This window comes from Sus scrofa, chromosome 14 (genome assembly GCF_000003025.6).
Source record: "Sus scrofa isolate TJ Tabasco breed Duroc chromosome 14, Sscrofa11.1, whole genome shotgun sequence".
Lineage (NCBI taxonomy): Eukaryota > Metazoa > Chordata > Mammalia > Artiodactyla > Suidae > Sus > Sus scrofa.
Window position 1 is genome coordinate 181,764 of NC_010456.5, and position 143,618 is coordinate 325,381.

A 143,618-nucleotide genomic window follows, 5' to 3' on the forward strand; every position below is an offset into this window, starting at 1 on the left:
CATAGTGACCCACTGGGACTTCTACAATCTACTTCTGGATACAGTATAACTATCCTACTCCATCCCTATTATTAAGAGGAGAGGAAAATAATCAAATAAATGTAGAAATTTTTCCAAGAGCTGAGGAACGACCCAATCTTGAGATTGAAAGAGGCACTGAGAAAATAAACTGGCATACCACTTTGAAGACTGACTTGACAGTAATTCCTGGAGTTGACTCTTCTCACACCCAGTAACTTCCCTTGTGGGTCAGTCTTCCCGGGGCAGAGCTTCCAGACTGCGGCCCCTGGTATGTCCCAAGCTGAGTGCAGAAATGTGGCATTTGTCCTCAGCTATCCCCTAGTGGCTAAGCAGGGCCAGGGGCAGCTGGAACTGCTAAGACCAGCACCTCCTGCGGGAGCAGCACCACCCTGAACTGACTCCAGCCTGCCACACTGGTAGTGCTGTGTCTGATGTCTGATATTATGTAGGAGGGGTGGGAACCATTTGTCTCAGCACAGGACTCATAAGCAGCTTATGGGGTGATGTTCATGGAAGCAAAATAAATGGGAATAGTTTAAATATATACCACTGGGAAAATGGATTAAATAGTAATTCATTTGGAGTTCCCTGGTGGCTCAGTGGGTTAAGGATCCAACACTGTCCCTGCCTTGGCTCTGGTTACTGCTGTGGCTTGGTTTCAGGCCTTGGCCCAGGAACTTCTGCATGCTATGAGTGTGGCAAAAACAAAAGCAAACACAAAAACAAAAACATAATGTATTTGCTATGAAAACTATTATACATAGATGGATAAATAAGGTCCTACTGTATAGCACAGGGAACTATATTCAATATTCTGTAATAAACCATAATGGTAAAGAATATGAAAAATAGTATATACATAACTGAATCTCTTTGCTGTACAGCTGAAATTAACACAATTTTGTAAATCAAAAATACTTCAAGGAGTTCCCGTCATGGCTCAGTGGTTAATGAATCCAACGAGAAACCATGAGCTTGCGAATTCGATCCCTGGCCTTGCTTAGTGGGTTGAGGATCCAGCATTGCCATGAGCTGTGGTGTAGGTTGAAGACGCCGCTTGGATCTGGCATTGCTGTGGCTCTAGCATAGGCCAGTGGCTACAGCTCCAATTAGACCCCTAGCCTGGGAACCTCCATATGCCATTGGTGCGGCCCTAGAAAAGACAAAAAGACAATAACAACAACAAAAAGCTTCAATAACATAAAAAAAATTTTTTTCCTATTTATTTATTTTGCTTTTTTTTTTTTTTTTTTTCCCACTGTACAGCAAGGGGGTCAGGTTATCCTTACATGTATACATTACAATTACATTTTTCCCCCACCCTTTGTTCTGTTGCAACATGAGTATCTAGACATAGTTCTCAATGAAAAATTTTTTAAGTAATGTGTCAATCATACAATGAACACTGTAGAAAATAAAAACGTGCACTGGACAACGCATATTATCATGAATGAAGTCTGAAGACAAAACATTGAATGAAAAAAAGCTGCAAATCATCTATACAATGTCTATAATACAATTTAAGTAAAATTTTTTAAAACAGTGGCTTATATATAAAACTAAGTTTTCCAAAAATAGAATCTGTGAAAAGAATCTGCAATATCAAAAGATTAGAAGATCACGCTGAGATGAAAGGGAAAAAAATAACATTTAAAGATTTATGATTTGGAAGCAAATAGCATTTGGCATGTTCCCTCAAGAAAAAAAAGTGATTGCTATAAAATGTGAGATAAAATAGGCAGTGATAAGATAACAGTAAAGGGGAAGTGGTTGTGAAACAGGTAGAAATAAAAAACAAGTGGAATGAAACATGGAAAAAATGTGATGTGGGGAGTTCCTGCTGTGGTCCAGTGGATTAAAGATCCAGAATTGCTGTAGCTGTGACCTAGGTCGCAGCTCCAGCTCAGATTTGACCCCTAGCTTGACAACTTTGCTATGTTGAGGAGGTAGCCAAAAAATTTAAAAAAAAAAAAAAAAAAAAGAATTTGCTGTGTGCTGTGAAGGAGAAGCTTGGGTCACAAAGCCAAAATGCAGCAAAAAAAACATTGACTTCTATGACTAAATGAATAGTACGCTTTAATTATTATAACTTTTTCTTTTTTTCTTTTTAGGGCCACACCTGCAGCATATGGAGCTTCCCAGGCAAGGGGTCTAATCGGAGATACAGCTGCTGGCCTACACCACAGCCACAGCAATGCAGGATATGTCTTTGACCTACAACACAGTTCATGGCAATGCCAGATCCTTAACCCACTGAGTGAGGCCAGGGATCGAACCCAAAACCTCATGATTCCTAGTCGGATTCATTTCCGCTGTACCATGATGGGAACTCCTTAATTATTATAACTTTAGAACAAGCTTTAATATCTGGTAAAGTTATTCATCTTTCAGTATTTTATTTTTAACACTTAAAAATACAATGTTCATTGCAGCACTATTTACAAACATAGTGTTTAAGGTCCTAGCCCATGTAATAAGGAGAAAAAACTAGTAAATTGAATAGTGGAATAATGATTGTCTTACAAAGTTCAAACCAATCAATGTAAAACCCAGTGGAAGGAGTTCCCACTGTGGCACAGTGGGTTAAGGATGCGGTATTGTCTTTGTGGCAGCATGGGTTCGAGCCCCGGCCTGGTTCTGTGAGTTAAGCATCCCACATTGTTGCAGCTGTAGTTTGCAGCTGTCGCTTGGATTTGATCCCTGGTCCAGGAACTTCCATATTTCATGAGAGCAACCAAAAAATTTTTTAAAATAAAATAAAATAAAACCCAGCGGAAGTAGAAGGAACTTTCCATTAGGTGGGCAGATATGACTCTAATAAATAATAACCACTAAGCCTGAAACCAAGCAGGACCCTGATGGTCCGTCTGGCGTACAAGCCCCTCTGTGTCCTTGCTTCTTGTTTGCGGAAAAAGTTTTAGTCTCCTGGGTCTTGCCCAAGCTCCAAAGAGAAGGTTCAAAGAATTAATGATTAGAGAAGTGAGAAAATGCAGAAACAGAGAAAAGTAGTCAAACAAGAAAAGAACAAATAACTTAAACAATAGAGTCATATGACTCCTGGTTCCCCCTGAAGGGATATAGATAACAATCTGATCCTTATCCTTGAGTTGTTTTATAGAAACTAGGAACCCTTGGATAGAAACTTGCTAACCACAAGCACGTAGACCCCAGACTGGTTGGAACCAGAAGGTTGAGAATTGAGATTCTTGAACTATCACCTTCTTACCACACCACCAACCAAACAGAAGAATGCCTATGAGCTGATCACACACCCAGTGACCCTCACCTCTAATGTTGCCTTTAAAAACCCTTCCCTGAAAGCCATCAAAGAGTTTGGGTATTTGAAGCATTGGCTACCCATTCTCTTTGCTTGGTGCCCTGCAAATAAACGCTATGCTTTTCTTCATGTCAAGCCACTGTTTGATTGGCTTTGCTGTGTCAGGTGAGCAAAAGCAAATTCAGTTTGGCAATACTCCTTCTATATAAAAGGAACAGTTAGAAAATGCAATGCTGAGTTCCTGTTGTGGTTCAGCAGTTTACAAACCTGACTAGTATCCATGAGGATGTGGGTTTGATCCGTGGCCTCACTCAGTGGGTTAAGGATCCCAGTGTTGCTGTGAGCTGTGGTGTAGGTCACAGATGTGGCTCAGATCCTGAGTAGCTGTGGCTGTGGTGTGGGCCAGTAGCTGTAACTCTGATTCAGCCCCTAGCCTAGGAACTTCCATATGCTGAGGGTGTGGCCCTAAAAATCCAAAACAAACAAACAAACAAATAAACCAAAAAACAGAAAAACGTTGTGGAATGAGAGTAGTAGATGTTCATTGTTGTTGTTTTTTTAATGATTTTTATTTTTTCCATTATGGCTGGTTTACAATGTTCTGTCAATTTCTACTGTACAGCAAAGTAAACAAGTCACACATATATATACATTCTTTTTCTCATATTATCCTCCATCATGTTCCATCATAAGTGACTATATATAGTTCCCTGTGTAGATGCCCATTGTTATAGCATATCCAACTCAGAAGGCATCGCCAGGCTGAAGACATAACAAAGGAAAATGGACACCTTCCCCAAGGAAGAGATGAGGACTAACCACTCTGCACCTTGAAGGCACCTTCCACCCCCTCCTCTAAGAGAGCTGTATGGATGACTCCCGAGCAGACAAGGTAGTTAGACAAAGCCCCCATTGTGAATGCTTGTGTTTCAGCCCCTTGGGAAGGCAGCTGTCTGAAGCCAATCAACTTGTGGGCATTAGTGCCAGGGAGCAGGTGACAAATCATGCTCTGCTTGTTACAACAAAAACCAGAATGCCTCAGCTGTGGGGGGAAAGAGGAATTAACCCCCCAGCATCCATCCTGAAGACTAGAGGAGAGGTGTTTGCCTTTATTCTTGGCAATCAACAGGGATCACTTATTCCATGGACACAGGGGAGAAAAGAACTCTTAGTCATCCTTATTAGCAAGACTGTTAAGAATTCTCTGGAGGTGCAACAGGTTAAGGATCCAACGATCTTACCACTATGGCTCAGGTTGCTGTGATGGTGAGGGTTCGATCTCTGCCCCCAGAACTTCTGCATGCACCTCTGTGTGTTGGGGACATGGCTGGGATTGTCAGTGTTGGAAAATGAGACACGTGAACATGGGGAGATCTTGACAAGGCTCTTTACTTCTACAGAAGGCCGTGGGTACTCAAAAAGCACGCACAAAGAAGAAAGACCCTCCCTATTGATCCCTAAGGCCAGTGATGTACCTGTCCCCTTCCCATGGGTCAGGTCAGGGCACACATGCTTCTCAGTTGGCTAATTTGAAACAAGTTGTTACTGGGAGAAGAGGGGAGGGGTGGGGGTGTCTCAGGAAGACATTTCAGCTGAAACCAGAGCAAAATGGAGTAACCAAGATTTCCTTTGAAAGAAACGGCATTGTGTTACTTTCCACATGTACGACATGGGTGTGGCCAGAAGAAAGAAGGAAAGGAAGGAAGGAAGGAGGAACCATCCTGGGATAAAAAGTAGGGAGGAGCCACCCCAGCCGTGATGACTAAGCAGAATCCAGCTAACTACCTGTCCCCTACGCACCCACTTCTGTAGAGTTGCTTCCACAGCCAGACCCTGCCTGTTCTCACTCCCGTCCGTCCCCCAAGCACGGACCTGGAAGAGCTAGCCCATAAAATCCTTGCGAAACCCTTCTTCCGGGCTCAGACTCCAGAGAGCAATCTCCTCTGAGCCCACTGGTGTAATAAACCTGAGTTCTCCATTTCTCTGAGTTCTCGCTTGGTTTCTCGCTGGATAAAAAGAGCTACTGGAGCTGACACACTGCAGTCACAGGGCTGCTGCACAGCGGCTGTAGCAGAAAGAAGGAAGGAAGAAAGGATGGAAGGGAGGGAGGGAGGAAGAAAAGAAAGAAAGAAAGAAAGAGGGAGAGAGAGAGAGAGGAGAAGGAAAGGAAAGAAAAGAAAGAAAAGAAAAGAAAAGAAAGGCTGTTCAACCATAAATCGTACAGGTCATGGAGGCATAGGACACATATTCCAACTGCTAGCTCTCCTCTCATTTTTGAGGTCCAAAACTTGGGCCTGGAAAAGCTAATATTGATCACAAATTTAGCATCTTATTTGGGAACTTAAATTCATGTTTAACAGTGTAGCGGAAGAAAAATAAATCCTTTTTCTCTACTTCTACCCTCTGAATTCTTGGCTGAGACCCCCTTGTAATAAAAGAAAGATTGACCCCCCAAAAAAGAAACTGGCTCATTTATTTCTTTATTTTAGGGCTGCACCTGTGGCACATGGAAGTTCCTAGGCTAGGGGTCAAATCAGAACTGTAGCTGCTGGCCTACACCACAGCCACAGCCACGCCAGATCCTAGCCTCTTCTGTGACCTACACCACAGCTCACAGCAATGCTGGATCCTTCACCCATGAGCAAGGCCAGGGATCGAACCTGCATCCTCATGGATATTAGTTAGGTTCATTACCCCTGTGGAAAGTAACATAATATTTTTTCTATCAAAGGAAATCTTGGTTACTCCATTTTGCTCTGGTTTCAGCTAAAACGCCCTCCTGCGACCCCCTCCTCTTTCCCTCTTCTCCCAGTAACAATTTGTTTCAAATTAGCCAACCTAGAAGAAGTGCACCCTGACCTGACCAATGGGAAGGGGACAGGTACATCACCTGCGTTAGGGACAAATAGGGAGGGTCTTTTCTTCTTTGCGGGTGCTTTTTGACTACCCATGCCCTCTTGCAGAAGTAAAGAATCTTGTCGAGATCTCCCCGCGTTCATGTGTCTCATTTTCCGATACTGACGATCCGAGCCATTCTCCAACACCGCTGAGTCACAACGGAAACTCCAGAAACAGGTTTATTTCATGTATATTCATGGAGACATGGTAGATACCCCAGGAAACTGTGAAAACCCCCCAATTACCCACGCAGCCCCCTAAATACCATAGTTAGTTTCAAAGAAACTTGTTGAGAAAGGGTGTGATAGTGATGTTGGGGGGGTGTCACCAGAAGAAGCAGAGTGAACACGGGTAAGGTTGTAATGCAGATTTAAGTGGCTGCTTCCTTCACTTACGAGATTCTTTTGTAATTTAGAGTCATCTCTTCTTCCTGGTACAGAAGAGGAGACACCCTTACAGATGGAGATTTTTCTTTATAAATGTAAATGGTCCTTACAAAAAGGTAACTTCTACTCTTCTCAGAGCTTCTGGGGCTTCAGCTCTTTGTCAAAATAATCCCTGTGCCAAAGAGGCCTATTTTGGGGTGGCCTATTCTGCTATACTTCAGCAAGCTCTGGTATCTAGGATAAAAATGGATAATTTTAATATTTTTTTCCAAATAACTACACATTCACTATCACCCTGGGAAAAAAAAAAAAAATCTAGGTACTTGACTCTGTGTTGCTTTGTTGAGGTTTTTGTTGTTGCTGGTTTTTGTCTTTTTACGGCTGTACCCAAGGCAAATGGAAGTTCCCAGTCTAGGAGTCGGATCAGAGCGACAGCTGCAGGCCTACACCACAGCCACAGTAACGTAGCCTCTGAGCCACATCTGCAACTTACCTACACCACAGCTCATGGCAACGTTGGATCCTTAACCCACTGAGTAGGGCCAGGGATTGAACCCTTGTCCTCATGGATACTAATCATGTTCATTACCCCTGAGCCACAACAGGAACTGTTTTGTTGAATTTTTAACTGATCTGGTATTTATAGTTCTGTTTCCTTAGTGAAGACTGCAGTTTTAAAAGCCACGGAGCCTCCCCCATCCATCACCATGTCTCCTTTTCTGCTTAATTTTCCTTGACAGTTGGGCCCTTGTCTCTAGTCTCTAGAAATCGCATTCTAGAAAAAAATGATCTAAAATGTGAATTTAAAAATGTATACATTATATATTCTGGGTTTTATATAGAACTTTTAAAAACCACAATGTAAACTGTGTTGGATTATATTAACATTCTGATTCATTTTTTTCGATAAATCTTATTTGAAACCTAGAAGATTTTTTTCCTAGAACTCTAAATTCTTCTGCTGTAGAGATCACATATTCTTTCCATATAAGCCCTCAAAGGCTAAATCTGTGCTGTCTTGCACAAACAAGGTCAAGAGTACGTCTTTTTATTTTATTTTTTTAATTTTTTTGGCCTTGCCCACGTCATGAGAAAGTTCCCAAGCCAGGGATGAAACCTGCACCACAGCAGTGACCCAAACCACAGCAGTGACAATGCTGGATCCTTAACCCACTGAGCCACCAGGGAACTCCTATTTTTTTTAATGACGGCTCTCAGAAAATAGAAGTGATTCAACATATTAAACACAGGAGCTAAAAACCTTGCAGAGAAGGGTGCTTGTGTAAGGGAACCGTTGCCTGGCACTGCCCACCTCGGCCAGGCATGATAATAGCTGCTGGCTTAAGTTGTCTCACAGCAGGAAGCCCTGATAAGGGAGAGGGTGCTGCCCTGAAGACTAACTAGGAGGATTTGGGAGGAGCCAGCAGGAGGGAAGAGACGACCAAACTCCCAGGATCCTTGGCACTGGAATCCATCCTGACTGAGAGATGTGGGTGCTACCAAGAAGGACCCTGGGCCAGATGAAATATGGGCTGAGCAAGATGACTGACCAGGGACAATCCAGAACCTAACCCCATTCCCATAAAACCAGAGGCCTCGAGCCACTTGGCAGAGCAGTGCTCCTGGGTTCCCTTACCCTGCTCCTCTCTGCCTGGCCGCCCCTTCCCAATAAAGTCTTTTGCTTTGTCAGCTCATGTGTCTCTCCAGACAGTTCATTTCTGAGTGTTAGACAAGAGCCCATTCTCGGGCTCCTTCCTGCAACACTTGCATCTTTCACGTTTTCAAGTGCTTGCCCAGTGGATTGATTTTTCTTCTTGGCCCCATTTTGTCTCTGTACTTTGCAGAGGGTGAAAACTAAGTGTCAGTATTTGCATCAGTAGCACTAATATAAACTGTTTGGCTTAATTGACTAATTTCCATTACCAGGCAACATTTCCGAGGGTGGATTATAACAAGTAGTATAGACATAGTCCTGCCTGATCTGTGTTTGGTCATGAATCAACTTAGCTCTTATTTCCTCCTTCCTTCCCTTTTTCTTTGCAAAAGATGTTCTTTTTTTCTTCTTTTTTTTTTTTTTTTTTTTTTTTTTGTCTTTTTGCCATTTCTTGGGCCACTCCCGCAGCATATGGAGGTTCCCAGGCTAGGGGTCCAATCGGAGCTGTAGCCACTGGCCTACGCCAGAACCACAGCAACGCTGGATCCGAGCCGCTTTTTGTCTTCGACCTACACCACAGCTCACGGCCGCGCCGGATCCTTAACCCACTGAGTAAGGCCAGGGGTCAAACCCACAACTTCATGGTTCCTAGTCAGATTCATTAACCACTGAGCCACAACAGGAACTCCTGCAGAAGATTTTCTTTAGGAGTTGCTGTGTGGCTCAGCCCGTTAAGGATCCAGCATTGTTGTTGCTATGGCATGGGTAGGATTCCTGGCCCAAGGAATTTCCTCATGCCTTGGGCACAGCCAAAAAAAAGGAGTTCCCTTTGTGGCTTAGCAGTTAATGAACGCAGCAACTGGTACCCATGAGGACCTGGTCTTGCTCAGAGGGTTAAGGATCTGGCCTGGGAACTACCATGTGCTGTGGGTGTGGCACTAAAAACAAAACAAAACAAAACAAAAACTTTCTTAAAAAAAAAATTAAAAGGGGAGCAGGAGTTCCCATCGTGGCGCAGTGGTTAACGAATCCGACTAGGAACCATGAGGTTGCAGGTTCGGTCCCTGCCCTTGCTCAGTGGGTTAAGGATCCGGCGTTGCCGTGAGCTGTGGTGTAGGTTGCAGACGCGGCTCGGATCCCGCGTTCCTGTGGCTCTGGCGTAGGCCGATGGCTACAGCTCTGATTCAACCCCTAGCCTGGGAACCTTCATATGCCGCAGGAGCGGCCCAAGAAATAGCAACAACAACAACAACAACAAAGACCAAAAGACAAAAAAAAAAAAAATAAAGTCACAGCTTTATTAAAAAAAAAAAGGGGGGGGAGCAGATGGAGCAGACTTTGGCCCATATTAAGTCTTAAATAGGAAAATAGGCCAAGATACATAGAGGGATCTTGCAATGTCCACCTGTGAGCTACAGGGACTTGGGGACGCATGCAAATGCCACCCTAGAGACTACACCCCTGCTTTGCGTCTCCCCACCCACCTGCCTCCAACACCATTTCTCCCTTCATTCTGAAAATGCAGAAATAAGCACTTTCCTACCAACTCCTGGTTTTCACTGGTGCCTTGCCCCTCCTGAACACCTCTTTGCCCACACCTTGTTTTTCTGTGTTTTTCTTTAAAAAAAGGACAGGAATTTGGGAACGTGGTCCACTCCTACCTATTGCAGAAACTGACAATTCTTTCCCCAAAGTCACTCTGGCCATCGTCCGGTCACTTGGAATACAGACCAAGATGCAACAACCGGGCAACTTCTCTCAAACACACTAAAGAAAATTATGCTGATATTTGTGCAAATGGTAAGGAAGACCTTATTCAAGACGATTGCTATAGGGGCAAGAGATCAGGCCCAGGAGTTCTCATTGTGCTACAGCAGAAACAAATCCGACGAGGAACAATGAGGTTGTGGGTTCGATCCCTGGCCTCGCTCAGTGGGTTAAGGATCTGGCGTTGCCATGAGTTATGGTGTAGGTTGCAGATGCAGCTCAGACCCTGCATGGCTGTGGCTGTGGTGTAGGCAGGCAGTTGTAGCTGTGACTAGACCCCTAGCCTGGGAACCTCCGTATGCCGTGAGTGTGGCCCTAAAAAAGCAAAAAAAAAAAAAAAAGGAGAGAGAGAGATCAGGCCCATCTCTGAATGCGGCAAAGACTCCTGGGGATTTACAGCCAATGGGCACAACGAGGGAATGGTGGACGGAAAATCACTAAGAGGAGGCATCCAGGATGGGGGATTCTGGCTAAACCAGCCTCACGGGATTCTTGCCGAGGTCCATGGTGGGAGATGAGGAGTTCGATCCGATTTCAAGAGTGGGTGAACCTGGCTAAACTGACTTAGCAGGATTCCTTCTAAGAATGTTTTCAGTTGGTCAAGGACGAGGAGCCTGTCCAAAGTCTGGTCAGGCGGAGAGTCTTTGTGAACCAGCTGACTTAGACAGGGGCCAGGCAAGGAGACCAAGATGACTGCCAGACTCAGAGTCTTCCTCGAGAATGCCTGAGCCATGGAGTTCCCTGGTGGCTCCACAGGCTAAGGATCCAATTGTGTCACTGCTTCGGCTCAGGTTGATGCTGTGGCTCGGGTTCAGTCCCTGGCCCTGGAACTTCTGCATGCCATGGCTGTGGCCAAAAGGACCTGGGCATCCTTCACCATCAGGGGCCTCATTATAATTCTGCCCATGGTCAGCTGCTACACCATCCTGATCAACCAGGCCACCCCCTGTAACTACCCACTGTTCTTCCTAGATGATGGGAACATACCAATGGGTCCAGCTACCCCCAGGACTCCCAGGACACAAGCTTGGAGTGGCTGAAGAAACTGTAAGCATCTGCCTCCCTCCTATATCCCCCAATAAAAATGTGAACACTGAAAATGGGGGCAGCCAGTGTGTATGTATGTGCATATCATGTGCTTCATTATGGGAAGGGAGGAGAGGGAAATAAGTTTTTTGGTTTTTTCTTTTTTTAGGGCCGCACCTGAAGCATATGGAAGTTCCCAGGCTAGGGGTCGAATCGGAGCTACAGCAGCCTGCCTACACCACAGCCACGGCCAGCCTAGATCCAAGCTATGTCTGCAACCTATACCACAGCTCCTGGTAACACCAGATCCTTAACACTGAGCAAGGCCAAGGATCGAACCTGCATCTTCATGGATACTAGTTGGATTCGTTTCCACCGAGCCACAGCAGGAACTCTGAAATAAATGTATTTATTTTATTTTATTTTTTTGCTTTTTGGGGCCGTACCCTCAGCATATGGAAATTTCCAGGCTAGGGGTTGAATGGGAGCTACAGCTACCGGCCTACACCACAGCCACAGCAACTGGATCTGAGCCACGCTTGCAAACTATACCATAGCTCAAGGCAACACCGTATCCTTAACCCACTGAGCGAGGCCAGGGATCAAACCCACAACTTCACAGATACTAGTCGGGTTCTTAATCCACTACGCCACAATGGGAACTCCTCCCTGGTCCCCGTTCTTGAGGAGTCTCTGGTCTGAGAGGAGAGGGGAAGATGCAGACATTCCCGGGACAATGAGGAAAGCAATGTCCAGGGACACCAGGGGTGTAGCTTGGTCGGAAGGAGGAAAGAAGGAAAGGGGCGGCGGCTAGTCAGCGAACTTTCTCTCCCTCTCTCCCTCTCCTTCCCTCCTTCCTCCCTGACAATAGAAGGATTCTTTGTGCTGTTTTATTTAATCCCAGTACTTTCCCAGGGTCTAGCTGACTGCTGGCACATAGACGTTCGAAAAAAGTTTAGGGGTTCCTGTTGTGGCACAGCGGAAACAAATCCAACTAGGAACCATGAGGTTGCGGGTTTGATCCCTGGCCTCGCTCAGTGGGTAAAGGATCCAGTGTTGCTGTGAGCTGTGGTGTAGGTCGCAGCCTTGGCTCAGATCTGGTATTGCTGTGGCTGTGGTGTAGGCTGGCAGCTATAGCTCCGATTGTGCTAGGAACCTCCATGTGCTGAGGGTGCGGCCCTAAAAAGACAGAAGACAAAACAAATATATACAGTTGATTTACAATGTGTCATCTAAAGAATTTAGATAAAGGTCCTGACCCAGCATGAACAACTGAGATATTGACAAAGAATAGGGCAAAAGTGGCAGGGGGCGGGCACACTTATCAGTTTTCTGTGTCCCATTGTGTCTGCCTGGCATAGCAAACATTTGTTTACAAACATTTGTTTTACCATCTCCAAGTGAAATGCCTTCCTTCCTTCCAAGTCCCAAACCCCTACCCGCTTCTTCTCTCAGATGCCATACAGGCCACAATTGCCTAACTTATCCTTAGGGCTTGCATTCTTCTGGAGGCCCCACATGGACATGTAATTAAATTGTAATTTCTCCTGTTAATCTCTCCTGTCAGTGTGATTCTTAGACTAGCTAGAGGAATCTAGAAAGAGTAGAAGGAAATTTTTTTCCTTCCCCAACATGGCACCATGAGCTGCTGGCTGGCACAGCAATGCCTCCTCGTCTTTGCTACTGCTCTTTAGTATTCTGGGAAACCCAGGGGTCTCCAACACATTGATAAGAGTGTCCAACTCCACTATAAGGCAAGGTATTAGCTCTTGTAGGGGAGGAAAAAGCTCTCTCCCTCTTCCTTCCTAAGTTCTCTGTCTGGGGCCCTGCAAATTGGATGGATGAGAGACAGATTAAGAAGAAAAACTCAGGGCTTATTAATGTCAGCAACACATATAGACCTGGGAAAATTCAGTGATGAATAACTCAAAGGGATGCTTAAAACTTGGGTTTGTATAGCATTTTGTTTTTCTTTTTTTTTTTTTTTTTTTTTGTCTTTTTAGGGCTGCACCCAGTGCATATGGAGGTTCCCAGGCTAGGGTTCTAATCAGAGCTACACCTGCCAGCCTACAACACAGCCACAGCAACCCTGGACCCAAGCCGCGTGCAACCTACACCACAGCTTAGGGCAACACCGAATCTTTAACCCACTGAACAAGGCCAGGGATCAAACTTGCAACCTTATGGTTCCTAGTTGGATCCATTTCCTCTGAGCCATGACAGGAACTCCTTGTATAGCATCTTAACAAAAAAAATAATAAATCTCCAGTGAAAGGACTAGACTCAAGAAAAGATGGGCAGGATTTATTTTTTCATTATTATTATTATTATTATTATTATTATTATTTTGTCTTTTTAGGGCCAAAATCTCAGTATATGGAAGTTCCCAGGATAGGGGTTGAAGTGATGCTATAATTGCTGGCCTACTCACAGCCATAGCAACACTGAATCTGACCCTTGTCTTCGACCTACCCCACAGCTCACGGCAACGCGAGATCCTTAACCCACTGAGCAAGGCCAGGGATCAAACCCTCATACTCATGAATACTAGTCGGCTTCGTTACCACTGAGGCACCCACAGGGACTCCAAGATAGGCAGGATTTAAAGGCAGCAAACTTGGAAGATCCACAGGCAGACCTCGTGGAAGTTAAGTCTGGTTTTCGTATGCTTCTTTTTTTTTTTTTTTTTTTTTTTTTTTTTTTTTTTTTTTTCCTGCGCATATGGAGTTCCAGCTAGGGAATCGGAGCTGTCCACCACCCGCCACCCGCACCCCCTCCCCCCCGCTCCCCGCCGACGTCCCACGGCCAACCCCCCTCTGTCTAGCGGATCGTTACCACGTCCACGGCTCCGTATGCTTCTTACATAGATTCCTCTCCTGCTGTTTCGGGGAGCAGGAAGAGGTTAAAAGCCATCTTCTTCCTGGTACAGTACAGGGAGAAAACTTTACAAATGGGGATTTATGGCGTGCTTTTAGGCAGGTGGGGGAGGTTAGAAAGCTGTTTGGCACCTGCTATTTCTCAAGGGTTTTTAGCTCAAAATAATCTTTATGCCAAAATGGCCTGTTTTTTGAGGCTGGCATGTTCTGATATCCTACAGCCTTTAATAATCCCAAATCTTAGTTGGTGGCCAACTACCCTGCCCATGTTTAAGGACAATTGTGGTGATGCAGGATTTACATACAAGCAGTATGGCAGAGTTTAAGGTGGCCTGGGAGGAAGTGGCCCAGCCTTGTGTCCTTACTCTAAATGTAAAGCCTACATGATGTGATGGGTTGTCTGTCCTTGGTTGTACCAAAGAGGAGTGCAATTTTTCAGTCTTTGCAATTCTTTCAGTGAGTTGCCTGTGAGAAGCACTTTATCTGGTTTAATGCTCTTATTTGAGGAGTTCCCATCATGGCTCAGCAGAAACTGATCCAACTAGGAACCATGAGATTTCAGGTTCCATCCCTGGCCTCGATCCGTGAGATAAGGATCCAGCGTTAACGTGAGCTGTGGTGTAGGTCACAGATGCGGCTCGGATCCCGTGTTGCTGTGGCTGTGGCATAGGCTGGCAGCTGTAGCTCTGATTAGACCCCTAGCCTGGGAACTTCCACATGCCACCAGTGTGGCCCTAAAAAAATAAAAAAGAAGAAAAATGCTTTTATTTGATAATAGCATTTCCTTCTTCTGCTTTCGTTGAGCAGTTTTCCGGGAGGGATGAGGATTTTGCAATTATATTTCCTCCACACTGGCCAGGACAAGCCCCAGCGCCCCTGCCCCAGAGAACCTTCAGGTGGTTACAGACTCAGTCTCCCATCCCAGTCAGCGCTCTTTTTCCTGTCACACCTAGAGCGCCAGGGCACTCAGGAAAAGACCCCATGGGAGCCCAGGCCAATTATCATCAATCCGCATTTCTGGGGTAAGGCTGAGAAATCAACATGTTTTCTTAAATTTCCCAGGAGATTCCAATGTGAAGGCACAGCTGAGATTCGCAGTTCTGGGGGCAAAACAAAACCCAACACTTGCTGGGATTATAGTATGAGCAGAGCTATGTAGGGGTCAAAAATGGCCAGGCTCCCTGTGAGGAGACTCCCACCTCTTCCTGCTCCAGTTCTCTCAGGCTTCCCTGTCTCCCTGTCCTTTCTAAGTCTGGACCCTTAGCCTTCCCTTCAGTTTTGGGAACAACAGGTTTCTGTGAATTTCCACTTTGAATTTCATTTCACTTAAGTGAACTCACAAGGCAAAAACCTAACACAGCTATTGGAAGGAAGTGCAGGGGAGGAAAAAAGCTGTCCTCGACCCTCTCAGGGTCCCTGGCTGGGTCTGAAAATTAAGCTGATAAAGACAGATGAACTGGAGTTCCCGTTGTGGCTCAATGGAAATGAATCCAACTAGTATCCAAGAGAATATGGATTTGATCCCTGACCTCGCTCAGTGGGTTAAGGATCTGGCATCACCACAAGCTGCAGTGCAAGTCAGACGTACAGCTGGGATCTGACATTGCTGTGGCTGTAGTGTAGGCCGGCAGCTGCAGCTCCAATTCAACCCCTAGCCTGAGAACATCCATATGCTACAGGTGGGGCCCTAAAAAAAAAAAAAAAAAAAAAAAAAGGCAGATGAACAGGAGAAAAGTTTACAAATTTATTTACATGATGTGGGAATCTTCATAAAATGAAGACCCAAAGAAGCGGTTGCACCTGAGCGTTTTTTTGCTAGGTTTGATGAAGAATGGTCAGGCTCATGAAGGAACAGGGTAGGACAAGACAGGGCATGAAATCAGTGTAATAAACTAGAGGGAACGGTGATTCTATGCACTCAGAATCTTCTCAGTGTCCCTCCACCTTAGAGATACCACATTTTGCTTTTTAGGGCCGAATGTGCTTCTTAGGGATGCACTTGCTGTGTATGGAAGTTCCCAGGCTAGGGGTCAACTCAGAGCTGCAGCTGACAGCCTACACCATAGCCGCAGTAATTCAGGATCTGAGCCACATCTGTGACCTGTGCCACAGCTCACAGCAACACCGGATCCCCAACCCACTGAGTGAGGCCAGGGATTGAACCCACATCCTCATGAATACTAGTGGGATTCATTTCCGCTGCTCCACAACAGGAACTCCCAAGCACCTCTTTTTTTTTTTTTTTTTTTTTTTTGAGGGTTGGGGGGCCTGCACTGATGGCATGCAGAAGTTCCAGGACCAGAGATTGAACCCGCACTATGGCATTGACAATGCTGAATCCTTAACCCACTGAGCCACCAGGGAACTCCATGGAAGGGGGCACCTCTTACAAGAGGATCTTGTGACCTGCTCTGGGGGAAAGGGGAAGTCAGAGAACCCTTCCAGCACCTGTCATTTCTCAAATTCCTCCCCTTTAAAATAGTCAACATGCCAAGATATTCTGAACCCTATCAGAAGAAATTGTTGCTTTCAACTTTATACTGAAAAATCTAACCATGCTTTGGTTTTTATTTATTTATGTATTTATTTTTTGGCCATGCCTGCAGCATTTGGAAGTTCCCAGGCTAGGGATTGAACATGCACTTCCAGCTGAGCACAACATTGTTCTCCATCTCCAGATTCAGTGACTGTATATATAGAAATTACAGAGCGTAGCTTACTAATCACATTACTAAAGTACTTAAAAGGCTTTCTAAGCAAACCTTTTAGAGTATCACTGTAGTATTTGTGAAATAATGTTACTCACTATAATACGGACATTTGGAATACAGGATTTAGTGTTTCATTAAACCTGGAAGCTCACTAGCTTTGAGGAGCTTTCTCTTATAGGTGAATGGACACCAACTTGCTTGGTCATTGTCCGCTAGTTCTGTATCTCTGACTCACTGAATCCCTTGAGTGCAAGGTATAAATTTATCAGAATAAAGCACAATTAAACACAGTATAGGGAGTTCCCGTCGTGGCTCAGTGGTTAACGAATCTGACTAGGAAGCATGAGGTTTCAGATTTGATCCCTGGCCTCACTCAGTGGGTTAAGGATCTGGCATTGCCGTGAGCTGTGGTGTAGGTCACAGATGAGGCTTGGATCTGGCATTGCCATGGCTGTGGTGTAGGCCAGCAGCTGCAGCTCTGATTCGACCGCTGTCTTAGAAACCTCTGTATGCCAAGGGTGCGGCCCTAAAAAGGAAAAAAAAAAGAAAAAAAAAAAAAAAAAAAAAAACAGTGTAGACACTCAGCAAATACATAAAAATCCCACTGTTATGCTATAACTATGATCTAAAGAACTCAATAACCTAAAATGCGAGTCACATTTCTGATTCACCATTGTCATTGCTGTGGCTTGGGTTCAATCCCTGGACTGGAAACTTCCACATGCCAGGAACACAACAACAAAAAAAACAACTGGACTTCCCTGTTGTGGCAGCAAAAACGAATCCAACTGGGGGGTTCGATCCCTGGCCTCGCTCAGTGGTTAAAGAGCCAGCGTTGCCATGAGCTGTGGTGTAGGTCACAGATGCTGCTTGGATCTGACATTGCTGTGGCTATGGCGTAGGCCGGCAGCTCTAGCTCTGATTCAATACCCTAGCCTGGGAACCTCTCTGTACACTTCAAGTACAGCCCTAAAAAGCACACGCACAAAAAGAATTAATTCTACATTTTGGAAATGAGTGAATAAATGATTAAAATAGATACATAGTGACCTCCCAGCATTTATGCACTCATCTTGTTTTGATATCATTTGAACTTATTAATAATATGCTTTTGAGTGAGAAGAGCTTTTGCTAGTTACATAAAAAAACACCCGCTGTTGGAATATGTTCAAACGAACCTTCTAGCCTATCTTATTCCTTTGTTTGCTTGACAGCCAGGTATGAGAAAGCAGGTAATTTAAAATTTTTTCTACCCAAAATGAATTGCTCTTTGGTTCAGTGAAAATGTAATATGAGTACCTTACACATTTGTCACGTGTTTTCCTTGCCTGAATGTATGGTCTCTCTGGCTGCAGACGCTGTCTGCTGCAGCTGAAATGAGACATCTGAGGCTCAATGTTGGGTTCATTCTAGGATTAAAGAAGCTTTACACAGATAGCGTTATATTAAAACCAAAATGAGACCAAAAAAGAGGGGGATCTTCTGCTAAATTGAATACAAAGAGTATGTGATCAAGGATCCCCACAGTAATGATAATTTTGCAGCAATTACTCTAGACCAAGGGCAAGCTAAACAATACAGCATTTTTCATGCCATGTTAATTTTTATTTTTATTTTATTTTTACCTTTTTTTTAGGGCCGCACTCATGGTATACGGAAGTTCCCAGGCTAGGAGTTGAATGGGAGCTGTCACTGCCAGCCTACACCACAGACACAGTAACGCAAGATCTGAGCCGCATCTACCACCTACCCCACAGTTCATGGCAATGCCAGATCCTCTAGTCCCCTGAGTGGGTCCAGGGATCAAACCCACGTTCTCATAGATACTAGTCGAGTTGTTTCCACTCAGCCACCGTGGGAACTCCCTCCTGCCATTTTTAGACGGGGTTGTTATTTAAGTTGCATTCCACATTTTGAAGTGTATGGTTTAAAATGCAGAATGTGAATTTTTTTGCTCTTGAGCTTGTTTCCTGGGGCAGCACACATCTTGTGTATGAAGCATTAGGTGAGATGATTACAGGGAAGAATGTGTCTCAATAGAGCAGGTGAGTCTCCCAAGGCTGCTGGTGGTCCAGGACCCCACAGTCACTAAGCATGAAGGTCCTGGAGGACCGGCCATTCAGAGATCACGAAGGGGGTGATTCTTTTTTTTAGGGTTGCACCTGGGGCATATGGAGGTTCCCAGGCTAGGTGTCTAATCGGAGCTACAGCTGCTGGCCTACGCCACAGACGCAGACACAGCCACTTGGGATCCGAGCCGCATGTGCGACCTATACCACAGCTCACTGCAATGCCGAATCCTTAACCCACTGAGCGAGGCCAGGGATTTAACCCACAACCTCATGGTTCCTAGTCGGATTCATTTCCGCTGCGCCACAATGGGAACTCCAAAGGGGGTGATTCTCCTTCCAGTAAGAGTGGACTAAAGGGGACAGAGTTTCCCCTTTATCTCTTGCCTTACTCAACTGAAGTACCGGTCAACTAGAGGAAACAACTCTGCATTACTTTCGTGGAGGCTCTGCTGGCCACAGAGCAGGGAGGGGTGCCCAGATATAGCCAGCCATGGCAGGACCCCTGGGTTAAGGAGATACAGCTCAGAGATGGGGTGACCAAAGCAGCTACACTTTACAGAACAGAGGCCCCAGAGGAGACCTCTCCATGGAGAAGTCCAGAAATCTGCCTTCAGACATGTGACTGGGTTCTGAAAAGAGTCAGGATATGAGGAAACAGGACAGAGAAAGATCGCCAGAAAGCATCAGGGGAACAACCCCCAGCCTCACACACTCCAGGAATAATTCATGTTCCACCAGCCAGCCTGGAAAGACACCCAAGAAACAGAGTTTTGAGAAAAGTAATCAATAGTGTATTGTCTTGGCAGTAGGGACAAACTAGTATCCATGAGTACGCAGGTTCCATCCCTGGCCTCACTCAGTGGGTTAAAGAATCCAGCATTGCAGTTCCTGTTGAGGCACAGCGGAAACGAATCTGACCAGGAACCATAGGTTGCAGGTTCGATTCCTGGCCTCGCTCAGTGGGTTAAAGACCCGGAGGTACCGTGAGCTATGGTGTAGGTCACAGATGCGGCTCGGATCTCACGTTACTGTGGCTGTGGTGCAGGCCAGCAGCAGTAGCTCCGATTCAAACCCTAGCCTGGGAACCTCCATATGCCATGAGTGTGGCCCTAAAAAGCAAAAAAAAAAAAAAAAAAAAGAATCCGGCATTGCCATGAGCTGCGGCTTAGGTTGCAGGTGCAGCTGCTGGCCAAAAATGAAAAAGAAATTGATAACCCCAAGCAGAGGGATCATGAAGAAAGTTACTACAAGGCTTATCATAATAAAATTGTTTAAAACGAGTGATGGAGGAAAATCTCCCTGGCATCTGGAAAACAAAGGGCACATTCAGAGCAGAGATGTGAGGGTGGCAGGAGAGGAGCAGCCAGTGGGCCTAGGACCCTCCGCCTTGAATGTTTGTATGTCCTTCATTTGTCCTCCTTGGCCCAGCTCACAGACCAGCTACTGTGAAGGACAGGAGGGGACACTGCTGACTCTTGATTATCAAGGTCTGTTTTACTGGATGTGGCAGGTGAGGGAAGATATCTTTGTATCTTTTTTTTTTTTTTTTTTTTTTTTTTTGTCTTTTGGCCATTTCTTGGGCTGCTCCCACGGCATATGGAGGTTCCCAGGCTAGGGGTCGAATCGCAGCTATAGCCGCTGGCTTACACCAGAGCCACAGCAGCTCGGGATCCGACCTACACCACAGCTCATGGCAAACTGGATCGTTAACCCACTGAGCAAGGGCAGGGATCGAACCTGCAACCTTATGGTTGCCAGTTGGATTCGTTAACCACTGCACCACCACAGGAACTCCCATCTTTGTATCTTTTACAGCAAGTATGTATCAGTTTTCTAATAGAAAGTGTTGTGGCTTTTTTTTTTTTTTTTTTTTTTTGGTTGGTTTGTTTGCTTTTTAGGGCTACCCCTGCAGCATACGAAGCTCCCAGTCTAGGGGTCAAATTGGAGCTACAGTTGCAGCCACAGCAACATGGGATCTGAGCTGCACCTGCCACCTACACCACAGTTTACCGCAATGCCAGGTTATACACCGAGTGGGTCGAGGGATCGAACCCGTAACCTCATGGATACTAATCGGATTCATTTCCACTGAGCCACAACGGGAACTCCCAAGAAAAAAATTCTTCATCTTTTCTTTCTTCCCAAGCATGACTTATAACTCATGTTGACTTTAAAAAACACACACACTGGAACTAGAGACTCTCATACTGAGTGAAGTAAGTCAGCAAGAGAAAGACAAATACCATATGATATCACTCATATCTGGAATCTAATATGCGGCACAAATGAACCCTTCCACAGAAAAGAAAATCATGGGGAGACTTGTGGTTGCCAATGGAGTGGGATGGATTGGAAGCTTGGGGTTAATAGGTGCAGAGTATTGCCTTGGAATGGGTTAGCAATGAGATTCTGCTGTGTAGCACTGGGAACTATGTCTAGTCACTTGTGATGGAGCAGGATAATGTGAGAAAATGTATGTGTAACTGGGTCACCATGCTGTACAGTAGAAAACTGACAGAACACTGTAAACCAGCTATAATGGAAAAAAATAAAAATCATTATAAAAAAAAGAAACCATCAATACAGAAAACAGAAGATTGCTTATGAATAGTTTATGTGAATGCGAGTATTTACAGATTCAAAATAAATCAGATCTTATTATAGTGGGAAAACACACACACACACACACACACACACACACACACACACACACACACGCAGTGTAAGAGTTAGGAGGTGAGTATATTCGGGGTCTTACTGGGAACCAAAAACTAGGAGATAGGTTCTCAGTTCTAAGAATCTCTTCCAAAGCAGTAAAGGAGAAGAAGCCAAGATATATGTGAGTTTTTCGCTAGGAAAAAACCACAACCATGTAGTTGGATATCAGATTACTGTTTATTCTTGAGAACACACATCTCAAGTTAATGATTTTAGTGCTTTTCTATTTATAGAAAGATGCAAGAAACTGGGGTCATTGAAATTTTTCCTTAGATATGTATCTTAGCCATCTAGGGCTAGTATCCAAACACAAAATTCTTCCTGTTTTTATCCGTTCTGAATTCCCCTCAGGTGCACTGTCAGTAGGCAACTGCAGTAGCTAATGGCTGGGTTCTTGTAGGACAGGAATGGCAGGCAACATTCATTTTCTTTATACTCAGAAGTCCAGCTTCTCTTTTCTTTTCTTTCTTTTTTTTTTTTTTTTTTTTTTTTTTTTTCTTCTTTTTAGGGCAATACTTGCAGCATATGGAGGTTCCCAGGCTAGGGTGAAATTGGAGCTGCGCAGCTCATGACAATGCCAGATCCTTAACCCACTGAGCAAGACCAGGGATCGAACCCACGTCCTCTTGGATGCTAGTCAGATGGTTTCCTCTGAGCCACAATGGGAACTCCAGAAGTCCAGCTTTTCATCTGCAATCATGGGGGAGGGGTCTGGAGCCCACTCAGGAGCCCATTGATTGTCTGGAACATAAGAGGTGAACAATGATAATTACAGATTGATTCACCTTTTACCATTCCAAGAAGAGGCCAGTTGACATTTGTCCCTGAGAACCAGAAACCATCTCTCCTGGAATTAAAACAATTCTTCCCCTTAGCCTCTACCACCTACTAACACAACATTATCATTAGCACAGAGTCATTGCAAGCACTCTGGGTGAACTTATAATGAATTTAATTGACATCCAAGGCAAAGAGAACAAGCTATGCTTTGCCCATTTTCTTTTTTTTTCTTCTTCTTCTTCTTAAGGCTGAGCCCTTCCATAGCCTGGCATATGGATGTTCCCAGGGTCATATTGGAGCTGCAGCTGCCAGCCTACCCCACAACCATAACCACACTAGATCCGAGCAGCATCTGCGACCCATACCACTGTTCATGGCAATGCCAGATCCTTAACACACTGAGCAGGGCCAGAGATCAAACCCACATCCTCATGTATACTAGTCAGGTTCTTAACCTGCTGAGCATGATGGGAACTCCTACCCATTTTCATTTATAGATTAGCAATAGTATATATGGACACACATTAGAAGCACATTCACACATAAGCATGCTTGCTCAAAAGGTTTTTAACTGCAAGATCAAACAAGTTTGGAATTCAAATATTTAGAACAGTCTGACTATCCTGCCTCACAGGAGAGTTGATCAGGAAGACTGAAGAGCTCAGTGGGTTAAAAACCTGACACTGTCTGTATGAGGATACAGGTTCAATCCGTGGCTTCTGGTGTTGCCGTAAGCCACAGCATAGGTTGCAGATGTGTGGCATGGATGCTGTGTTGCTGTGGCTGTGGTGTAGGCTGCAGCTGCAGCTCTGATTTGACCCTTGGCCCAGGAACTTCCACAAGCCTCAGGTGTGGCTATAAAAAAACAAAACAAAACACTGAAGATAACAAAATTCTTGGCTTTTGATGTACCAAGTAGACTTCTGAGGTCTCAAGGAAAAGATTTTAATTTGAGACAAAAAACTTAAGTATGCGAGGTGGGTTTGAGATTCAAATGTCACATCCCTAAAGACTTGCAGATTTGGAGGAGTTGGAAAGAATAGATGAAACTGATCCCTGGTGGGAATATAAATTGGTGCAACCACTGTGGAAAACAGTATGGAGATTCCTCAGAAAACTAAAAATAGAACTACCATTTGATCCAGCAATCCCACTCCTGGGCATCTATCCAGAGAAAACCATGGCTCGAAAAGACACATGTACTCCAATGTTCATTGCAGCACTATTTTCAATAGCCAAGGCATGGAAACAACCTAAATGTCCATTGACAGAGGAGTGGATCCAGAAGATGTGGTCCATATACACAATGGAATATACTCAGCCATTAAAAGGAAAGAAATAATGGCATTTGTAGCACATGGATGGACCTAGAAATTATCATGGTAAGTGAAGTCAGTCAGACAATGAGACGCCAGCATCAAATGCTATCACTGACATGTGGAATCTGAAAAAAGGACAGACTGAACTTCTTTGCAGAACAGATACTGACTCGCAGACTTTGCAAAGCTTATGTTTTCTAAATGAGACAGGGTGGGAGGTCGGGGGATATACTGAGGGCTTGAGATGGTCATGCTGTAGGGTTTGGTTGTGATGATTATTGTACACCTGTAAATGTAATAAAATTCATTAAATAATTTAAAAAAAAGAAAAGAAACAGGTCCTTCCCTGCCCTCCTGAGATGAAGACAGCCTCCTCCTCTTAGGAAGCTGGGGCCTTGGGATCAGGGATTGGGACAGATCATTCCTGGTGGAAGTCTCTCCGCTCCTAGCCAGACAATGCCCTGGAGTCTGTGGTGTCTCAACGGAGTTCTCCATTGGTGTTGGCTTTGTCCTGGCCATGGGCTGCACCTTGGTGGGTTATCCTGGATATGAGCTAACTGCTAGAATGGCAGTGCTCACTGCACTTGCCCTAGGATTTGCTCAGCCCTCTGAATCATCCTCCCACCCAGAAGAAGTGTGGTGGGGCCCAGCACTTACACTCAGACTGAAGTCAGTAGATGACCCATGCTTGAAGGCACATTGTGAAAATAATCATCAACCAGGGTCATTGGGTGCAAGCACTGTGGCTTCACAGATGTAATCACTTCCATTATATGCTAATTATTTCTAGTTTTCAAATCAAAGGAATAAGCTTTTATGCCTTTATGCCCTTAAGGCAAATCTAGTAAGGGGAAGAGGGGTTTGGACCCTTTACTATAGCCTTCTAAGCAAGGTGGGCACCCTAGGAGCAAGAAAAACCACACACGCACAGGGGCAGACATTCACAAACACAGATACACACTCAGAACTAGGGACCCTAAAGAAGGCTTGTCTTTGGTTTCTAGGGAAATTATCTTGGATGACAGAATATTTAAACATGATAGAGAGGCGTTCCCATTGTGGCTCAGTGGAAATGAAATCTGACTAGCATCAATGAGGATGCAGGTTCTATCCCTGGCCTCGCTCAGTGGGTTAAGGACCCAGCATTGCCGTGGGCTGTGGTGTAGGTCGCAGTCATGGCTCAGATCTGGCTTTGCTGTGGCTGGGGTATAGCCTGGTAGCTATAGCTCCAATTTGACACCTAGCCTGGGAATCTCCATATGCCATCAGGGCGGCCCTAAAACGACAAAAAAAAAAGAAAGAAAGAAAGAAAGAAAGAAAGAAAGAAAGAAAAACATGATAGAGAATGAAAGTGGAAGATTTTAACTATTTAATAGCATAAGCCACATTTAAAAATGGGAAAATATTTAACAACAAAGTCAAACATCTTTTCCTGTGCTTAAAGTTATAGTTTATAATTTTAAGGTTTTGTTTTTGTTTTTTCCCTTTTTTAGGGCCGCACCCACAGCATGTGGAGATTCCCAGGCTAGGGGTCCAATTGGAGCTGTAGTTGTTGGCCTATACCACAGCTACAGCAACACAAGATCTGAGCTGCATCTGTGACCTACACCACAACTCAAGGCAACGCCAGATATTTAACCCACTGAGCGAGGCCAGGGGTCAACCCTGCGTCCTCATGGATGCTAGTCATTCTTTTCCACTGAGCCACAACAGGAACTCCTATGATTTTAAGTTTTAAAGAACAAAAAAATGCTTCTGAACATGAAAGGAAAAAAGAATGCATTGTAGGGGAGTATAGGAATAAATAAGTAGGAGTCCCCATGTGGCAGAATAGGTTAAGGATCCACTGTTGTAACTGCAGCTGCTTGGGTGGCTGCTGTGGCTAGGGTTCAATCTCATGCCTTGGGCATGGCCAAACATGAGATAAAAGAAAGAAAGAATAAGTAAAGAATGCAGTATAAGGAAGACCTTTCTAAAGATGATAAAATGAAGAAGCAATATAAGAAAATGAAACCCAGCAGGATTCTGTGGGGCTCCAGGGTACAAATCCTTTCTATGTCCCCTCTTTCTGCTTTGTAGGCTTCATTGAGCCTCACTGACCTTCCCAGAATTCTAAAGGGCAGATCCAAACAGTTGCTAACCGGAGAAGGGAGGAAATGCAGAAACAGGGGAGGAGCAGTCAAGAAACAGTGCAGCCTTGGGGCAGGGTCCTGGTTCCTCCTGAAGGAATATACATAAAAATACCTTTGAGTTTTGCTGTAGGGACTAAGGTACCCCCAACCCTCAGGTGGAGGACGGCAGCCTCAAGCTGAGCACAAGATTCCTAGAAAGCTGTCCTGTTAACCTTACCACCAACCAAGCAGAAGAGTCACACACCCACAGCCCTCATCCCAAATTTTGTCTATTAAAAACTTCTCCCAGAGTTCCCGTCGTGGCTCAGCGGTTAGCAAACCCAACTAGCCTTCATGAGGACAAGAGTTTGGTCCCTGGCCTCGCTCAATGGGTTAAGGATCCGGTGTTGCCATGAGCTGTGGTGTAGGTCACAGATGCAGCTCAGGTCCTGCGTTGCTGTGGCTGTGGTGTAGGCCGGCAGCTGCAGCTCTGATTAGACCCCTAGCCTGGGAACCTCCATATGCCTCAGGTGTGGCCCTAAAGAGACAAAAAGGCAAAAAAAAAAAAAAAAAACTTCTCCCTAGAAGCCATTGGGGGAGTTCCCACTGTGGCTCAATGAATCACAACCAGGTTGAGGGAATGAACCCAAGTAGTATGCATAAGGACACAGGTTCGATCTCTGGCCTTGCTCACTGGATTAAGGATCCAGCATTGCCATAAGCTGTGGTGTAGGTCACAGACAAGGCTCAGATCTGGCATTGCTGTGGCTGTGGTGTAGGCTGGCAACTGAAGCTCTGATTGGACCCCTAGCCTGGAAATTTCCATATGTTGCAGGTGTGGCCATAAAAAGTAAAAGAAAAAAAAAAATCAGAAAATTTGGGGTTTTTGAGCATTTGAGCATGAGCCATCCTGTCTCCTTGTTCGGCCCTGCCATAAACTTTCCTCTGCTCCAAACTCCAAGGTTTTGGGTTATTTGGTCTCACTGTGCATCAAAATTTCAACATTGTTCAGTAACAGGGGAGATCTCGCACATGTACCACCCGTCAATAAGATCCTAGTGGAAAGAGCAATATCTTCAATCTTCGGCAGGAGTGTCATTGCCCCCAGCAGGATGAAGAAAGACTTTCTTCTTGCCTGCACACAGCTCAGACTATGAGGGCCTGTCACAACCCAGCCAATGAAAAACCACTATGCTTTGACTCCCAGTTTCCTCCAGTGGATATTGTTTATAACAGCCCCTCCCAACTTCCCCTTCTCAACAAAATTTCCTCTCCTTTGGTTTCTCAACTTCCACATAGTTGCCTATGGTTGCGTTTTGAACTGCAATTGTTTGTTGCTCCCAAATAAACATGCTGTTCAGGTTTTGGGCAAAAGAGAAAAAAAAAAAGCTTTATTGCTTTGCCAGACAAAGGCGGTCACAACAGGATAATGCCCTAAAGACTATGCCCTCCTTTGGGAGAGAATAGGAGGTGGCATTACAGTTTTGGGAGTGGAAAATAGGGCCACAGATAAGGATTAGGGTAGATGCAAGCTTTCATTCTCCTTCAAAGTTGGTATTTATTGCCCCCAGGATTTGTTCTGGTGGTCCTCCTACTTTCGGGAATGAATGCTTCAATAGGTACCTTTAATTTGTTAGGGGTTTTAGCTCTGCAGAGGCACTCAAAGGTATTGTTACACATATTCTTTGAGGAGGAACAAGAACCCTGCCCCAAGGCTGCACTGTGGTCTCTAGACTGCTCCTCCCTGGTCTCCGTATCCCCTCCCTTTCTGATTAGCAACTGTGTGAACCTCTCTTTGGAACTCAGGGGAGGTCATGGGAACTGAGTAAGCTCTACTTCCTCAGGCAAAAAATAGGGGAGAAAGGCTTTTCTGCACAAGAGCTCCACAGGGTCCTGCTCGGTTTCACCCCTTAGTCACTGCCCCACAATCTCTGTCTCCTGTCCCAGGGAACAAACGAATCTACCTTCCATCTGTACAGATTTGCCTATTTTGGACATTTCGTATATATGGACTCATATAATATGTGGCCCTTCTGTTGGTTCATTGCTGAACAGTCTTTCCTGGGCTTATTTGCCATTTGCTTATCTTATTAGGAAAACTATTCAGATCCTTGGTTCATTTTTAGTTAGGCTGTTGTTTTATTACTGTGTTGCAATGAGACAATATTAACTCAGGTAGTCAGTGTAGGAGCAGGGGCTTTGATGCATTCTTTGATACAGCCATTGATTAACATTTATGGCTTAAGAGCTCCAGGGAGTAACATCCCCACAGGCCTTGTTTACTACAGGGAGTGTACCTACGCCCAGAAAGACATTAATCTCCAATGGCCTATGACTCAGTTTACGGGAAAAAAGGGGCAAAGGAACTTGGAGAAAGGGGGAGATTTACCGGACACTTCCACCCCTAAGACCCTATTGGACGAGGACTGATATGGGTAATTGAACAAGGTCAATGGGAGAAAACCACATCTTTCTGGACCCCATGTTGGTACCCCCCATCTTTAAGGGATAAAACCCCCTATAGGACAATACGGAAAGGGGGAGGGGGCTCTTCCCCTCGCTCCCAGCAACCCAGGGAGCTATTTGCTTGCTTTCTGCCTATATGTTCATGAAGTTCATTCTTCTGTGAACAAGAACCCAGATTCCGGTACCATCTTTCTAGCATCAAAATGAGATACTGAGACTTCAGTTGCAAAATAGAGAAACCAAAGTCATTTAAGACTATTAATCAGTATGTTCAGCGTCATTTTGAGATGTTCTGTACAAGAAAGCACATGATTTTAGAAATTGTAAAAGACAGTCCATGGTTGCTTCAGAAAAGCAGGATGTGAGTTTTCAGTAAAGAAGGAAGGAGGAATGGAATTGCATTTTATTAAGTGAACAGAAAGTAAGTCTGCCTTACAGCTTGTTATTTAGAATGGAAAGGTAGGGGACAGAATAATATGGATATAGAAAGTGATGGAAGATTTGTGGGAAGTGGACACTGAGAAAAGAATTTTTTTTCTTTTGTCTTTTTGCATTTTCTAGGGCATAAGGAGTTTCCCAGGCTAGAGGTCGAATCAGAACTGTAGCCGCCAGCCTATGCCAGAGCCACAGCAATGCGGGATCTGAACCACGTCTGTGACCTACACCACAGCTCATGGCAATGCCAGATCCTTAACCCACTGAGCAAAGCCAGGGATCGAACCCACAACCTCATGTTTCCTAGTCAGACTAGTTAACCACTGAGCCACAACGGGAACTCCCCAGAAAAGAATTTTGTGCATGGTTGGGGTTGACTAAATTTAGAATTAAATTTAATTAAGTAAACTAATTTTAAAAGTAAGCTAGTGCAAAACTTGAATTTGGATTCCGTCTCTCTGTTAAAAGAAGGTTTTCTTAAAATGTTGCTTTTGATAACAGGGTTTATGAATTTCTTTGCCTTTAATTTGTATTTGCTTTTAAAATCCTTTGTAACTTTAGCTGAATGAATAAGTAATGTTAGGAGTTCCTGTTGTGGCTCAGCCATAACGAACCGACTAGAATCCATGAGGATGCGGGTTCAGTCATTGGCCTGGCTCAGTGGGTTAAGGATCCAGCATTGCTGTGAGCTGTGGTGTAGGTTGCAGATGCAACTTAGATCCTGCATGGCTGTGGCTGTGGCTGTGGCATAGGCTGGCTGGCAGCTGCGGCCCCAGTTTGACTCCTAGCCTGGGAAATTCCATATGCTATAGGTATGGCCCTAAAAATAAAAAAATAAAATAAAAAAAGTAATGTTAATAATCTATGATTCTATTTGACCAGGTGTTTTTAAATTTTTCCTTATTTTTTTTACAAACTTCCTGAGTGTAAATTACATTGTCAAATAAAAAGCAAAAACAGAATCTATAAAGATTATGGCACACATAGACATAGTGCGTTCTACTTCTACAAGGAATTAACCCCTCATTGTCAGAATTTTGCCATCCTGATGCCCCTGTAGTATGGTAACAGTCTGCTCCTAACTTAGAGAAGTTAAGATAGGTAAACAATAGCTGTGAATTAAACAGTCAGGGCTATGGGAAACCCAAGACAGCTGCTTGGGTCTGTCCCTCGCAAAGCCAATAATGAAAAAGTAATGGTTAGAAAATGTGTTTTCCTTTTGGGGTATATTTTCTATAAACCTAATTTGACTATACTTGGTAAAAATGAGGGTAATTTTAAAGAAAAAGACTGTTGGAGTTCCTGTTGTGGCGCAGTGGTTAACGAATCCGACTAGGAACCATGAGGTTGCGGGTTCCATCCCTGGCCTTGCTCAGTGGGTTAAGGATCCGGCGTTGCCCTGAGCTGTGGTGTAGGTTGCAGACGCGGCTCGGATCCCGCGTTGCTGTGGCTCTGGCGTAGGCCGGTGGCTATGGCTCCGATTCGACCCCTAGCCTGGGAACCTCCATATGCCGCAGGGGCGGCCCAAGAAATGGCAAAAAGACAAAAAAAAAGAAAAAAGAAAAAGACTGTTTTGATCCATATTCTAGTTTTGTGTATTGAGATTAGTGTTCTGTCTAAAACTCACCTCCCAATTTGTTCTTTGCCACTATGTTGCGCTATTATAAAGTTTAACTGAATTAATAAGAAAAATAATCTAAGCTTGTTTCTGAAGCTGATTGCTGTACTCTGTCTCTGGGTAAATATCAGATGTCCCATGACAACCAGCAGACTATACGTTCTGGAAAAAGTGTCATTTAAAGGTCCATCTCCAGCCTAGAGAAAAGGTTTCTTATCAGGAAATCTTTTTTTTTTTTGTCTTTTTGCATTTTCTAGGGCCGCTCCCGCGGCATATGGAGGTTCCCAGGCTAGGGGTAGAATCAGGAGCTGTAGCCATCTGCCTATACCACAGCCACAGCAACGCTGGATCCGAGCCGCATCTGCGACCTACACCACGGCTCACAGCAACGCCGGATCCTTTAACCTACTGAGCAAGGCCAGAGACCGAACCCGCAACCTCATGGTTCCTAGTCGGATTTCTTAACCACTGTGCCACAACAGGAACTCCTCTTATCAGGAATTCTTAAGTGCCATATGTACAAAGAAAGTGAAGAAACTCTTAAATTTATATTTCTCTCTTAAGAAGGGCTTCTACATTAGACTGGTCTATAGAGAGAACTATTGACTTCAAACTCATCCTAAAATAAGACTCTAATAAGAGAAACAAACACCAATGCATGGACAAAATGAAGACAACATCAGAAGTAGACCCCTGTCCCAAGACTGCCACTCCTGACGCATATGGTTATTTGTTTGACTTCTGATTTACCTTGGTGGGTTTCTCCCCTCCAAGGCTCTTACTGATGTTACTAGGTGGGATCCCTTCACCTGGCCATTAATACTCACTCTCACCCAGGCCATAAATATGTTTTCTTCTAATGTTTCTCAAGATCAATCAGCAACAAATAAGACTTCAGCCAAGGGACATAACTTTCCCAGGCTATATTAATTTAAATTTAAAGGCTCCCTTATGTTGGGAACAATTAAACCATCTAAGGATAACCAGCCTAATAACACTAGGAAATAAGGCTGAATGGACAAAGCCAATATATAATTTCCTTTAAAGATTAGGAACAGGGAGTTCCCGTCATGGCTCAGTGGTTAACGAATCCGACTAGGAACCATGAAGTTGGGGGTTCGATCCCTGGCCTTGCTCAGTGGGTTAGGGATCCAGTGTTGCCGTGAGCTGTGGTGTAGGTCACAGATGTGGTTCAGATCCCGCATTGCTGTGGCTCTGGGGTAGGCTGGTGGTTACAGTTCTGATTCGACCCCTAGACTGGGAACCTCTATATGCCATGGGTGCAGCCCTAAAAGACAAAAAGACAAAAAATAAATAAATAAATAAACATTAGGAACAGACAAATCCAGCTGAACCGGAATATACTGGGCTGTACTTGCTAAAAACATTTAACTTAATATTATTATTATTATTATAGGGCCACACCTACAACATATGGAGGTTCCCAGGCTAGGGGCTGAATTGGAGCTGTAGCTGTTGGCCGACGCCACAGCCACAGCAATACCATATCCAAGCTGTGTCTGGGACCTACACCACAGCTCACAGCAATGCCAGATCCTTAACGCAATGATTGAGGCCAGGGATTGAACTTGCATCCTCATGGATGCTAGTCATGTTTGTTCGTTGCCACTGAGCCACAACAGGAACTCCAAAACATTTAACTTAAATTCTTATTTACAGCTTTACTAATACTGCTATCTATCTTATTTCTATTAACTGTTTTCACAAAATTGCTATTTCTTGCCTTGCCGAATGTGTAACTGAGTCTCTGATAAAATGATATACCGTTCCATATGAGATCAGTGATCTCTAGATATGGGAAAATGCAACAAGAGGGAATATTTTCCAGAACCATAAGAGACTAGAAAGACAGGTGATCCAGATCCTTATTGGCTACTGTTAATAAGGCCACGTCTAGTAATAGCACATTGAGTGGCCTATGAGCAAAACCTTTGCCAGATCTAGGAATGTTCATTCCTAGCCCCATGGGGCAAATGATCATGAAATGCCTCCCAAAACTACAGTTGAATCTATGACCATGGGGAAGCACTGTGAACTGAAGTTTAGCACTTGCCATCAGCCTCCACATAGAGTAAAACCTGAGCCACTGCAGCTGCCAACCTGCAGCACCCCCTGAGCAGAGGTTAGGGTGGAGACCAGAAGCGAGGTACTCTGAGTTCTGGGAAAACTGACAGAACAGGCCTTCAGAGAGTTAGATTTCAGGTAAGGACTTTTATGGGCCCAAATTCTTGTGTCTTCTCTTATCTAGAAAACCAGAAATCATTAATAGTGGCATCTCCAGGAGTTCCCATCATGGCGCAGTGGAAACGAATCTGACTAGGAACCATGAGGTTGCAGGTTCTATTCCTGGCCTCACTCAGTGGGTTAAGGATCTGGTGTTGCCATGAGCTGTGGTGTAATTCGCAGATGCGGCTCGGATCCCGCGTTGCTGTGGCTCTGGTGTAGGCGGGCAGTAACAGCTCCGATTAGATCCCTAGTCTGGGAACCTCCATTTGCCATGCGTGTGGGCCTAAAAAGACAAAAAAAACCCAAAAAAACAAAAACCAAAAAACAGTGGCGTCTCCATTGGCCATTAGAGAGAAAAGGCAGAATGGAGTAGCTATGGGTCAGACATCCAAGGTAATACTAGCAAATGTTATGGGCATAATTTTAGACAAGTCTTTGTATTGCTAAGAACTTATTGTGCTCCCTGTCAGTCTTGATGCCACCAGCTGTTCTCAAACAGCATCAGCCGGCAACTCAACCTTATGTTTTCAAGGTCTCCTCTTAAAACAACAGAAAGGAGACACCATTTATAATAACCAATAGCTCCTGTTAATTGTGTTAATACCACAACAAATGGTAAAACCTCCTTAGATAAACTACACTCCTTCAACAGTACCCATATCAACCTATAATCTCAAACCTCTGTTTATTTATTTTTCTTTTCTTCCCATCCTCTATGGTAGGAACCTACCATGGCCAGCCACCCAGTACGACTCATCCCTAGCCACCAGAAGTAGCTACAGAAGAGTAGACCGTGGCCCCTATTCCATATAACAAAAGGCTGGGATGATAGGTTCCCAGGATGATGGAGGCAACCACCCCACCCTCACCCCCCAAATGCAGCTGTTCACCTTGGAGACCTGCTTGCAGCCCAGCACAAGATCTACACCCTTTCCCGGAATGCGGAGGCTCAAGTTGGGCAGCAAGAAACAATGGCCTGGAGTTCCCGTCGTGGCTCAGTGGTTAACGAATCCGACTAGGAACCATGAGGTTGTGGGTTCCATCCCTGGCCTTGCTCAGTGGGTTAAGGATCCAGCGTTGCCGTGAGCTGTGGTGTAGGTCGCAGACGCGGCTGGGATCCTTAGTTGCTGTGGCTGTGGTGTAGGACAGCGGCTGCAGCTCCAATTCAACCCCTAGCCTGGGAACCTCCATATGCCGAGGGAGCAGCCCAAGAAAATGGCAAAAAGACAAAAAAAAAAAAAAAAAGAATAAAAAAAAAGAAACAATGGCCTGAAGGAAATAACTGTCTGCATAGATTAGCCACCTATAAGGATTAACTGCCCTCAATCTCAACCGCCTACCCCTCCCTTGATCTTCCCCTCCTTCTTCTTTGTCGGTGCTACCACAATCCATCCAGCCACAGATCCTTTATAAGCCTAGCACTTCTTCACGGTCAGGGCTGGTGCCATTTTTTTTTTTTTTTTTTTTTTTTTTTTTTGCTTTTTAGGGCTGTACCCCCACACCTGCGGTACATGGTGGAGGTTCCCAGGCTAAGGGTCCAATCAGAGCTACAGCGGCCAGCCTACACCATAACCACAGCAATGCAGCGTCCAAGCCGCATCTGCGACCTACACCACAGCTCATGACACCAGATCCTTAACCTACTGAGCAAGGCCAGGGATTGAACCCGAAACCTCATGGTCACTAGTCAGATTTGTTTCTGCTGCGCCACAATGGCAACTCCGGGCTGGTGCCATCTTGAACCCCTCTGATGCCTTAATAAATCTCTCTTATTTTTACCAACTCAGCCTTGCATGTTCCTCCCTTGGCAAACCTAATAATTTTCATATATTTTCTCTCATTCTGTGGGTTGTCTTTTCACTTTCTTTCTGGTATTCTTTGAAGCGCCAAAGTTTTTTTGTTTTGTTTTGTTTTTTAGGGCTGCATCTGTGACATACGGGAGTTCCCAGGATAGGGGTTGAATTGGAGCTACAGCTGCTGCTCACAGCCACAGCCACAGCAACACCAGATCCAAGCATCATCTACTACCTATGCCACAGCTCACAGCAATACTGGATCCTTAACCCACTGAGCAAGGCCAGGGATTGAACCTGCACCATCATGGATACTAGTCGAGTTTATTACCACCGAGCCACAATGGGAATTAGAAGGAATTGTTTTCTTAATTTCACGTTGGTTTGCTCATTGCTACTGTATAGAAATAGAATTGATTTTTGTATATTGATGTTATATTCTACAACCTTGCTGAAATCATTTATTATTTCTAAGGGCTTTTAAGGGATTCCTTAGGATCAAATGACTTTTATTTATTTTTTTTTTCTGCTTTAAAAGTAGCAGTTTTATTTATTTTATTTATTTTTTTTCCACTGTACAGCAAGGGGATCAAATTATCAAACGACTTTTAAATACATGAAAAGAGACTAACCTCTTTTACAACGAGATAAATGCAAATCAGAACTACCAGTGGGAGTTCCCTGGTGGTGCAGCAGTTTAAGGAGGATCTGGTGTTGTCATTGCTGTGGCACAGGTTCAATAAGGCAAGGCCAAAAAGAACCCCCACCCAAACCCCATTGTCATGGAATATGGTTTTGTTCACCTACTAAACTGGCAAAGATCTAAAATTTTCAATTGTATGGGTGTGGTACTATTAATATTCATACTCTTTATTCAGCAATACCACTTCCAGGAATATATTCAACAGAAGCTATCTTCCAGTTCAGTTCATGTACAGTATCCCTAGGGACGCATAAACATTACTGAGGCATGAAGGCACATCTCTGTTTGATTGTTCATACAAAGTTCAAAAACAGGCAAAACTAATCTGTGGAGAGTAATCAGCATAATTGTATCAACATATCGTTTAATCAAAAAATTTTCAGGAGTTCCCGTCATGGCGCAGTGGTTAACGAATCCGACTAGGAACCATGAGGTTGCGGGTTCGCTCCCTGCCCTTGCTCAGTGGGTTAACGATCCGGCGTTGCCGTGAGCTGTGGTGTAGGTTGCAGACGTGGCTCGGATCCCGCGTTGCTGTGGCTCTGGCGTAGGCCGGTGGCTACAGCTCCGATTGGACCCCTAGCCTGGGAACCTCCATATGCCGCGGGAGCGGCCCAAGAAATAGCAACAACAACAACAACAAACAACAAAAACGACAAAAGACAAAAAAAAAAAAAAAAAAAAAAATTTTCAGTATGTTTCTTTCTTTTCTTTTTCTTTTTTTTTTTTTTTTTTGTCTTTCCTCCTTTTAGGGACATACCCCAGCATATGGAGGTTCCCAGGCTAGGGGTCTAATCGGAGCTGTAGCTACCGGCCTACACCACAGCCACAGCAACACCAGATCCTAGCTGTGTCTGTGACCTACACCACAGCTCACGGCAACACCAGATCCTTAATCCACTGAGCAAGGCCAGGGATCGAAACTTCAACCACATGGTTGTTAGCTGGGTTCATTTCCACTGTTCCCAGTATGTTTATTTCTTTATTTTTTTAATATATATTTTTTAATGACTGTACCCATGGCATATGGAAGTTCCCAGGCCACGGATTGAACCAGCACCTCCACAGGGACAAGCCGGCTCATTAATCCTCTGCACCACAGCAGCAACTCCAATCAGGATGCATCTTTTTTTTTTTTTTTTTATTTTCCCACTGTACAGCAAGGGGGTCAGGTTATCCTTACATGTATACATTACAATTTCAGTTTTTCCCCCACCCTTTGTTCTGTTGCAACATGAGTATCTAGACATAGTTCTCAATGCTACTCAGCAGGATCTCCTTGTAAATCTATTCTAAGTTGTGTCTGATAAGCCCAAGCTCCCGATCCCTCCCACTCCCTCCCCCTCCCATCAGGCAGCCACAAGTCTCTTCTCCAAGTCCAGGATTTTCTTTTCTTTATTTTTTTATTTTCCCACTGTACAGCAAGGGGGTCAGGTTATCCTTACATGTATACATTACAATTACATTTTTTCCCCCAGGATGCATCTTTAAATGATGACTTCCTCCGTCTCAAGCTAACCATAACGCCACCTTCATCCCCCCCTCAGTAAAATAATAAGTTCTCTTTATTATCGGTTTGTTTGCTGTTTAAAATGTATGTATTATATTATGCTTTCCATGAGCACTACATCCAGTTCAAATCCTGTCCCCAAAAGTTATTACAGTAGCCTTCTATATGGTCTCCTGTGTTTCATAATTCCCACTTTAAATTCTCCTCTACATAGCACCAGATTCATTTAACAAAATCACCCTACGAACCTGACTGAACATCTTCAATCGGTTCCTACGGGATTGCGAAACTCCCTTACACGTGCATAGGTCTATATAGAGTTTAGGTTGATCCCTGATATAATCCTGTGAGTAGGTCAGGAGAGTTTAAATTCCCCAATACCCTGGCACTTGGAGACACTTCACAACCTTTGTTCTTTTTTTTTGTCTTTTTGCCATTTCTTGGGCCACTCTCGCGGCATACGGGAGGTTCCCAGGCTAGGGGTCTAATCAGAGCTGTAGCTGCCAGCCTACACCAGAGCCACAGCAACTTGGGATCTGAGCTGCATCTGCGACCTACACCACAGCTCACCGCAACGCTAGATTGCCAACCCACTGAGCAAGGGCAAGAATTGAACCCGAAACCTCATGGTTCCTAGTCGGATTCGTTAACCACTGCGCCACGATGGGAACTCCCCGAATAAGGTGTTTCTTTCTTTCTTTTTTTTTGGTCTTTTCTAGGGCCGCAGCTGCGGCATGTGGAGGTTCCCAGGCTAGGGGTCCAATCAGAGCTGCAGCCACCAGCCTACACCACAGCCACAGCAACTCAAGATCTGAGCTGTGTCTGCAACCTACACCACAGCTCACAGCAATGCTGGATCCTTAATCCACTGAGCGAGGCCAGGAATCGAACCTGGAACCTCATGGCTCCCAGTCGGATTCGTTAACCACTGAGCCACGACGGGAACTCCACAACCCTATGTTCTAATAAATCCACATGTTCCAGTATTTACACACAATCATGTATTCATTTATAATAATTGTTGAATCTTAACAGTCGTCTAGGAGGTATATTGATAAGGAAAACAGATATGGTCTCTGGACTTTACAACAGGGTGGGGAACAGATAATTCACAACTCAACAATTCAATGCTGTATGTAAACAATCAGTGCTCCAAAGAAAAATAAACAAAGAGGTCAGTAAAAGAGGAGAGAGGGCGGAGTTCCTGATGTGGCGCAGCGGAAACAAATCTGACTAGGAACCATGAGGTTTCGGGTTGGATCCTTGGCCTCGTTCAGTGGCTTAAGGACCCGGCGTTGCCGTGAGCTGTGATGTAGGTCGCAGACGTGGCTCAGATCTGGTGTTGCTGTGGCTGTGGCATAGGCTGGCAGCTTTAGTTCCGATTAGACCCCTGGCCTGGGAAACTCCATGTGCCACAAGTGTGGCCCTAAAAGACAAAATGACAAAAAAAAAAAAAAAAAGTAGAGAGAAGAGAGGGCAATTTACTCTTGTAGATGTCAAAAGAGGCTCCTCTGAGGAGGTGACATTTAGAAGCATACATTTGGAGTTCCCGTTGTGGCTCAGCAGGTTAAGAACCTGTATCCATGAAGATGCAGGTTTGATTCCTGGCCTTGCTCAGGCCTCGCTCAGTGGGTTAAAAGTTCTGGTGTTGCAGCAAGCTGTAGTGTAGGTCCCAGACGTGGCTCTGATCCATGGCTGTGGCATAGGTTGGCAACTGCCACTTCAATCGGGAACTTCTACGTGCTACAGGTGCGGTCCTAAAAAGAAAAATAAATTAATTAATTAATAAATAAAGGCATACATTTAACTGCTGTGTAAAGCATGACCTGGAGAAAGGTGGGAGTGAGCCAGGGGAGGGAGGAAGTTGCAGAGTTGACCAGATGGCTGAACTCTGCTCCTGCTCTTTCTTTTTTTTTGTTTTTTGTCTTTTCAGAGCCACACCTGTGGCATATGGAGGTTCCCAGGCTAGGGGTCTAATGGGAGCTAGAGCTGCCGGCCTACGCCAGAGCCACTGCAACACCAGATCTGAGCCACATCTTTGACCTACACCACAGCTCAAGGTAACACCGGATCCTTAACCCACTGATCGAGGCCAGGGATCAAACCTGCAACCTCATGGTTCCTAGTCGGATTCATTTCCACTTCGCTACGTCGGGAACTCCTTGCTCCTGCTCTTTCTTTCTTGGAGTCATTCAGTAAATATTTCCTTATCACCATGTGACGGTCCCTTCATTGAAGTGTAAACATTCTTGGGTGTGTAGATGTAGTGTCCTCTCCAGAGGCTAATATAGTATCTTGTGGTCAGTAGGGTCCATTTTATAGCTTTTCTTGCTCTCTCTCTCTCTCTCTCTTTTTTTTGCGTTTTAGGGCCACACTTGCGGCATATGGAAGTTCCCAGGCTAGGGGTTGCAGTGGAGCTACACCTGCTGCTCTACACCACATCCACAACAACACAGGATCCAAGCCACATCTGTGACCCATGCCACAGCTCACAGCAACGCTGGATCCTTAATCCACTGAGCGAGGCCAGGAATCGAACCTGCATCCTCATGGATTCTAGTCAGTCTTGTTAACCATTGAGCCACAAAGGGAATTCCCTCTTGTTCTCTTCTTTTTTTTTTTTTTTTTTTTTTTGTTTGTCTTTTTGCCTTTTCTAGGGCTGCTCCTGCGGCATATGGAGGTTCCCAGGCTAGGGGTCTAACCCGAGCTGTAGCCACCGGCCTACGCCAGGGCCACAGCAACGCAGGATCCGAGCTGCATCTGCGACCTACACCACAGCTCACGGCAACGCCGGATCGTTAACCCACTGAGCAAGGGCAGGGACCGAACCCGCAACCTCGTGGTTCCTAGTCGGATTCGTTAACCACTGCGCCACGACGGGAACTCCACTCTTGTTCTCTTCTTCACTCAGCAGTGCTGAGGATGGTGATGATGGCTTTCAACTGAGAGAAGCCTGGAAAGGGCATGCTTCTCTAAGTTGTGATTTTCCTGAGGATCCAGGAGCAAGTTGAGCCACAAAAATGAGCATGGAGAGAGAATCCCCTCTGAGAGATGGGATTCCTGAGAAGAAAGCAGTCCTGCTTGGCCCCACTGCTGCCAGACTTCCAAGGACAGAGGACTGGAACAGTGTGACTCCCTCCCCCTCTAACAGGAAGAAGCTTCAGTGTAGTGTCGACATGACCTGAGGCTTCCTGGGAGGCAAGGTGGCTGGACTCCTCCGTTCAGAATGGGAGAGGAAGGAACTCTTATCCTCCTGGTTGAGGTTGTTGGATCCCAGGGCAGACTGCCTCCAAATGTGCCACAATGGCATGTTGATTATTACTATTATTATTTTCTTTGCAGGGCTGGTGGCATACGGAAGTTCCGGGGCCAGGGATTGAACCTGTGCCACACCCGCCACCTGAGCCATAGCAGTGACAGCGTTGGATCCTTTTTTTTTTTAATTTTTTTTTTAGTGCCACGCCCATGGCATATGGAAGTTCCCAGGCTAGGGGTGGAAAAGGAGCTGTAGCTGCAGGCCTAGGCCACAGCAACGCAGGATCCAAGCTGTGTCTTCGACCTACACCACGGGTCACAGTAATTCTGGATCAATCTGCTGTTGGAGGCCAGGGATTGAACCTCCAATCTCACAGTTCCTAGTCAGATTCATTTCCGCCGTGCCACTGCTGGACCTCAGACAACGTCGTATCCTTAACCCGCTGCACCACCAAGGGAACTCTTCACGCTGATTATTTTAATTAAAATCACTTAAGAAACAGCCAATCAGGGGCATGCTCTGTCTCCCTGAAAACAAGGAATAAATCTCCCATGTGAGAGGTACCCTTCCTGTACCAGGAGGTAAAGAGAAAATCCTTATCACTAGAGACAGGGAAATTAGGCTGAGAAGTCTGTATAAACAAAAGCTTGTTACTTTTAAAATTTACTACCCAAAGTCCAAATTCTGTTTAGATTCTTCCTCAGTTGAGCACCCCCAATCCAACTTTCTTTGTTCTATCAATTCCTCACAGATTTCTTGTTTCTTTGCCTGAAAAGAATAAAATCTGCCTGCTTTGGCCACTTTGGAGATTCTATTTCTATGAGATCTCCATGTGCATGAATTAAAATTTGTTTCTGGAGTTCCCATCATGGCTCAGCGGTGAATGAACCCGACTGGTATCCATGAGGATGTGGCTTCAATACCTGGCCTCACTCAGTGGGTTAAGGATCTGGCAGCGTTGCTGTGAGCTGTGGTGTAGCCTGGCAGCTACAGCTCCTATTCGACCCCTAGCTTGGGAACCTCTATATACTGTGAGTTTGACCCCAAAAAGACAAAAAAAAAAAAATTTGTTTCTTTTTCTCCTGTTAAGCTGTCTTCTGTCTTTTTAAAAAATTTTATGTTTTTTGTTTTTTCCTTTATAGTTGATTTACAGCGTTCTCTCAATTTCTACTGTACAACAAAGGGGCCCAGTCATACATACATATAAATTCTTTTTCTCACATTATCCTCCATCATGTTCCATCACAAGTGACTAGATATATAGTTCCCTGTGCTCTACAGCAGGATCTCATTGCTTATCTACTCCAAATGCAATAGTTTGTATCTACTAACGCCAGACTCCCAGTCCATCCCACCCCCTCCCCCTTGGCAACCACAAGTCTGTTCTCCATGCTCATGATTTTCTTTTCTGTGGAAAGGTTCATCTGTGCCAAATATTAGATTCCAGATATGAGTTATATCATATGGTATTTGTCTTTCTCTTTCTGATTTACTTCACTTAGTATGACAGTCTCTAGGTCCATCCAGGTTGCTGCAAATGGCATGATTTTGTTATGTTTTATGGCAGAGTAGTGTTCTGTTGTGTATATGTACCACATCTTCTAATCCATTCATCTGTTGATGGACATTTAGGTTGTTTCCATGTCTTCGCTACTGTGAATAGTGCTGCAATGAACATACAGTAGGTGCATATATCTTTTTCAATGAAAGTTTTATTCAGAACTTCTGTCAATTTCATCATTAGTCCATCCACAAGGAGTCAAGAGGGGCAGAGTAGGAAACTTTTCCCTCCCCAACAGGGTGGCCCCTAGAGAGGGCAGGGGGGGTTGGTGAGGATGTGAGAGGGTAGGGAGGGGTGGATCTAGGCTTGGGTGTCACTCCTCCAGAGCTTACATTAGCACTCTGGCAAACCTGGCTTTTTTCCCTAAGAGGTTACTTCCCCTGGAAGAACAGTTTCTGCATCGAAGTTGTGAAACAAACTTGGGGAAAGCTGTCTACAAACCACAACTGGTCTCTTGTAGGGTTGTCAATGGTCAGTGAAGCCCTTCTCTCACCAGACTCCAGCCTAGTCAGTGGAGACACAGCAGAAACTAAGGTGTAGGAGTTCCCGTTGTTGCACAGTGGAAACAGATCTGACTGGGAACCATGTCAACCCAGGCAGCCACTGGGTAGAGAGCATCCTTACTTTCAAGGTGACGGTGGCATATAAGGCTCACCCACCTAGAGAGTAAGCTAATACAAAGAATGATCCTTGTACAAGGAGTACACACTAGATACTGAACACTTTTTCTGTGTTGAATAACCGAATTCAAATGTGCTGAATAAGTCTATGATAAATATAATGAATTTAAAAAGGCTCCTGAGGTTGGGTTTCCTATGATCATATCAATGTCAGTGGTGAATATACCAAGTTTCACTGTGGATTCATCTCTGGGGAAGAAATTCCCTTCTCCCGAAGTAGGATCCCCAGGATCCAACATTAAAAGAGACATAGTCTTTCTGTAAATTGAAACTTTATTTTTAATTTTTTCATCTTTTTAGGGCTTCACCTGTGCATATGGAAGTTCCCAGTCTATGGATCACAGAATTGCATCTGCCAGCCTACACCAGAACCATAGCCACACCAGATCTGAGCCACGTCTTTGGCCTACACTGCAGCTCATGGCAACACCGGGCCCTTAACCCACTGTGTGAGGCCAGGGATTGAACCCAAGTCCTCATGGATACTAGTCTGGTTTGTTACCGCTGCGCCACAACGGGAACTCCTAAGTTGAAACTTTTAACATGCCAATTTACGTTTGCTAGCAATAAAGTTCCGGCAGGAGAAAAAAATATGTATGAAAGCCCTTCTGACCTAATCTCCAGCAGTCCAATGTGGTTGAAAAACTGTAAAGAAATTAACTACACGTGTTTAAGTTTCTGGAAACGTGTGGTTAGCAAGTTGGAAGAGAACAGAGGCCACCCGGGAAGTTGAAGCACTGTGGCTTATTTAGCATCCTAGAGATTCATGAAATAACTTGTATTCCACTTTTTAAAAACATTTTTACTGGAGTATAATGCATAATGTTATATTAGTTTCAGGTGTATAGCCAAGCGAACTATATATATATTCTTTTTCCCATATAGGTTATTTATTTATTTATTTATTTTTGTCTTTTTAGGGCCACGGGCATATGGAAATTATCAGGCTAGGGGTTGAATCAGAGCCACAGCTGCCAGCCTATGCCACAGCCACAGCAATGTCAGATACAAGCCACGTCTGCAATCTACACCACAGCTCACAGCAATGCCAGCTCCTTAACCCACTGAATGAGGCCAGGGATGGAATGCACATCCTCATGGATACCAGTCGGATTCATTTCCACTGCAATATGACAGGACTTTACCAGCCACACTTGGTACTTCATCACCCCTCTCCTAAGAACAAGGATATTCTCAAACATAGCCATTATCACAGTGAAACATATAACAGACTCAAAATTACTCTCTTTAGTATACATTACACATACAAAGTTCTCCAATTACCTTTCAAATCTCTGTCATAGCTTCTTTCCTTCAACATGGTATAGGATCAAGGGATTTGGTTGTGGTCCCCTAAGTTTGGACTGATTCCTAGCTTTTTTGTGTTTTTCTTGATATTGATTTTTTGAAGAGTCTGGAGCTGTTTCGCAAAATGTCTCTCAATCTGGATTTGTCTGATTTTTTTTCCCCGTGACTAGTTTCATTTTAAACCTTTTTGGCAGATGTACATGGGTGATGTAAAATCCCATTTTTGACATTCAGCGTGCTAACAAGCTAGGCCTTGGAGGGTGGTTGATATATTTTTAGCAGGACTAGTTGTTGCCTTCTCTGGAGTGTGGCGGCCCTTTCTGACATAGGACTGGCTGACCTCTCTGGCCTGTGCACTGTTGAAAACTCAGTGACCCTCATTAGAGGCAAAATTTTAAAAAGGGAGGTTCTCTGTTGAGAGAGGGGATAGGACAACATATCCGGCTTTGTCTGGAGACATTTTTGGTTGTCATATTGGGGGAGGGGGTGTGCTACTAGCATCTAGAGGGTGGAGGCCAGGGATGCTGCCAAACATACCCATTAAAAAAGAATTATCTAGCCCCAAATGTCAATAGTGGCCAGGTGGAGAAAGCCAGTGAATGCCAATGAAGTGCTCCAACTAGTCGACTTCTTGGCACCTGCCTCCTTTCAATCTCTTTCTGAAGTGTTCCACTACTGTTTTTGTCATAAATGTTGAACACGAATGAAAAAAAAAACAATTTCCAGCACTTCCTAACTGTTAAGCAGGGTGACACAATTTTGTATATCTGTATCTAAACTGGTCCTCTAGTTGGCCTGTGAACTTCCAGCTCCTGCCAAGTGTGTCATCTGAGATGAACATTTTAATTGTTTGAACAGGCACGTATCAATCTTATTTGGGAGAAAAGGTGCCAGTAAAATCCCAAAGAGCATTGCGTACTGACAATTACGCTGTAGGTTAGAGTGTACAGAGCGCTTTCCAATAATACATCTGTCATTCGACCTGACAACATTCGGGGAGGTGGTTTATTAGGAAGTGGCTGCCCTTTCGCACTCGAGGAACCACGTCCGCCCAGAGCTGTGCCGGAGGACTCCGGGCTGGGGGGGGGGGGCCGGGGGTTGAGCGCGGGCTAGTCGGGGAGGGGAGAGGGCCGGGAGAGAGTTGGGTGGAATGACGAGGGAGAGGAGACCTCCAGGCTGGGGTGGGAGGGTAAGGGGTTCAGACTGGGGATTCAGCCTCCAGGTACCGCAGTCAACTTCGCAGGAATCAAAACTGTTCTGGACTCTTCCTCTCCCTGTCCTCCCGCAAACAACCAACCTGACACTCAAAGGGCATCTTCTTGGGTGAAACAGAAGTCAAACAAGTTCTAGAGTGACCGTGGAAATGCCTGGCTCCTGACTTCCGCGGAAAGCTGGGAAGTTCACCTGTTAGTGGCGGGGCGCAGCACGAGTAGGGAGTGCGGGGTCAAGTGCTTGCAGCGCTCACCTTCCCCCGCCAGGTAGGGCAGGTGAATGAGCAACGTCAGAGTCCAGGTTCGATGGTGCGGTGAGGAGCACAGAGAGCTGTACAGCGCTGCATCTCGGCGACCATGGCTCAGCTGGTGGATGGCCCTGTTACTGTATCCGGCTTCTTCCACCCGTGCGGCATGCGAGACGCAGGTCGACTTGACAAGACGTGGGGAGACAATCACGGCGTGATCAAGGGATTTGATCCTCCCATCACGCGAAAACGAAACTTCTAAGGATGCCAGACTTCCAGTGCGACCTGCGCCGCCCCGGCTGCCGGGGCTCAGAGTCCTGAACGCCGTCCCTCCCTGCGCGTACCTGGGGCCTAGCTCGGCCATGCTGCCAGGCCCCGCTCCCAAGGTGGGAGTCGCGCCTGGCCCTCCCGGCCGGCAGATCCCACCCCGGAGCCAGGCCCTGCTTCGCTAAGTCCGGCAGCCAGGTGTGTGGCGCCAGGCCCCTCCCCACCTTCAGGCCCTGCCCCATTCGGTCCCTTCTCGCAGCCAGGTGAGCCGCGTCAAGTCTTGTCTCATCGCCAGGCCCCGCCCTATCCCGCCGTCATGCCCCGCCCACCACCTCAAGGCCCCGCCCACTGACTGCAGCGCCTGCGCGCTGTGGCCCGTCGGGCCAGGGCCGGGCGGCGCGGCCGGTGCAGTCGGCGGGCGCAGTGCGCGTGCGCCTTGCGGCCGGGGGCGGGCGGCGGCGGCCGCGGAGCGGAGCGGGGGCGGGGCGGCGCCGTCTGGCTCGGTCGGGCCGGGGCGGGAGCGCGGCTCGGGACAGTGGGGCCCGCGGGCTGCGGACGGCGGCCTAGGTGGCCGGCAGGTGAGGCCCGTGCGCCGCTGGGGAGCGGACGCCGCAAGGGGGCCGCGGGCGGGGCCCGCCGAGGGGCGGTGGCGCCCGGGGAGCAGCGGGCCCCGGCGCATTGTCCGGGCGGCGGGCGGCGCCTGCACAGCGCCCCCTGCCGGCCGGGCCGCGGGCGGGGGCCTCAGGCTCGGGCCGCGCGCCTTTGTTCGCCGCCCCCGCCAACATGGCCGCCGCCCCCGGCCCGGCCGATCGGCCCCGCGCGCTTTGTTCCAGAGGCCTCGGAGCTCACGCGGGCGGGGGGCGCGAGGTGGCAGGGCCCGTGGCGTGGGGGGGCGATGCGGCAGGCGCCAGCGGGGGGGCGGGGCGGGGTGAGTGTTGCATAACCCGGGCTGGGCGGGGGAGGAAGGAATGGGACCCTCGGGGCTTGAGGGGGTGGAGTAGGAGTCCCCCTGGTGTGGGGGAGGGGGGACAGGACCCCGGGGTTGGCTGGAGGGATGTGGGGGGGAGGGGAACGGACCTTTGGGGCGTGGGGAGGGGCTGGGGTGGAAGGTGGGAAGAAGGTGGGGGGAGGGGACTGGTCCCCCCGTGTTAGGAGGGCGCTGGACGGGACCCTAGGAAGAGGAGGGGGTTCTCCAGGATCGGGACCCCTGAGCACTGACGCTGCTCTCCCACCCAAGCCTGTGTACCTAACGACGGCTTGGCCTCTCCGGCGGCTGCCCGGGGTCCTGCAGCGATGGGCTTGGCGGAGAAGGTGGTTTTTTCGGGGCTCCCATAACATCCCCCCACCTCATTTCCCTCTTTCCCTTGGCGGCCGGTTCGCACGCCCCGGGGAAGCTCTGCGCGGGACGGGCGGACTACGGGGTTTTCTGCACACACGGACACTTTTCTTTTTCATCACGAGTGACCTTGAGCGCATTCCGCAAGCATTTGCTGAGATTAATTGCACGGCGCGGAAACTGCGCAGTGCCTTTCCTTTGCCTCTGTTAGCCTCTCCAATTGTGGATGCGTCCTCGACTTTACCAGATTTGATTTTAGTGATGGCCTCAGCAATAAATGCCCCAAAATAGACACCCCAAATCTGTTTACGCGGTTGCTTTATGCTTATTTGCTTTTTATGATTTGTGGATTGGGGTTCTTGGTTTTGGAGAGGGTTTTCCGTGCATGTTGAATTAACAAATATGGATTTGCTGTAGATCAATAAGCAACACAGGATACATTTAAGTATTAAAGGATTACACTATGTAACGTGACTTGTGTAGAAGACGACATACCTAAGGAAATGCGAATACCTATGTAAGTTGGATTGGAATTTTCTGGAAGGAACTCTGCAGTCTGAAAGGATTGATGGAGAGTACAGTAATTGCTTTCTACATAGCTTTTGTTAGGAAGTGAAAATTAAACGTAAAACTTGGGGTTGTATACTAGGACAGAATGAGTTTGTGAACATTCTTAAGAGGTTGTGAACTTCTAGTGGCTGTGAAATTTCAGATGGGGTCAAGTGAAATGAGGCAGCTTTTTCCCCTTCCTACTGTCAGCCTTAGTTAATGGGCAAATACCAAAAAACTGTACTAGCTACTAATTTATTACCAGACTTGCTAATTATATGTAAAAGTTGTTAAGTATGTCTCTCAAAATTATGGGTAATAGGTATGTGTTTCTTGTGAGAATTAAAATTGATTTTTTTTGTTTTGAATTTTTTGAGTAGCGAAGTGATTACTGTTAAGATGCTTTTAAATGGATAAGGAAAAAAGACCTTTAGCCATCTCTATGATTCACTTCGAATTCTTGGTTTTTTTTTTTTAAAGACTTTAGATGATCCCCAGAGTTTTGATTGTACCATTTCTGATGGTACCTTTATTGACCAATTCAGAACATAGTAACAATAATTTACTTAGTTTTGGAATATGTATCTGAAGCATTGTTGTTTCAGATGGTATTCTTTGTTACACTGGTATTAAATGCTGCAGGAAAACGGGTCGTGGGTCTCCTTTAGTTTGGGAAACAAATCTAAATCCTTTCCTTCTTCTGTAGGGTCACAATTTTTATCATATCAAGGGCTCTCAGAAATAGTACCAGCAGTGTTTTCCGCATTTGGCCTTACTTAGGTCCCTTCTTGTTTGTCTTTAATGTAATATCTGGTAACAGTCGGGAAATCCAGGTAATGGTGACATGTTGGTTATTGGTGTCCTTATAGATAATGGTGCCACTCCCATTAATTGTTGACTCGGAGGTTGATGTGATCTGTGTGTGCTTGTGCATCCTGTGGGAAGTAGTACCTCAGATTTGGCGCTTATTGATGAGATATAATTATGAGTTACTAATTTGAAGTCTTAACTACAGGAAATTTATGCAGTTTTTACTTCACAATGACTTACCTGATTGCATACTGTTACAGCTCCACTGGCTGCACTCCTTAATTGTTAGCATTTTTTCCTCTGGTATGTTAGAAATGTGTAGAAAGGATACTATTGTTCCTGAAGAGTTCCTGTGGATTATTTTAGAGATGCACAGGAGTGCTGTTGGGCATTTCTTTTGGATTAGCTATTAGCAGGAAACTAATTTGCTGAGAAAGAGCAGTTACTATATATCATGTAAATATTTTCTTATATTTATTAGATGCTTAATGTGTTTTCTTTCTCTTTTCCTTGAATGAAAAGAAATGCGAAGAGGGGAATCAGTGGCGAAAAGGATATGAGCTCTGGAGTTGGACATGGAGATCGAATGGCCTTCAACTTGAAGGAGTCTGGGTTGAAATCCAGCCCCAGTCCTTATTGGTCTAAAGCCACATACCTGATTCATCACAGAGCCTTTTTAAGCTTTCAATTCCTCAGCTGTAAACTGGGATTAAAACCTATCATATAAGACTGTTATGAAAGTTAAATGAAATAGATTTGTAGCACTTCCAGTACGTTCCTGAAATGCACCAGCTGATGCCAGTCATTGTTGATTTCCTTTTCTTTCCTGCCTTTGAACTTTGCTCTAGTTATTAGCATTTATTCTTCAACATCAGGTTGCTGAGCTGTGCTCCAGTTCAATTAAATTTTTAATTAAATCTTTATTAGGCGCTTATTTTATAGCTTTAAAATTACTATAAGTCATGTATGGGCATATTACGTAAAAATGTGCCCTTAGAGCCCTTAACAGCTTGGTAGGGAAGATACCCATTCATATGATGAGGAAATTCTATGCTAATGATGTTTGGGAAGAGAAGGTGATGTGCCAGCAGGGTTTAAGAATATAGATTAGGAGAGGAGTTCCCGTCGTGGCGCAGTGGTTAACGAATCCGACTGGGAACCATGAGGTTGCGGTTCAGTCCCTGCCCTTGCTCAGTGGGTTAAAGGATCCGGCGTTGGCGTTAGCTGTGGTGTAGGTTGCAGATGTGGCTCGGATCCCGCGTTGCTGTGGCCCTGGCATAGGCCGGAGGCTATAGCTCCTGTTGGACCCCTAGCCTGGGAACCTACGTATGCCGTGGGAGCAGCCCAAGAAACAGCAAAAAGACAAAAAAAAAAAAAAAAATATAGATTAGGAGAGAAAAGAAGTCTAAATGGAGTGATGGCAGGGGCAGAGTCAAGAATAGAGTGAGACCATCCTGAATTTGAATTACAATCAGAAGTTTCCTGATTGTTATCTGTTACTCTTGTGAGAGATTCATAGGACTCCTGGATGTCATGAGTTGCCTATGGGTATTGATCATATATCACTGTTGACATACCACTGTAGTCTGGCATAACCAGTCTATCTAGGGATGAATTTGGGGCTAGATTTTCAATCTACATGTCACGTTAAGGTAGTTGGTTTTTCTCCTAAAGGTAGGGGAAGCCATTGAAAGGCATTCAACCTATGAAAGGTGGCTTGGAGGAATCTGCCTGTGTAGGAGCTCTAGCTTCTAGCATCCAGCCTGTGGAAGAAGGTGGATGAAGTCATTTGAAAGCAGAGGGAATTTGTCTGGAGTCATTAGAATGTTAAATGTGTGGACTTTTCTGGGGGTGGTGATGGAGGAAGAAAGGATCCATTCATCATGGATCCTTTTACCCAGATGTTGAGAGAGTAAATGAAGAGACTAATAAAGCATTTTAAATACCATTTTGGATGGTTTTAGTTTGTTGTAATAAAGAAAAGGGCAGGACAACTTTTTTTTGAACCTAGATTATTTTTGTTTGCTTATTACTTGTTCCATTTGCTTATAGTTCTATCCTTAAGAAACCTAGGTTTAATTTTTGGACCTGTTTGCAAATGATCTATATATTTACCTATAGATCTATATAGACACATATGTATCCATGTGACCTATATATCTGTATATTAACTAACTGTGTGTGTAAGTTAATATTCCTCGTGAGAGTTTGAGGTTCTGACATGAGGGTAAGAATGTTCTTTTTCCCGTGTGCATGGTTGATTCGTTGTGAGTTTCTTTTTGCTTTCTTTTGAGGATCACTGTGGTCTCGTGGAATTTTATGCATTCAGTGTGTTTTCATCGAGTAGTCACCATTCTTTTTCCTCAGCGTGTTCTAACTTGGTTATAGCTTGGAACTCTGAATCTGATTCTTTTCCCTCAAATGCAATCCCATTAATTTTTTAACTGTGTCTTGCTCATGTTACAAGATGTCTGAGACTCACTTTGTGCTTTTCCTGCCCAAGACCTATCATCTAGTTCTTTCAGCTGCTTTTATTAGGCAGTGGAATTTAGATACCAAGGTGCTGTGCATCCTTATTGGCACTGAGATGCCCTTGCTTTCATTGGACAGGCCTGGGAAATAATACGTTTTGATTTGTGTACACTATTGTGTTGATATTTCCAGTTCACATTTAACTTTATAGGGTTTTTACTTTGAGTTTATCTTTTCTTCTCTAACATGGAAAATTTGCATTCTTAGCGGCATTGGTTATTTTCCTTTATCTTATAAATTAGTTTGAAAACACTAATAACCGTGAAGAGATTGTAGGTTTATATTTTATTCTTTTTGTTTAAAGACTATATCCACATAAGGATGTACAGTTGACATTCCGAATTATTAAATCATTTGAAAACATTTTCCTTCTGATTTTGTGTAACCAATTTGATTATTAATTTGGCTTATTTGAATGAGATCTTTAACTTTTAAGGATTGCTTTAATTTTTTACTTAATATATTTTTTCACTGTGTAGTTCCAAAGTCAAAGCTGCGTTACAGAGGTCTGTTCACTTTCTCCCTTCTGTTCCTGTCCCCTGCACTGTTCTCCTGCTCCATTTTTATTAGCTTCTGGTTTATTCTTCCACTCTTATTTTTTCAAATAAAAGCACACTTTTTAAAAATTTATTTGCCTTTCTTAAAAAGAAGTTTGGGTACATTGTTGTTACTTCCTTTTAATATATTCTGGAAATCATATAAGCTCTTTTCCTTTTAATATATTCTGGAAATCATATAAGCTCTTTTCCATCCTTTTGTGCTTGTTTGTCTCTTAATTATGAACACTTGGGTTGTTTATATTGTGGACATTTTGTTTTGTATTTGTACAGGGATAATTTCAAGATAGATTGTTAGATAAAAAGGTAAATAATGTTATTTGTTAGTGTCAAAAATTACATTTAAAAATTATCAATCTTTAATAAAATTCTCACTGGCTTCTCGTTGCTTTAAAGAAAGAAACGTCACAACATTACCTCAAAGGTACACATGATTTTTATCCTTTGGGGCCTTGGCCTCACCTGTACCGCATCTCCCTTTGCTTTCCTTATTCCAGCCATACAGGTTCTTCTCGCATGTCCTGTGGCCATCATCATCTCCTCCACTAAGGAGTGTGGCCCTTGTTCTTTTCCTCTTCCTGGAATGCTTTTCTTTTGTTCCTAGTCTTCTTTTAGAGCTTGTCTCAAGCATCACTTTTTGGGTTTTTTTTTTTGGTCTTTTTAGGGCTGCACCTGTGCCATATGGAAGTTCCCAGGCCAGGGGTGGAATTGGAGCCATGTGGCCTATGCCACAGCCACAGCAACTCCAGATCCGAGCCTCATTTGTGATGTGAGCCACAGCTTGTGGCAACTCTGGATCCTTAACCCACTCACCAAGGCCAGTAATCTAATCTACATCCTCACGGATACTACTCAGGTTCTTAACCCGCTGAGCCACAACCAGAACTCCAAGCATCACTTTTTTATGGAGTTCTTTTTGTGTGAGTTTACAGATTTTATAATAGCGGTAGAATAGGGCACCTCCATATGTCCATCATTTGCTATGGTAAATAACCATCAATCTTCTGATGTTTTTGAATTGGTTTTCCTTGGTTTTCCTGAAGTCAAGTCCTTCTGTTAGAGACATTACTATCTTTTCTGGTTCTTAGCAAAATTAGTGTTACAGTAGTTCACATAATTTAATGGAATTTTTTCTCAAAAGGGCTGAGTTACATGAAAGCAGAGACTCTTCCTGTTTCTGCCCATAATTCCTTTTCTTGTCCTTAGCTCAGGGCTTGGGTTGTTAGGGCTCAAGTCCCCTGAACAGTAGCTAGAATTATCCAAGGGTAGATTGAGGCTGTGTGATTAAATGTGTGGTCTGCTGCACAGGCTCTGTCAGAGTTCCATTCAGGGATCTTGGTTAGAGTTGACAATGCACCTTTGTAGATAAGGCTGTTGTCAGCATGCCTGATGTTGGAGTTTGCATACTGCAGGACAGTCATTTGGGAAAGGAAAGTGAAAGTACAGATGGGAAGAACACAGACTGGAAGCCACAGCAAGACAGATTGAAAGCTGTATCAGTTCTCTTGTCTCTGACCTTGCTTGTGTGGGCGTCTCCAAGAGCTGGGCCTTTGTCATGGAGCCAACCACACGCTCTTGGCCCAGGAGGCAGACACTCTCAGGGACCCTGGAGGAAGGTAGAATGGCTATTGCAGCCTTGCATCAGTAAGGCAGATGGGGAGGTAAGTGGGTGCAGGCTGCAGATGTCCCACCAGATGTGCCCTTCACTTGGCGCCCTCTGCCTGCTGCGCAGTAGTCCCTCTTGTGGCCCGCCCAAACCAGAGACAGATGGGAGGGGAAATACTAGGGAATGTGGTTGAGCCCAGCCAAGTTAAAACTTTATAAAGCAAAACCGAGAACCTGGAGTTTTAAATTCGCAGCTCAGGTTCCACATATGGGACCTGAAAGTTTCTATGAAAACCCTGCAAGTGCAAATTGAATTCCCAGTTCGTAAGTGAGAGTGTTGATTGGTAAAGAATGGAACCCTGAAAATTGGATTAGAGACCAGTGGTCAGATTCCAGTTTAGCTGGAGACCTTGAACTCCTAAATTCTGCTGGGCTACCTTTGCCAGTAGAAGCAGCCTTTCCATCCTCTACCTGAGCAACTTCATCTCCCTTTGCCTAAAAAAACCTGCATTTGGCTTCCCCTGGGATCCTACCAGGAGGCCCTAATGGGTGAGGTGCAAAGTGTGACTCATGAAGAGGTGGGCCTACCTGCCAAAAGATTGTCTAGTTTGCCAGTGTGGAGTGAAGAACCTGGGGAGTATTTGTAGCAGTGGATGTTAAAGGTGTGGGGTAATGATGGAGGGAACATAGGATTAGGCACCAAATGTATTGCTGTGCCCTAAGCAGAGATTCTGGATTTCAGTAGCTCAAGGGGTTAGAAAGGGCTCTGCTTAGTTGATTGCCTGAAACAAACCAAAAGGTGACCTGTGCTAGGTGGGGTTAAGATGCCAGAACTGCCTTGGTATACTCTAGAGAAAGGCTTATGGAGATTGGAGTGGATTTGTCATGAAAGACTTGCTCACCAACCCTGGGAAGATTCATAGCTCATGCCTTATCCCACAGCCAGTAGACTTGCAGTGGGAGCTCCATTATCCTTGAGAGCTCTGGTCACTTTTCTCTCTAGGTCAGAAATCACAGTGGAAACTGCTGGTATTGAATTGGGACCTGTAAATGCAGAGGCAACAGCTGGATCTTGAGTTGGCAGCTCTGTTAAATGGTTTTTATTGTATTTCTTTCCCCCTTGGCTGCGCTTGTGATGTGTGGAAATTCGTGGGCCAGGGATTGAACCTGAGCCACAGCAATGATAGCACCGAATGAATCCTTAACTGCTAGTCCACTAGGGAACTCCTAAATGGTTTTTTTTTATTTAGGATTAATCTCTGGCTTATAACTACTGGTAATTTTTGTTACTCTGGTATTTTTGTGTAACCCTATAAAATTTTCCTTGAATTCACTCAGTATAAGATAAATGCAATCTTACGTACTTTTCGTTCATAATTACTCTTCACAATTTTTAGTCCATAGAGTAGGATTCATTTAAAATACATAGCCTTGGGCGTTCCCGTCATGGCTTAGTGGAAATGAACATGACTTGTATCCATGAGGATGTGAGTTTGATCCCTGGTTTTGATCCCTGGCCTTGCTTAGTGAGTTGGGGATCTGGTGTTGCCATGGGCTCTGGTGTATGTAGGTTGCAGACACAGCTCGGATCCCACATTGCTGTGGCTGTGGTGTAGGCTGGCAGCTGTAACCCCTGTTCGATCCCTGCCTGGGAACTTCCATATACCACGGGTGTGGCCCAAAAAACCAAAAAACCAAAAAAAAAACCACAAAAAAACCCGCCATTAAATTATTTATATTGCTTATGGGACTATAATTTGATAGGATCTTTCTGGAAGGTGGCTTCACTAAAATAATATAAAATGCCTGTACTCTGGCATAGTGATTCCACTTCTAGAAATTTACTGTATAGATGTATTTGCACAAATATACAAATCTGTAAGATTTTTCTTTATAATGGTGTTTGTGATAGTGAAGAATTTGAAACATCTCTAATATTGGGGTTAATGGTAAAATAAGTGATCTTATTATATACATACGCTGAAATGTTCCATCACTATTAAAAATAAGTGGAAAATAAAAATAAGAGGAAAAAATTTCCTATACTGCATGGAAAACATAACAGTAAGAGAAGTGAGTTGTAGGACTCATGCCTCTGTGTGCATGTGTGTGTTTTAAGATGTTTATGTTTCTATTCTTATACTTTAAATATTTGCATATGTCATTAGATTCACAGCCGTCTTTTAACAGTAGTTACCTCTCAGGGATGAGACTGAAGAAAGAAGGGGGAGGAGGATGCTGTACAAGATAGTAACAATTTGGCGGCATATAACTTGGTTAATAGTAAGCAGATTTCGTTTTGGTTTGGGGACAGTTGACTTCTCAGTCTTACCTTTTCTTTGAGGTGTGTGTGTGTGTGATATACTGTAAGTAAAGTAGTAGCTACAGATTTGTGACATACTGGCTGTGGAACTGCTCTTAATTTTGTCATGAGTTTCATTCACAGGGTCACATGTAGTTTGTTTATTCATGTAATGATTTTTTCATGTATTAATTATCCATGGCTCGTCATTCTTCTGTTGATAAATATTGGGTGGTTTCCAGTTTGAAACTGTTCAGGTCCCCTGAAGAATAAGAAGACTGCAAACTGGGATTAGATTTAGATTTATTGGAAGAAATGCTTGTGAGAGAGCCAAGAGCGCCTTGCAGATGTGATGCATGTGGAGGAGGAAGGGATTGGGGGGAAAGTCTGGAGGATGTTTTAGGACTTCAGGGCAGTTCTGAGAAAGTTTAAGCAAGGCCAGTGAGGAGTCCTCCAGCCAAAATTGGGGCCAGAGACGTTCCTTATCCTGCAGGTATGGGCCTGCTTTAGCACCCAGCCTGTGGCCAGTCATTGGCTGGAACAGTCTGTGAGAAATGTTGGGCTGGGGGAAGGAATGGATTCAGAGTCGAGCAGCTCCACATGTTAGGTAATGGGAGAGGTTCATTTCCATGACTGACCAGGGGCTCATGTGAGTGGACTTGCTATGAACATTCAGATACATGTTTCTTGCATGCTTTTCTGTTGGGTAGACTTAGGAGTAGAATTGCTGGGTCATATATGTTATGTTTATGTCCAGTATTGGTATAATGCCAAACTTCCGATTTGAATATACCCAGTTTCTATTCTGACTACAGTGAATGCATTCTTGTGGCTCCACATCCTCACCAATACTTGGTTCTTTTTAAATGTAAATAATTTCAGTGACTGTGTGGCAGCATCTTGCTCTAGTCCCTGGCTCCTAATTAAGTGTGGCCATGTCATTTGTGAGCAGAAGAGACTTGTCACTCAGACCTGAAGAGCAGTGGTGAGATTTGCCACATTCCCTTCCTCCTGCCAGTGATGTTTTCAACTGGAGCTTCTTCCAGAGCAGGTCTTTTAAATGTCTAGAGGGAAGACAGAGCAGAGGATGAGGGAAGGAGCAAGGGTAGAGAAAAAGAGGAGAGGCAAGGGTGGAGAAAAAGAGGAAGGGCAAGGGTGGGGATTTTTTTTTTTTTTTTTTTGTCTTAAAGTAAAATTTCTAAGGTTGTTTGTAACCATAGCAACTCGTTAAACCTATCCCGACAAAGCTTTATGAAAAAATATACTTTATTTTTAAGAGCACACTTTAGGTTCACAGCAAAATTGAGTAGAAAGTAGAGTTCCCCTGTATCCTCTGATCTGACACAAGCCCAGCCTCGTCCATTAGCAACATCCTGCGCCAGATAGTGCATTTGTTAGAATGGATGAACCAACATCGACACATCATTATCGTCTGAGGTCTATAGTGCACATAGGGTTCACTCTTGGTGTTGTATATTCTGTGGGTTTTGACAAATTCGTTATATATATCTGCCAATATAGTATCGTACAGAACAGTTTCACTGCTCTGAGAATCGTTAGTGTTCTGTTTTTTCCTGATATCTCTATTCCATTGTGGTCAGAAAACTGTATAATTAAAAGCTTATGGGAGTTTCCTGGTGGCCTAGCAGGTTAAGGATCTGGCATTTTCACTGCTGTGGCATGGGTTCAATCCCTGGCCCAGGAACTTCTGCTTGACACTTGTGCAGCCAAAAAATAAAAATAACAGCTTATGAAATTTTTTGAAGCTTGCTTTATGGTCCAACATATGATCACTTTTTGTAAATCTCTTGTGTGTGCTTTGAAAAGATGTGCTTCTGCATTTGCTGGATTCACTGTTCTATATTTGTTAATCCAACTTGGTTAATTATGTTACATTCTTCTACCTTTTTTCTTTATGGTTTGCTGGTTGTATTGGTTACCAAGAGAAATATATTAATACTCTTACTTTGCATTTGTCTGTTTCTCCTTACTTAGGATAATTTCTGCTTTATCTGTTATGAGGGTATGTTATTGCGTGCATACATGTTTAGAGTATATTTTCCTCATCAGTTGAGTCTTTCTTTTCTTTCTTTCTTTTTTTTTTTTTTTTGTCTTTTTAGGGCCTCACTGCAGCATTTGGAGGTTCCCAGGCTAGGGGTCTAATTGGAGCTGTAACTGCTGGCCTACACCACAGCCACTGATCCATAACCCACTGAGCAAGGCCAGGGATCGAACCTGCATCCTCATGAATGCTGGTCAGATTCGTTTCTTCTTGGCCAGGATGGGAACTCTAGTTGAGACTTTAAAAATCATCAGGTATTCTTCCTTAAGGCCAAAGTATTATTAGAGGTTAAGGTTGCTTAACTTAATATTAATGTAGTTGCATTATCTATTCTCTGATTAGTAGGTGCAGTGTATATCTTTTTTTTTTTTTTAACCTTTTATTTTCAGTTTTTCTAAGTCTATGTTCTGGATGCTTCTGTTTTCAGCGGTATATAGCTGGGATTTTTAGTCTAACAGTATTTCTTAAATTGGAGCATTTGCTTGATATTTAACAAAGTGACTGACATGGCTTTGTTTAAATATGCTGTCTTAATAAGTGCTTTCTGTTTATTATACCTGCTTTATGTGCCTTTTCCTCCTTTCTTGTCTTTCTTTGGAAGCTTATTTTTTTTTTTCCTCTGCTAATTTGGAGGTTACTTAAAACATGCCTCCTTGACTTGTCAAAATCTAATATTTGGTTATTTCCTCCTCTTCTGGACACTTAAGCTCTGCTTATCTTATTTTCACTCATGTAGCACAGTTTGTGCTCTTGTAATTCTGTGTATACTTTATCTTAAGATATTATTAATTTGTACAGTCAGTAGTCATTTAGATTTATCCTTTCATTGCTCTTCATTCCTTGCCATATTTCCAGTCCAGCCCAATTCCATTCCATTTTTTCTTCTGCCTGAAGAACACTCTCTTGTTTCTCCCCTGTTGTGTGACTCCTAGTAGTGAATTCTCTGAGTATGTGTTAGTCTAAAAGTATCTCAAATTGATTTTTCTTTCTGAAGGATATTTTTGATGTGTATAGAGTTCTAATGTGTCAGTTTTCTTCTAAAGTGTTGAAAGAAGTTATTGAATTACATTTGCAGCTTTCATTTTTTTCTTAAAAAGTAAACTGTCAGTTTAATATTTGCTCCCATGGACGGGATCTTTTTTACCTCAGTCTTTATGATTTTTTTTTTTTTTTCGGTCTGTGGTTTTTAACAGTTTTTTTGATGTGTCTTTTTTTTTATATTTTGTGTTTATAGGTCTTACTGAATCTGTGGTAATGTCTTATTCTTTTGAGAAATTTGTAGGCATTATCTTTTAAAATATTTTTGTTACCCTGGCCCCCACCTATCCTCCACTCCATTTAAACACATGTGAGACTTTCCCAGTCTGTTCTGGATATTTTCTTCTGATCTTTTTGTTCACTAATTTATTTATTTGTAAATTTTTTGGCTGCATCTCTGGCATGCAGAAGTTCCTGGGCGAGGAATTGAACCTGTGCCACAGCAGTAACCAGAGCCACAGCAGTGACAAAAGCCAGATCCTTAATGCTCTGAGCCACTAGGTAACTCCTGTTCACTAATTTTTAATAAGACTAGCCTACTGATAATCTATTGAGTTTATTGTATTTTTTTACTTTTGGAAAATCTGGTTCTGTGATACCAAAGTTTTCTAGCTTATGTTTTATCTCTTTGAACATAATAGTTACAGCTATTTTATTTTTCATTAAAAACTTTTATTTCTGTTGCTTTCTTCCCATAACTTACTTTAAAGTATGATTTTGTAACTGGAATACCTGGCAGCCCAATTGATCTGTTTTTTTTGTGTGTTTATTTGTTGTTTTCGCTAGTCCCCCCCCCCCCCCCTTTAAAAAAAAAACCAAAAGAAACCCAGCTGCATCTACACATATGGACGTTCCCGGGGCCTGGGGTTGACTTGGAGCTGAGCTGTGGCCTATGACACAGCCACCGCAACACTGGATCTGAGCCATGTCTTCAACCTGTGCCTCAGGTTAGGGTAGTGCCAGATCCTTTGCTGAGCCAGCTTAGGGATCGAACCCACATCCTCACAAACAGCACTGGGTCCTTAACCCCCTGAGCCACAAAGGGAATTCCTGTTTCTGCTAGTTTCTATTTTTGTCTCTTTGTAGGCTCATTTCTGTATTTACACATGTAGTGGATTACATTTTAAAAATTGAGATAATTTGAGGGTCTAGGATGATATTCCTAGGAGAATTTATGCTTGCTCTGCTGGGCATCTGGGGGAGTGGGCAGCCTGGGATCTACTTCAGCTCAATTTTAGGGTGAAGATGAGTTGCCTCTGGGCATCTTATCATTCCCCCAGCCCCTAGGAGCAATTCAGGATTCCATGTCTACATCTTACAGATACATAGGTTCACCAGCCCCCTCCTTCCTTTGCTAGTCCCTGGGTTCTGGTCTTTGGCCCCTTACCTTGCAAAATTGTTAGCCTAAAACTGTCCTTTAACACTTGACACTTACTCTTGGCTGAAAGTGGTTGCAAAGTGGGGTTTACCTCTCTAGATCCCAACTCTGAAAGCACTGCTGTCTTGGAATTCTGTGATACCTTCAAGCATATGGTGAGTGTTTGTGCCAATATGTGTGTTCAAGGTTTTGTCATGGGCATTTTCAATCGTGTACAATCATCCTTTGATATTTGCAGAGGATTGGTTCCGGGATCTCCCACGGATACCAAAGTCCATGGATACTCAGGAACGTCACATAAAATGGCACAATGTTTGCATATGATCTGTGCACATTCTTGTGTACTTTGTCATGTTTAAATTATTTATAATACAGAATACAACGTAAATAATATGTAAATGGTTGTCAATAGAATATAAATGCTGTGTAAGTAGTTGTCAGTGCTTTGGGGAACTTCCTGGAATTTTTTTTCTCCTGATTATTTTTGGTGTGAGGTTGGTTGACTCTATGGAACCCAAAGATATAGAGGGTTAACTGTACAAAAGTCTAGAAAATAATGTAGGGGTTCCCCTAGTGGTGCAGCGAAAATGAATTCGACTAGGAACCATGAGGTTGCAGGTTCAGTCCCTGGCCTTGCTCAGTGGGTTAAGGATCTGGTGTTGCCATGAGCTGTGGTGTAGCTCACAGACGCAGCTTGGATCCCAAGTTGCTGTGGTTGTGGTGTAGGCTGGCAGCTACAGCTCTGATTAGACCCCTAGCCTGGGACCCTCCATATGCCGCAGGTGTGGCCCTAAAAAAACAAAAGAGAAAAAAAAAAAGTAGTGTAAACGAAACCTTTCCAGTGATGTCCTCCTGACTTCAATAGCTTCCTGGCTTCTGGTGTTGCACGGTGTTCCAGGCTCCTCATGTATTTCCTCCCCTCATCTGGAATTAGCCATTCCTATGAGAAACTGGTTCCTAATAGTTTTTGTTAGAGGCGTTCTTTTAGATTTTATTTTGATATATATTCTAGCTTTCAGGAAAGTGGTCTCAAATACCAAGCCATTACTACCAGGCTTGTCTGTTCTTTACATTGATGCTTGCAGGTGGCCTTGAAACACATCGAGGATTCAGAGTTGCTCTTTTTGCTTGTGGTGTGTTGTATATATGTATGTATGTATGTATTTATTTGGCTGCCCCATGGCATATGGAGTCTCCGTGTCAGGGTTCAGATCTGAGCTGCGCTTGTGACCCAGGCTGTGGCTGTGGCAAACACCAGATCCCTAACCCGTTGTGCAGGGCTGGGGATTGAACCTGGTCCCAGCATTCCCAAGATGCCACCGATCCCGTTGTGCTACAGCGGGAATTCCTGCCAGTGGTTTTAGGCAGGGGTGATTGTGCCATGGACTTTCTGGTAGTCTGGTGAAACCTGTGGATACCTTCTCAGAATGTTTCTGAATATGATAAGTGAAATATGAGGGATCAAAGAAGAAATCAAGTATGTTTAAAGTTATTAAAATGTGAAAACAATATAAATTCAGTGTGGCTTTTTTGTTAATATGTTACACAATGCAGATGAGCATTTTCATATTTTAAGATACTAAAATGACAACTCTTGCTATCTATCAAAAAGTAAATTGAGGTGGTCTTTGATTTATCTCCTTTCACATATTGATCAGCTGATAATTGATGACAGGGAATACAAGTGAGCATTATAGATCCTGTGTGTTACTGTGGTGTAATCCTGACACGCTAGTTACCCAGAATGAAGTCATACTTTCAGGCCAAAGCACTGTCCTCCATACAGCTACCCTCCCTGCATACACCAGAAATAAACTTGGGGGTGGGGGCGTCCCTAGGCCATCCACATCTGACCAACTGGCTGCAAATTGGGGGATTCTCATGACTCAGGTTTGATAATTCCCAGATATCAGGAAAGTGCTCTATTTATGATACAGCTTCTTTACAGGAGAAAAAGATCCAAATCCATGGCCAGCCAAAAGACGAAACACATATGATGAGGTCTGGAAGGGTCTGTATGGGAAGCTTCTGGTTTTCTTCCGGGGAGTCAGGAGGATCACCCTCCTGTATATGGATGGTAATTGTGCATGGAGTTGGGAGTACTGTTGACCAGGGAGGCTCCCTTCGGCTTCGGGGTGCAGACTGCTTATGGGGGTTTCATTATGTCAGCATGGCTGATTGAGTCATGAGCCATGAGGTTGAGCTCAGTCTTTTGCTTTCCTCCTTAAAAGTTGGGCGGCTGTCAGGGAATTCAAAGCCCCAGTCCTCTAATCCCATGGTTAGTCGTTTCAGTGTGGCCGGCCCCATTCTTTTTTTTTTTTTTTGGTCTTTTTGCTATTTCGTGGGCCGCTCTCGCGGCATATGGAGGTTCCCAGGCTAGGGGTCGAATCGGAGCTGTAGCTGCCAGCCTATGCCAGAGCCACAGCAATGGAGGATCTGAGCCGCATCTGCGACCTACACCACAGCTCACGGCAACGCTGGATCCTTAACCCACTGAGCAAGGCCAGGGATCGAACCCACAACCTCCTGGTTCCTAGTCGGATTCGTTAACCACTGCACCACGACGGGAACTCCCAGGCCGGCCCCATTCTAAGTCATCTTGTTAGCAGAAACTCTCTGGGGTTCCACCATAATCTCAAAGACTCTTTCCTGTCACTTAGGACCTTCTAAGGATTTAAAAGGTACTTCCCAGGAACTGGGACAAGGGCCAGCCAGAACTCTTTGTTTTATAACAGTCACCAATTCTGTTTTCACAGTTTGATGACTAATGCCCTGATGGCTGATCCACTCTGGTCATGTCTGTTCTGCGACAGACCTCCTTCTTAATTTAGAAGTAGTTGATGAGTTTAAAAGCTATTTTGAGATTTACAACAAATGCAATGGGAAGGAAAGATCTGTGATTTCCATTCTTGAGAAAGTCAGAGGTATGGTAATAATACTGTGGTTTGTTTTTGTACCTTCACGATGGAAGGAAGTATTATATATTTCAGATGAAAGAAAAATGAAGATAGAATTTTCCTCTCATCCAGATTCACAATACTTGTAAATTTTGTCCAGGCTTAAGAGCTCCTATAGTAGAACTTGGTGTTTAGACATTTAGTGGTTTAGGCTGTTCAGCAATTTTGTTGACATTGTTATGAGAGTTTGGGGCTCTGAAGACCTTCAGGTATTTGCTTGATATTTATAATAGTCAAACACTGGGTAGCTGGCAATGCTGTGTTCAGATAGAGCCCTTCATTTTAATCTTGAGCTGTTAGCTGAGGGACAGCCTCCAGTGGAGGCCTCTAGAACACTGCTTTTAGGTGCTATCCATTGAAACATTTATGACTGGCCTTTCTAGTAAATTCTTTTAGGAACTTGGGAACGTTTTGAGTTCCCAATGCTTTTTCTTTCCACATTTACAAAATCTAAAATCATTGACCGTTTCCCTCAACATTGTATCGTGAAAAATTTCAAAAATATAGAAAAGTTGAAATATGCAGTCGGAACATCTGTATACTCACCATCCAGATTCAGGAATTACAAATAATTTGCCACCTTTTCTTGGTCTATTTTTAAAAATCACATCATAGGAGAAATGAACTATAGATTTTTGAGTACCTACAGTAAATCTACATTGTTGCCATATTTGGTATTTTTTTTCCCCAACCCCCCCCACTTTTTTTTTCTTTCTAGAGCTGCACCTGTGGCTTATGGATGTTTCCAGGCTAGGGGTCAAATCAGAGCTGCAGCTGCCTGCCTACACCATAGTCATAGCAACGAGGGATCTGAGATCTGAGCCACATCTGTGACCTATGCCACAGCTTTGGCACCACCAGGCCCTCAACCCACTGAGTGAGGCTAGGGATCGAACCTGAGTTCTGACGGATATACTTGTTGGAGTCTTAACCCACTGAGCCACAAAGGGAACTCCTCCCCAAACCTTTTAAATGAAATTTCCTATGCATGGAAAAGTTAAAACTATAGCTGAATTGTACCTGTATGTTCTCCACCGAGATTTATTTGCTAACATTTTGCTGGACTAACATTTTTTGTTTTTGTTTTTGAGCCATTTGAAAGTTGCATTAAATTGCAGACATTGTGACACTTCTTAAAATGATATTTTTCTTTGTAGCTATATCATAATTAAGACAATTGTTTAATATTTAGGTTCTCTTCAGATTTTAGTCGTATGCTATTTTTCACATAAATATTTGTGGTAATGTACATTCCTTCCAACCCTTTGAACCTCTGTGACAGTAACTTTAAGATACTTGTTTGCAGCCCAAACTTCAGCTCACACTTGACATGTTTAGCCATTAGTGCTCCTTTGTGATCCAGGTATTGAGATTTCTTTGGAACATAGCACTTTTGCTTAAGCAGTTTCAGAAATGTATGTATTTTTAATAAATAGGGCTTTTTGGTGGTAGCAGCTGGCAGTAAATTCTTTGATATGTAACTTCTGCTTTGTCTTTATCACTGATACATGTGAAATGTTGAAATGCTTATTTCTTAACCTTTCCGGAGACACAATACAGTGTCATTGATTTTTGTGGTGTCCTCTTCCTTTATGGATATAATCTGTGTGGTTTTTTTGCCTTTTTTTTTTTTCTTCTTCACATTTTGGGCTCCATCTGCAGAATATGGAAGTTCCCTGGGTATCAGGGATTGAATCTGAGCTGCCTCTGCAACCTGTGCCACAGCTGTGGCAACCCCAGATTCTTAACTCATTGTGCCGGGCCAGCGATCAAATGGCAGTGCTGCAGAGACAAGCCAGGTCTTTAACCCACTGCATGTCACCGTGGGAACTCACGTGTGTATTTATTTTTAAAATAGGAGATTTTTCTCAGTAATGTTACTTGTGGTCTGTATGACCAAGTGCGAGTTGTTTTAATTTTGGTGCCGCAGTTTTTAATTTCTAAAATGGAACAGCTATATGTGCCTTGTGGTTGTGTAGAGTCTGAATTGATGCATGTATAGCAGTGTGTGACACATAGCATGTGCTTGGGGACATTTGTTTGTGAAATAGTTTCTGAGAATCTTGTGATCCCCTTTGAGATGGTTACAGAAGGAGAATTTTGAGTTTCAAAACCAAATTCATGACATGTTTTAAAGATCATTTAGCAAAATTGCATGCCTGTTAGTTAGCTATGTTTAATACAGATGGACTTAGCAAGGGAAATCCAGGCTCTTTTTTTTCTCAGCTTTTTATTACAGAAAATTTTAAATTGAAATAAAAGTTCAGAGAATATTAGTATGTTCTTCATTTAGATTCAAAAATTAACATATTGTCATTCTCAACTTACAGTTTGTGTGTGCATTGCTTTTTTTTCCCTGAAGTGTTTGAAATTCACTTGCAGACATTATAACAGCCTACCTGTAGAAATTTCAGGACTCATTTCCTAAGTATATTCCCGTGCATAACCACAGTGTACTTTTAAAAGTAAATGATAATTCCATAACATGTCATGTACTATATAGTCTCAATTTAAATTTTCCCATTTGTCTTCAGCGTCTTCTTTAGCTTTTTTCTGTCCAAACCATTCATTCAGGATTTACTGTTGTCTGCTTTTATTTATTTACTTTTTTACCATGCTTGTGGCATGCATATCTGGGTCAGGGATCAAACCTGAGTCACAGCAATGACAATGAGCCACAACAGTGGCAATGCCAGGCCACCAGGGAACTCTTAGGTAGCAAGCATTTTTGGCAAGAATGTTTTATAAGTGATGTGGTGTACTTTGTATGACATCACATCTGGAAGCCTCTAAAGTGTGGTGACTCACTCTTAGTGGTCCTGAATTGTTTGATCTCTCCGTCATAAAGCAGCATTTATAACCAGTAGGTAATTTTGGGTGATCCTTTGTTACCATGCAGCATTATTCTCTTACAGCCTTTCACCTGACGGCGTTAGCCGTCTGTTGGGTTTAGTCCTGAATGCAGGACTATCCTTTTTATGACCTCCAAATTAAGTTCCACTTGACAACATTTTCTGTATATTTGAAAAAAAAAGATAACTCCTGCTATCTTAGAAATAATGAGATTTTGCTATCTCGGAATTTAAGATCAGGCAGTTGGAATAGTAACTGCGACTCAAAAATGAGGAAGGATTTTTATCTGAAATTATGCATTCTTACATTATTCAAAAAGCTCCTGTATCCTTCCTTGCTACAGCTCTTTCTTCAATCTGTGTCTTACACTTTTTTAAAAAGTATTATAACAAGTTCAGCCTGGAAATTTTAATGAAGTGGTAAGCAATAGAAAATTGTACCAAGATAAGCTTAAGTCGGCTAGTGAAAAGAGGGCATGCTCTTTAGAACATCAGTTAAGTTAAAACTTTCATGTTGTAGAACCAAGCTGATTTATTAAGTTAGGAAACCTTGATTACTTGTGTAGATTAAAATATTCTACAATCTTTGAAGTAGCTTTGTAAAGAATGTTGGAGAAAAGGAGCAGAGTCTTGGGATGTTTTTAAAATTGGGAAATACTACGTTATTGTATGCTGATAAGAGAGAAATTGATAGAGATGAGATTGATAAAACATGAAAGGGTCGACTTTAAACACAGTTCATCTGTTATAGCATCAGAGGGTACCAATCAGCTGGTGAATTTGATGGTGGGAAGATGAGTAATTCTCTTGTTTGCTTCCACCTCACTTGCAAAAAGCAAGCTTATTTGCTGAGAGGGAGGGAGTGGTATTGTCAAATGCCCACTTGAGATAGGAGATTATAAATTTGAGGTTTTTCCAGCCACGCTTAACAGCTTAAATTGTGGGGCAAGGAGTTAGGCCTTTGCCAAAAAGTGACAGAAGAGAAAAGCTTGGAAGTCACCATAGTGGTTGACCATCTGTGGAATCTAAGCAGAGTAGTGATGAGGGCAGTAGAAAGGTACAGGTCAAGACGTAGTTTGGAAGGAATGGTTGCATCAAAGACTTATTGGAATGGGACTATTGGCATCAGAAAAGTGGGATAATCAGAGATGGTTTTGAGTGTGAGATACTGGAAACAAAGATTCTGGAGATATTGCAGTCATTGGTGATGAGGGGTTGAGGTTGTGACTGTGGAGTCAGGTAGGTAGGCTGAAGTCAGGATATCAGAGAACCAAGGGAGTATGTTGTTCAAAGGATCAGATGTTGCCAAGAGTGTGATGAGAATAGTGATGGAAACAGGTAAACCAAGAGCTAAAACCTTCAGAAGTGTGTGCACATGACTAGAGAATTAACAGGTAGCTGACTACAACATAAAGGGGGGTCTGTTATTGCTGATGCTGTGGCACGTGCCTCCACACTGGGGTGTTGGGGTGGAAGAGATTGTGTGAGGACAGTGGGGGACACAACCACTTTGGAGAGCTCCTGGACAGAGGGGACCCTAGATAGACTCTTAGGACAGGCTGACTGCCTTTCAGAAGGCAGTGGAGAGGTTTGGGCAGATAAGGGGAAGAGGACTGTAGGGTTCCAGTGGGGCAATGTACATCAGTGCGGGAAGAATTGAATGGGAAGCTGAGTTTTCTGGTGCTGAAAGAGGTAGAGCGGTGCAAGGCTTGCATGGCTGTTGGGTGGACGCCTAGGGAAAGATGACTGTCTTTGTTGTCATGACAACCTTGGCTTGGTCTCCTTAGCACTTTGGGATGAGGAGGCAGGTTGGTGTATCACCCAGGAAGGATCCATGAACCTTGCACAGTCACCTTCAGAAAAGGTTTTGCTTCTGTTTTTTTTTTTTTTGGTGCAGGCATACCTCTTTTTTATTGAAGGTTTATGGCAACCTGTCACTGGCTGGTGATGGTTAACATTTTTAGCAATAAAATATATTTTCATCAAGGTATGTACATAGTATTTTCTAGTAAAATGGTACTGCACACTTAATAGACTACAGTGTAAACATAACTTTTATATGCACTGAAAACCAAAAGATTGGTTTTGTGTGATTCATTTTATTGAAATACCTACTTTATTATGTGGTCTGAAACTGAACCCACAGTGTCTCTGAGGGATGCCTGTATAACTTACTGCCTCTTGAGATACGGTCTCTTTTTTTCCTCACTTGTGTACTGTCTCTCCCCTCCTACCTAAGCTACAAATAGTAGGCAGTTTGAATATTCATTGAATGAATTATAAAGTCCATTTATTTTTAAATCGTCCTTGAATAATAAGTTTTATACAGTTAAGAATTTTTAACAGTTAAAATGATTCATCTCTCCCTTGTTCTTTAGGCTTTTAAATTATTTTAACTATTTTGTTGTGTTCCAGTCTCACATTAATTCAGCACTCCCTTCAATTCTTAGACCTGTGAACACATGGCTGTAAGTTGTAGACATGACGATGTAGACATGCGGACTGAATGTAGTCTTGTGGTTCGGTAAAATGTGGGGTAGACGTTTTTGTGTTTTATGAAAATGTTTCCGTATATATTTTACTGTGTGGACTGTAAACCGGCACCAGATTTGGTTTAAATGATAAGCTGCTTCTGTAGGATGACTTAACTTTTTGCATGGGTATGGAAATTTCTTAGGCTTCTCCAAAGTTACTGGATCTTTCCCTCTAGTTTCTAGAAGCATGAGAGCAGAAAGGGAGCTTTTTGATGGCTGTCATCCCTCCTCTTGCCTGAGGCTGCCTGCCTCCTGACCTAGCTGTGGCCTGGTCCTGAAGTAGATTCCTGAGCAGACTACCCCTCAGTTGTTCCACCAAGCGCCTGCTGTACCTCTGTTGCCTGCCCCGTGCCTCATCAGGTCTTTTTGTGTCCTCTTAAGAAGGGCCATGACTATCTAAATCTTCTCCTAAACTCCAGCATCCACCCTTTCTGACTTCTGCCAGTACGGTGGGTTGGGATACAGTGGGGGAATTCAAATGCTGTATTGTGTGTAGTTGGCCTCTGAGGAACTATGCTTTTCCTTGTTAAAGAGTCTAGTACTTCCTTTTCTTCCCTTGCTCTGTGCTGTCCTTGGCACTGAGGTCTGAGGAAATAAAGTTAATTGCTTTTGGGCAAAGTGCATTTTAGCTTGATGTTAAATTTAAAATTTATGTCAAGTTTGATGGCTTGCTTGGAGAAGTTTGCTCTTGTGATGCTCTAGTAATGAACTATTATTTCATTGTTTTACAGAGTACTTAGAATTTCACATATTTTTCCTGAACTTGTAAAAATGGCGCTTGGGATGATGGATTAACAAGAACATTGAAATTCTGTGAAAAGTTTTAAATTGGAGCATATTGAATTTTCACCCTAGTCCAGCAGCTCTGCTGCTCACTTAAATACAGATGAATGAAGACCCCATTCGGGAAGACACCTGGCCAGCGGTCCAGAGCTGATGCAGGTAGGCAGTGCGGTTCTGCACATACTTCAGTACAGTAAATTTAAAACAGTTGTAAAATTGAGGAATGTTTTCACCTAATTCCTAGTGGTTTGCTGTTCTTAAAGCTTTGTGAGTTCTAGTATTTCATACACATATCCATGTGAAAAAAAAAGGTTTAGGTATTTTTTGTAATGATTTTGATTTTTTTCCATTATAGCTGGTTTACCAGGTTTAGGTTTTTGAAAGCAGGGATCATGTTAGTTTTTTTCCTGTGGTCTCTTGCAGTAAGTTATGATCCAATAGATTTAGCAAATGAATTGTAAATACTTAAGATGATTAAGTAAATAAAAGATTTATCATTTGTTTTTGAGAGAAGATGTGAAAGTGAGATAACTAGATAAGTGTTAGATATAAAGAGATATTTGGGGAGTTCCCGTCGTGGTGCAGTGGTTAACGAATCCGACTAGGAACCATGAGGTTGCGGGTTCGGTCCCTGCCCTTGCTCAGTGGGTTAACAATCCAGCGTTGCCGTGAGCTGTGGTGTAGGTTGCAGACGCGGCTCGGATCCCACGTTGCTGTGGCTCTGGCGTAGACCAGTGGCTACAGCTCCGATTCGACCCCTAGCCTGGGAACCTCCATATGCCTTGGGAGTGGCCCAAAGAAATAGCAAAAAGACAAAAAAAAAAGAGAGAGATATTTGATTCCAGCCTAGGAACTTCCATATGCCACAGGTGTGATCCCCCCAAATATTATAATGATGCTAATAATAATTGTGCTAGCATAATTCTCAGATTCATTTATCAAAGAACCTTAATATGTTATGACAGATTTTTTTCAGCGTTCAAATATATTTCCAGAATGGAGAAAAACTAAGTCCTGAAGAGAATATTATTTACCTATTTTATAGCCTATAAGATTTTTTTTTTTTTGCTATTTCTTTGGGCCGCTCCCCGCGGCATATGGAGGTTCCCAGGCTAGGGGTCCAATTGGAGCTGTAGCCACCAGCCTACGCCAGAGCCACAGCAACGTGGGATCCGAGCCACATCTGCAACCTACACCACAGCTCACGGCAACGCCGGATCGTTAACCCACTGAGCAAGGGCAGGGACCGAACCCGCAACCTCATGGTTCCTAGTCGGATTCATTAACCACTGCGCTACGACGGGAACTCCCGCCTATAAGATTTTTATCTTTGTTTTTAGAGTAGACAAAAATCAGGCAAAGTTTAAACTTTTAGCTATATTAGCTGCATGCCACAAAAATAAGAATTTTTATTAAATATTCATTTCATTTCCATACATTTCGTATCAATAAAGTTTTTTCAAATAAATATACAAAAAACTGAGCTTAACTATATATATGGAGTTTCTGTTGTGGTGCAGCAGAAACAAATCTGATGCGGGTTTGATCCCTGGCCTTGCTCATTGGGTTAAAAGGATCCAGCATTGCCATGAGCTGTGGCGTAGGTCACAGATGCAGCTCGGATCCCTTGTTGCTGTGGCTGTGATGTAGGCCGGCAGCTGTAGCTCCAATTCAACGCCTACCTGGCCTGAGAACTTCCACATGCTGGCCTATGCCACAGCCACAGCAGCTGGGAATCTGAGCTGCATCTGCAAACTACACCATAGCTCATGGCAATGCTGGATCCTTAACCCACTGAGTGAGGCCTGGGATCAAACTTACATCCTCATGGATCCCAGTTGGGTTCGTTAGTGCTGAGCCATGATGGGAACTCTTAGCACAATTATTAATCTTACAAATAGTTGCTATGTGATTTAGAATTTATTAACTATAATGTTTGAAATTCCTTTGTAGAAGGGCCACAGGGATTAAGAGTTTTCAAGTACCTCTTACCTCTTTGATTTTAGTTCCTTCCTCTTTTATAAAGGTAACATTGACTTAACTGCTATAAATATTTGTCAGTAAGATTAATTTGCAGTCATGGTGACAGATGGAAGTGTAAGTCATCTGGGAATTTACTATTCAGATGTTAGCTGTATTTTTTTAAAAATTTTTTTATTTTTTTATTTTTTTTGGTCTTTTTTTAGGGCTGTACCCACAGCATATGGAGGGTTCCCAGGCTAGGGATCTAATTGGAGCTACAGCTGCCGACCTACACCACAGTCACAGCAATGCTAGATCCGAGGCACGTCTTTGACCTACGCCATAGTTCACGGCAATGCCAGATCCTTAACCCATTGAGCAAGGCCGGGGATTGAACCCTCAACTTCGTGGTTCCTAGTCGGATTTGTTTCCGCTGAGCCACGATGGGAACTCTGAATTTTGCATCTTCTTAAGCCTTGGTTTTTCTCATCTGAGCAATGGGACTGTTGTGGTCTGTACTTATTGGGGTTATTATGAAGAGTAGATGCATTGATGTGTCAGGCGCTTAGCTAGGTGCCCGGCACATTATAGCTGCTCTGCAAAAAGCATTATTTTTGTTGATCATGCTACTTAGAATAAAATGTTTATTTCATCTCATTTGTTGCAAAAATTGCTGTTGAGTTTTTGTTGAACAGTGAAACCCCCCATGTTTGTATCATTTGAAAGAGTAGTTCATACCCCCAAGTTCTTTTTTTTTTTTTTCTTTGCTTTTTAGGGCTGCACGGTGCAGCATATGGAAGTTCCCAGGCTAGGGGTTGGATCAGAGTGGCAGCTGCCAACGACAGGCACAGCAACATGGGATCTGGAGCCAAGTCTGTGACCTACATACACCACAGCTCACCACACCGCTGGATCATTGACCCACTGAGTGAGGCCAGGGATAGAACCCGCATCTTCATGGATTCTAGTTGGGTTCTTAATCCATTGAACCACAAGAGGAACTGTTTCTCCCCCGCCCCCAGTTCTCTTTATGCACATTGTTCTAAATTCAGTACTCCTGTTTTCTTCATTGATTTAAAGTCATCTTGATAGGAGAGAGAGTTGATTAAAGTGATGTGTGTAGTGTGGTATAAATGACAGAGCTAAACCAAAAGATGTTTTTAATTCTAGTCAGAACTTTGCTCTTGTGTTTTCTTGTTCTTTGATATTTCTTAGAGCATATAGGGCTAAAGAATGACAAAGTAGGTACTCTGTAAATTCTAGTAGGCCCATTGTCAGATATTTTAACATCTGAGACCCTGTGGTCATGTATTGTTTTTCACTGTCTTTAATATACTCTATTTTAGAGAGATTGCTGATCTCTTTATCAGTATTATTTATAAAATTGTCTCAGTCATTCTTCCTGTTAATATAGACAAAGGCTCTGTTGCTTTCAAATCGCTGTTTCAGTGACGAACATGCCCATTTGTGAATAAGGAAAATTCACCCAAAAGGGGTGCTTTCTTATTTCATGCAGCAGGAAGCCCAGGTAGGCATTCCAGAGATGCTATTGTGGCCCCGCTATGCCCTCAGTCTGTCTCAAAGGCTGCAGTGGGGGCCTTCAATAGGTAGGACTCATAAGATGTCTTCTTTGTCTGTAGGCCATTGAGTATCTAGACTTGCAGCATGATGGCTCCCAGAGCAGGTATCCCGAGAGAAATTAAGGACAGTGGTATGGTCTCTTCTCTTGGACCCTTGGAAGTCATACAGGTTGACCTCTGCTGCATTTTGTTCATTGAGGCAGTCACAGAGGTCTGTCCAGGTTAAAGGGAATAGGCCTGCACTCTCCTTCATTGGAGGAGTGTCAGTGAATTAGTGGTCATGTTTTAAAACCACCACAGTGGACAACCTCCAGTACCTGACACTCTTTGACATAGGGCATGAGTGATCAATAAAAATTTGAAAACTGAATTTTTGCTTTCTCTTTATATATCTCGTTCAACACATTAGGGATTTCTATTTTTAAAATAACTTAGGTTTATCTGTATAATTATGTTGGAATTTAATTGATTGCTGGAGTGGTAGTTTAGATATACCTAATGACATTGGGCAGTAAGTCCTTTTATATGGTATTTTTTCATATTTTTTTTCCCATAGCCTTAGCCTCCATTTTATTATTATTATTATTATTTTTATTTTTAGAGCCACTCCTGTGGCATATGAAAGTTCCCAGGCTGGGATCAAATCAAAGCTGCAGCTGCTGGCCTACACCACAGCCACAGCCACTGGATCTGAGCTGCATCGGTGACCTCTGCTACAGCTTGGGGCAACGCTGAATCCTTAACCCCTGAGTGAGGCCAGGGATTGAATCTGCATCTGCAGAGAGACAGTGTTGTGTCCTTAACCTGCTGAGCCACAATGGGAACCCTTCCATTTTTACTAATTTGCCAAAGGTTACAGTTTTTCACCTCTTAGACATACTTTTAATCATACTGATAGACACAGGGAATGGTACTAATAGATAGCTGTGTACCTAATACTCAGATTAACAACAATATTTGCTGTATTTAAATATTTTTAAAACCCTGGTTTTATTTTTATCACGTTAATGAAGATTCATAGGTGAAATGCCACATAGTGTCAAAGACATATCAAAAAGTAGACACTCCATTCTAATTTTTACCTTCAAAATTTGTAAGTAATTGAGTATACAAATTTCTCTTGATCTGAAGTTCCCATTTTGGCTCAGCAGGTTATGAACCCAACAAGTATCCATGAGGATACAGGTTGGATCCCTGGCCTCGCTCAGTGGGTTAAGGATCTGGTGTTGCCATGAGCTGTGGTGTAGATTGCAGATGCAGCTAGGATCCCACATTGCTGTGGCTGTGGTGTAGGCTGGTAGCAGGTTTGATCCCTGGCCTGAAAACTTCCACATGCTATGGGTGCAGCCAAAAAAAAAGAAGATACATACAATGGAATACTACTCAGCCATAAAAATAAATGAGATAATGCCATTTACAGCAAGTGGATAAACCTATAGATACTAAGTGAAGTTAAGACAGGGAAAGACAAATATTTTGATGTCACTTATATGTGGAACCTAAAAAAAAAAAACAAATGAACTTATTTTAAAAATATAAATAGGAGTTCCCGTCGTGGTGCAGTGGTTGACGAATCTGACTAGGAACCATGAGGTTGCGGGTTTGATCCCTGCCCTTGCTCAGTAGGTTAACGATCCGGCGTTGCCATGAGCTGTGGTGTAGGTCGCAGCTCGGATCTCGCGTTGCTGTGGCTCTGGCATAGGCTGGCAGCTACAGCTCCGATTAGACCGCTAGCCTGGGAACCTCCATATGCCACGGGAGCAGCCCAGGAAATGGCAAAAAGACCAAAAAAAAAAGAGAAATAGACTCACAGACATAGAAAACAAATTTATGGTTACCAAAGGGGACAGTATTGGAGCATAGGGATAAAATAGGAGTTTGGGATTTACTATATATAAAACAGGTAAACAATAAGGACCTTCTGTATACCACAAGGAACTATATTCAATCTTGCAATAACCTATAATGGAAAAAAATCTGAAAGAGTACATACACAAACACACACACATAAGTATAACTGAATCACTTTGTTGTATAGTTGAAACTACAGTAAGATTGTAAATTAGCTATATTTTAACTAAAAAAATTAAATATTGACTTAAGAGTTCCACTGTGGGTGCAGTGGGGTTAAGAAGCCAACTGCAGTGGCATTATCTCAATTTATTTTTATGGCTGAATAATACTCCATTGTACATATCTTATTCTTTTTTGGGGGGCTGCACCCATAGCATGTGGAAGTTTTCAGGCCGGGGGTGAAATTTGCATCACAGAAGTAACTGAAGCCATAGCAGTGACAGCAGTGGATCCTTAACCCACTAACCCCCAGGCCTGGGAAATCCATGTACCACATCTTTAGCCATTCATCTCTCGATGCACATTTAGGTTACTTCCATGTCTTTGCTATTCAGTGCTCCTATGAACATTGGGGTGCATGTACCTTTTAGAGTTACCTCCAAATATATGCCCAGGAGTGGGATTGCTGATCATATGGTAGTTCTATATTTAGTTTTTTTGGACAAATGTCTGTTTAGGTCTTATGCCCAACTTGATTGGATTTTTTTTTTTTATATTAAGCTATATGAACTTTTTGTATGTTTTGGAAATTAATCCCTTGTCAGTAGCATCTTTTGAAAATATTTTCTCCCAGTCCATAGTTGTCTTTTCATTTTGTTTATGGTTTCCTTTGCTGTGCAAAAAATGTTAAGTTTAATTAGGTCTCACTTATTTATTTTTGTATTTATTTCCATCATTCCAGAAGACATCACAAAAAATACTGCTGCATTTTATGTCAGAGAGTGTCCATCCTTTGTTTTCCTCTAGGAGTTTTATATACCTGGTCTTAGATTTAGGTCTTTTGAATTTATTTTTGTATATGGTATTAAAGAATGTTCTAATTTTATTGTTTACATGTAGCTTTCCAGTTTTCCTAGCACCACTTATTGAAGAGACTGTCTTTTCTCCATTGTATGTTCTTACCTCCTTTGTTGTAGACTGCTTGACCATAGGTGTTTGCGTGTATTTCTGGGCCTTTTATTCTGTTTCATTGAGCTATATGTCTCTTTTTGTAGCATTACCATACTGTTTTGATGACTGTAGCTTTGTGGTATAGTCTAAAGGGAATGTGGTTTCCCCAGCTCTGTTCTTTCTCAAGATTGTTTTGGATATTCGAGAGCTTTTGTTTTACATAGAAATTTATGATTTTTTTTGTGCTAGTTCTGTGAAAAATGCCATTGGTAATTTGATAGGGATTACAATGAATCTGTAGCTTGCTTTGGGTAGTATGGTCATTTTAACAATATTGATTATGCCAGTCTAATGACTCAGTATATCTTTCCATCTGTTTGTGCTGTTTTCAGATTATTTCATTGGTGTCTTATGGTTTTTTGAGTACAGGTCTTTTGCCGCCTTAGGTAGATTTATTCCTACATATTTTATTCTTTCTGATGTAGTGGTAAATGGGGTTGTTGCCTTATTTTTTCTTCTGATATTTCGTTGTTAGTACATGGAAATGCAGTAGATTTCTGTGTATATGTATCCAGCAACTTTACCAAATTCATTGATGAACTCTAGTAGTTTTGTGGTAGCATCTTTATGATTTTCTGTGTATAAGCATCATGTCATCTGCAAACAGTGACAATTTTAGTTCTTTTGCTTTCTAAGATGATTTTGGCTAAAATTGTGTTTATTGTTTCTATTATGATTACTACATAAATACTGAATTTTTTTTTTTTTTTTCCATTGCCTAGGCTGCTCCCGCGGCATGTGGAGGTTCCCAGGCTAGGGGTCGAATCAGAGCTGTAGCCACCTGGCCTATGCGAGAGCCACAGCAACACCAGATCTGAGCCATGTCTGCAACCTACACCACAGTTCATGGCAAGGCCAGATCCTTAACCCACTGAGCAAGGCCAGGGAACAAACCTGCAATCTCATGGTTCCTAGTTGGATATGTTAGCCACTGAGCCATGACGGGAACACTAATACTGAACTTCTGAGTCAGGTAATTCAGTATGATGACTTTTTTTGTACATTATGTTTTTCTTGGAATTTAGTGGTTGCTTTATTTTTTTTCTTTTTGTTTAAATTTCTCAAACCATCCAGCAGCTTTATAAAACTCCTCTCAGTATAATTTCTTCCATGCCAAATGTGATAAATAATCCATCTGTCTATGTTTTTCTTAGAGTCTTTTTTTCTAGAGCCTTCTGTCCTTTTCTAATCTGTTGATTACTCTCTTGACCTACTGTAGCATTGTCATCCTTGGAATTCCTTTTTCCTCCCTTGTATGTTAGATTCTCCTTTTTCCTGGTTGCTGTGCATTTTCTCTCAGTGTTTACTGATAAGTGAAGCGTGTACATCTTCAAAAGAGTAGGCAGTGAATGAGTTGATGGTTAAAGGTACAGGTAGAATGTGTGGTGATTCATTCATTCTTTTGTGCATGTTTGAAATTGTCTTTAATAACAATTCTGAAAAATGCTTATAGAAGATGAAGTTTTTTTGAGACCTAGCATCAACATTGTTTTTTCTATACTTTCATGATCTATATTTGGCAGGAAAAGGATTCTAGGTTGAAAAGAACTTTTTCAATCAGAACTTTCCAGGCAATGCTCTGTTCATTGTCTTTGAGACTTTAGTGTCTCTCTTTGGGGAAGTTGGATGCCATTTTCATTTCTGGACCTTTGTATGTGTCCAGAGTTTTTCCTCGCTTCTTGAGAAACTTTTAGAATTGTTCTTTTTTGTGTTCTGAAACTTTATGACAGTGTATACTAGTTTGGATCTTTTTCTTTTTCTTTTTTTTTTTTTTTTTTAATGCTTTTTAGGACTGCACTGGTGGCATATGGAAGTTCCAAGGTTAGGGGTTGAATTGGAGCTGCAGCTGCTTGCCTGCACCACAGTCACAGCAACTCTATATCCAAGCTGCATCTGCAGCCTACACCACAGCTCATGATCAATGCTGAATCCCTAACCCACTGAGCGAGGCCAGGGATCCAACCCATGTCCTCAAGGATACTAGTCGGATTCATTCCACTGTGCCACAACAGGAACTCCTTGGGTCTTTTTCATTTATCATTTTAGGCTTTTTGGTCCTTAGATTCTTCCTTTAACTACAAAATTATTTTCCATTTTCTCCTCTTTGGAATGCATGTTACATGAATATTATGTTTCTTAGGTTGATTTTTTTTAACTTTCTCCAATTACTAATTTTTATCTTATTCTTTTTTTTTTTTTTTTTTTTGTCTTTTTAGGGTCACACCACCTGTGGCATATGGAGGTTCCCAGGCTAGGGGTCAAATTGGCCACAGCCACAGCAATGCGAGATCTGAGCCATGTCTGCAACCTACACCACAGCTCATGGCAACTCAGGATCCTTACCCACTGAGCAAGGTCAGGGATCAAACCCCCATCCTCATGGATCCTAGTTGGGCTCATTGCCGCTGAGCCATGACGGGAACTCCGTCATTTTCATCTTACTCTTTCCGAGGGAGTTTACAGACTTTATTTTCCAAATTGTAAAATTATTTTTTTCAGTAAGCATTTTAAATTTCTAGGAGCTCTTTTTTGTTTTCATATGTGTTTTTTTTTTTCATAGAAACACATAGCTTATACATCTGAGGCTATAAATTACACTTTAAAAAAACCTTTCTGGAATTAGCTCTATCTCTTATGAGTGTCTTAGTGTCTCTGCTTTTTGTACCTATTTGTGGATGTTTTCTCTGGAGATGGATTTTCAGATTTCCTGCTTGTATGATAAGAATATTTATTACTTCTCAGATTTCTTGATTTCTCCCTTAAAGTTATAAAGTCTTTACTTTTTGTTGAAGTAACAACCCTAGAGACTACTGTGGGTCATATAACACCAGAGTAATTAAAATCTCTGATCTGCAGGGAAAGCGTTACCCTGACAGCCTCCCAAGGAAATTTCACAAGAGGGAGAGGGACTCACAGGGGAGGAATGAGTGAGTTGATCGAACCCGCATACTCATGGATACTAGTCGGATTTGTTGCCGTTGAGCCACAACCGAAAGTCCTACAATGATCTCCAATACATTCCCTATCTGTTCCTAGCTTTTCGCACTAGCAGCGTCCCACACCCAATCAATTATACTTTTGTTACAATGGATGTAACATTGTGCTGACTCATCATCATCATCCAAAGCGTGTCGTTTGCTGTAGTATTCACTATTGGAGTTGTATGTTCTCTGGATTTTGACAAATGCAGAATGACACAAATCCACCATTATAGTATCATGCAGAATGGTTTTATTGCCAGAGTTCCTGTTGTGGCTCAGCGGTAATGAACCCAACTAGCATCCATGAGGATGCAGGTTTCGTCCTTGGCCCCACTTGGTGGGTTAAGGACTTGGCGTTGCAGTGAGCTGTAGCGTGTGTAGGTCACATTTGCAGCTTGGTTCTGGTGTTGTGGCTGTGGCATAGACCGGCAGCTGCAGGTCTGATTTGATCCCTAGCTTGGAAACTTCCAAAAAAAAAAAAAGAAGGGTTTCACTGCCTTAAAAATCCCCTGTGCTCCCAACTCTTCACTCCCTACCTCTGACTTAACCCTTTGCAACCACTGACCTTTTATTGTATCCATAGTTTTGCCTTTCTTAGAATATCATATAGTTGGAGTCGTGAAATATGTAGCCTTATCAGATTGCATTTTTTCAGTTGGTATTATGCGCTTAAGATTCCTCCATGTCTTTTCATGGCTTGATAGCTTAATCGCATTTCTTTTCCAGTACTGAATAATAACAGTCTGTTGTCTGGATATGCCATCGATTATTTGTCTATTCATCTGCTGAAGGACATCTTGTTGGTTGCTTCCAAGTTTCAGCAATTATGAATAAAGGTGCTATAAACATTCATGTCCAGGCTTTTCTGTAAAAGAAGTTTTCACCTCCTTTGGGTGAAATTATGCCAGAGAGCATAATGCATAATTGGTGGATCATATGGTAAAAGTTTTGTAAGCTGTCAAATTTGCATTATCACATCTTCTCCAGCATGTAGTACTGTCAGTACATGTTTTGGATGTTCACCATTCTAATAGGTGTGTTGTGGTTTATCACTGTTTTGAGTTTGTGTTTTCCTGGTGACATACAACTATAGAGCATCTTTTCATATGTTTATTTACCATCTCTATATTTTCTTTGGGGAGGTGTCTGATAAGGTCTTTAGTTTTAATCAGTTTTCTTTTATTGAGAGTTCTGTATTTGATAGATAGCAGTACTTTATCAGGAGTTCCCTAGTGGATCATCGAGTTGAGATAAGGATCCAGCATCATCGTCACTGCTGTGGCGTAGGTTTGATCCCTAGCCTAAGAACTTCTGCATCCTGCAGGTGTGACCAAATCCAAAAACAAACCCCCAAAATAGCACTTTATTAGATAGGTCTTTTGCAAGTTTTTTCTCATCTTAGTGTCTTTTTTTTTTTTTTTTTTTTTTTTTTTGTCTTTTTGCCTTTTCTTGAGCCGTTCCCACGGCATATGGAGGTTCCCAGGCTAGGGGTCGAATCCGAGCTGTAGCCACCCACCTACTCCAGAGCCACAGCAACACGGGATCCGAGCTGCGTCTGCGACCTACACCACAACTCACGGCAATGCTGGATCCTTAACCACTGAGCAAGGCCAGGGAATGAACCTGCAACCTCATGGTTCCTAGTCAGATTCGTTAACCACTGCACCACGACGGGAACTCCTCATCTTAGTGTCTTGACAGTGCCTTTCAAAGAGAAGTTTTAGTTTTAATGAAATCTAACTTAACAATTATTTCGTTCATGGATTGTGCCTTTGGCATTGTGTTTAAAAGATCTTCAGCATAACTAAGGTTATTTAGATTTTTCTCCTATGTTATCTTTTAGGAGTTTATGGTTTTTCATTTTACATCTTTTTTTTAAAATGTGGATGTCCAGTTGGCCCAGCACCATCTGTTAAAAACACTCTTTTCTCCATCATATTTCCTTTGCTCATTTGTCTAAGATCAGTTGACTGTATTTATAGGGGACTGTTTGTGTGCTCTCTGTTGTGTTCCATTGATCTCTTGTCCATTCTGTCGTCAGTGCCCCACTGTGCATTTTGTGTGTGTGTGTATGTGTGTGTGTGTATAGTGCAGCCATATAGCATGTCTGCAAGGCCGGTGTGTCAGTCCTCCGAGTTTGTTCTTGAACTTCATTATTCTGTTTGCTATCCTGTGTCTTTTGCTTCTCCATATAAACTGTAGAATCAGTTCATTGATATCTACAAAATAACTTTTTGGAAAGAACTGACGTCTTAACAGTGTTGAGTCTTATCTATGACATAGAATATCTGTCATTTATATAGCTCTTTAATTTCATCAGAGTTTTGTAGTTTACCTCATATATACCTTGTATATGGGATCTGTAGTGATGTTCCCCCTTTCATTTTTCATGTTCATGATTTGTGTCTTTTTTTTTTTTGTCTTTTTTCAGGGCCGCATCCACAGCATGTGGAGGTTCCCAGGCTAGGGGTCGAATCGGAGCTGTAGCTGCTGGCCTCGGCCACAGCCATAGCTGCACTGATCCTGGCTGCATATAAGACCTATAGTGTAGCTTGCAGCGACTGCTGATCCTTAACCCACTGAGCAAGGTCAGGGGTAGAACTTGCATCCTCACAGAGACTATGTCAAGTTCTTAACCTGCTGAGCCATAGTGGGAACTCCTCAAGACATTCTTCAGTTCTGTTTTATTGCTTTTGACCTCTGCCATGTCTTTTTAATTTTTTCTCATAATTTCAGTCTTTCCACTTTTATATTACCCATTTGTTTTTGCTTGTTTTCTGCTTTTTTCATTAGAACCTGTTGGAAGGCAGAGATTTTGAATAATAGCCTCTGTGCTAAGAAGTAACTCAGACCAAAAAGTGGAGCTGGGCTGGAGATTGAACCCATGCCTCAGTAGCAACCCAAGTCACTGCAGAGACGATGCCAGATCCTTAACCTGGCACAGGTTGCCACAGTGGGAACTCCCACCACTGGTTTTGTTTTTTTTTTTTTTTTTTTTTACCTATTGATCATTGTCCATTTATACTTAAAGATTAAGGATTAATAATGAGTGGCTTACCTTTCTCGAGTGATCATTAGATTGTTTCTGCCATGATGTTCATCTGAGAAAGTCAGCTTTGTGGGGAGTGTAGTGTGTGTGAGGCCTGGTAAGTGTCTAGGATGCAGGGACAGGGGTATGGGTATTAGGCTGGGGGTGCACCAAATGCTAAAGTCACCTGCACTTTTCTTGAATCTTTACTGAGGAAGAGAGGGAGGGAGGGGATTCTGACACCTAGTACAGTTCCAGCAGACCTTGATCGAAGCCTGCATTTTCATGTCTGCCTTTGCATTTTCTTATATTCTCACCCCCATCTACTCTAAGCCTAAGGGTTTTCCAGGGATGGTTCAGATAGATTTGCTCTCTTCAGTCTGTATCTTACCTTCATCCATGGTTGGTTCAGTGTGTGTAAACATGCTGGGTAAAAGTTGGAGAGAATGGTTCTCTTAGCAATCAGGGCATTGCTTGTCTTGCTACTTTTAATCCATGAAGTAGAAGGGATAAAACTTAGACTAGTTGACTCTATTTCCTTTTTCATTTAACTTTTTAGAATTGTAAGTGTAACATCAGTATAGAAATTGATGTTTAAAAAATGTACATTTTAATCTAAGGCCAAGGAGAGAGAACTTTGCAGATAATCCAGAAGTCTTCTTCCACCCAGGGGAATCATTATTCTAAGTTTAAAGTCCTTTCTTTTCTTTATATTCTTGTTATTTAGTACAAATTTTGATCAATATAGTTAAGTACTGCTCTTGCAGCATTCCACAGGTATTGATAGCTTATGTTTTCATTTTAATTTGAAAGATAGTTGAGTTTTCATTGATATTTTGTGTCTGAACCATGAAGTTTTAGAAGATTGTTTAATTTTCAAATATTGGGGTGTTTCCAAATACCTTGTTATTTCTAATTTAATTCTGATGTAGTCAGAGGACATAACTTTTTATGATTTCAAGTTATTTAAGTATATTGAGGATTTGTATTCTGGGTAGCATGTGGTGTTTCTGGGCTAATGTCTTATGGGAACTTGGAAAAAATGTTTATTTTGGCATTATTGGATTAGTGTTCTATGAATGTCAACCAAGTCTAGTTGGCTGTGATGTTCACGTCTTTTATATCCTTTCTGATATTCCTACCCACTGAGGAATCAGTTACTGAGAAGTGTCCATATCTAAATATAATTATGAGCTTGTCAGTTCTGTCAGTTTTTGCTTTATATATTTCGGTATTCTGTAATTAGGTGCATATACATTTATGATTGTTATGCTTGCTGCATGTAGAAGTTCCTGGGATCGAACCTATGTGGCCCAAGCTGCTGCAGTGCCAATGCCAAATCCTTAACCCCCTATGCCACATGGGAACTCCTGTTAGGGCTTCTTGATTGACCTTTTCATCATTTTGGAATGTCCCTTTTGATCCCTGATAGCTCTGTCCAGAATTATTTTGTCTGATATTTATAATTCTCTCTTTTTTTATGGTCTCTTAATTGATGCATTTTATTTAAGTTTAATGAAATTGTTAGTATTGTTGGTTGGAAGTGCTATATATATATATATAAATCCACAGGTAGGTTGTTTTGTTTATTTTATTAGTAGCACTTTAAGTATTTATTCCACCGTTGGCTGGCTTACAACATTTCTGACAGAAAATCTGAAGCCAGTATTTTCTTTGTTTCCCTAAATACAAGGTGTCTTTTATTTTTTGGCTGCTTAAAAATATTTTGTTGTTGGTTTTCAGAAATTTAATTAGTATGTGCCTTAGCACGTTTTTTTTCTTCCTTTTTATTCTACTTTGGCCTCATTGAGTTTGTTCGTGGGCTCTGTGGTGGTTGTCTACTTACCGGATCTAGAAAACTTCCTGCCATTCTTTTTGTCAGACTTTCTCTTCGTCCCTCTGTCCTTTCTCTCATGGAGTCCATTCAGTTTATGTTGGACTAGTTGATAATGTCCTGCAAGGCACTGAGGCCATTCATTTCCCCCAGTGTTTTCCTTTGTGTTCCATTTTGGATATGTTATATTGTAATGTCTCACATTCACTGATCTTTTTTTATCTCTGGGATCTAATCCATTAATCCCATTCAGTGATTTTTTTTTTTTTTTTTTGGGCTCATATTTTTCACCATTTTCATCTCCCTCCCCCCCTTTTCTATTTTAACTATTTGAGCATAGTTGTTAGGATACTTTTAACATCTTTGCCTGGTAATTACATCATTTTGGTTATAACCTGTTTATGGTGTTATGGGGTTACTTTCTGCTGCTTTTCCACAGTTTTAGTAAATTTAGTTGGGGTGTTGGGCATTTGAAGTGTGTTGTGGAGTGTTGAGGGTTTTTGTTTTGTTTTGTTTTAGGGCCACACCTGCAGCATGTGGAAGTTCCTGGGCTAGGGGTTGAATTGGAGCTGCAGCTGCCAGCCTGCACTACAGCCATAGCAATGCCAGACCACAGCTTGCGGCAGCGCCGGATCCTTTAACCCCCTGAGCAAGGCCAGAGGTCGAACCTGTATCCTCGCGGATACTAGTCAGGTTCATAACCCTCTGAGCCACAGTGGAACTCCAGAGTGTTGGGTTTTATTGATTGCTTTAATGAATATTGGAGTTTTGTTTTGGAAGCAGATGCTAGGATGCGTCTATAGCAGCTTTTATTCTTAGGGCTCCTTCAGCCTTGTTGCTAAGAGATCATCTTTTTATCGTTTTTACTAATCGCCCTATGTGTTCAAAGAGGTGGACTTTGAACAGCTCTCATGACTTTGCAGTTAGCATCTAGCCAAAGACTTAAGGCCATACTGCCCCTTCTGGATGTTTGGAGCCACCTCTGAGCTCTCCCTCCATGCCAGCGCCCTGCTCCACAGCTCCTAGCCACCCACCCTCCCCAACTCCAGTCTGACTCGTGATGTAGGAAAACCATAGTGTTCTCAGTTTCCCCTTCATGTCCCGTAGTTCACAGATTGTTCTTAGGATGCACTCTGTTGGTGTGAGGGCCCCTGCTACCTGGCTCCACAGTCCTGTGCTGCCTGTGCTGCCTGTTGTCCAGCATCAGAATCCACATGTTTCCTATCTTTCGTTTTCTAGTTATTTGTGTCAAGAAGGCAAGTTGTATACCTTTTATTACTTTATGACTGGGATGGTCACTTTTCTTGTTGTAGTTTTTGTCCATGTCTTTTTGGTTTTGTGTTTTATGGCTGATTTGGGGAGATAAACTGCTGTCCCTATCACTTTACCTTCCCAGAATCCCTTATATCCTCTAATTAAAAATTGAGTGAACAAATGGTTTTCTTCCATGTTGGTTGTGGTTTATTTTATTTATTTTTTATTTTTTGATAATGATATTTATTTTTTACATTATGGATGGTTTACAGTGTTCTTTCAATTTCCTACCGTACAGCAAGGTGACCCAGTCACACATACACATATACATTCTTTTATCTCACATTATCATGCTCCATCATAAGTGACTAGAAATAGTTTCCACTGCTATGCAGCAGGATCTCATTGCCTATCCATTCCAAAGGCAGTAGTTTGCATCGGTTAACCCCAAATTCCCAGTCCATCCCACTCCCTCCCCCTTCCCCTTAACAGCCACAAGTCTGTTCTCCATGTCCATGATTTTCTTTTCTGTGGAAAGATTCATTTGTGCCGTATTTTAGATTCCAGATATAAGTGATGTCATACAGTATTTGTCTTTCTTTTTCTGACTTACTTCGCTTAATATGAGAGTCTCTAGTACCATCCATGTTGCTGCAAATGGCATTGTTTTGTTCTTTTTTATGACTGAGTAGTATTCCATTGTGTTTATATACCACATCTTAATCCATTCCTAAATGTCAATGGACATTTAAGTTGTTTCCATGCCTTGGCTGTTGTGAATAGTGCTGCAATGAACATGTGGGTGCATGTGTCTTTTTCAAGGCAAGTGTTGTCTGGATATATGCCCAAGAATGGGATGCTGGGTCATATGGTAGTTCTATGTAAAGTTTTCTAAGGTACCTCTATACTGTTTTCCATAGTGGTTGTACCAATTTACATTCCCACCAACAGTGCAGGAGGGTTCCCTTTTCTCCATATCTCCTCCAGCATTTGTTATGTGTGGACTTATTAGTGATGGCCATTCTGACTGGTGTGAGGTGGTATCTCATGGTAGTTTTGATTTGCATTTCTCTAATAATCGGTGATGTTGAGCATTTTTTCATGTGCTTGTTGGCCATCTGTATATCTTCTTTGGAGAGTGGTTTATTTTAGTGTCGTCTTTACATAACAGTTTTTCATAAGTTAACTTTTTCTTGAGTTTAACTATTTTTTATCCAATTTTCATTGACTTTTACTGACTTTTCTTTTAGGCCATGCTGGTGTATCTGCAAGCATGATGAAGAAGCGGACATCCCACAAGTAAGCAATTCTGAAACCTGCCTTTTAGAGCACAGGTTGTGGCCTTTGGTTCCATGAGCTAGGAGGTCATCTACGCCAAGCCTCCTCCCCGTCTGAGGAAGCGCTGGCTCAGAGCAGCCGGCCTCACATACAGCCTTGCCGCATGCCGAGTGGTGGTGCGTGATCTAATCCCTCTGCTTTGAGGACCTGACTAGCACTCTGCTAGCCATGCTTCAAAAGCATGAGGAGCTGATAATCTAGAGAAAGCATATGTGTGTTGAAAGATAATTTCAAGTGACAAATGTGTTATAAATCCTAAATTCTATAGGTACAGCAGCAACATTTTTTTTCCTCCCTGAAATCGTTTTTTGTGTGTAATGTAGTTAAATGTTCACACAGAAAGTTGAGATACTATTTTACGTACTATCCACTGGTACTGTATTGTATTTAATAGATTTTACCAGGTATCCACCAGTAATGGTGAAGGCTACTGCAGTATGGAACCCTCTCTAACAAATCACTTCTGATGGGATGAGTCTTAGTCGTAGACTGTTAAATATGGAGGAGCCCCTCCTTGACCCTGTCATCTCCCACAACTCATTACAGCAAGTAATTTCAAATTATTAACATGGAAAGGTTTGTTCCTCTCGGTCACCACACTGTCGTAGTCAGAGTGTGAGAGTCTTCTGGGCTGTTGTGGAACGTCTAGATGAATAAAAGTGCCCTTCAGTAATTGCTGATGATTAAATCAAACATGTCTCTGTTTAAATGGATACTTGGATATGTAATGTAAATATTTGTAGGTATTCAGTTTAAGAAATGACTTAGAAAGTAAAAATAAGACAAGGCAACTATGCTCTTGTATCCCTGAGGTTTGATAAGATGTTCTTCAAATTTTATTCATTTGCCCATCACCTTCACAGTTCTGCCATTCCCAGTGAGCTGATAATTTATGTAATATACCTCTGTTCATTATCATATCATTACCATAAATGGTAGGCCATCTCTCAGCACAAATAGAAGGTGATGAAAAAAACTTTAAATACATTGGGGAATAAAAGTAGGTTACATAATAACTTTGCAAAATGAGAGTCTGTCATCTTTTTTCTCTAAAGTACAAGGTGTAGATACCTATTCAGTTTTTGAAGTTCATATGTGTACCAGCCAGAAGGATTTCTCATCCTATATGTTCCATGAGGCAGGGAACTGGTTCTAGTGCTTTCCTAGGAGATGTGCTTGTCTCGCTTAAAGAGGAGAAGTTTTTTTAAAAATTACTGTTATTAAAGTATAGTTGATTTATAGTAGTGTGCCAGTTTCTACTATACAGCAAAGGGAGAGAGTAGAAATTTTGAACATAGCAAAAAGGAGAAGTTGAAAAGTTACGAATCATTTATTTTTTTCTAATCTCGGTTCAAATTTGAAGACGGGTGGGGCAGAAAAAAAAGAAAAGACTGAAACAAAAGTTTCCATGTTTTGCAAATGATAGCTGAGGGGTGAGCAGAGATAGTGGCTGATGGAGAGGCTGGCCTTGGAGTGGGAAGCCCCACTGTGGGCCTTACCAGGTTCTTCCATCTGTCTGGTGTTCACCTTAGCTCATGCCTAAAGTCGCAGTGTTGGACTAGAACAATGAGGTTTTTGGCTTTTCAGCATAGAATCCTTTCTACAAATGCAGTATTTATAGAAAACAAATACAGGAAAGCAGGACTGGAGAGCCTCACTCTCTCCTTGCCTGCCTCCACTGTGGCTCTCCAGGGAGTAAGACACTGAGGACTCTACATGCAGCCACTGACCTGCGGTCATGCCTCCCCCCACTTCTCATGTTGGTACAGGGGGACTGAGCAGTAATTACTCCATGTGCAGATGCCTCTGCTTGCTTGAGAGAGAGTCTCAGGAAGCCCAGGAGACTTGCTGGCAGAGCCGTTGTCCTGACAGCAGCACCTCCGGTCCCTGAGGGTGCTAGGGGATTCAGGTAATCTGGCCTCAAGTGCTTGGAGCAGTCCCTCTGCGCCCAGAAACATTGCATAGCTGAGTCTCGTTCTTGTTTTTAAAGTAAATAGAAACAAACTTTTGTATTTCCTGGGGGCCAGGGTCCTCGGTGTGTTTTAGGCACCAGCTGGTGGACAAACCTTTCCTAGCTTCCCAGGAGCTTGTTTGGGAAGTACATGTACATCGAAGGTACATCTTGAAAGGGAAGTATAGTTGGGGACTAGATCTAAGGTGAATTTAACTGTAGTGTCTTTGTTTCAATTTTCAAATGTAAATCCGGCTCTTTTTTCTTCCTGAAGTTGAATAGTGGGTAGATTTACATTTCAGGGTATTCCTGTAAGTATGATGGGACTTTGGTACGTTTCCCTCTAATGTACATTTAGAAAATGGATCAGGAGCTGTTAAGCGTAAAATTGAGGTATTTCCAGAGAATGTTTTCCTTTCATTTTAAAAGATTCAAATATAGCCCCTATCAAGACTGTCCCTGCTCCTCCTCCTCGTGTCCTTGGTGTGGTTTCATTTAGTATTCATGGCATCCCTGTCAAGTTTGGACCATGAAGCCTTTCTCTGTACAGAGAGATTCGTCAGTAACTGTTCTGAGGTAATACATCTGAAGAGTCAGTGAGCCCATATTAACCACCACATCGTATTTCCTGAACTGCATGTTTTGTTGTCTCATATCTGAAAAATATGTTATTTCTGTCACAAACACCCAGACTAGATAACAGTTGGAGCAAGCATCTAAATGAACCATGGTATTGATAATCTTAAATTGGTCAAATATATAATACTTTTTAATCAGTTTTCCAGCTGGTATTCACACTAGTGAAAGTGAGTGGTGCTTTGGAAGCTTTGAAACATTTGGGTGTTTGCCAGGGATCTCTCTATATTCACAGAGTTCGGCGTAGACAAAAAATGAAAAACCATAGCGATTTGTATGGAAGACTTGACTCTCCACTCTGTTTTTATATTGTCAATTTAAGCTGGGAATGACAGTGTCAGCTATAGTTTTATCAACCAACATGTACCAGAGAAGGAGTTTTTCTCTCTGCTGGCTGATGTGCATCTTGAAAAAGTCAGTTATTTGATTCATTTTTATTTTTTATTTTATTTTATTTTTTTTGCATTTTAGGGCTGTACCCATGGAATATGGAAGTTGCCAGGCTAGGGGTCAAATTGGAGCTGCAGCTGCCAGCCTATGCCACAGCCACAGCAGTGTGGGATCCGAGCCGTGTCTGTGACCTACACCACGGCTCAGGGCAATGCCAAATCCCCAACCAACCAAGTGAGGCCAGGGATCAAACCCACATCCTCATGGATACTCTTTGGATTTGTTTCCACTGAGCCACTTGGCAACTCCCAGTTATTTTGATTTAATCTGTAATTTCACTTGAGATCTACTGGAACGCACAGAGTAAGGGAACTACGTTTATATCACAATACCAAATAGAATAAGGAAAGAAGTCAGTAATATATTCATACAACATGCAGTTCCCATTGTGGGACAGTGGAAACTAATCTGACTAGTATTCCATGAAGATGCAGGTTTGATCCCTGGCCTCATTCAGTGGGTTAAGGAGCCAGCATTGCCATGCCAAGCTGCGGTGTAGATTGCAGACATGGCTCGGATCTCAAGTTGCTGTGTCTGTGGTGTAGGCTGGCAGCTGCAGCTCCAGTTCAGCCTCTAGCCTGGGAACTTCCATATGCCATAGTGCAGCCTTAAAAAGCAAAATATATATATGCAATGAAAACGCCTCTTTAAAAAATTCATACAACAAAGTACATAGTATGTGTCAGGCATTTACTGGTTTGTAGTAGAATTGTAATAGTTGAAAATTTAAAGCATGGTGCTTTTAAATATTGATTATCAAAATAAGACACTTACTGAGGAAAAAATAGTCATCAAGTTAAATCATTAAGGGAGTCTTGATAAAAAATCTAGTGTCTTTAAACATTTTTTTAGAATTGGGATATAGTTTATTTGTAACATTATGTAAGTTTTAGGTGTACAGCGTAGTGATTCACAATTTTTAAAGATTTTATACTCAGAGTTATTATAAAATATCGGCTCTATTCCCTGTGTTGTGCATTATATCCTCGTAGTTTATTTATGTATAGTAGTTTGTATTTCTTAATCTCCTACCCCATCTTTCCCTCTCCCTTCCCTTTCCCTAGTGGTAGCCACTAATTTCTTCTCAGGAATTCTTTTCTTGATGACAAGATAGTTGGGATGGTACTTTTGGAACTTTTTAAACTAATTTTTTAAATAGTTTTTCTTTTTTATTTGTTTATTTATTTTTTGCTTTTTTAGGGCCGCACCCATGGCATATGGGGGTTCCCAGGCTAGGGGTCGAATCGCAGCTCTAGCCGCTGGCCTCCACCACAGTCACAGCCACTCCAGATCCGAGCCAAGTCTGAGACCTACACCACAGCTCACGGCAGTGCTGGATCGTTAACCCACTGAGCAAGGCCAGGGATTGAACCCGCATCCTCATGGTTCTTTGTCAGATTCGTTTCCACTGCACTGTGGCAGGAACTCCAGGGACTTATTTAAACTATTGGGCAAAGTACAGAAACGTTTTCTACACTCTCAGTTTACCTTTTTGGGAACATGGGTAGATAGAAATTAATATTTCTTCTGGATCAGCTTTATTACCAAAGAAATGGTCCCTGCATCAGCAGCAGCCCTAAGCTTGTTAGAAAGTCATTGGAGAGTGGAAATGAATCCGACTAGTATCCACAAGGACGCAGGCTCAATCCCTGGCCTGGCTCAGTGGATCGGGACCCAGCGTTGCCAGGAGCTGTGGTGTAGGTCTCAGATATGGCTTGGATCCTGCGTTGCTGTGGTTGTGACATAGGCTGGCAACTTTAGCTCCGATGCTGTTACCAGAGCTGATATTAAAGCGTTAATCAGATGACTAAGTCAAGTTACATGGAAATTAGTACACACAATTATAGCAATGAAAGGTACTAGGTGCTGTGTACTTGGTCACCTTTTATTCCCAAGAAAGCTATTTATAGCTTCTGGAGATAAGAGACAAGGAAAGTGATTATAGATGTTTAATTCAGTTTTCTCTACTTTTATCTTTGGATTGTTTGGATCACGACATAATGCAGCCTTTTATTTGCCTTTGGCTGTAATTCCGTATGTCCTCAATTGAATGAAGTGTTTTGGTATTAGTTTATAGTATTGCTATTTGTTTATTGACTACCTGTTGAATGATACTTAAGAACATTTTAGACCCTTTCCCAAGAAAATACCAGAGACTGAGGCTGTTAAAAATAATGTATTCAGATTGAATATAAAGCAAAGTCATCCTTTTCTTCAAGCAACTCTCATTTCATTTAATTAATTAACTTAATTTGCTTAAAGTTATCTCTTTATTTACTTTATTTATTTTTGCTTTTTAGGGCCACACCCGCAGCATATGGAGGTTCCCAGGCTAGGGGTCGAATTGGAGCTGTAGCTGCTGGCATGTGCCACAGCCACAGCAACCCTGGATCTGAGTCACATCTGTGACCCACACCACAGCTCAGGTCAACATTGGATCCTTAACCCACTGAGGGAGGCCAGGGATTGAACCTGGGTCCTCATGGATGCTAGTCAGATTCGTTAACTGCTGAGCCACGACAGGAACTCTGGAACTCTCATTTTAAATTAAAAGAAAATTTTGCTTGTTAATTTCACATCCCTGCTCTTTGATTGAACTATCTAGGGAGGACCAGAGTGTGTTGGTGTTCGTATACCTTCTTCCAGTAATCTGACATGTTCATATTTGCTTTTATATATACTATTTCAACTCATGTAAATAAGCTTTAACTTTTATTTGTTTCTCTTACTGATATTTGAATCTGAAGTAGCAATTAGAATTTAAAATGTAAGAATTTGTTTAATATATAATTTTTTTTTTCTTTTTAAGGCCACACCTGTGGCATGTGGCTGGGGGTTTGAATCAGAGCTGCAGCTGAGGCCTACACCACAGCCACAGCAATGCCAGATCTGTAACCCACTGAGTGAGGCTAGCGATCAAACCCACATCCTCAGACAATGTCAGGTCATTAACCCGCTGTGCCACAGTTGTAACTCTCAATATATCATTGTTAAAAAAAAATAGTGTATTATAAATCCCAAATTGCTTTCACCCAACTTCAGCAATCATCAGCATTTCCCTGATATTAGATAACTCTTAGTGTATGTATCACTTGTTATTTAGGGAAATTCTTTTTTTTTTTTTTTTTTTTTTTTTTGTCTTTTTGCTATTTCTTTGGGCCGCTTCTGCGGCATATGGAGGTTCCCAGGCTAGGGGTCGAATCAGAGCTGTAGCCACTGGCCTACGCCAGAGCCACAGCAACGCAGGATCCGAGCCGCGTCTGCAACCTACACCACAACTCACGGCAATGCCGGATCGTTAACCCACTGAGCAAGGGCAGGGACCGAACCCGCAACCTCATGGTTCCTAGTCGGATTCGTTAACCACTGCGCCACGCCGAGAACTCCTTTTTTTTTTTTTTTTTTTTTTTTTTTTTTTTGTCTTTTTGCTATTTCTTTGGGAAATTCTAAACATTGTCTTCAGTTAGATCTAGTTGAAAGCACTTAAATCACTTTATCAATAACCCCCGTATTTTAACATGTTTAAAAATATTTTTAAGCACTCTTTGTAAATTTTGGCTGCAAAGCATTCAGACAGCTTGGGCATTTAAGGTACAGTAATCGGAAAGTTTGACTAATGAATTTTAAAAGTAGTAAATTATTCTAATTACTGTGTTTGTCTTTAGTATTCATTGAGGCATCCATTAAATTTTTTGTTGCTCTACTTTTTTAGTCAAATTAAGTTATTAAATAAATTGGGCAGAAGCGGTATCTATATTAGATCTTTAATTCTTTTAGAACTGGTGAAATCATGCTTTAAAAGTAGAATTATCTGGGAGTTCCCATTGTGGCGCAGGGGAAATGAGTGTGACTAGGATCCTTGAGGTCTCGAGTTGGATCCCTGGCCTCGCTCAGTGGGTCGGGGATCCAGCACTGCCGTGAGCTGTGGTGTAGGTGGCAGATGTGGCTCGGATCATGTGTTGCTGTGGCTGTGGTGTAGGCTGGCAGCTGCAGCTCTGATTTGACCCCTAGCCTGGGAACTTTCAGATGCCACAGGTGCGACCCTAAAGAGCAAAAAAAAAAAAAAAAAAAAAAAAAAAAATTAATGTATATTTTGGAGTTCCCCTGGTGGCATAGCAGGTTAAGGATCCAGCATTATACTTAAGGGATTTGATATGCCACTGTGGTGTGGGTTCGGTCCTTGGCCTCAGAATTTCCACATGCCATGGGTACTACCAAAAAGAAAAAACATATTAATTTCATGTATATTTTAAAAGTCTTTCTTCTACATATCTGTATGGATAATTGTGTGCATAAAATTTTTCACATGGTCGTATATTCTACATTTGTTTTTCAAACGTCTTTATGTTTTTTCTGTGATTTTTAACAGCTATGCTCTTATTTGATTATAAAGATATACTGTCACTGGAGTTCCCATCGTGGCTCAGTGGTTAGCGAATCCAACTAGGAACCATGAGGTTGCAGGTTCGATCCCTGTCCTTGCTCAGTGGGTTAACGATCTGGCGTTGCCGTGAGCTGTGGTGTAGGTCACAGATGCGGCTCGGATCCTGCATTGCTATGGCTGTGGTGTAGGCCAGCGGCTATAGCTCCAATTCGACCCGTAGCCTGGGAACCTCCATATGCCGCGGGAGCAGCCCAAGAAATGGCAAAAAGACAAAAAAAAAAAAAAAAAAAAAGATGTACTGTCACTTACTGAATCAGTGGGGCCAATTAAACATTTTTATTTCCAGTTTTCCCTGTTGTGAACCCTGCTCAGAACATCACTGTAGCTATAGTTTTGTGATTGTCCATTGTTTTTTGTTTTTGTTTTTTGATAAATTTCTAGACATGGAATCACTGGGAGAATGGATTGCCAAATTGTTCACTAGGAGGGTTGCATTTATTCTATAAGTGGATAGAAAATAGTACCTCATCATAATTTGGAGTTGTTGTTATAGAAAGATACGAGACCCCCTAAGAGTTCTGTGGTGCAATGGGTTCAGGATCTGGCTTTGTCACTGCTGTGGTGTAGGTTTGATCCCTGACCCAGGAACTTCCACGTGCCATGAGCACAGCTGTAAAAACAAAACAAATCAGATCCACTCAAATCTGTCCAGGTCAGGGACAGCAAAGGCTGGCTGGCTGCAGTCACCTAAGTCGTTATGGGTGAGAAACCAGCTGCATTCAGCAGTAGATGCTCACCTTACACCTTACCTCCCACCCCCTCGTTCTTGGCTACTCTACAGTTCTCTGGGTCCTGGCTGTTTCATCAGGCCCTGTACTTAATGCTCAGACACCAGGGATCCTGACTTGGCCTGAAAAAATACATCTCAGCCATAGATACCATTGAATATTTCCTTGTGTTTGCAATATGAACACCAAGAATCATCTGGCACCTGAGGAACACTGACAGTGCTAAAGAAAGTCATACACAGAACAAGAGAGCTAACCAGGAATCTGCAGGTGTGAACAGAGCTAACACTCAGACAGCAGCAGACTCAGCAAAGACAAGGCTGAATCCAGTAGTTCAGAAGGAATTGGGAAATGTTCATTAAAAAGAAAAATCATTCAAGATAAGATAAAGAAATAATTAGTTCATAGAAGTGAAAAATGTTACATAAGATATTCAGTAGCTAGGCTGAAATTTTAACTAGTTCAAGAGAAATGGATCTGAGGAGTTCTGAAGATCTGAAGATGAGCAGTATGAGAAAGGAGTTGAATCATGGTGGATAGATCTGGAAGAGCTACATCCATCTAATTGGAGTTTCAAAAAAAGGGTGGAGGGGAAAAATAGTCAAGAATAAGTATGAAAAGGAGTTCCTGTTGTGGCGGATTTGATCCCCGGCCTTGCTCAGTAGGTTAAGGATCCGGCTTTGCCGTGAGCTGTGGTGTAGGTTGCAGACGCGACTCGGATCCGGAGTTGTTGTGGCTGTGGTGTAGGCTGTCAGCAACAGCTCCAATTAGACCCCTAGCCTGGGAACCTCCATATGCCGAGGGAGCAGCCCTAGAAAAGGCAAAAAGATTTAAAAAAAAAAAAAATAAGTATGAAAAATAATTTTGCCCAGCTCTCTTTAGATTTACCAAGTCTAGTGAGGGATAATGAGAAACACACGTGGCAAGTCCTAGTGATATTTCAGAATCCAGGAACAAAGAAAATTCTAAAAGCAAGCTGAAGAGCAGAACAAGTTAACCTTAAAGGAACCAGGGTCACATTGGCATCTGGTATCTATAACTCTGGAAGATAGAAGACAATGAAAATACCTTTTTCTGATAAAGGTGCTGAGGCAAAAGGGATTTTAAGCCAGCCTTCTATACCTAGGCAAGTCAGGGATAAGGAAAAAATAATACTATTTTGAGGCTTAGAAGAATTTGAAGTTTGCATTTGTGAACTCTACTGACTCACCAGAGGATATGTCTAGAAAAACCAAATATACATGAGAAAAAAAATGTGTAAATTTTGCAAAAATTTGTTACAAAAAGCAACAAATCTTCCTTGTTTACTTCTAAATAAGACAGTGTCTTAAAAAAATTTTTTTAAGGTAATGGCAAGATAAAAAATAACAATTTGGAACAAAACACTAAATTTCACAAGTGTGGTGAAAGTGGCCAAGAGGGGTTTACTATGTGCTAAGGTGTTTGTTTTCATTTTTTTCCCTTCTTTTTACAAAGAGTTTATTTTTACTCTTGCTCGAGGTGTGGAAGAGAAAGTATAGGTTTTGATTAATTTTAGATTTTAGTAGAAAAATGAAAGTTTAAACAGGATGTTTAGAAAGCGAAGAGGTATCACTGTAGGCTAGCTGTTAAGATCTGTAGCTTCCTACAACTTCCATTAGAACTAACTTTTGTTTGGTGCAAAGAAACCTCACTCATCTTAGCTGTATAGATAAAGGAAGAAAGGGGTGAGGAAATGAAGATGAAACATTTCAAACAGAAACACAAAGCAAAATGTTAGAACAGACCAGGCATATTATTTACCACAGCAAAAGTTAATGATTCAAATTCCCTTAAAAAAAAAAAAAAAAGAAAAAGACCCCCACATTGGAGTCCCTCTTGTGGCTCAGCGGGTTAGGAACCTGACTAGTAATATGAGGGTGTGTGTTTGATCCCTGCAGCCCTTAAAAAAAGAAAAGAAAAGAAAGAAGAAGATCTTTGCAAAAAGGAAGGATGGTATTTCTTTAGAATTAAAGGATGTAGGAGCTACTTTGAAAAGGGATGCTTGCTGGCCACATTTAAGTCTCTTATAATAATTAATGTTCAGAAGAGGGAGGAGAGCCTTGTGTACTTCCATCATCAGAGGTGCCAAGATGAAAACTGCCTTTTCTGAAATGTGACTAAAGGGAGCGTCACATATCTTCCTCCTCGGAAGCAACTGCAGGTTACAGAAGAATACCCCTAATGAGTGTAGAAAGAATGAGTGACTGAACTAGAAAATCATGTCCTTTGGGTCTTCCAGTTGCCCTTTTCTGCTTTCAGTGGCTAAATTTATATTGGTTTTGCTGAGAATGATGGTGGTAAAAAATTTCATGCCTCTGATCTAGGCTAGGACTCTTTCCATTTGTAGTCAGTGTCTTCCAGAGAAGCAGCACCAGTGGTGTGTGAATAGACAGATTGGAGACCCAGAGAGGAGCTGATAGATAGGTCCACTCGAGAATGAAGATGGAATTGCCTCTTCATTAGGAAGAGCACCTTCAACTGATTGGATGAGGCCCACCTATATTATGGAGGGAAATCTGTTGATTTACATGTTAGTTTTATATAGAAAAATACGTTCATAGTAAACATCTAATGCTTGACTAGATACTCAGTACTGTGTCCCAGCCAAGTTGACATATTAAAATTAATCATTATACTGGTGAAGACGCTGTGTTTGTTTATAATTTTGGTAGTAATAATGGAATGTCTGTGTAAATTAGAAAATGGTGCATATGACTGAATTCTTTCTTCAGTGAGTTTTGGGAACCAACCTCTGCCTTTGCTGTGAAGAAAGCCTGATCCTGTACACAGGATGAATCACAAGGACTTTTGCCTAAAGATCAAAAGAAGATAGGTAATTGTCTATTTGAAGAAAAACGTAATGCTAGAAAAGATTCCTGTATTCTAAAGGAGGAATGTAGTCATCTTCACCAGCCATTTCCCCACACAGGGCCAGCTGGATGTAGTGGCACGTTTTCAGGGAATATGAAAACGCCTTGGTGTACTTTCTTTTGGGCTTGAGTATTAGTAGTAGTTACAAGTTACAGACTTGATGTATGTTATTAAGCTTTCTTTTCTCCACTAAGTTGTACATTTATTTTAGATTCTATAGATTGATTCCTTACTATGAACAATATTGAATTGAGCTCTTGGCTCTTTCCTTTCTCTCTCTATTTAATATAAGCTGTTTCGTTCCAAGCCGTATTCTTTTGTTTGGCAGGGTTTTTGTCCTTTTCCTTGTTCTTTCCTCCTGGAGCCCTTTTGGAATGGTGTTAACTCTATTGAGTGAACAGATAATAGTTCTACACTACTCACTTTCTCTTGTTTCTTGTTTGTTCTGCAGTAAGAGATGTTCATTGCTTATTGTCAGCCCCCTGCTGAAACTCTTCCAAGCGTTCTTGATTATCTGAAACTCTGTCCTATTACGTTATCCCTTAGTATCCAAGGGGGAATTGGTTCCAGGACCCTTTGTGCCGTATTAGAATCCACAGATGCAGCACGTCTCTTTATAAAATGGCATAACACTTACACATAACCCACACACATCCTTCTGTATACTTTAAATTATCTCTAGATTACTCATGATACCTAATACAGTGTAAATATTATGTAAACAGTTGTAACTACAGTGTAAACCATTGCCTGCACTGGCAAATTCAGGTTTCGCTGTTTGGAACTTGGGAATTTTCCTGTCCATGGTTGGTTGAATGTGAGGGTGTGGAACCCATGGATATGGATGGCCAGCTGTGAACTTCTTCAGGAAGCATCTGTGAGAACAGTATTCCCTGCGTCCTTGTATGTTCACACTGTTTTGTCTGTGTCCTTTCACTTGGAGGTCAGTATAGAATTCTTGACTGACTATCAAACCCTCAGCTTACATTTTCTTTCCTGAGAACCTTGAATGTGTCATTGCATGGTCCCATCATCCGGTGGCACATGGTGTTGCTGTCACATTGTGTTTTCCTTTCCTCACACACGATGTGGTTCTTTTGCTTGGATGCCCAGGAGATGTTATTTTCTTTAAAGTTCATTTTGTTTTAGTGAAATGTCTTCATGTCAGTAGTTCTAGGTCATTTTCTCAGGGGTGCGTTTGTACATTTAAGTCTTTGATTTCAGGATCCTTTTCGTTGAATTCTTTGAGTATTTCTGTTCCTTTTGTTTTAGTTTTTGGATGATTCTGTTAGGTGGAATTTTGTATCTGTTTCCATCTCTCTGTTTTTCTTTCTCTCTCTTTTTTTTGGCTACACTTGCAGCATGTGGAAGTTCCTGGGCCAGGGATTGAACCTGGGCAGTGACAATGCCGATTCTTAACGTGCTGCGCCACAAGGGAACTCCTGTATCTATTTTCTCCTTTCCTTAAATGCCCCATGGTGTCAACGTCTTCCATGTTCCTCTAGTTTAGTCTTCATTTCTGAAACATGTTCAAATGGCTGATTGTTTCTTGACTGTGTCTGATTTTTCTCACGTCTTCTCTTCTGTAGCTATCTCATATTTGGGCTCTTCTGTTTCTGATGTAAGTTTCTCTTTCATAGCCTCTGTTGTGTGCATAATCTTAGGTGATCATTTCCATCTGTTTTGTATTTTTGAGTTCTGCCTCCTATGCACGTTGGTGCCACCACGATCCCCTCCTGAGACTCCTGTACACGAGAAGCTGTACACGAGAAGGGGTGAGATGATTCCAGGGAGCGGGCCTTGCTGCAGAAATCTGAGCATACTTAAAGTAAAGCTTCACAGTCTTCTCTGTGATACCTTTTGAGGTCTGTCTCCTTTGGGCCCTGCCCTGAAGCATCTGAACACCTCATCTTTCCTCTACTCCCTGGCCTCGCCCTACTCAGATATTATTCTCAGTGTGTGTCCTCTGTTCAGGGCTCTGCCTTCCTGGAAAGCCTTGTGGCTGGGTCTTTGTAGAGCTTTAAGGGCTGGGGCAGACACGGCATTTTCTGGTCTCACTGTCCTGCACGTAACCTTGTAAATCCTTTTATAGTCCAGCTGGAGAAGTTTTCCTTCCGATGTGTTCTCCAAATGGCGTTACCTCTCTTGCTTAGGAAGAGGGCCCTGTCAACTGATTTCTCATGAAGGCAGTTTTAATGGTTTGCTGTAACCTGTTTCTCTGTTTCACAAACCCACCAAATTTACCAAATTGGTCTGTTTAGAATATATATACCAGTTGTAGTTTTCAATGTTACAGCCTACAGTAAATTGCTTGTTTTTTAAAGTTTATTTGTATTTATGCCATCTGTTTACCACTTTTATTTGTGGTATACCAGATGAGAGCTTTATGCCTATGAAAGTGTGGGAGTGGGTTCTTTCTTGCTTTCTAAATTTTTTTATTCTTGGCATATAGCAGCATCCGTGTGCCAGCGTGGTTTTGGCTTCAGCTTGCATTCACGCCAAGTGTTGTCCCTTGTCTTTGGATTTTTACGTGAAATGAAGATTTTTTTTTCCTGATGTCGAAAAAGTCAGGTGTATTATTTATAAATATCTGTAGATTTTTTTCAGTTGTTCGTGATTGAGAAAGAATATAGTTTGATGTTGCTCCAATAATTTTTAATATTACATTAAGTATCCGTCACAAATTTAAATGTTTTAAGGTAATATATTTTCTAGAGAAGTAAAATGCATGGATATAAGCCAGCCTGGATTCCAGTTTAAGAAAAGATTAAATGTTAGTTTCTTCTTATTGTTTAAGCCAGCGGGAACAGAATTATGTCGTCATTAGAATGGGTGAAATTTTAAGTTACACATTTCTTTTTGATGAGAAATATGTTTGTATTTTATAAAGCCAAATATACATGTGTAATTATTTCATGTAGTCAGCTCTTTGGTTAAGTTGGATAATTGTGATTTGATGTAATTAAAGGAAACTCAGAAAGCTGGGAAATTGGTACTTAATTTTAGTGTTTAAATTGCTACTGAGTGGTACTGCCTGTCCACAGTTGGGGTACACAGAAGTTCCTATTGGGACAGAAGGGCCTCTCCTGTGAGCCACCTCTGCTTGGCTATGGGATGGGGAGATGGCCACCTTGGAGGCCCCTGAACCCCGAGCGTGGCAGCATTAGCTAGCACAGGACTGGGGCCATCTGTAATGAGAGCATGTTAGCTAGCAAAGTTGTGTGGGTAGGAGTGCATACTTTTGAGATGATACCTTATGTGTGTATATGTGTGAATACAGAAAACATCGGAGCAGTGTGGGGCCAAGCAAACCTGTTTCCCAGCCCCGGCGGAACATCGTAGGCTGCAGGATTCAGCATGGGTGGAAAGAGGGGAATGGCCCTGTCACCCAGTGGAAAGGAACCGTGCTGGACCAGGTGCCTGTAAATCCTTCTTTGTATCTTATAAAATACGATGGATTTGACTGTGTTTATGGACTAGAACTTAATAAAGATGAAAGAGTTTCTGCGCTTGAAGTCCTCCCTGATAGAGTTGGTAAGTTCTCTTTACTATTTGTGCGTTATAATGCTTTAAAAATGATTATTGAAATGGATGTGTTTTGATTTTTTTTTTTTGCATTATTATTTTTATTTTTATCGGAGCATAAGCACTTCTGATTCACATTTAAATCAGTCACCTAAAACCACAAAAACTGATCAGTAGATCAGTTCTAAAACCACAGTTCAAGGAACTGTGAGGGATATAAAGATATATAAAATTGTTTCTCAAAAAGTTTACAATCTAATAATTTCTAACATGATCATTTCCCACATTTTGCTCACTTTTTATCTGGACTCTGATGGGTAAGAATATTTCTCATTAGCTCAAATATTCAGTGTACTAAGAAAAATTTCATGCATTAATTTAGAATCTATGCAAAGTGTATCTTTCATTGTGTATTATTATGATGACTGTTCAGCCAAAACATGAAAACTTTATTGCACTGCATTTTCAAGGATTTGTACAAGGTTTGTGGGAAATGAATGGTTTTTTAAATGTCATATGAATCAGTTTTACTGTGTATAACTTAGGTTCCCTTAAAGCATAAAGTGTCAGTTAATAATGACGACTGATTTTATTCTTAAGAATAAGATAAAATGATGTTATTTTAAGATCAATAAGATACACCCAAGTTGATGTTACTTTCTTCAGAGTATTTACTTTGAAATCAGTTTTCTTATTATTATAGTGATGCTGCTGTTGCTCGAATACTGGTTTATGCTTTTGGAATTGTCCTCAAACAGCCTGTATATTTACAAATACAGTCTCAGCAGATCTGCACTTGGGGGACAGAAATTTGGGTTCAAATTGTCAAGGGAAGAAGCTTACTCAATCCCTTCTCCCCCTTTATTTTTGCCATTGCATTCTTGGGACACATGCATCCCCAGCAAGTTAATTCTTTGCTAGAGCAGCAGGTTATTTTTTAATCTATCTTTGGATAGCAGATGCTGTCTTTATTCATCCTGTATAAATATAGTTCAGTTTTCACAGAAATCTTTATTTAAATTTGTATTTTTAACCAAAGGTAACTAATTGTGTAATAGTAGCTGGTGTTTTAAACATTTTTATCAATTCTAAATGCAGATGAACCCTTCATTCTTCCTCGTGAGACACGTCCTTGTTTCTCTTGATCTTGACATCAGTCCATTTCCCACGTTAGAAACTAACATTAAAGAAACTAACTTAACATTCCCTTCAGGGCTGAAGAAGTATCATCCACACCTTTACATCAATTACTTGTACTCGGTAATTATCATGCATTCTTTTTCTCACCCAGAATTTTAGTTTCTGACCCCTTCAAGGGCAAGACTCCTAGCCCATTTGAAATTTATTGCATAACTAACATAGGTCATGAAGCCAAATGCAATAAATTTCAAATGGGCTAGGAGTCTTGCCCTTGAAGGGGTCAGAAACTAAAATTCTGGGTGAGAAAAAGCTTCATGAGCTATATTTGTTCTTTTGTCATCGTAGGCAGAAAAAAAACAAAAAAGTGAGTTGACCAAACCAAAATATCCATAAATATATAATATCTCTGGTGATGGGATTTAAGGGTTTCCTAATGTTTTTCTTTCTAGCTCTGGGTCATCTCAGTTTCCAACAGTAGACATGAATTGCTTTTGTAAATAGAAAAGCAGTTCAATAAAAGAAATTCAAAGGCCTCATTGCAAACCGGCAATATGTTACATACCTAATTGCATTAAAAGTTAATTACAATTTCCCTATGATACTTCAGTCTGAAAAATTATTTGACTTTGATTTATGTTCCATGTAGGAAGAAAATGGTCTTTTCCAGTTTGCTTCAGGCAGTATGTTAGACTAAAGTTACAGTTTTGTTTTCATTAAGCTAAAAGTAGAAAGGTAAGTCATTCAGCTTAAAACCATGTGGTGACACAGAGTACTGATTCCCAAAGCATGGTCTGGGGACCCTTGAGATTCCCTGAAGCCCATTTGCCTTTTCCCGCTCATCCTTCACAATTATACACTGGGGTTTCTCACTATTTGGAAGATCTGCATAACTCGGTGAACCCAATATTTTTTATGTGTACAGTGCATGATGTTACCAAAGCATGTGTTGGTAAAAGATCCATTCAAAGACTGACAGATTTTTTTTGTTTTTGTGGTAAAAACACCAGACACTAAATTTACTACCGTAACTATTTTTTAAGTGTGTGATTCAGTAGTGTTAAGTATACTCACATTGTTATGAAGTAGATTTCCCGAGCATTTTCACCTTGCAAGTCTGTAATTCTGTTCCCATTAAACAACAACTCCGCTATTCCCTCTCCCACCAGTCCCTGGCACCCACCATTCTGTTTTTAGGAATTTGATTCTAAGTAGAATCGTGCAATAATTGTCTTTTCTGTGATGAGTTTCTTTTCCTTAGCATAATGTGCTCAGGGTTCATCCATGTTGTATGTGACAGGATTTCCTTCCTTTCTAAGGCTGGAAAATACTCCATTGCCTCTGTATGCTACATTTTGTTTACCCGTTCACTCGTGGTTGGACAGTTGGGTTCCCTCTACCTTTTGGCTGTTGTGAATAGTGGTACTATGAACTTGAGTATACATTATTTCTTAGGGCCCTGCTTTTGGCTCTTAAGTTTATACCCAGAAGTGGAATTGCCGGATCATAGAGTAGTTTTGTATTTAATTTTCTGAGGAGCCTACGTACTGTTTTCCATGGTGTTTGTAACATTTTACAATCCCACCGATAGATAGTGCATGAGAATTCCAATTTCGCTGCATCCTCACTAACGTTTGTTATTTTCTATTGGTTTTGATTTACATTTTGTTATAACTAGTGACATTAAGCATCTTTTCATATACGTTTTGGCCGTTCGTATATCATCTCGGCAGAAATGCTTGTTCTGTTCAAGTGTCCTTTGCCCACTTTTTGGACTGGGTTATTTGATTCCTTGTTTTGTTGTAGAGTTTTAGGAGTCTGTTTAATAGTTGACAGAAGTTTATTGATAGTGATTTCAGAGTACATGGCAGTTAACCTTTAAGGAAAGCTACCACTTGTGTTTTGATGTGGTATCATAGAAGAATATCTAAAATTATCTGAAGAGACTAAAAAATATTTACCTTTTCAATAGCATGTCTTTTGTAATTTTTTTAACCTTTTGTGATTTTTTTATACATTAACCAAAAGTATCTACGTCAGATCGAGTACTGAAGTAGATTTGGGAGTCTAGCTGTCCTTTTTAAAATCTAGCCATTTCTTACTAAATTTTTGTTAGAAAATATAGTTGTTCTTCATTAAAATTGTGTTTATGTAGCTATTTTAAAATGTTTTTAGATTGTCATGTGTAATTTCTAAAATATTTGATACTGATATTTACCATCCATATAGACATGCTCTTTTAGGTCCTCAAAATTTTTAAGAAAGCTTGAGAGCTTCTGGTATGAAGAAAATAGTGGGATTTTGCTTTAGTGCTTTAGCGTCACACACAGTCGGGAATTTGAAGTTAGTTTTGGTAATTACTGCACACTTAGGCAAAGAAAACCACCATATGTGGGTTTGGGGGAGGGGTGGTTGTCTTTTTAGGGCTGCACCCACGGCATAGGGAAGTTCCCAGGCTAGGGGTCGAATTGGAGCTGTAGCTGCTGGCTTACACCACAGCCACAGCAACACGGGATCCGAGCCATATCTGCGACCTACCCCACAGCTCACAGCAGTGCCTTACCCACTGTGCAAGGCCAGGGATCGAACCTGCATCCTCATGGATGTATTGGTCAGATTCCTTTCTGCTGAGCCACGGCGGGAACTCCCCCACCATATGTGTTCAGAGTGTCCTTCTGATAAAATTGGATGGCAGTATCTTTACCACGAAATTCTAATCTTTGTTGCTTTGAATTTTGATAAAAATGGAAGCACTTAGGAATGAGTAAGAAGTGCTAACTTTTTAAAAAAGATAGTTGTTTAAAACATGGGGACTGGAGAAACCTTACAATCAGGATTCTCTGTAATTTTTCCAGTACTAAAAAAGAAAATGAAACTTGTAATTTTTTGCCTACATCTTTAAGGAATGTAGAGCAGGACTGCAGGGGGCTATTGATACACCAGTGGGAGTTGGGGGCTGGGGCTATGCTCCTAACCACACTGACCATTTCTGGAACAACCTGCTCTCCTCTGAAATAATTAATTCATACAACAAACGCTGAACCCCTGTGACCTCAGTATTGGAAACAAGATGGGAAAGCCCTCTGCTTCCATCACTGTGTGCAGGCTGAAAGCAAGTAGATAAATATATAAAACAAGGTAACACAGATAATTGTAAGTGTCTTTAAGAAATGAGTGAGGTGACGGATTGTTTGGCCTGTTTTCATTGGGGTGGTCCTGGAGAGCCTCTGGGAGATACCTTCTCAGGAAGAGTCTGCCCCTGAGGATGCAGGGCTGTAGTCAGCCCAAGGGTATCCCAGGAGAGGGATGCCCATGTTGCTGAGGTGTAGGCAGTCAGGAAGCGTGAACAGGAGGGCAGAGGGATGCAGGGGATTATGGCTGAAGGGCTGTGGATTTGGGAGAGTCAGATTGTTACTTGAATTATGAAAGGAAAGTGCTAGAATATTTTAAGCAAGTGAACAAACAATCCGGTATAACTGCCACAAAGATCCCTCTGATTGCTGTGGAAAATAGGTTGTAGGCTCAAGAGTTAAAAGTTTATGTCTTGGTTATAATAAATGATCAGTGGTTATATAAGATAGTAATATAAAGGGAAGATGGGTAAAGGGTGGATGGAGACAGTACTATTTTTTAAGTTTATAATCTTATAATTTAAAGTAATTATCTGTTTTAAAAACAAAACACTTTATACCTTGAGTAAACAGCCTGAAGTTTTGGCGTTGTTCTGTGGTGCAGCGGTTTAAGGATCCAGCATTGTCACTGCTATGGTGCAGGTTTGATCCCTGGTCCAGGAACTTCCACATGCCGCCAGTGTGGCCAAGACAACCCCCCAAGTAAAAGTTTTAATTTAGATACAGTACCAAGAGCAGATGAATTCAGAAAAATAAAAAGAAATAAAGCAGATTCTCTCAGTCACTGGCTTGGGACAAAATAAATAGTTCTGTCAAATCCACTTTGACTAAGCCAGCAACGTGAGTTTGGTGGTTGTCCTTAAAGCCCTCCAGGTGGTAATGATGCCTGAAGTGTATTTCAGAATTGTTTCCTTGAATAACTTCAGTCTTCACGGTACATATTTATTTAGTAAAACCGTTTGTAAATCATTGCTTGCTTTTTTGTCCCCAGCAACATCTCGAATCAGTGATGCACACCTAGCAGACACAATGATTGGCAAAGCAGTGGAGCACATGTTTGAGACCGAGGATGGCTCTAAAGACGAGTGGAGGGGAATGGTCTTAGCACGCGCTCCCATAATGAACACGTGGTTTTACATCACCTATGAAAAAGATCCTGTCTTATACATGTACCAGCTCTTAGATGATTATAAAGAAGGCGATCTTCGCATTATGCCTGATTCTAGTAAGTATAGATTGACAACTTTTACAAAAAATTTGAACTTTAGAACAAGATACTTGATTAACTCTCATGCAGATACATTTTAAAATGTTGAAAAATTAGGGGTAAGTAATTATTATTTTAGTCAAGCACCAAGCATAGGTTGTGAAAGTTTTCACCCTTTTGCCAAGAATAACTTACTTTCCCTGGTTTGGACCTTCATCTGAATGGAATATATAATATGGGGTCCTTTGCAACTAGCTGTTTTTATTCAGTATTTTCAAGGCTCATCCATGTTGTAGCATGTGTCAGTAGTTAAATTTCTTTTAATGGCCAAATGCAACTCCATTATATGGATATACTCTGTTTTGTTTATTCGTTTATCTGTTGACGGACTTCTGGATTTTTTTTTACCACCTTTTGGCTCTTAGGAAGAATGCTACTATAAATATTTGTGTACAAGTTTCTGAATGAACATTTGTTTTCAGGTCTCTTGGATATATGCCTAGAGTGGAATTGATGGGGCATAGTGGTCACCTGTGTTGAAGCATTTAGGGAACTGGAGACTAGTTTTCAAAGTGACTGCACCATATACATTCTCACCAGCAGTGTATGAGGGTTCTGATTCTCCACAACCTTAGCAACACTTACTGTCTCTTGACTTTTTTGATTCAGCCATCCATTAGGTAGTGAAATGATATCTCATTGTGGTTTTGGTTTTCTTCTTTCTTTCTTGATGACTAAATACTTCAAGTATCTTTTCATGTGTTATTGGCCATTTGTATATCTTGTTTGGAGAAATGTCCATTTATGTCCTTTGCCTGTTTTTCAGTTGTGTTGTCTTCCTATTATTGAGCTGTAGGAGTCAGTATTCTAGGTACAAGTCTCTTGTGAGGTACGTGACTTGCAAGTGCTTTCTTTTATTCTCTGGGTTGTCTTTTGATAGTATTCTTTGAAGTACAAAGGTTTTTAATTTTGTTGAAATCCAGTTTATCTGTTTTTCCTTCTGTTGCGTATGTTTTGGTGTCATATCTAATCTCTTGTGAAATCCAAGGTTATAAAAATTTACCTCTATGGTTTCTCCTAAAAGTCTTGTAGTTTTAGCTCTTAAATGTAGGTCTTCAACTCTTACATTTGGGTCTTTGATACATTTTGAGTTAGTTTTTGTTTGATGATGTATCAGGGTCCAACTTCATTCTTTTGCAGGTGGCAGTCCAGTTGTCTGAGCACCATTTTTCGAAAAGACTATTCTTTCCCCTACTGAATGGTTTTGGTATCCTTGATGAAGATCAGTTGATTGTGGATATATAGCGATATTTCTGAACTTTAAACCGTATTGCATTTGTCCATATATGTATAATGCCAGTATTCCACTTGATTGCGTTGCTTGGTAATACGTTTTGAAATCAAGAAGATTGTGATCCTCCTGTCTTCTTTTTCAGAATTGTTTTGGCTATTCTTTGCAATTTCATGTGAGTTTTAGAATCGCCGTATCAATTTTTATAAAGAAGTCAGCTGAGCTTCTGTTAGGCAGTGTGTTGAATATCCAGATCAGTCTGTTAGAGTATTGCCGTCTTAACAGCATGAAGCCATTGCATGGATGTTTTTTCACTTGTTGAGATGTAAAAATTTCTATCAGCAATGTTCAGAAGTTTGCAGAGTGTTTAAGTTTTATACTTCTTAAATATATTCCTTAGGTGTTTTCTTCCTTTTGATGGCTATTGTAAATAGAATTATTTTTCTGAATTTCAGTTTGAGATAAGCCTGTTTTTTGTTTGTTTTAAAAGAGCTCATTAGCTTTTCCTCAAACGCATGGATTCCTGCCCAGCACAAATGAGGCCGGTGACAGACACTGGATGCATTAGCAGTGGGACATCATCCCCACCACACCTCCCCCTTTTTTAGATCTTCCTTTGAACAAGCCACTCAGTGAACTTACTTGTGCTCTTTTGGCCCTTTCTACTTTTTTGTTGTTGTTGTTGAAGTTTTGTATATTTGTTGTAAATGTATGATGGAAAGGTAGGAATTTAATGATGAGAGCATTCCTTAAAAGCATTTCTCCCACCTATACAAAGTTACTTTTATCTTTCTTATAAACAAATATCCGAAGTAAGTACTACTGACTTGATAATAGAAAGTGTGAGGTCATTTGCATATTACCCATTGTCTCTCCCAACTGTGTCTTAATCCTCGCACTCTGTTGGTTTGAGTGGTGAGGAGACTCATTTACCATTACAAACAGTGGTGATGTTCTGATGGAAGGAGCTCTGCTGTGACCTCTTTTTGAGTCCCTTTCTTCTTCATTCCTGGTTACTGTGAAACAGGTGGCAGTCACATCAGGGATTCCTTTGTACACATGAGGTACAGTGGAAGTGTGGTGGTCTGATGCTGCTGCTCGAAAGAAGAGTCCAGCTTAGATTTCCTCTTTACTTCTCTGATACTCTGCTCGAGCGTTTTATTTGTGTTATGTGAGATCAGGCAGCAGGGTTTGGATTCTGTCATTCAGTGAGGATGTCTTGTAATGATATAGGCAAACTGCAATTAATATGAATACACGATATGGTCCAGGCTGGGATACGTGTGAAAATCAAAGGGTGCACTGCTAAGCATTGTTCCAGGACCACTGGCATAGCATGGACTGTCTTGGTCAAACAGGATACCTGATGGTCCCCCTTGAAGGCTGTCTGTTACATGGAAAAGAGCTTGAGTTATTCAGGACCTGTAAGGGGTTTCTTAAAATAGAATTGTAATGACCTAGCTCTCTATCCCCTCTTGGCTCTGCCCCCTTTTGTACATTGTTTCTGTTGTTGGCAGTGATGGTTTGCTCTCATTTTATGTGTATCCCTGGAATTTACAGAGTTCTTGCTAGGTCAGAGGGCAGACAGTGTTTTCTAACACTTGGATTTTCTTGGGGACCTTTTAAGAAATACAGGTGCCTCAGCCATCCTCCAAGATTCTGCTGTAATTGGTCTGAGGATGGAGTTCACTTACCAATTACAATTTACTTCTGAACAAGTGAGGTTTAGGGAGGCTGTCTTCTGCATAGTTATATTTGCATGTAACTTAATGGTCAGCCCTTCATAATCTGCAGTTCCTTTGCATCCGTGAATTTAACCAACCACAGGTCTTGTATTTATGGTTGAAAAAAATCTCTTTATAAATGGACCCGTGCAGTTCAAAACCCTGTTGTTCAAGGGTCAACTGTATTTAGTTTTATTTCTTAGCTCTTTCCTTCTTTTAGTCCTTACCTCTTTAGGTAATTATGGCTGTAATTAAATATTGAGCCAAAGGAATTTCTGGTTATGATTTTTAAAATCATTGGCATGTCTAGATCTTGGGGGTCCCCACACTGTTTTTGTAAATAAAGCTTTATTGGCACACAGCCACACCAGTCATTTGTATATCATCTGTGGCTGCTGTCATGTGACACTGACAGCTGAGTAGTTGGTACAGAGACCGTACGGTCTCAATCTTAACAAATTTATTGTCTGGCCCGTTGAAGGAAAAGTTTGCAGAAATCTTGGTTAGAAAATCCAGATGAATTCAGGATATTAAAAACTATTTTCTTTCTTTCTTTTTTTTCTGCTTTTTAGGGCTGCACCTGCAGCATATGGATGTTTCCAGGCTAGGAGTCTAATCTGAGCTGCAGCTGCCAGCCTACTCCATAGCCACAGCAATGCCAGATGCAAGCCCTGTCTGTGACCTACATCATTGCTCACAGCAACACTAGGCCCTGAACCCACTGAGCAAGGCCAGGGATCAAACCTGCATTCCCATGGATACTGGTTGGGTTCGTAACCTGCTGAGCCAAGATGGGAACTCCTAAAAACATTTTTTAAAAAATTGTTCAAATAGTTGGTGTGTATCTAAAAATTGACTCTAAATTCTTTTTTCCCCTCCTTTTAAATACAGATGATTCACCTCCAGCAGAAAGGGAACCAGGAGAAGTTGTGGACAGCCTGGTAGGCAAACAAGTGGAATATGCCAAAGAAGATGGCTCTAAAAGGACTGGCATGGTCATTCATCAAGTAGAAGCCAAACCATCTGTCTATTTCATCAAGTTTGATGATGATTTCCATATTTATGTCTACGATTTGGTGAAAACATCCTAGATGTCATCATGAACTTTGCCAAATTTGTGGAACTATTAAATGTATAATTTGTAGACATAAAGACTTGATTGCTTTCCAGTTTAATGAAAGCTTAAATGTCCCTGCGAACCCACAATCTCTGCCAGCAGAACTGGTTTTGTTCTGAATAGTACAGATTTATGTGAACACAAAGCATTTTGTGTAAGGAACTCCTTCCTCTTAAAAGAAGTCTGTCTGTCTGGAAGGGAGTTACAGGCAAGTCTGGTAAAAGTTAAGCTAGTATCATAGTCATTTAAAACTGTAATAGATCTTATCCACTTTCCTCTTCACTTTTAACACTCTTATTCTGCTGCCACAATGCAAGCATAGTTTGGTATTTTTGTTATTGCCTTTTTTGAGATATATATGTATCTATATCTACCTATCTATATCTGTGTGTATACATATGTAGTGTATATATATACACACACATAGATATGTGTGTATACACACGCGCGCGCACACACACACACACACACACACATTCATTGGCAGTCCTTTCTTTGGGGATTGGGGTGGGGGTTAAATAATTTTCTCCAGTTTAACAGGAGCGCTTGACCCAAATTATTCATATCTAGTATATTACTGCTGTTTATTTAAAATTAAATTTGGGCACAGGAAGTACATAGGGACATTCAGCTTGTTTTGAGGGTTAGAAGTTCAGAGCATAATTTCACTCTGGGGGCTTTAAACCGTAAATTCAAACATGAATCACTTGTGAACAGTTAATGACCCACATTAGAATTTTACAAAACAGTTAAAAATCTGGGTAAAAGGCTGCCTTTAATTCTAAGCTTTGTACAGTTTTTTTGTTTACATTTTTTATCATATATTTTTTTTTTAAAACAAAGCCCAGGTACTTGGTCCACATAATATAATGCAGGTATGTTTTAGATGGCACATTTGGTCCATTATTTGTACAAATTAGTAATCTGGATTTCAGTACACGGATTTAAAGGGCAACAGTACATCAGTGGTTTGTGTGTATTTGGTAAGTTCCTGGAAGAACATAGTGCTTTTATAGTAGAAATTTAAGTTGTTGCCTATTTACAAGTTAGCTGGGATACCTTTATTTTTATTACTATTATTACTGATATATGATTATGGTCAGAAAGCTTTTTCCCCTCGGCTTTTCCCCACAAAGAATATCCAGATGAATAACAGCTTAAATCTCCTGACACCTTTTTTGGTGCTGTATGTTCTTGCTCATGGTGTGCTGTTGGTGTGGATTCATTCCATTTAATGGGTCAGGGTCAGTCATCTGCTCTGACTTGTGAGTGTGACAGACAGCAGCCCTTAGCCATTGAATCCTTTCCTGGCCTATTCCCGCAAGGCTGTTTTTTAACTCAAATAGAACTGCAGAAGTGGTTCGTTTAGCAGCAAAACGTCAGCCTGTCACTGTGTTTTGGGTGATCCCTGGCAGCTTGAAAGCTAGGAGAATGGTGGTTTGTAAAACCAGGCAGAAAGCTAAATGCATATGCTGTGAATCAAATGACCAGAGGTACGACCTCTGTCATGGCTGTTCTTGGTAATAGAGATTCTGTAGTTTGGAGGCCATACTATGCGTGGCTTGGTGATGCCCCTTTTCGCCTTCAGGAAGGCTGTGCTTTGTTGTGCTGGTGGCTGGTAACCTCGTGCACCATGTAAGAACTGCACCTGGTTCTCTGCCGTGTGCCCAGTGCCTCACCGAGAGCAGCCAGGGGTGAGCTGCTCCGTGTAGTGAGTGCCCAGGTCTGAGATGTTCCTCCTGTGCTTGGAAGAAGTGTCATGCTGCAGATCTGTCACCTGTTCTCCTGGTGGCTCTTGTAAGAGTCCCTGCATGTGAATCTCAAGGCCAAGCCCAACTCCCCGAGCCCACACAGCGTGTGAGGCCTAGAGAGAGCGTGTCCCGCGTGCACAGCATGAACAGGGCACAGTGACTTAAGGCTGAAAACCAAGTCCTTTGGAGGGATCCTGAGGGTTGGGTCAATTGAAACATTTCTGGCATTACCTAATGACTTGCATTGTGGTTTTTCTGCAAGTGTCTTTAGCAGCTTTTCATACCACATGATCTGCCACTCTCTAGATGAATGTGACATTTGATTAGTATCATAATTATTTTAATCATTGTTCCATTTATTGCCTTTAAGGTTGAAGGAAGGGGAAGGGGTTTTTTGTTATTGTTTTTGTTTTTTTTCCCCCCATTCTTTTTTCTTTTGGTGGCTTAAACCACACTTCCTGATGCCGTGACTAACTCTGCTCCCTAGCCGAGTATTTCAGGCTTCGTTTAGGCTCATGTTTCAGATCTGCATGCGTTGCTTGCATTTTCCTGATATCTGAATGTTGGTTCCTTGTTCTAGGAATACAACATTAATTTCCAAAATTATCATGGGACTTGTGACAACACAAGACATGAATCTCTGTATAAAATGTATTGGCCTTTCTCATTGACCTGCTATAGTATTATTGTGTCGTGTGTGTGCGTGTGTGATGTCTGGCTGCCATGTAAAGCTTCAACGGAAAACCTTAAAAGCAGATCATCCTTTTTTGCATGCTCTATTCTAAGTAGAATGTTCAATGTTAACTAACTAAAATTGCATGTTAAATATATTTAGGTTTTTTGTTTTCTATCTTTGTTTTTATTTGTTTTCAGTTTCTGTATATTTGCTTAACTGTGCTGTTTTAGTGGTTGTAGGATAAAAATGCACTGGTGAAGCAAATGTAGTGCCAACAGGAGGTGATTTTCCAGTTGTGTATGTCATGCAGCATTTGAAGGGACTGTGCATTCTTAAAACAATCACAGTTGCTTCTAAACCAGATTTCATTTCTATTATTGTTTTATGTGCCAAACCCCGAAGTGCATTGGGCTTGAATCTCTGAACGCCATGGACCCATTAGGAGACTGTTCTGATTGTCACAAATTGTAGTGCCTGAAAACATTCTTAAGCTGATTGTCTTAAAAAAGAAAAGAAAAGCAAAGAAAGTTCTCCAAAGACAAAACAGGAACAATTATTATAAAAAAAGTAATTATGGTCAAAATGTCTGTGGTTCCTTGGAAATGCTGCGCTTTTTGTATTTTCCACCATTAGTGCAGTTTGAACGAATGTGTATAGTTCAGAGGTCTTCGTGTTCGCATTTTAAAATTAGGTAAATGACCTCATCTTTCAAGCTTGAATTCATTTTTAATTTTAATTTTATTTTATACAATGTGTAGACAGTTCCCTGTTCTCTGCATTTAGAAGTATAAACAATATAAATCTGTTAATTCTGTAAGTAATTTTTATAATTATGATGTAACTCTATCCTATCCTTAAAACATTTAAAATAAACCCTTTATGTGCAACTTTTGACTGTAAATTTTGTGCTTATGAGCAAAATGTGATGTTAAACCTGCTTTTCTGAAAAAAAGTTTTTGAAGTTTTACTTGAAGATTTTAAGTAACTTTTTCTCGCCTTTTCATCAAATGTAAATATAAGGAACAGAAAGAATTAGAATTTTTATTTGAATGATAATCAATACCTGAAAAGAATGGGGGCAGTACTCAATAGCCCCAATGTATTATTATACAGTCCAAAATGTTAAACTTTGTGATTAGCCATCCATGAGTTAAATTTTAATTTATCATAAAATTTTAAACTTAAACGAATTGTTTTAAGTAGTTAAATAATGTGTATTTCTAATCTTGCTAAATTATATATTGCTCTTCTTATTATTGGTGAAATTCCTTAGTGAAAGAAACTCCATTTTCAATAGTAAGGACAAAGAAATCTAGGTAGAACTGAGAACTATCTGTACTCTGTGTTTGATCTTCGTAGCTAGATAGTCTAATCAATGAGGGGAAGAGTAGAGTTTATGGTGTGCCTGCCCTGAATTAGATGGATTTTTAGTATTCCCCTGTTTGGCCCAAGGATCTTGTGGTTAAAGCTAGAGTGGGACAGGTTGCCTTTCCTGCTGGCCAGAGTGGCTGGGAAGGCTGGTCTTGGCATGGCAGCTGCAGGGTCCCTGCCAAGGTCATGGCCAAGGGGCTGCAGGGCCATCTCTCAGGCTCTGGTTGGAGGAGCCGCAAACTGGTGATGAACAGGGAACCACAGGCATTCACCGTGGGCTCGATCTTAAAGTCCTCCTCCTGAAGGTAAATCACTCATTGCAGTATCGAAGGTGTACCCTGAGAGGACAGGGCAAGTTAGTCTAAATTCGGTGGCTGCTTACTGCTGTTTGTAAACTGAAGAACTGGGTCTAGCGCAGTCACCACTATTGGACAGTTGTGGGCATGGGCTTGCTTTCCATTGTTTCTTCTCTCGGTAGTCACAGCTCTGGGACAGTAAAAGCGTCACTAATAAAGCACTAGCAAAAGTGCTTAATGAGTTCCTTGTCAAGCGCTTTCCACCGTTACTTCATGCTTAATCCTGTGAGGAAGGCACGATGCGCTTTCTCCATATTTTGATGCAGAAGATGTGGGGCGAGGGCCGCGTCCAGGATCACAGAGTCCTCAGGACTCAGACTCTAGTGCTGGGCCCAGGCTCCGAGCTGCTGTGTTAATGCTGCAGAATTAAATTATTTCAGTGGAATGATTTGATTTGATAGTCTACAGTCAAATAATTTCTGTGGATGATTTTTTGTAGCCTTATTTCATAAGTTGATAGCAAAGCGTTTTATTTCCAAATTGTATAATAAAAGGTTTTACATTAGGTCACTAGACTGTAGAAATCTATGTCTCTTTATAGTGAGACTTACAACCCAAAGTCACTTTTTTTCTCAAAAGATAAATACATTTTATTTTGGAGAGAAATTATACTGCAAAAATTTAAATAATTTACATCACAAGAATGTAGATACTGGAGTTCCCATCGTGGTGCAGTGGAAAAGAATCCAACTAGGAACCATGAGGTTGCGGGTTCAATTCCTGGCCTCGCTCAGTGGGTTAAGGACCTGGCATTGCCATGAGCTGTGGTGTAGGCTGCAGACGTGGCTCGGATCTGGCGTTGCTGTGGATGCGGTGTAGGCCGGCAGCTGTAGCTCCAATTCGACCCTTAGCCTGGGAACCTCCATATGCCAAAGGTGTGGCCCTAAAAACCAAAAGAAAATAAAGAATGTAGATACTATTTTATATTTCAAAGACACTTTAAACATGCCATTAGGTCTTACAAAGCCTGGACTTCTTATTCTAATACCTAGTTTTTATAATAATTAATTTGTCCTATATCATATATACTACATATGTTAAGTTTTTAGGCTGATGAGTTTCTGAGGATTAGGTGAGCCTGTGAACTATTTCTTAGAACATTCTTAGTCTCTCTCTGCCCTTATATTAGCCATAAAACTTCTAGGTTTTGGTAACCTGGTGGCAGATGGTTTGGAGGTATTGCCTTAGCACATCATTTTGCCTAAAAATGACATTGCATTCTTTCTGCTTAATTTTTACGTGAGGGCACTGGACCAGGTGGCGAGTTGATTCCTGTCAGCTCTGGCGATGGTGACGCGGAAGTGTGGGCCTTTTCCATGCATTTCTTTTTTACATTGGCTGTTAACAATAGGTGAGTAGGCTGCCATCTGCACTGTAGGCACATTCCTGCTTCCTCTTTGATCGTCATCCTCCTTAAACATTACTTTCAACTTATGCTTTGAAATTCATGCTCTCTGGGAACCTAAGAGCTTCCAGCATCACGTCAACTATCTAAAAGTCCTGTATAGGATTGGCACGTTACATGTAACTTTAAAATTCTGTGTCATCATTTTGGAACCGAAGCAGATTATGCTGTGAAAAGGAGACCTTTCTTCTGTCCTTTTCACATGAGGAGTTAACAGCTGGATTGAAATTTAGCTTTCTGTATTGTCTTCACATATAGATAGTGAAAGCAGCTTGAAAGCTTTTGCCTTGAATTTGTCTCCTAAAGGATTTATGAGAAATCTGGTAGCAACTACTTGTGCACTGTTGCATTCACACTAGAGAAACAAGGAAGAGTTCTCCCTGGTGACAGTGGCTTTTTTTTTCTTTCTTTCTTTTTTTTTTTTTTTTTAGCTGCACCCACATGGTGCAGAAGTTCCCAGGCCAGGGATCAAACACACACCACAGCAGCCATCCATGCTACACAGTGCCAGGTCCTTAACCCGCTGTGCCACATCCTTAACCTGCTGTGCCACAAGAGAACTAGTTGGGCTTACACTGTTAGGCTTACACTGGAAAAGAAATGTTACGGATAGAGCATTATTTTTGCATCTATTGAGATGATTCTGTGGTTTTTGACTTCTCTTGTTAATATAGTGTATGACATTGATTTACATATGTTGAACCAACCTTGTGAACCTTGTGAACTTGGTCGTGTATGATCTTTTTTATATGATGTAGGATTTGATTGGGTAAAATGATAGGGCATTATTATTATTATTATTATTTTTTTAGGGCTGCACCTGCGGCATATGGAGGTTCCCAGGCCAGGGGTCTAATCGGAGCTGTTGCTGCTGGCCTACACCAGAGCCACAGCAACGCAGGATTCGAGCCGTGTCTGCAACCTATACCACAGCTCACGGCAACACTGGCTCCTTAACCCGCTGAGTGAGGCCAGGGATCGAACCCGAAACCTCATGGGTCCTAGTCGGATTCATTTCCGCTGCGCCACCATGGGAACTCCCATAGTTTGTTGTTTTTGACAGAGACTAATTTTTTTAAAATTTTTCTATGACTAGTTAAAAATAATATTCTCTATTTTTTATATAAAAGGGCTCCATAAATTTAGTGTACTAAAAAGATCATTGAAAGAAGAACCAGGGAGTTCCCATTGTAACTCAGTGGAAACAAACCCGACTAGTATCCATCAGGATGCAGTTTGGATCCCTGGCCTCACTCAGAGAGTTAAGGCTCCAGCGTTACCACGAGCTGCAGTGTGGGTTGCAGACGTGGCTTGGATCTGGCTGTGGCTGTGGTGTAGGCTGATAGCTGCAGCTCATGATTCCACCCCTAGCCTGGGAACTTCCATATGCCACAACTGCAGCCCTACTGAAAAAAAAAAAAGAAAAAGGAAAGAAGAGCCAAATTTCTTGAGTTCTGGTTGCCCACTTCTTATCAGTGTGATCTTAGGCAAATTCTTTAGCCTTCCTAACTTACTTTCCTCCTCTGTAAATGGGGAGAATCCTGCCCTTCTCACTCAGAAGATGCCTGTGAGTTTCTGTGCCACTGGACCTGATACAAACCTGAGCCTGATGCAGAGGGGATGAGTCACTTTCATGCTGGCATTTCCTTGGGTGGCAGGGCCTTACACAGACAGCAACTCTTTCATTTAAGGACTTGTGTTTTGCTTTGATTTTAAGATCTTTGAGATCTATTAATTCCACAGCAGTTTCATTTATCATCATACACCGTCAGTTGGGAAGATTTCCATTTGTATGTTTTTTCAGAACACTAGGATCCCCCAGCATAGGTGAAAATTGTGAAAAGCGCTGTTGGAAGGTGAGTGGGATGTCCCACATTTTCCATTTATCATACTGGGAAGTAGACTGTTAGCTAACCTTCATGAATAAAAGTCCGCATCTGTGTCTTGTACTCATGTTGTCATAGGGGTCGTGAACACTGAACTGCCACCTTGGTGCTTTTGTGAAATGTGGTGCTAGAGTTAACAGTGTCAGCCAGTGGCCCTGTTCAGAAAGATTTAAACAACAAGTCCACTCTCAGAATGTTTTGCCGCCTAAAAGGGAATTTATATCATGAGGTCTTGATGCACTGTGTCTCTCATCACTACCCTTTTTTATTTTTTTCTCTAACATAATCTGAAATTGGTCCCTCTTTGGAGAAGTTTTAAAAGTTGATTTTATGGCGGGGGGGGGCAGGGATTTACAGGTCTTTCACCTTAGTAGTTTGACATCCCATCATTAATTTCTGATACAGATATTTAACATTGGTCCCACAATGCTAAGTAAAGCCAGCTGCTCTATTTACTTTTTCTGTTTTTATTTTTGGTCTTTTGTCTTTTTAGGGCAGTACCCGCGGCATATGGAGGTTCCCAGGCTAGGGGTCCAATTGGAGTTCTAGCCGCCAGCCTACACGACAGCCGCAGCAACGTGGGATCCAAGCCACATCTGGGACCTACACCACAGCTCACGGCAACACTGGATCCTTAACCCACTGAGTAAGGCCAGGGATCAAACCTGCATCCTCATGGATACTAGTCGGGTTCATTAACCACTAAGCCACGATGGCAACTCCGAGCTGCTCTATTTAAACTGCAACCAAATTTCACTTTCTTTAACATGTGCTCAAAAGAAATAACCATCAGGGTTATCAGAGATCAGGAGCTGCAAGCTGACACCTGACGGCCACTGTCTGGGTTCTTTCGTGGACACAAGGAGCAGGTTATTTTTCTGAGAATGGGGAGATAGCTGGCTGCCTTCCTCTCAAGGGCTAACACTTCGGGGACCTTCTAGGCCTCCAGTCTAGAAATTATAACTGGAGGTGAGAGTTTAATTAAGCTTCGTAAAAGTGGAGTTTCAGACATTATGTTGCAGGTTTTTATTATAACTTGCAAGCAAGTCAGTTCTAATGTAATTCAGCTTTCATGTTGCTCATACAGTAGCAAAAATGCACATTTGCTTCTGGTTTATTTTGTAAATGTGAATAATATATAATGTATAAGCTACCTTAAATCTTTTATGGAACAAAATAGGTATAAATAGTTTTTTTGCCCTTGAAAATTCTCCATCCTTTAATAGTAAATTTTTAAGTGTCCTGTGGAAGATTGTCCTGTGGAAGAAGCGTCTTCCCAGAGAGTGAAAATTAATGTTGTATACTCCTACCTCAGAGAGTCCCTTCACCTAAACAGCTTCTAAAACTTGTGGTCACTATTTTTTTTTTTTTTTTTTTTTGCCATTTCTTGGGCCGCTCCTGCGGCATATGGAGGTTCCCAGGCTAGGGGTCGAATCGGAGCTGTAGCTGCCAGCCTACGCCAGAGCCACAGCAACGCGGGATCCGAGCCGCGTCTGCGACCTACACCACAGCTCACGGCAACGCCAGATCCTTAACTCACTGAGCAAGGGCAGGGATCGAACCCGCAACCTCATGGTTCCTAGTCGGATTCGTTAACCACTGCGCCACGACGGGAACTCGTGGTCACTCTCATGTGGGAAAAAACTCGCCAGTATTTGAAGCTATATGGTGGTTATGACTTGGGGAGTTTTAGGATCCTGTGTGATACAGCAGCTGAACTTTGCAGGATAAATTCACAAGGCCTGATAGAATTAGCCCTGAGTAGGAATTATGGAGCGTGGTCTCTGTTCTCTATTTTAAAATATCTCTGTGCTCAGTTTCTTTCTTTTTGCATGATTATTTTGTAAACACCTCTGAGCTTCTAATTTGTTTATCCTGAATAACACTATAATTTCCTGTTTCTTTAAAGCACTTAGGAAATATTTTGGTTTTGGAGGGGTTTCTTTGTTTTTTTTTTTTTTAATTAACAAAAAATGCTTCAGAATAAGTGATAATCTATACTGCATTTAAGCTAGCAAGGTAATTTTGGGTGGCAACAAGCTCGTGTCTGTTCTAAGTATTATTATATCGCAGGCTTCCCACTGCTCACCTGGTTTAGTGAGGTGCCTTCTACCACCAATTACATCGGGGCTTTGGAAGGTGAACGTTAAGCTGATGAAGGCGTTTGTTGCTAACCAGTATCCTCCCTGCTACGCCATTACACCCCATGGAGGAGCCCACGTCTGATGGCTGCCATTTAAGCATTTTAGTTCTGACACCACAGAGTGGCGTCCTATAGCTTTTAGGAAGAGAAAGCCAAGTTAAATGTAAACTGCACCGTTTTCTCAGTGTATAATCAAAATTCGCCCAGCCAGCCATTGACCAACAAAACAGTAATACGCTGGGACCCACCAGGGCTATTTCTACCCAGCCTCTTTCTGTGAGGCAGGATCCCTTTGGCTGTGGTCAGGATTTATCTGGTTGGGCTGTTAGACCTGCTGCTTCTCAGGTTTTATGCCTACCTTATCCTATAGTTTTATCACGAATTGCAAGGTGACATTTCAAGTTATTAGTACTTTCAGGAAAATGCACAGTACCTTTGTCCCAATTTCTATGTCTTATTTTAACTTAAAATATTCTAGGAGTTCCTGCTGTGGCACAGTGGCTTAAGAATCTGCATCGGCCTGGGTCAGTGCTGCAGTGCAGGTTTGATCCCTGGCCAGGGGAAGTGGATTAAAGGATCCAGCATTACCGCAGATGCAGTGTAAATCACAGCCACTGGTTAGATTTAGTTCCTGGCTTGGGAACTTCCATATGCCATGGCTGAGGCCATAGAATATAAATAAAATTAAATAATAGTGATAAGCCTTTCTAGAAGATTCAGTTACTATCTTCTATCTTTAAAAGGTGGTTTTTCTTACCTGTTCTTCTGACCTTCTATCATTGTGCTTGTGACTCACCATTAACTTATTACTCCTGGAGCAGAAAGGGGTTAGAGGACTAAAACATAGGAATTTATTGCACATTAATTTTGTTAATCATCGGAAATGGGTGGTCTTTAAGAATGTTCATTAGACTGGTAAGTTGTTACAGGAACCCCTTGTAGGCTGGTGTCTGAGTGCAGTGTGAGAATGTGAGGGTTATTAAAAATGCAGATTCCTGGGCTTGATGCAGACTAAAGTTGCTGCTCAGGAAACTCACTCATGGAAGCACTCCTCCCCTACCCCTAAGTAATTTTGTGCACACTTAACTTTGAGACTTACCATCTTGGATCTTAGAGGCTAGTTAAAAGTCACAGCATTTTGTATTTTAATATTTAACAAGGCTGTATCTCAGGGATGGTGAGACAGTGCATTTTTTTCTAATGCTCTTGACCTAGATCTTCCTGTTTGAAACCTCCAGATTAAGTTTTATGTCATTAAGAATCTTATTCTTAAGGTTTCAGAACCGTGGAAATGATGTGATTTTTTTTTTTTTTTTTTTTGCTTTTTAGGGCCTCACTTGCGGCATATGGAGGGTCCCAGGCTAGGGGTCTAATCGGAGCTACAGCTGCCGGCCTATGCCACAGCCACAGCAACCTGGAATCAGAGCCATGTCTATACCACAGCTTATGGCAACAATGGATCCTTAACCCCCTGAGCAAGACGCAGAGATCAAACCGCAAGCTTATGGTTCCTAGTTGGATTCATTTCCACTGCAACCACGTTCCAGAACTCCCATGGTGTGATTTTTTTCTTTTTTTTTGCCATTTCTTGGGCCGCTCCCGCGGCATGTGGAGGTTCCCAGGCTAGGGGTCTAATCGGAGCTGTAGCTGCTGGCCTACGCCAGAGCCACAGCAATGCCAGATTTGAGCCGAGTCTTCGACCTAACACCACAGCCCACGGCAACACTGGATCGTTAACCCACTGAGCAAGGCCAGGGATCGAACCTACAACCTCATGCTTCCTAGTCGGATTTGTTAACCACTGCGCCACGACAGGAACTCCCTATAGTGTGATTTTTGTTTGAACTTTTGTGATTGTGTTTTCCAGATTGCTCAGGTGACCAGCACGTGGCATTTCTGTGTTTCATCCATACGTGAGCCAGGCTGTGTTAGTTCTCCCTTGGACCTCAACCAGGTGACCCTTGTCTGCTTTTGCCCCTTTAGCTATAACTTTCCATGGAAAACAGCCCTCAGTCTTCAGTATTCAAATGATGTTGACAGCTTCATTGGAGACAAAACTCACAACTCAACTTTTAGATTACCTCTGTTCTATTCATGAAAGAATACTCAGAAATAGTTGTATGTATTTATTTTTGAAATTTCTTAAGGTTTTTTGTTTTTGTTTTTTCTTTTTATGGCCACACCTGCGGATGTCCTAGGCTAGGATTGGAACTCGAGCTGCAGCTGCAGGCCTACGCCACAGCAACACCAAATCTGAGCCACACCTGTGACCTACACTGCAGCTTGCAGCAATACTGGGTCCTTAACCCACTGAGTGAAGCCAGTGATTGAACCTGCATCCTCATGGGTACTAGAAGGGTTTGTTACCACTGAACCACAACGGAAACTCTTTGAGTTTGTTTTTTTAATTGACGTACAATGTAGTGTCAGTTCCTGCCCTGATAATAGTTTTCAAACAAAAAACGTGCAGGGTAGGGAAATACCTTGTGCCAAAATGATTTGCACTTGTAGGATGCTCTCTAATCCTCTTACACATTGATTTCACTTCGGAAAATGGATTGGTGTTGTTTTATAACTTTCAAAGATGCTTATTAATTTAAAAGAAAGCATTATAGGAACAAAAGAATAGCATTTCATCACATTTATTTTGCCGTGTGCATTTGGAGTGTCTCTGAATAGCCACTTTCGCTGTGTGTTTTACAGAATTCTTATTTGTCTTTAAGAGGCTGGAACTCAGTCTTCAAACTGTCTGAATTATGACATGGGTGTGTTTATGCCGTGACTTAGTACAAATGCATCCATGTTTACTTCCAGATAGCTTACACTGGCCTGATTACTGGACTATATGCATAGATAAGAGAAAGATATTAGGATGCTTAATGTTACTTTTCAAAATCTGAGATACAAAGCTTGAATTGGTTAATTAACAATTTGTGTTTTATATTAAATTCCCTATTATTTTCCAGGGAGGGACTTTACATTTTGTAAAAACTTTAGTAAGCAATCATTACAGAAGTGTTCGTGAAAAGAAAAAAAAATGGATATTACTTCTAGCAGGTCTTAATCACAACATGATTTTAAAATTTATGGGATATAGCTAAACAGTGTTTAGAGGGAATTTTTTGCTATAAATAGTTACATTTAAAAGATCTCAAAAGTTCCTGCCTTGGTGCAGTGGGCCAAGGATCTGACTGCGGTGGCTGAGGTTGCTGTAGAGGTTTGGATTCGATCCCTAGCCTAGCTCAATGGGTTAAATTTTTGGAGTGCCCGTCATGGCTCAGCAGTTAATGAACCCGACTAGCATCCATGAGGACCTGGGTTCAATCCCTGGCCTCGCTCAATGTGTTAAGGATCCGGTGTTTCCATGAGCTGTGGTGTAGGTTGCAGACATGGCTCAGATCTGGCGTTGCTGTGGCTGTGGTGTAGGCCGGCAGCTGCAGCTCTGATTCAGCCCCTAGCCTGGGAACCTCCATATACCACAGATGCGGCCATAAATAGACCAAAAAAAAAAAGCCACAAATTTTTTAAAAAAATGTTTTATTGAATTATAGTTGATTTACAATGTTGTGTTAATTTCTGCACTATCTCAAAGTGATTTAATTATATGTATTCTTTTTTCGTATTTTTTCATTATGGTTTAATACAGGATTTTGAATATAGTTTCCCTGTGCTATACAGTAGGATCTTTTATCTATGCTATATATATAATAGTTTGCATCTGCCAGTCCCAAACTCCCAGTCCTTCCCTCCTCAATCCTCCTCCCTTTTGGCAACCACAAGTCTATTCTCTGTCTGTAAATTCATTTCTTTTGTAGATAAAATCATTTGAGGCATATTTTAGATTCCACATATAAATGGTATCATATGATATTTGTCTTTCTCTTTGTGGCATACTTTACTTAGTATGATAATATCTCTTGCTTTTTTTTTTTTTTTTTTTTTCGGTCTTTTCTAGGTCTACACCTGTGGCATATGGAGGTTCCCAGGCTAGGGATCTAATCGGAGCTACAGCTGCTGGCCTATGCCAGAGTCACAGCAACTCGGGATCCGAGCCACATCTGGGACCTACACCACAGCTCATGTCAACGCCAGATCCTTAACCCACTGAGCAAGGTCAGGGATCCAACCAGCAACCTCATGGTTCCTAGTCGGATTTGTTAACCACTGAGCCACGATGGGAACTCCTTTTTTTGTCTTTTTTTTTTTTTCTTGATAATCTCTAGTTGCATTCATGTTGTGGCAAAGGCATTATTTTGTTCTTTGTTATGGCTGATATAAATACCATATCTTCTTTCTTTCTTTCTTTCTTTTTTTTTTAAATCTTTTTAGGGCCGCACCCACAGCATATGAAGGTTCCTAGGCTAGAGGTCGAAACAGAACTGTAGCTGCTGGCCTACACCACAGCCATAGGCAACACAGGATCTGAGCGGTGTCTGCCGTCTACACCAGAGCTCATGGCACGATGGATCCTTAACCCTACTGAGCAAAGTCAGGGATCAAACCTGTGTCCCCATGGATGCTAGTAAGAGTCGTATCTACTGAACAGCAGCAGGAACTACACCCATATCTTCTTCATCAGTGCATCCGTGAATGGACATTTTGATTGTTTCTATGTTTTGGCTATTATTAATAATGCTGCTGTGAACATTGGGGTGACGTATCTTTTTGAATTACAGTTTTATCTGGATATATGCCCAGGAATGGGATTGCTACATCATATAGCAACTCTATTTTTAGTTTTTTTGAGGAACCTCCATACTGTTTTCCATAGTGGCTGCGCCAGTTTACATTCCCACCCACAGTCAGGAGGGTTCCCTTTTCTCCACACTCTCTCTAACATTTACTGTTTGTAGATTATTTTAATGATAGTCATTCTGCCCAGTGTGAGGTCGCACCTCATTGTAGATTTGATATGCATTCTCTAATAATGAGCGATGTTGAGCATCTTTTCATGTGCCCATGTCTTTTTTGAAAAATGTCTATTTAGGTCATCTGTTCATTTTTTGACTGTGTTTGTTTTTGTTACTGAGTTGTATGAGCTGTTTGTATATTTTGGAAATTAAGCCCTTGTTGGTCACATTGTTTGCAAATTTTTTCTCCCAGTAAATTATCTTTTCATTTTTTTTATAGTTTTGTTTGCTGTGAAAAAGTTTGATTAGGTCCCTTTGCTTATTTTTGCTTTTATTTCTGTTGCCTTGGGAGACTGACATAAGAAAACATTGGTACTCTTTGTGTCAGAGAATGTTTTGCCTGTGTTTAAGTGTGATCTAACTTCATTGATTTACATGTTCAGCTTTCCCAATACCACTTGCAGAAGAGATTGTCTTTCCCATTGCATATTCTTGTCTCCTTTGCCAAGGATTGACCATAGGTGCATGGGTGTATTTCTGGGCTTTCTGTTCTGTTCATTGATCCATACATGTTTTTGTTCCAATATCACACTGTTTTGATTAATGTAGCTCAGTAGAATTGTCTAAATTCTGGAAGCATTATGCCTCTTGCTTTGTTCTTTTTCCTCAGGATTGCTTTGGGTCATTTGTGGTTCCATATAAACTTTAAGATTATTTGTTCTAGTTCTTAGAAAAACTTAATGGGTAATTTGATAGGGATTGCATAAATCTATAGATTGCTATGGGTAGTATGGCCATCTTTAACAATATTAATTTTTCTAATCCAAGAGCATGGGATATCTTTCCTTTTTTTTTTGAATCATCTTCCTAAGGTTTTTTTTTTTTTTTTGGATCTGATTTTAAAAGAGATTGTGTTTTTTATCATTCCCTAAAAAAGACACAAATTAACAAAACTTTGTCAAGAAGAAATAGAAAATTCCATTATATCTATAACAAGTGGAGAGATTGAACTAGAAACTAGACTTGACCCATGACATAAAAACAGGGCTAGATAGCTTCACTGGTGAATGCTTAAAGAAGAAATAATAATGTTTAAAGAAGAAATAATGCGAATCTTTCACAGACTAAAATAGAAGAGGAGGGAATACTTACCAGCTCTGTGCTACGATTTTCCTATTATTCTGACATTAAAGCTAGACAAAAACATCACAAGAGCACTACAGACCACTAGCCCATATAGATATAAATATCTTCAACACATCCAATGTCATTTAGAAAGGTTTAAATGCACAGCCAAGTGAGATTTTACATGAAAGCTGATGAATATACTCCACTATATTATTAGATGGAAGAACAAAAAATCCTTCATTTCAAAAGGCAGAGGGAAAGCATTGGACAAAATGTAACACCATTCATGATAAAAAACTCTCAAAAACATGGACTAGAAGGGCATCTCCTCAACCTGATAAAGGGTATCCTTAAACAAGCAACAGCTGACACCATACTGCATGGTGACAGAGTACTAACTTTCTCCCCCAAGGTCAGGAAGGTCAAACATGTCCACGTTCATTCCTTCTCTTCAACATTAAACTGTAGATTACAGCCCAGCAGTCGAGCAAGAAAAAATAAAAAGCGTCCAGATGGAAAAGGAAGAAATAAAGTTATCTTTACTTGCAGATGGCATGACTCTATATTGAAAATCTTAAGGGATACACACATAAAACATTAAAAGCAGTTCAGCAAGGTTGCACGATAGATGGTCTATATACAAAAGTCCATTGCTTTTCTACATACAATATAGCAGGAACTATCCATCCTGAAACTAATTCCATCAAAAAGGATGAAATACTTGGGAATAAATTTAATAAAAGTGGAAGATTGAACCCAAGAAGATCTTTAAATAAATGGAGAGACTGTCCATGTTCATGAGTTGGAAGATACATTATTAATATGGCATTCCCTGTCAAAATTCCAGCAAGATTTTTTTGCAGGAATTTAACAAGCTGATGCTGAAGTTTTTATGGAGTTGTAAAAGAACTCAGAATAGCCAAAAGAATGGGTTTTTTTTTGCCTTTTTTTAGGGCCACGCCGTCAACACATAGAAGTTCGCAGGCCAGGGGTCGAAATGGAGCTGCAGCTGCCAGCCTATACCACAGCCATAGCAACGCAGGATCCAAGCGGCATCTGCAGTTTACATCACAGCTCATGTCAATGCTGGATACTTAACCCACTGAGCGAGGCTAGGGAGTGAACCCTCATCCTCATGGATACTGGTTGGACTTGTTTCTGCTGCACCGCAATGGGAAGTCTGCCAAAAGAATTTTGCAAAATAAAAACAAATTTGGAGAACTATACTTCCTAATATCAAAACTTAATCTACCAATAATCAAGATAGCATGACATTGGAATGAAGCCATGTCTACATAGATGCAGCTATGTCAGTGAAACAATTGAGAGTCTTGAAAGTAATCCTTACGTTTATGGCCACTTGCTTTGCCTCAGAGGTACTGGGGCAATTAAATGGAGAAGATACCACCCTTTCAACAGAGGAGGCTGGAAGGATTGGATATCCGATGAAAAAAGATGAATTTAGACCCTTTACAATACACAAAAGCGCACATGGAATGGACCACAGGCCGAAATGTAAGAGCTAAAAGTATAAAATGCAGAAGAAATTACAGGCAAAATCTCCACGACCGTTGGTTTGTTTTTTTGTTTGGTTGGTTTTGGCCCCATCCTCAGCAGGCAGAAATTCCTGGGCCAGGGATTGAACCCGAGCCTGTGCAGTGACAACATCTGATCTTTAACCCGCTGAGCCACCAGAGAACTCCCTGGCTGTTGTTTTCTTAAAGATTTCTTATATATAAAACACCAAAAGCACAATCTATAAAAGATAAAGTTGATAGGTTAGACTGCATCAAAATTAAAACCCTGTGTATTGGAAGCCACTATTAAGGAAATGAGAAAACAACCCAGATTGGGAAAAAAATTTGTAAATCATATTGTTAAAAGATTGGCATTGCCATGAACTGTGACTCAGATCTGGCGTGGCTGTGGCATAGGCCAGCAGCTACACCTCCATATGCTGTGGGTGTGGCCTTACAAAGACCAAGGTTGGTGTTCACGGAGTTCTTGTGCTGCAGCAGGTTAAGGATCTGGTGTTGTCATTGTGGTGACTGGGTTGCTGCTGAGGGGTGGGTTCAGTCCCTGGGCTGGGAACGTATACATGCCATAGGCCTGGCCTAAGAAAACAACAAAAAAAGATTGGTTCTCAGAATATACAAAGAACTCTTTAACAAGGTAATCCAAGTAAAAATGCCATGGATTTGAATAGGGATCTCTCCAAGGAAGATATACAAATGTCCAGTAAATACAAAAAGATGCCTAACAGCCTTGGTCATTAGGAAAATGCAAATGAAAACTGGGATTCTACTTACCCCAAGCAACTGTACCAAGTAACAATACCAAAATAACTGTAATCCAAAGAACTGGCAATGACAAATGTTGGTGAAGATGGAGAAACTGGACCAGCCCCTCTGGGTAACAGTTCAGCAGTTTCTTAAAAAGTTAAATGTTAGCTTTACCAAAAAACCCGTCAGTTCCTGGGAAAATACACGTGAGAATTGAGAAAATATGTCTACAGGAAACTTGTAAATTAATGTTTATAGCAGCATTGTTCATAGGAGCCCCCAAATGGAAATACTGCAAATTACCATCAACCATTGAATGGGTAAACAGCTTGGAATATCCATAAAATGGAACACTACTCAGACAGGAAGAAGAATGGAGTGGTGCATGCTACCACTTGGATGAAGCTCAAAACTTAAAATGGAAGAAGCCAGATGCTAAATACCACATATTCCTTTTTTTTTTTTTTTTTTTTTTTGTCTTTTCTATGGCCACACTCATGGCATATGGAGGTTCCCAGGCTTGGGGTCTAATCGGAGCTGTAGCCGCTGGCCTACGCCAGAGCCACAGCAATGTCAGATTTGAGCCGCGTCTGCGACCTACACCACACCTCACGGCAATGCCGGATCCTCAACCCGCTGAGCAAGGCCAGGGATTGAACCTGCAACCTTATGGTTCCTACGCGAATTTGTTAACCCGACTGCGCCACGATGGGAACTCCTCCATATATTGCATTTAGATGAGGAAAAACCACAGATAGGAAGTAGCTTACTAGTTGCTGGGGGCTGGGGCTAGGAAAGGAAGCCCCCTGCCAGTGGATACCAGGAGTCCTTTTGGGTTGAGGGGACTGTTTAAAATTATTGTGGTGATTGCACAGCCATATACTAAATAAAAATAGTTCACTTAAAATAAGTGATTTGATGATGCATAGGTAATTTGTATCTCAAGTAAAGCTTTTAGAAGATTCCTGAAATGAGATGTGAATTCGACAAAGAGAAGAATTGGGGAGGGAGAGTTTGTGGTTCTGCCTGAGAATTTGTTTCTGATGACTTCGAGGGTGATGCTTTGGTATCCAGTCTGAAGACAAGACACTAGACCAAAAGCATGAGTTTTCAGCATGGGACGTGCATCCGGGTGAAGTAGACTGTCAAGGGAGTTGTGATTGCCAGGAGTGCCATGTGCCTTTCTCCTCTGGGTCAAACGCTGGGGAGCAGCATCAAGAGCCAGCATCGGAGTTCCCGTCGTGGCACAGTGGTTAACGAATCCGACTAGGAACCATGAGGTTGCGGGTTCGGTCCCTGCCCTTGCTCAGTGGGTTAACGATCCGGCGTTGCTGTGAGCTGTGGTGTAGGTTGCAGACGCGGCTCGGATCCCGCGTTGCTGTGGCTCTGGCGTAGGCCGGTGGCTACAGCTCCGATTCGACCCCTAGCCTGGGAACCTCCATATGCCGCAGGAGCGGCCCAAGAAATAGCAACAACAACAAAAAAAGACAAAAAAAAAAAAAAAAAAAAAAGAGCCAGCATCATTGAAAAACCAAAGGTTTCAGTTCCCGTCGTGGCGCAGTGGAAACAAATCTGACTAGGAACCACGAGGATGCAGGCTCAATCCCTGGCCTCACTCTGAGTTAAGGATCTGACATTGCTGTGAGGTGTGGTGTAGGTCTCAGACACGGCTTGGATCTGGCATTGCTGTGACTGTGGTGTAGGCAGGCAGCTACAGCTCTGATTCAACCCCTAGCCTGGGAATCTCTCTATGCCACGGGAGTGGCCTTAAAAACAAACAACACTAAAGGTTTCTCTGTTGGGGAAAATAACTGGGGGAAACCAGAACGTCATTGTCACAAATGGACTCTCTTGTTGAAAACCTGAGAGGAAGGCAAGAAAACCAGAGAAAAATCTACAAGTACTTGCAAAGCTGGGCAGCTTGGGCCCCTGGCTGCTGAGTTGTGCTTTGGGACACTGATTGCATGTGGCCTGTGGGCACCACTGGGGCAGCAGTGGTTGGTGAGCAAGACAGTGCTGTGAGGCCTGCAGGTTGACCAGTAACTAAAGGAAGCACCTGGGATGCCAGGTGGCTCTTTCTGATGCTGACAGTGTGATTCTCCAGAGACCAAGGGTGGGGGGCGGGCTTAGTCCAAAAGGGGGGTTAGGCCCCTGCTGGAAGAGTTGGCCAGAAGGGAGTGTGAATAGCTCAAAAAACAAAACAAAAAAAATTGGACTACCAAAAGCAAAAACAGCTGAAATGAATGAAACCTTATACACTTAAAGTCACTCCCAGGAGTTCCCGTCGTGGTACAGCAGAAATGAATCCAACTAGGAACCACAAGGTTGCGGGTTTGATCCCTGGCCTTGCCCAGTGGGTTGGGGATCCGGTATTGCCGTGAGCTGTGGTGTAGGTTGCAGATTCGACTCAGATCTGGCATTGCTGTGGCTGTGGTGTAGGCCAGCAGCTGTAGCTCTGATTCAACCCCTAGCCTGGAAACCTCCATATGCCATGGGTGCGGCCCTAAAAAATAAAATTAATAAAATAAATAAAATAAAATAATAAAATAAAAATACTCCCAATAGCTCTTTACCTGAACTACTCGAACTACTCTGCTTTAGGCTAGTTTGGCTGAAAATTAAACGAGTGCTGGGGGAGGCACTAAGCATGTCTTCAGAAAGTGAAGGCAGATAGACAGGTGGACCCAGGTCACTCAGCGGCTGATTCAGAGGCCATTTGGGGATAGAACGGAAACTTGTGCTTGTGCAGGCCTGTGTGCATGTGCTTTGGAATGCTGTGATGGCTGGAGGTGTCAGAGCACACAGACGGCAGTACAAGGGACAGGAGAGTGTGAGTCACGTGTACATTGGTGGTCCTGTGGGGTTCTGTTAGGTGCATTTTTTTTTTTCTGTCTTTTTGCCATTTCTTGGGTCGCTCCCGCGGCATATGGAGGTTCCCAGGCTAGGGGTCCAATCAGAGCTGTAGCTGCCAGCCTACACCAGAGCCACAGCAACGCGGGATCCGAGCTGCGTCTGCGACCTACACCACAGCTCACAGCAACGCTGGATCGTAAACCCACTGAGCAAGGGCAGGGACCGAACCCACAACCTCATGGTTCCTAGTCGTATTCATTAACCACTGTGCCACGATGGGAACTCCAGGTGCATTTTTTTTTTTTTTTAAGAAAAATTAGCTATGGAGGCAATCCTTACAAGTCAGCCCAACATGAGGGCAGATGTATGTGGGAAGATGTCTCATCGAAGTCCTGCAGGGGCTGGTCAGTGGGCGCCGTCTTTCCCCAGCAGAACGTATGAGGCTCAGCGCCTTTCCGCGGTGCTGCGGCAAACGCAGACACTGATGACAGAGGAAAGCAAAGACGACGTCTAACACTTTCCTGCCTCAGGCACTTGGACTTTGAAGGAGAACAGATAAAACCCTTGAGAGGGAAAAGATCATTTGCGGACCAGAGTACCAAAAGCTGGGAGTTCCTGCTGGAAGCTCTTTGAGATAATAATTTGGGAGGAGCTCCCACTATGGCACAGTGGGTTAAGGATCTGGTTTATCTCTGTGGAGGTGCTGGTGCTATCCCCAGCCCAGCACAGGGGGTTAAGGAGCTGGCATTGCTACAGATGTGGCATAGCTTATAGCTCCAGCTCAGATTCACTCCCTGGCCAGGGAACTTCTATATGCTGTGTGCAGCCAAAAAAGGGAAAAAAAAAAAAAAAAAAAGGTTGTGAGGACTTCATGTCTCTTTTATTAGATGGAGTTCCTTGCTAGAGAGATTGCCTTGCTTTTGTTGCATTCTTGTTTCCTAATGACATCCATGTGTGTCACAGTATGGGTACGAGGTTTCTGCATGTCAGTTTCCAATTTCTGTCATTGCAAGAGGATTTCCCCTCCAAAGTCATAACTGGGAACACCTCGCTGTTCCCCTTGGGCATTTTGCATGTCCTTTGCAAGCTGCCCTAGCTGTCCTGGTGTTTCCATGGCCTGGCCATTGTATTCACAGGTTAGCAGTCAGCCAGTGCCAGCCCCGTCCTTGACCCCGTGAACAGTGACCACCAGTACCCCGTCCCCTTTCAGGCTTGGATGTGTTTGTTCCTTCAAGAGCCAGGCTAGAAGGACAGCTGGGTCTAGATGCAAAGAGAAGTACCTTCTGGGTTTTGATGGGACTCCCTCTCCATTCTCACTCGGCCATGTTTACTCTGGAGAGAAATTCAAGGTCATGCCAACTACATTTTGGCCATGAGAACTTTGTTTCCCTGGTGTGTTCTATGTATTGGAGAATCTGTAGTGTCTCATGCCCTGAAAAGAATGCCTCCACTGTCATGAAGACGGAATGTTCGTGCACAACGTTAGAGCCTAAGATTTTGAGGCAAAGGGAAAACCAGGCCACGCCCACCTCTGCTTGTGGCAGCCGAAGCCATGGCCTGTGCTTCTCTTTATGCCCCATGTCTCAGAAGCATCAGGGTGGTGGCCATTTCAAGCTGCTTTGATTTATTTCATATCTGTGCAGATGTATTTATCTTGCTGAATATCAGCAATAATATCTAAATTATAGTTCAAAAGAGAAAAACCAAATATTTGTCCTAGGTGATAACGTTACTCCTTATTTTGGAAAAACTGGTCACAACAATAATGAATTAATGTCACAGTGCCTCCTCCATCCCTCTCACGCTCTAGGGCCCACAGCCATGCCTCCTCTAAAAGTGGCTCCCCTGCTCCCAGTGACTTTGTAGTAATTTGAGACTGCCTTTTAAAATCCACACTTGATAATTGATCCTTAAGAAGTATTAGAAATATGATTGGGGAGTTCCCGTCGTGGCGCAGTGGTTAACGAATCCGACTAGGAACCATGAGGTTCGGTCCCTGCCCTTGCTCAGTGGGTTAAGGATCCAGCGTTGCCGTGAGCTGTGGTGTAGGTTGCAGACTCGGCTCGGATCCCGCGTTGCAGTGGCTCTGGTGTAGGCTGGTGGCTACAGCTCCGATTGGACCCCTAGCCTGGGAACCTCCATATGCCGCAGGAGCGGCCCAAAGAAATAGCAAAAAAAAAAAAAAAAAAAAAAAAGACAAAAAAAAAAAAAGAAATATGATTGGTTGTTGCTATAAAGAAATGAGATTTACCAGCGCATCTTTGAATGAAAGTCTTTAAAGATTGAAGGGTGGTTTGGATATGTAGATGGGGGACCTTGAAGAGAAGCTTCCAACCCTTGGCTTGGGGGTGACTCCTTTGGAGAGATGTCTCGGCATGGGCGTGCAGAGGTAGGACCCTTAGTTGTCACTTAACCCCTGCCTTGTCTGCTGATGGCTACCCACACGACAGTGAGCGATAAACCTTTCCAAGTGAGTAACAAGTCAACTCTGACCTAACCAGGGTAAAGCAGCTCTGGGTTTGGATTTTAAAAGAATATCTTGGAAGAAGCCAAGATGGAGAGAAGTTCTGGGCAGGACAGGAGCGTTGCAAGCATTTCAGTCAAACTTCCTTAGTCCTTTAACAGAGCAAATATATCTTACTAACATCTGACAAAATAAGGACCCCAGGGAGAACCACATATGAGTCTGTATGAAGGCACTTTGGCAGAACTCAAGCCCTTGGTGCTCTAGACTCTCTCCCCAAAATTCCTGCTAAATCCTGGTGCCCAGCATGATGGTGCTATAAAGTAGGATTTGGGGTGAGAGGTCATAAGGGTGGAGCCCCAGATGGGGTTGGTGCCCCTATAAAAGAGACCCCCTTCATAGTCCCTTTGCCCCTTCCTCCAAGTGATGGTGAGAAGCAGTAAGTCATCCGTCTATGAACCAGGAAGCAGGCCCTCACCAACTTGCCAGTGCAGGTTGATCTTGATCTTAACAGCATCCAGAAATGTGAGAAGCAGATTTCTTGTTTATCAGGCACCCAGGGTTTGGTATTCTGTTACAGCAGCTTGATTGGACTAAGAGCAATAGCTGAGATTATCAAGCAGTAGAACATCAGGGGTGTGTGTGTGTGTGCAATGGGAACTTGGTTGCTTTGTGTGTGTGTGTGTGTGTGTGTGTGTGTGTGTGTGTGTGTGTGTGTGTGTGTGTTTCACATAGAAGATATAAAATCCTTACAATAACCTCTTCTGAAGGTTAGGTGGTATCACTCCCATTTTACAGATGAGGCCATCTGAGGGTCTTTAGAATCAGACCCGTGCTATAGAAAGCTTAGCTTGCATGGAGCATCTAAGACAAGGCTATCCAGTAGAACCTTCTGGGATGAGGAACATGGTCTGTCTGTGCCACCCAGTGCTGCACGTGGCTTCTGAGCACCCAAAATGTGGTTTGGGGGCTGAGGAACTGAACTTTTGACTTCACTGTACTATATACAGCCATGCGTGGCCCGAGGCTGCTGGGGTTGGATGGTGCAGGTGAGGCCCTGGGATAATGTGACATGAGTGGTTGTGTTCTCTGCTGGCTGTGGGGTGAGAACGCTGAACGCTAACCACTTGATGTGGGTCCCCAGAACTTTGTCCCTTTGGAGAAAGAGTTCGCATAGAGACAGAGTAGTGAGGCAAATAAGCGTTTATTAAGAGAGAAGATGGGGGAGTTCCTGTCGTGGTGCAGCGGCAATGAATCCGACTAGAAACCATGAGGTTCCAGGTTTGATCCCTGGCCTCACTCAGTGGGTTAAGGATCTGGTGTTGCCGTGAGCTGTGGTGTCACAGACGTGGCTTGGATCTGGCATTGCTGTGGTGTAGGCCAGCAGCAATAGCTTCGATTAGACCCTTAGCCTGGGAACCTCCATATGCCGCAGATGCGGCCCTAAAAAGACAAAAAGACAAAAAGACAAAAAAAAAAAAGAGAGAGAGAGAGAGAAGATAGATGTGGAGAAGGCACAGGCAGGCTCCCAGTGGGCAGCAGGTGTAGAGAGAGAGACAGAAAGAGCAAGAGAGGAAGAGAGCCATATGTGCTTTGGAGGTTGTTTAAATCATTCCTCTGGGGGCAGCCCTTCTGGGCTTCCTCTGGCCAGTCATCCTGCTTGTCTGGCCGTGGCCTGACTCAGGGCCCTGCCCTCGGGATGGATTCTAGCACAGGGGTCTCTGGGACGTTGACCGGATGTACTGTGGTCTGGTGCCCCTCCTTCCTCTGACCCAGAGGAATCTGTCTGCGTGTGTGTAGTTCCGAAGGTCTCCTTGACCTCAAGAAAGAGAAATAGAAGGCCTCTTTTATCCAAGCAGGATGCAGCTTTTATCTTGAGGTTATCTGCCCACAGGGAACAGATTACAGTTGCTCAGCCTGGACCCAGTCTGTCTCCTGCCTCAGTGGTCCATCTCATTGCTGTTCTGTAAATTGCACAGGTAAGCAATGTGTGTTCATTGGTATGTAAAACGTGGGTATCTGCCTCCTTCCTGTTTCTCCTGGTAAGTTCAGTGTGACTTTTCCAGTAGCTTTAGTTCAGGTGTGAAGGGCCCTTGACTGGTGAGCTGTGAGAGCCTCAGCTTCTGCCCTTGAGCGAGCAGGGACCCTGTGCAGGGACCGCAGGAGATGGTCCCTGAACACCAGCCCCTAGGCAGAGGCAGCACATTCTCACCGCCTAGAGAGTGGGAGCAACTCAGCTCAGGGGTTCCCCCAGGTCCTCTCTGCCCAGCAGCTTTGCCTCAGAGGACCGTGAGCGCTGAGACTCCCAAGGCCAAGCACCAGCCCCATCTTGAGGAATGGTCCCTTTAGAACCACTCTTTCCCCATCTTTCTTCTGGGGCCAGACTGAGTGAAGTCCTCCTAGTGGAGAGGGCAGCTGTGCGCAGTGGGGCTTCATGGTTCTCTTAGAAACTGTGCAGCTGGCCCATCAGACCCAGATCAAGCAAACAGAAAACAGAAACAGGGTCCTAGAGGAAGCAGAAATGCTGTCTGCTGCTCAGCCCCTGGCTTAGCTGTGTTTGACCTCAGCATTGGACTGCCTCTCTTGAGAAGCCTCAGTTTCCTCTGCACCTGCAGCGGGTAGGCTGGAGGCTGAAGACTGAAAGGGCTTTGGAGAGTCGGGCCTTCCCTGAATGTGTTTTCTGGACAGCCCCCCAGGCTAGTCTCGGGGTTCAGGAAGGTTACCAAGAGCTACAGGAAACCACTGAGAATGCAGTGGTGTGAGTTTGTTTTTAATTTTTTTGTTTTTTTGGTGGTTTTGCTTTTTTCCAGCCACACCTGCAGCATTTGGAAGTTCCTGGTCCAGAGGTGGTATCGGAGCCACAACCACAGCAACTCGGGATCTGAGCTGTGTCTGTGACCTGCACCACAGCTCACAGCAACGCCCAGTCCTTAACCCAGTGAGTAAGGCCAGGGATCGAACCCGCATCCTAATGGATACCAGTCGGCATTTCCATGCACTGCAATGGCAACTCCAGCGTGAATTTTTATACTTTGGGCATCATCCTAGTTGGTCAGCACCCATCTGGCCCAGCTGATCAGAGCCTGTATCACCATACTTGGAGGCCAACCCCAGATATCTGAGGTCTCAGACCCACCCTGGCCAGCTGTGTTTAGAGATTGTCTCTGGGTTTTATGTCACTTGATTAGATGAAATGATGAATGGTAAGTGGATCACTGTGTATTAGGTCTCCAATTAATTCTCAGTATACCTGACCTGATTGACACATAGCACCATGCTCTGATCATACAGTGGTAAAATTAGAAATCACTAACAGAAGCATGAAAACCCAACTTTGGATATTAAAACCATCTTTCTAAATAAAACAGGAATAAAAAGAAACTCCATAAAAATTAGTGTGTTTTGGATTTAACAAAAATTCCCTATCAATATTTATGTGATAGTCTTCAAGATGTATTTCAGTGGAAGTAATAACCTTAAATTCATATTTAGAGGAGTTCCCTGGTGGCACAGAGGGTTAAGGATCTGGTGTTGTCACTGCCATGGCTTGGGTCACTGCCGCAGTGTGGGTTCAATCCCTGGCCCAGGAACTTCTGTGTGCTGTGTGTGTAGCCAAAAAAAAAAAAAAAAATTCATATACTGGAGAATAATGGTTGAAAACTGATAACTTAAATATTAAATCCAAGAAAATATCCTACCCAAAGGAAGGATAAAGATGGACATAGATATAACATTAGGTATATGGGCAGATATGGGGAGTGCCCATCATGGCTCAGTGGTTAATGAATCCGACTAGGAACCATGAGGTTTCGGGTTTGATCCCTGGCCTTGCTCAATGGGTTAAGGATCCAGCGTTGCCGTGAGTTGTGGCGTAGGTTGCAGATGTGGCTCGGATCCCACGTTGCTGTGGCTCTGGTGTAGACCTGTGGCTACAGCTCTGATTCAACCCCTAGCCTGGGAACCTCCATATGCTGTGGGAGTAGCCCAAGAAATGGCAAAAGACAAAAAAATTAATTAATTAATTAATTAAAAATAAAAATAAAAAAATAGATATATGAGCAGATAATAATGAACTAAAACATATGAATGAGGGCAAGTCTTGGTTAACATGAGAAGACAAACTCAGGCAATGCTGGTAAAGGAAAAGAAGCAATAAACCTGTGGAAAGGTTTATTTGTGCTATATATTAGATTCCAGATATAAATGGTATCATATGTATTTGTCTTTCTCTTTCTGACTTAGTTTGAGAGTCTCTAGTTCCATCCATGTTGCTGCAAATGACATTATTGTATTCTTTTTTACAGCTGAGTAGTATTCCATGGCATACATATACCACATCTTTTTTTTTCTTTTAATTGTTATTTCTCCAATTTTCTTTTCTACTGTACAGCATGGTGACCCAGTTACACATACATGTGAGATAATATTTTTTCACACTATCATGCTCCATCATAAGTGACTAGACATAGTTCCCAGTGCTACACAGCAGGATCTCATTGCTAATCCATTCCAAAGGCAATAGTTTGCATCTATTAACCCCAAGCTCCCCAACCACCCCACTCCCTCCCCCTCCCCCTCCCCCCTTGGTAACCACAAGTCTGTTCTCCATGATTTTCTTTTCTGTGGAAAGGTTCATTTGTGTCTTATATTAGATTCCAGATATGAGTGATATCATATGGTATTTGTCTTTCTCTTTCTGACTTACTTCACTCAGGATGAGAGTCTCTAGTTCCATCCATGTTGCTGCAAATGGCATTATTTCATTCTTTTTTATGGCTGAGTAGTGTTCCATTGTGTATATACCACATCTTCCTAATCCAGTCGTCTGTCTGTGGACATTTGGGTTGTTTCCATGTCTTGGCTATTGTGAATAGTGCTGCAATGAACATGTGGGTGCATGTGTCTTTTTCAAGGAAAGTGTTGTCCGGATAGATGCCCAAGAGTGGGATTGCGGGGTCATATGGTAGTTCTATGTATAGTTTTCTAAGGAACCTCCATACTCTTTTCCATAGTGGTTGTACCAGCTTACATTCCCACCAGCAGTGGAGGAGGGTTCCCTTTTCTCCACATCCCCTCCAGCATTTGCTATTTGTGGACTTATGAATGATGGCCATTCTGACTGGTGTGAGGTGGTACTTCATGTTAGTTTTGATTTGCATTTCTCTAACAGTCAGGGATGTTGAGCATTTTTTCATGAGCTTGTTGGCCATCTGTGTATCTTCCTTGGAGAAATGCCTATTTAGGTCTTTTGCCCATTTTTCCACTGGATTGTTGGTTTTTTTGCTGTTGAGTTGTATAAGTTGTTTGTATATTTTAGAGATTAAGCCCTTGTCATTTGCATCATTTGAAACTATTCTCTCCCATTGTGTAAGTTGTCTTTTTGTTTTCTTTTTGGTTTCTTTTGCTGTGCAAAAGCTTGTCAGTTTGATTAGGTCCCATTGGTTTGTTTTTGCTTTTATTTCTGTTGCTTTGGGATAAACCAGTTTTTTAAAAGGAGCCAACTATGGACAAAGTAGATATTTTTAAAGTTACAATGTTACAAACATTTTGATGCCTCTGAATTAAACCCTTAGACAAAATGGACAGTTTTCTAGAAAAATAAGTGATCTCAACTCATTGAATAAAATAGATAACCTGAATAGACCTGTAACTATTTTTTTTTTTTGTCTTTTTGCCTTTTCCAGGGCTGCTTCCATGGCATATGGAGGTTCTCAGGCAAGGGGTCTAATCAGAGCTGTTGCCGCCGGCCTACACCAGAAACACAGCAATGTGGGATCCAAGCCGCATCTGCAAGTTACACCACAGCTCACAGCAACGCTGGATCCTTAACCCACTGAGGAAGGCCAGGGATTGAACCTGCAACCTCATGGTTCCTAGTTGGATTCGTTAACCACTGTGCCACGATGGAAACTCCTAGACCTGTAACTATTAAACATGCTCTGAAGGGCATGGAGCCGTATCAAACCCAACCCTCAGGGTTTCTACCACAACTGGGGGGCAGGCTGCATATCTTACAAGGCTGTGACAGTCATGGAACAAAGTGGAGGCAGCACCCAATATCCAGTACAGGCTCTGGACCCCACAACAACCATCACACCCACTGTCAAGAGGGTAATGGATAACATACTCTGAGAAAAGACATGGCTGGCATCCACACCATAAACAGCCATTGCACCAAAAACATTGGACTTACACAGTCAACAGAGGGATGTTCCCATCTAAAAACACCTCTTTAAGATCACAATAGATAACTATTTCTCCTAAATTCAGTGGCAGAGGAAGTTAAATAAAATGAAAAAGCAAAGAAGCTACTGTCACTTAAAAGAGAAAAAGAGTACATATATTCACTATACACAATTCATATACACTGTATATATATATATAACTGGGTCACTTTACAACAGAAATTGACAAAATGTAAATCAACTATCATAAAAAAAAGTACATAAAAGAACAATATAATTCCCCTAAAGGAACAAATAATGAAACAGACTTCACAAGTCTACTAGACCCTTACTTCAAATAGGAGGTCATAAAAATGTTAAAAGAATTAAGAAAGATTATCAAAAGAAATGCAGATCATTTTAACAAGGAAGTAGAAACTAGAAAGTAACCAGTCAAAATTAGACAATTAAAAGTTCCTGTTGTGGCTTAGTCGGTTAAGAAACTGATGAGTATCCATGAGCATGCAGGTTTGATCCATGGCCTCAGTGAGTTAAGGATCTGGCATTGCTGCAGTCTGAGGTTTAGGTCATAGATGTAGCTTGGATCTGATTTGACCGCCAGCCCAGGCAGCTGCAGCTCTGATTTGACCACCAGCCAAGGAACTTCCATACACTACAGGTGTGGCCCTAAAAAGAAAAAGGAAAAAAAAATAGACAACTCAATTGCCAGGATAAAAACAAATCTAGAATCAATAAATAGCACAGAAGAAAAAATAAGTGATCTGGAAGATAGAATAATGGAAATCACCCAATTAGAACAGCACACACTTTTTAAAAAAGCAACATATGAGATCCATGGGATAATTTAAAGCATGTCAACCTATACATAATAGGGGTTCCAGAAAGAGAAGAGAGAGAAGAGGATCAAAAATATATTTGAAGAGGGAGTTCCCGTCATGGCTCAGTGGTTAACAAATCCGACTAGGAACATGAGGTTGCGGGTTCAATCCCTGGCCTTGCTGAGTGGGTTAAGGATCCAGCATTGCCATGAGCTGTGGTGTGGGTCACAGATGTGGCTCAGATCCCAAGTTGCTGTGGCTCTGGTGTAGGCTGGTGGCTATAGCTCCGATTAGACCCCTAGCCTGGGAACCTCCATATATGATGTGGGAGCAGCTCAAATAAAGGCAAAAAAAAAAAAAAAAAAAAAAAAAACCACATATTTTAAGAAATTCTGGCTGAAAACTTCACACGTTTAAGAAGGAAACAGATATGCAAGTACAGGAAGCACAGAGGGCCCCAAATGAGATGAACCCAAACAGATCAATGAAAAGACATATCATAATGAAAATGTCAAAGACTCTAAAGGCAGCAAGAGAAAAAGAGTCAGTTACAAGGGGACCCCCATAAGGTTATCAGCTGATTTCCCTGCAGAAACTGCAGGCCAGAAGGGGGTAGCATTATATATTCAAAGTCCTGAAAGAGAAAAACCTGCAATCTAGTATACTCTACGCACCAAGACTATCATTGAGAATAGAAGGAAAAATGAAGAATTTCTCATACAACCAAAAAGTAAAAGAATACACCAATACTAAACCTACCTTAAAAAGAAATACTGGGGTGCAGCCCGTTGTGGCTCAGTGGTTAATGAATCCGACTAGGAACCATGAGGTTCGATCCCTGGCCTTGCTCAGTGGGTTAAGGATCTGGCATTGCCATGAGCTGTGGTGTAGGTCGCAGACGCGGCTCAAATCTGGCATTGCTGTGGCTCTGGCGTAGGACAGTGGCTACAGCTCCGTTTAGACCTAAACCTCCATATGCTGCAGGAGCAGTCCTAGAAAAGGCAAAAAGACAAAAAAGACAAAAAAAAAAAAAAAAAGAAAGGAACAAAAGAAAGAAATACTGGAGTTCTCCTGGTATTGCAGTGGGTTAAGGATCTAGCTTAACTGTCAGTGCTGTGGCTTAGATCACTGCTGTGATGCAAGTTCAATCCCTGGCATGGGAACTTCCATATGCTGCAGGTGTGGCCAGAAAGAAAAAAATATTGCAGGTCATCTCTAAATAAACAAGAAGTCAGAATCTATAGGAAAGAGAAAAATCACAATAGGAAAGTAAATATATTAAAGAATAAAAGATCACTCAAATAAGCCAGTACATAGATTTAAAAAAATACAAAATTTTGTAAAAGTGAGTGCAACTGCAATGAACAACAAAAGGATAAACATGAAGATGTAAAATAGGACATCAAAATCACAAAATATGGGGGGAGGGGAGTTAAGCAAGTAGACATAATATTGGAAACCCAAGTAGCCACAAAAAAACAAACAAATTCATCAAAACCAAAAAGAAAGAAAGTAACTCAAACATAAAAGAAAACCACCAAACCTCAGAAGGAAAAAGAAAAAAATGAACAAAGAACTACAAAATCAATTAGAAAACAAGGTTTAAAATGGCAATAAGTACATGCCTATCAACAATGACTTTAAATGTTAGTGGACTAAATGTTCCATGCAAAAGACATAGGGTGGCTAATTAAAAACAAAAACAAGGCCCATCTATATGCTGCTTATAAGAGACTCATTTCATGGCAAAAGACATAAAGACTGAAAGTGAGGGATGGAAAAAGACTTTTATTTTACTATTTTATTTTATTTATTTATTTTTTTCCAACCCACAGCATATGGAAGTTTCCAGGCTAGAGGGTCAAATCAGAGCAGCAGCTACTGGACACAGCCACAGCAATGCAGGATCCAAGCCACATCTGTGACCTACACCACAGCTCATGGCAATACTGGATCCTTTACCCACTGAGCAAGCCCAGGGATGAAACCTGCGTCCTCATGGATACTAGTCGGATTCATTACCACTGACCCACAATGGGAACTCCTGGAGAAAGATATTTCATACAAGCAGGAAAGACAAAAAAGTGGGAGTAGCAATACTCATATCAGAAAAAGACTAAAAGTCCATAAAGAAAGATAAAGAAGAACAGTATAAAATGATAATGGTATCAGTACAAGAAGAGGATATTACACTCATTAACATATGCATCCAATATAGGGGCACCTTAATATACAAAACAAATACTAAAGATATAAAGGGAGAAATAGACAGGAATACAATAACAGCAGAAGACATTAACACCCTACTGACATCAATGGACAGATAATCCAGACAGAAAGTCAGTAAGGCAACAGAGATCCTAAATGATGCAATAGACCAGTTGGACTTAATTGATGTCTATGGGACACCACATCCAAAACAAAAACAGAATACACATACTTTTTAAGTGTTCATGGAACACTCCCTAGTATAGACCACAAACCAGGTCACAAAACAAGCCTCCACAACTTAAAGAGGACAAAATTATTTCAATGACTACGATGATTTGAAAAACCAAACATATGGAGACTAAAAAGCCAATGAGTCAAAAATGAATATAAAAACAATTACTCTCTAGAAAATTGACAATGAAAGCCCAACCTTACAAAATCTATGGGATGTAGCAATAAGCATTCCAAGAGGGAAGTTCATAGTGATATAAGCCTTCCTCAAGAAAAAAGAAAAATCTTTAAAAAACTTTAAAAAATTAGAAAAAGTAAAACAAAATGCAAAGTCAGTAGAAGAAATAATACAGATCAGAAAGGAAATACATAAAATAGAGATACAAAATTGAAAAATCAATAAAACCAAGAGCTGGCTTTTTGAAAAGATAAACATAATTGACAAACCTCAAGAAAGGCTCACCAAGAAAAAAGAGAGGTTCCAAATAAATAAGAAGTGAAAAAGGAGAAATAACAACCAATACTGTAGAAACATAAAAACTCATAATGAGTTCCCTGCTGTCTCAGCTGGTTAAGGATCAAGCTGTGGTGTGGGTGTGATCCCTGGCCCAGGAACTTCCACATACCACAGGTATGGCCGTAAAAACAAACAAACAGAAAACTGCCTGCAAACAAAAGTCCAGGACTGGATGGCTTTACTAGGGAATTCTACCAAACACACAAGGAAGATACTGTACCTATCCTAAAAATGTTCCAAAAGATTGAAGAGGAGAGAACACTCCCAAATTCATTCTATGAAGCCACAATCATCTTGATGCCAAAACCAGACAAAGACACAACAAGGAAAACTACAGGACAATATCTTTGATGAATATAGATGCAAAAATCCTCAAAAAATTTGAACAAACTGAATCCAACAATACATAAAAAAGGATCACATACCATGATCAAGTTTCATTCATTTCAGGGTTGCAAAAATTGTTTCAAAATGTTCAAATCAATCAATGCATCAATCAATCAATGTATCACATTAACTAAAAATACAAAAATATATGATCATTTCAATAGACATAGAAAAAACACTTGATAAAATTCAACATCCATTCATGATAAAAACTCTCACCAAAGTGGGTATAGAGGGAACATATCTCAATATAATAAATAATTTATGACAAACCCACAGAAAATAGAATACTCAATGATGAAAAGCTGAAAGCCTTCCTGCTAATTTCAGGGAAAATACAAGGAATCCCACTCTCTCCAATTCTATTTAACATAGTATTAAGGGTCATAGCCACAGCAATCACACAAGAAAAAGAAATAAAAACTATCCAAATTGGAAGGAAAGAGGTAAAAGTGTCACTATCTGCAGATGTAATGATATTTTATATAGAAGTCTAAAGAATCCACACAAAAACTGTTGAACTAATAAATAAATTCAGAATGGTAGCAGGATATGAGGTTGATATATAAAAATCTGTTTATTGCATTTCTTTGCACTAACAGTGAAATAGAGAAAGTAAAATATACCATCCCTTTAAAAATTGCATCAAAGAGAAAAAA

At 42.1% G+C, this 143,618-nt stretch overlaps 2 protein-coding genes across 2 annotated transcripts; one reads left to right on the forward strand and one right to left on the reverse strand.

Annotated features, from left to right (window-relative positions):
* Positions 45,143 to 47,861, reverse strand: LOC110256681 (proline-rich protein HaeIII subfamily 1-like). The gene is made up of 3 exons (XM_021072957.1): positions 47,852 to 47,861; positions 46,149 to 46,342; positions 45,143 to 45,925 (listed from the first exon to the last, which is right to left on the reverse strand). The coding sequence occupies exons 1-3, from the start codon at positions 47,859 to 47,861 to the stop codon at positions 45,143 to 45,145; spliced, it is 987 nt and encodes a 328-aa protein (XP_020928616.1).
* Positions 45,456 to 109,657, forward strand: SPIN1 (spindlin 1; the record flags this gene model as incomplete). Its single annotated transcript, NM_001195370.1, is given in 6 exon segments — positions 45,456 to 45,494; positions 68,160 to 68,370; positions 85,125 to 85,173; positions 99,594 to 99,847; positions 105,098 to 105,331; positions 109,220 to 109,657. Coding segments are annotated over 5 exon segments (789 nt in total). The 5' UTR covers positions 45,456 to 45,494; positions 68,160 to 68,318.

What these genes read in the sequence shown, in the direction of transcription:
- LOC110256681 (XM_021072957.1), bottom strand. An exon ending in CGTTAGGTACACAGGCTTGG is followed by an intron (nt 45,926 to 46,148) that starts GTGGGAGAGCAG and finishes CCCCCACACCAG; the next exon opens with GGGGACTCCTACTCCACCCC.